This window comes from Rhamphochromis sp. 'chilingali', assembly GCF_963969265.1.
Source record: "Rhamphochromis sp. 'chilingali' genome assembly, chromosome: 21".
NCBI classification, from domain to species: Eukaryota; Metazoa; Chordata; class Actinopteri; order Cichliformes; family Cichlidae; genus Rhamphochromis; species Rhamphochromis sp. 'chilingali'.
Window position 1 is genome coordinate 13,085,680 of NC_137949.1, and position 144,179 is coordinate 13,229,858.

Genomic DNA, 144,179 nt, shown 5'->3' on the forward strand with positions numbered 1-144,179 from the left:
TGGTAGGTTATAATGATGAACCAGGGAACCAGTGAAAAGTACTCTGCAGCACACTTAGCTTAGCATAAAGTCTGGAAGCAAAAAAACAATTTCTACCCATATAAATTAAATGAACGATAAATATTGTGTTAATTAAAGATAGAGCTGGGCTGGAATAGTTTGTCCACTTTAAGGATTCGTGCTAACCCTTCTCCTAGTTTTGAACAGTTGTTACATATTTACTCATTTCTTTTCAGTTCTTGTGTTATTTCCTGTGCTTTGCCTGTTCAGAGTGAGACTGTGCAGGTAAAGTAGATGATTCAACTCTGGGCAATGTGCTGTAAGCTCCACACATGTATGCACACCACACACTTGTGGTATGCACATAAGAAACACAAACCATGCACATTGCGTACAAAAATAATAATAATGTAAATACTGCGAATCCATGTACATGTTGTAATTACTCTAAAGGCTGCTCTTGTATCAGTGTAAATGACCCTGCTACAAGTGTATGTGTATATATATGTTGTGTGTATATTTTGTATATACATACGCATACTGTTTGGACTTTGGATTAGATGGCAAACTTTCATTGTTTTTAGTAATGTACTTTTCAATGACAGTCTGACTGAATGTAGCTTAATTTAAAAGGTAGTGAAGTTAAGCTGAAGCTCACATAACCAGCTATTGTGCATAATTGTGCAATAAAACTTTAATAAATGCAAGAAGGATGTTTCTGTGTTAATCGTCCACATCCAGCTGTCACCATCCAGTCACTGTCTGTGTCTTCTATCCGTGTTATTCCTGTCCTTCTGTGGAAGTGTGTCCGAATGCGTCTCAACATATTTAAATGTGCGGCTGTGATGTTTTTGTCTTGTGTTCCCTCCATCGCGGCGTGGCTCATTGAAACTGCATTGTCTTTCCAGGTGGCGAGCGTAACTGTGGAGTACATGAGCTGATCTGCGTCAGAAAAGGTAGGGCAGATCAGAGCTCTGGGAGGTTGACCTTTGACCCATGCACTGCACCTCCCCCTCCACCTGTCTGATCATTTATCACCACTGAAAAACATCTGTGTGTTTGTTTCTGGCTGTTTCAAGTCGCGTTTATTGTTGGTCTGCTGTACTCTTTCGTTCTGTGTGCTCACTGCTTGTTCATGGTGTTTGTAAAGCTTGTAAAAGGTGATCAGTTAGAATTATCTGATGTTGCATCTGTGATGTATAAACGCTTGTGACACAAGAAGTCGCCTTTTTATTTCTATAAAAGAATTCTTTTTTTTAACAGGTGTGTTTGTCATAGTTAGCGTTTCCTTTATGTATGCCCAAGTTTCTAAGATGCTCCAATGTCATGATTTATGGTTTTACAGTATGCTAGCATCGTTTTGACACTGAACTAGATAAACTGTTGTCATGGCAGCCACACAGCAGTCATGATGTCACTTTTGCTGCGTGCTTTCATTTGTGATGGTAGCAATTTGCAGCCAGCTTTATTTCAAATGCAGTGAACAAAAATAATGCTTGCAGAGCTGTAGCATTTTAAACATTTGATGTGTTTGCAAAGGTTAAAGCTAAAAGCTAAAATGAGATACCCAATTATGGAATAATTACCTATAAATTATAACATCCGCTTGTTGCTCTGATAACAGAAGCATTTAAATTCCATTTTTATTTAACGAATTAATTTTTTTTAAAATATGCATGACAGATTTTTTTAATTAAATAATTAAAGCATTGAAAAAAACAATTCGCCCTTCCAGTACTCCAAGATGCCACGATAGGTTTACTTCTATTTCATATTAAGCAGTCAGCTGGTCACTCAGAAGTTCAGCTTTACCTCTAGTTAACACTTTGTTTTCATTGATCTAACACAGTTATTCACCGTAATATCACAAACAGATTGTATGTAATTGCAAACTTGACAATATTCAATTCCAAATTGATAGCAGACTGGCTCCATCTTATTTCCATTTTATTGCTGTCTCAGTGCACTAAAGCATTTTATTGTATGGGGAATGAAATGTTTAGAATAAATGCAAATAATGCTTAATTAGAATCCAAAAAATAATGTTTTGTTAAGCAACAACTATTAGATGGGATTTCAATGATACCAGATAACAAGTTACTGTAATTACATAATTGCATGTAAGGAAACACCAAAGTTAATGTTATTATAAAGTTATTACAAATTGGTTTTCTGTTCTCTGTTCTGTTTGTCTAAAGAATTTCAGTAATGAAATTGGGCGATTATTAATGTAATCAGGGAAGTCTTCATGTGGCGAGCAATTTTAATAATCTGAAATATTTTATTTACCATGTTGGTAAAGAAGTGGCAAAAAGTCCTTGTAAAACTCTACGGTATTCAAGCGCAGGGATTTATTGTTCAGCATCTGGTGGGTGTAACCACAAGCTTTTCTTTGTTTATCTGCAGTCAGTGGTTTCTTTAAATGTAACTCACCGAAGGGAGCTACGAAACGTCAGAGCAGTGTCAGACGATAATATAAAAGTACATATATGTCGTTACACTGACTACATCATGCGTACATAAAAAATGGGAGGCAGGCCATGAAGGTTTGAGTGAAAGTATGTGTGTATTTGTTTATGACAGAATATGATGGGACATAAAAACAGCTTCTTGAACATTAGTTTAGATTTAGTGTTGGATGGTTCAGGCTTTCAGAGATTTAGGAGGAGAACGTCAGGGTTCCCCTGTATTTTTTAGAAACAAATAATAACGGCTAAGGAATAAGATGAGTTTGTAGCTGCCCAGTTTTACTCATATTTTTCTATAATTTTCATTATTAGAAAATAAAAACACTGTAGTTTGTATTCTGTAATCAAAGTTCTTGAACCAGTATTGTGCTGTAGTTATCAAAACAACAAATTACTACTTCTGCATTAATATCTTATTTGCATATGAAGAGCTTCTTTTCTTTTCTTTTTTAATAATGCTTCAATGTGCTGCTTCACTTTAATTGCATTGGAAAGGTTGTTGTTGTTCTTATTAAAGGTTATTATCACTGAATGAAAATCATATTTCAAAAATATAAATTAAGGCACTTAATTCATCTTTTAGAGCGAAACCTTTACATGCGTCTTTTAGCGCATTTTCCACACAAGTCTTGACGTCCAGGAGACGGTTTCACAATCAGTAAGGAAGCAACCGGAAACATTAGAAATGATGAAAGCAGAGTTTGAAATGAAACTCTGAACAAACTGATAAATGAGACTTCACCCATTTAAATGTCACCTGATACCATTTGCATCTTCTTGGTGGTTCTGTGAACATCATGGCTTTTGCCAACAAAGGGAAGTGACATTTAAAGGTTGGATATGACCTTTATAGTAATAGAAATCCTCACACTTGTGTCTTGGAAGAGGCTAAGGATTTAGCAGGGTGATACGTATGCTATCTACTAAGAGCTTTCACTGGATATATTTCTCTCATTTTTTATCCTTATATAACAAAGACATCAATTGATTTGGTGAAGAATATCGGAAGTGAGAGGATGTTGCAGGAAAAAAAAGAGAGAGGTGTGCACAGTGTTGCCTGAGGAAGCTCCTAAAGATCGATTACTTGGAGCCAAGAAGTGTGAAGGCTGTTTTTGTCTTTTTTGGGTTACCTAAAAGAAATCCAGGATGCTTATACCCTCCAATGCGTGGTTAACCTTAGTAATTATTTTTCACTGTCATATATTAATAACAAATCCTGCTCCTAGTCATTTCTCGGTGAGCAGACATGGTTTGTTTTCGATGCAGCTCATATATTGACGTTCCTGACTTGCCAGATTTTTTATTTATTTATTTATTTTTTTGCATTTTTACACACTAATAAATCAAGTTAACTAGAAGAGCTGTAACTTGGCATGTTCAGTGAAAGTACCGAGTACTTCTCTTTTACCACAGCATACTCATGTTCATAAAGAAAGTATTTCAAACTAAAAAATAAATATGCACAAGTGATTGCAGAAGGTCCTGATCATGATGGAGGGGGCAGCTGAGTGGTCTGCTTGTAGAACTGTGTGTGTGTGTGTGTGTGCGTGGGTTTAATGTGGGTTTAATCCATTTGTTTGAAACTACCACAGGTGTATGTGTTGTGTGTTTGCATGTGTGTGGCTACTCTGTGGGTAATGTGCTTCAGAGTATGTGTGGGAGTTTGCATGGGAGCGCTGAGAGTGCTTATGAGCTGCCTGTGGAGTGTGTGGGTGTCTATGTGGATTTGAGGAGGTTTGGTTCTTGATGACAGTTGGCATGTGGACAGATCCGACTTTATCCAGCAATGTCCTCTTCCTCCTCCTGGAGCATCACGTGAGATGTAGTTCATCCACTGTGTCCTTTTAGAAAACCTGACATTGTAAAATGAAAGCCGAGGACGCCTCTGGCTCTTGCTGTCATTGCATTGAATGTTAAACTATTAAAAGGCTTTTCTGGTTGTAATTCTTGGTTCCCACTGGTGTGAAATGTTGGCAGCTACAGGAGTTTTATTTTAGACGAACATGAAAACTGTTGGATCTCCCCAACCAGGGAGGTGGTTGTCATCTTTTAACTGTTTTTTGAGGAGTTGAAGCCAATTGCTTTTCTTACACTGATTAAAGCGAAATGCAATTTTCATTGTGCCTTTTCTTTTGCATTCACCAGTGACTGGAGAATCAATTTTTAATTAAATCTAATTAAATCTCTGAATTACTGCTGATACGGAGTACCCATCCAATACCAGAATTAAATTGAGCTTTACTCCTCACTCTGAGAAGGATAATGGGAGCCATTCAGTTTTGCCTGAGGCAACATGAGGCATGGCTTAAACATTTCACACGACAAAATGTTAAATATGTGCATTACTCGTAAAACCTAATTTAGTTATTTTAGTAAAGCAGGATCAAGAAAAGTAAAAGAAAAACATTTTGCTCCACTCGTCACCAAAGATGGGCAGTAACGCGTTACTTGTAACGCGTTACTGTAATCTGATTACTTTTTTCAAGTAACGAGTAAAGTAAGGGATTACTATTGCAAAAACGGTAATTAGATTACCATTACTTTCCCGTTACTAAAACCGTGATTTTTTTGCGAGAATGTCTCATGACAGTGACGTAAGCGAGTGCGCCGTTAGAGACAACAGCTGTCTGCAGATCAACAATGGATCACATATCGATTGTGGGAGAGAGTATGAGCGTGCAGCGTTTAAAGCGTGGAAGTACTGACCTTACTTTGAGTTTGATTCCATAAAATGTGACAAAAACATTAGTGTCCGTTGTGCGTGGGAAGAAAACTTCTTTTTACAGCGAAAAAACCCCTTAAACTTCCAAACAAGCACCGAGTAGCTACGACGTAATGGGAAACTCACAGAGAAAGTCGCGGATTCTTCAACTGACCGCGGCACACCTGCACCAGGGTAAACCTCCGCCTGCCCCACTCCTGCTTTACAGGTGAAAAAGCAACAGGACCGCTGAGTCTTTGACTTTATTTATTTTCTGCTGTGTTTTACTTGCATCTATTTGAAAGAGTGAGTGTAAACACAAAAAACATTTTATTTTATGTGCTGGAATGTGCAGAAAATAGGTTTAAATGTTAAACTAATTTATTCAAGTCAGAGAATGTTGCATATAATTAAATTTTTGCTTGATGCATAAAGTTAAAAGATTAAAACTAATAAAACAAGTTTAAAAAAGAGATTTTTCCATTTGATTACATTTTGTATGATGGATTATGTAGAAAATGTAGAATTGGGCTGAAAGATCTATCGCTTTATCACCTCTTCAGGTTGTAAATCGTGTTTTTAAAAAGTAACTAAGTAACTAAGTAATTAATTACTTTTGAAAATAAGTAATCAGTAAAGTAACGGGATTACTTTTTGGGGGAAGTAATCAGTAATTAGTTACTGATTACTTTTTTCAAGTAACTTGACCAACACTGCTCGTCACACAGAAGGAGCTCTACTTTGAGCTGTTGGAGAGGGAGGACTAACTCAAACACACGCTTGTTACAACTCAGACGTTGTACCTTAAAGCTGATTGGCTACCGCAGCAGAAGACCACACTGGATGCCACTTCTGTCATATGGGAACAGACACAGGAACTGAGAGTACATCTCACTCAGGCTCAACAAAAATGGACAGTAGATGAATGATTTGATCAGAAATCTGGCATCTCTTAGTACCAACTGAGCTTCATTTAAATGCGACAGTGTACCTGAGTAATTCTCCTAACCATATCCATCTCTTTATGACCAAACATTATGTATTTTCTGATGGCAATTTAATGCACCAGCCAAGTTCTAATCATCTCAATTTGGTTTCTTATACATAGCAATGAAGACACTGCACTCAAATGGCCTCCATAGGCATCAGGTCTCAATACAATAAAGCACCTTTGGGATGTGGTAGAATCGGGGGGGTCACATAATGGATGTGTTGCCTATAAATCTGCATGCTGTCATGATAGCTGCTAATCTATGCCATTAAGGAATAATACAGCTCTGAGGGTAAAATTCAATTCAATTTTATTTATACAGCGCCAAATCACAACAACAGTCGCCTCAAGGAAAAACTTTTGACAGGAAGAAACTTCCAGCAGAACCAGGCTCAGGGAGGGGCGGGGCCATCTGCTGTGACCGGTTGGGGAGAGAGAAGGAAGACAGGATAAAGACATGCTGTGGAAGAGAGACAGAGATTAATAACAAGTATGATTCAGTGCAGAGAGGTCTATTAAAACCATCTGAAGAGGTCTGACGGTGTACCTGATGAAGTGGCTGGTTGTATATACATATATGTAGCTAATGAATTCATTATCAGAACGATATTCGATCCAAATATAGAATCACAGGATTTCTCTTCTTTTGTAAACATGTAAGGGAGCACAGCTGTGGGTGAGCCTGTGACCCACAAAGTGTTGCAGTATTTATATATTTGCAGCATTATAATCTGTGGTGTCATTTCTGGGGGGGGGGAATCACTATTAAGAGGTTTTATTTTCCATTAACAGAGACATCTGTTAATTGCATAAAATCTTTCTCAGTTTGTGAAAACTGCACATACAAGTTTTTGTATTTTTCTGATACTCATATTTCTCTAAATTTAATTAGGAATTTAATCCTGAACTGATTTCATTGATCTGTTGCCATGAGGAGGAAAGTATGAGTTATGCTGCAGGAAATGCCAAATATGTGTATTTTCTAAAGTACTTGGTTGTTAATTCACTTCACACATTAATTTTCAAAAAGTGGCTCTTTTTAAAGGTGTTCGGTACATTTTATAGCTGTTACAGGGTTCCTTTCCCACATAATTGTTCTCTGTGCTTCTTGTGTAACATAGTCGGTTATTGTTTAATCGTCCGGTGAGTCATCAGTCAGTCCCACACACGGGGCTATTCTCAGTATTTTAATGGAATCTGGCTTATTTGGTGAAGTAAGTCCAACAGGAAAATGATAAATGATGTTAGACAGCTTATACCACACAGCACCCACACTTTCACACAGCACCAGTTTTGCTGTGGAATTAAAAAAACATTTTCTTTGATGAAATATTTTGTTTTGTTTTTTAGCAGATGAAAGAAGTATGATGCAGTTTATGTGTAGATAAAATAAAAATATATAGTAGTTTGAAGTCAGGAGTGAAACTCACTGTAGATCTCCACGATTTAATATTCTTTTCCCTGTTTGAGGCATTTGGGGAATTATACAGAGCAGGATCCCTCCCGCTCCATCTGTGCTGTGAATAATTCAGTCAACAGTGAGAAGCTGGTACAGTGTGAGCAGACAGACATTCCCATGAGAGAACGCCTCCTGCTCCCTTAGCGCCGTGCGACCAGACACTGAAAGCTACCAACAATAATCGGCTCATTACAGACAAAGAGGACAACAAAATTAAAATCTGCCAAATTTCCTGACATGCACACATGTTTTAAGGCTAACAGACGAGTATCAGGTGGAAATAAGCACACGGCAGGTTATGTAACTGTCTTCTGCTTCTTTAGATGTGAAAGAGTCTGGTTGTTTTGTGTAGCAGTCTTGTTGTTAAAGCAACAATTACTTAAGCTTAACTGGGACGATGTTATGCGTAAAATAAGCTCCAGATCTGTATTTTTCATTTTGAACTCTAAAAGAGTAGATTTGCATGATTCAGAGTTCAATAAACATCTGGATTTAACTTGTACTGGGCCTTTATGCAGCATTGTGAAGTCCTTTTTGAAAGCCTTCAGATAAGAGTTTACTCGTTGCCACATACATATTTTGAAAGTTTATGTCAGGAACGAGGAGAGGAACTGACTGCTAACAACTTGTCAATAACAAATTAATCACAAGTCATGAGAGCACATCACAGATAATCCTCCTTTCTGAAACAGAATGATCAAAATTTACAAAATGGTCTCATTGTTTTTATTCAGTCCAACCCAGAAAAGTCACTGAGGCCATAAACGCATCAGGAAAGTGTTTAAAGTCTAGGAGCTGTTTCCCTAAAGACCTATATAGAGCTGGAAGGCTCTTTGCATCCAAAACTGTCGCCCTCAGTCTCCCGTCCATCAACCCGAGTCAGTTGCGGCAGACGGTGCCTCTCCCTGAGCCTTCTTCTGGTTCTGCTGGAGGTTTCTTCCTGTTAAAGGGAGTTTTTAGTTCCCACTGTTGCCAAGTGCTTGCTTAGAGGCAGTTTTCTGATTGTTAGGGTTGTCTCTGTATTATTGTGGGGTCTTTACCTAACAGTATAAAATACCTCGAGGTGACTGTGCTTTATAAATAAAGACTGAATTTAACTACAGGTTGTCGGTGTCTGCCTTTCAACACACCTTTTTCTGATTGCTGTGCTTTGTAAACCAATGGTTTGAAAAACTGGTGGGCGGGGCTTCCATGCTCACAAACATTGATAGTAAGCAAGTAGTAAGTACATGTGGTGATCTCATTATTAGATGCTTTGGCCCTCTTTAATAGGAACACCACCACCTGTCTAAGATGGAAATAAACACCAGCTTGAAAAAACTAAAAAAAACCCTTAAAATTGGTAAAAAGATTTGTTTTAACTGGTAAGATGATTCCCAGTGATGACAAAATACGATCGACCAGCTCATTCTTGGCTGTAGGAATGATGTTAAGTTGATGCAGAGTTCTGTCACTGGTGTAGGCCGTAAAATGGGAAATAAACCCCACTGCCTGTCGCTGCGTCTGAGGAGATGCACCTACCAGTTAGTGTTAAAGCACATTGATTAATTTTGCTTGTCAAAGCCACTGGGGTTAACAACTTCCTGGCAGAAACTCTGATCAGTGTAAAATATTACAAAAGTAAGGACAAGCATAATAGTTCCCCTTTAAAAGAACAGATGTATTTTTCCTTCAAACCTGGAATGAACCTGGTTTTATTCAATCTTGACAAACACACAATAGACTGAAACCAGTGCAAGTTCTTTCCTCTTGGTGCCACTAATGGCTAAAACCAGTTAATTGTTACAGCCATTATATTGGAATTAAAAACAGAGAACCAGTCATCATTGCCACTAATGGAGAAACACGTCTTCTAAGTACTTTCTTGCCAGATGGGCTCATTATCTCCCATTTGTAAGAAAGGCAGCAGCTTGGTTTAATTGAACAAAATGGACTTTTACATGTAGAGCTGCATTCATCATGGTAAATGAGCTCAGCAGTAATCTAAAGTCTCCCATTGCACTTGAAAACCTGTTCCATCTCTCCACTTTTGTGACTGTGCATGAAATATTGTAAAGCAAGTGCTTCTCAGGCGTTTATTCTTTTACGTATTGGCTGCTGCTGAGTACCTCTGCCACCCCATCATTCATGGGCGTATATCAGTACACCCATGATTCTTTGGGTCAAATAAATTATTATGTATGACTGGTGAAAGATGTGTATCCACATACATTGAAAAAAAAATAGGTGGACTGTTCTTTACAGACCCAGACCTAGTGCTGCATTTTTTATTTTACTCTGCACAACTTTTCCCGCAATTACAGTTTAGTTATTTTAATCAGCATTTTCTTTTGTTTTTACAGTAGCCAGTGTTTGTACACAGGAAATACAAGCTAGTTGCATGCATTGTAACTCATATAGAGGCATCCAAAGAAACAAGTCAGGGAAACGGAGAAAAGACACTAAAGTAGCGTAATAGTTGTATCAAAGTTTATTGCATTGAATTTTAATGCATGCTGGCTTTTACATTTTGGATTTTTGTTTGAGGAAATGTTCTCTAAATGGACCTCCTTGATCTGTATTTGAATGATGATGTAGATGATAGATGTAGCTTTTAGATCTGAAGTCAAGTTGACGCAAAATGGCCTTAAACCTGCATTCTTTATAACGACCACCAGGGGGCGATGACTGAGGTTGCAAACACGGGTTCTGATGCTATAGAAGAATATGGGAACTGTTTTATTGATGATTTGATGGGCTCGGTCACTCCATTCTGATCATATCAAACATGTTAAGTTCATTTTATGTGTTTATGTGTATGTGCATTATACGTATCACTAGGATTATCTAGGATATATTATAGGTTGTGGGTTCACAGTAAAATTTACAACGCACCAGTCACCTTTGGTTTTAAAGCACCAAAATGGAACCAGTGAAAATACTCATCCTGAAGCTTCTTAATGACATTCAAAAACAGATGGATCCTACCACAGCAGCTGGATCTATCTTTTATACATCTATAAGTAACGATGCCATTGGTTGCATAATGTGAAACAGGAGCCAGGTGTAGGTGTAGCATGTTAAACCCTTTCAAGTTTTGGAAAGAACATTGAACATTTATTTCTCATTCACTGCATCCTGGGATCTAAATTCTTCTCACCATCACCACTGTGCACCACTCTGTATGCTCACCAGTATTCAGGTGGATGACAGAAAGTATACAGACTGCTGCTAAAGTTTTCTTTCTGTCACAAACTTTCTCTGTGTATGAAGTGTTTGAGCGAGCAGCTTTCAGAGGTAAAATCCCCTGTTCTTCCCCATATGTTCTGAATGCAAAGCAATTCTGCAGCACTGAGGAAACATTTGATTCCATTAGACACCACACTGAATCTGCTGGTTTTATCATCCATTGATCTGTTCACCACAACCAGCAGCCTCTTTGCAAAGTTCTGTAGTGTAAGACATAATCATTCTGTAAGAACATGCATCATACTTATTAAAAATGGCTTTAATGAGTGCCTTTATTGGCTTTAATAGGCGCTTTACTTCCATTGTAGTGTTTATTGTCTAATAGCACTTTTGGTTAGCACAGCTGCAGTCTGTTGTGTCACTAAGATGGTTGATCTACAGTATCAGGCATCATAGCTGAGACAATTGGGAATGTTTCTCGTTATGCTGGGGAAAAAGTATTAATTGTCCCTCATTTTAAATTTTGACTTCAGCGAGATTTTGGGATTAGTTTAGCTTGTTAACAGGATTATTCAAAACTGTGTTTCATAAACATTTCAGTAGAAATCTGGCTCGGCCCTGCTTAGAGCTGACTAACCTTTGAAGTTGATCTGGATCCAGACACCTTTAAAATGGCTCTTTATCATCTTTATCATCAAAACCTTTAAAAGTTCCATTTTTTTCCCCTTTAGTTGACAAAACAGAGGATGAGCAACAAAATGAGGAGGAGAAAATGGTCAGGGGTGGATTTGTTGCCAGAGAGTTGCCAAACAGAAGTTGGCATTTTAAACCATATCTGTCACGGTTCGGCATGGCAAACCGTGGGGGGTGTGGGGAAGGAGGACCCAGGCGCGGTGCTCTATGTACAAGCAGTGCGTTTATTTACAGTGATGGAACTGATACACAACAATAATACATCCCCATGTGCTCCCGACTTCCACTCCGTGTCTTCTCCCCGTGTTTGTGCCCATGTGTCTGCTCCCTCGTGCCAGTGCACTCTGTGTCTGCTGCCCTCTCATCCAGCAATCCTTCCTGGGAAAATAGAGGCAGTAGTTAGTACCCTCAGTTCACTTGGTAAGCTCACACTCACAAACAGACCAGCTGGAGAACTGACGGGAAGTCTCACGAAATGATCCCACGTCGGTGGGAGCTCCAAGACTCTTAAGTAGCTCCCCCGACGAGGCCTGATCAGCAGCAGGTGTGTGGCTTCGGGTGTGGCCAGTCCGCCAGCAGGGCCACACCCACCAGGCCTGAAGGCGCCCGCAGAAACACACACACACACACACACACACACACACACACACACACACACACACACACACACACACACACACAAGCAGGGATAACGAGGGACAGCAATACAAAATATATATTATAATATTAGTCCATAACTGCTCAGGGATCCTGGGTCGCTCAGACCCAGGATCCCTGACAATATCTAAAAAATATACACTTATCAAATACTTCATTTTTTACACTGTGCTACAACCTTGTGTTGTCAGCTAGGTGAATTTAGAGTTCACCCAGCACCTCGTAGGTTTGAAGCATGAATTCTGTAAACCCTCCAAAATAAGTGACACAATTACCAGAATAACCAGAATACGACACATGAGTTGTGCTTGCAACATGTTGGCAATGTAAAAGCCATTGTCTGTGCAATTGCCTTGTGATTGAACGACTGTTTTACGCTCAACATCTTGATGACCAGCGGGTTGCTGCAACTGCATGCAGTTGGTTGTTGAAAGCAAAAAAAATTCAACACATTCACTGGTCAACCACCTATTTTTTTCCATTGTTGCATGGAGGTTTCCATCCTTGTATTGTCCGTGTTTTTATATTTAACAGTTATAACCGCTCACTTCAGCCAGACAGTCCAACAAGTGAAGTGAACCCTCTGGTTGCAGATGAGTTGTCCTTAGTGAAATGCTAAAAAAATCTTCTGAACTGGCTGCAGGTGGTGACAGCAGGTCTCTGAAGGCTGATTGCAGCTAAATCTTTAATGTAAGCACAGTAAAAAAGTGGTTTAGGACAAAGATGATAGGCTTATTTGATCACTTTGATGCCACTGATGGAGAGAATAGAAAAGCATCCTGACGTTTAACCGTCTGTGATGGCGTTGCACCTCCATCCTGATGTCATAAGGTCATACATGTAGCTGAAGGTCATGCATTTATATTGTCACCAGTGCAGTCAGGATACATGTATCACCTGGGCCGGTTCATTCTGGCGTAACAAAGCCTCGCTAATGATGTTTGTGTCCAGACCTAACTGGATCTCCTGATGTGCGGCACTCAGTGCTGCCTTTAATGAGATCTGACTCGCCCGTGCGTCTGGGGGTCCGTGTGATGCTGCACCTGAACCTGTCACTATGGCAACCAACAGGTTGCGTTTCTACAGTGACACAACCCCTCTGAGTGTCTCCTTCACTCCGGTTTCTTTGCCTCTGTGTCTCTCATCTGCATTGTTTGTAGAAGTGTTTTTTTGTCAGATGCTAAATACTGACACAGTACAGATGTTTTTTCTGCATTGTACCCAGCGAAGGTTTCAGCTGGAGCCAAGATGTGTTCTAACTGTACAACTAAGATGTTTGTGAATGTGGACATTAGTCATTTGTTTTTATTTTTAACAACTGGTTAATGTAATTTGTGGTCGTTTTCAAAAAAGTAACATATATCACACGTTACTTAATAACTAATCTAAAAATTATTTATTATGGGTTTTTTTTTCTCTACTCACCAAGAGGACCTGAAATGTTTTATAATTATGAGTGAAAAGCATAAAGATTAATCTTAGGCTAACTTCAGTCTCTTAGTCCTACACACTGACAGGATTCCTTATTTTGAAACACATGAAAAACTCTGTCAATGTGGAAAAGTAAAAAGTCAGATGTCACGTCGATTTTATTGTAGAAATAGATATAGATAGAAATTGAGAGTTGAAGTTGGACTGCTTTTTTTTGGCACTTATTCTGTTCCCTGTTAAATATTTGGCTCATACATTCATCTGTAACATCACTCTACATTCTTTGCTGCTGGCTTTGTGTTCACCTGCTGATTTTGCAGATGTTTTGCAAAGAGGTGATGTCCTGTTAGCATTAGAGGATAGTTGTGTTGTTTCTGGCCTGGACCCAGGTTTCACTTAACTGTCACTTCTTCTGAATATTTTTATTTAGCTCAGAAAAAGTGAAAGCGGGTGTGAATAAATTATTACCATTATTACCATTTCTTACAACATGACAACCTACTACATTCGATTTAAGGCTAAAAACAGCTTAAGTAGTCACGTTTTGATATTTAAAAATGCGTATTTGTTTTCTAGTCTCTCCAGAGGTGCTGGGGTTTCTGACAGCCATCGGACTCTTCATCATCCTCATGACTTTCCTGTTTTGGTACCTCAACAATAAGTTGGCACTAGAGAACCCAGGAAGCCTTCAGTGCCTTGATGAATTCAGGAAAACCACTGAGCTGCAAGGTGAGCATGCATAAATTTAAAATGAAAGCACATTCGGTTGTCTTTCTTTCACATCTGATTTTCTTTAGTGCCTTTGATCCCAGCACGAGGCCCTGCCTCTGCATGGAGGCATTTTCCACTGACACTGGCCTTTCTCAGCCCATGCCGGGATTACTGTTACTGACAGCTGTAGGACTGTTTACTTGTCATCTGCCCACGGGGGCTTCAAAGGTTTAAAAGGTTGGTGCCCCCCGGGAGCCCACACGGGGAGTTTGCTCGACTCAGAGAAGCCATCTGCAGAAAACAAAGGCAGGCAGTGTAACGCAGCAAAGTGACTAATCTCAATGACCTTCTGTGTGGACAGATTTGGAACAGTGGCTGTTTTGACAGACACATGAGACAAATATTTGAGTTCGAATTGTTACCGGTCTGTTGAAAAAACAGTTTACAGTTTCCTGATTCTGTTTGTTAAAGATGTATGTATTGAAGACTGCATGTTGTAAGTGGGAATGTATGTTGAGTTAGTGGGAAGGTTTGCAGAGCAACCACGGATTGGGTTATTTTTAAAGCTGTGCTGCCTCCTGCTGGAAAAAATACAAAGCTACAGTGAGAGAAAACTAGCTTCCTGACTTCGCTTACTGCTCTGATCAGCTACATTTTTATTCTCTGCTTTATTGTGTTTCTTTCCCTAATTTTAATTATCCCCTCACTGAGCATCTGCATCACATTGAGAAATACCTTCTTCTAATTGAGAGGACGTGTAACTAACTATAGTCTTTAAGTGACCACTTAGAGCAGGGATGTTCAACTCCAGGCCTCAAGGGCCGGTGTCCTGCAGGCTTTAGATATCACACCTAAATCAAATGATTAGGTCATTATCAGACCTTTGGAGAACTTCAAGACATGTTGAGAAGGTAATTTGGCCATTTAAATGAGCTGTGTTGGATCAAGGACACATCTGAAACCTGCAGGACACCGGCCCTCGAGGCCTGACTTAGAGTTTGAATATTTAAGGATGGCAAAGATAAAAAAAAAGTCTTTTATGTTTTCCATGAATAGTTGTCAGCTGTGTAACAACTGTGCACAGAGCACCATGGCAGCTTCATTATTGGAAATAATCTTCATTACTGTTTAAACAGCCTCCACTGTGACTTCAGGTTGCTGCACACGTTCAAAGTTTAGACTATTGAAAGTCTTGGTTCACTCAATCTCAATCTGTCCTCCGTGTGGAATCACACGTTTGCCTGTTTAAGGGTCTCTTAAATGGTATTGTGAAAACGCAGCAGCTTTTATTGAGACGCCCTCGCCTGCCTGCAGTGGAAGGCAAATTGGCTCTGGCAATTTGTGCTTTTGTGTTCAGATCACGTCCATTAGCTTTTGTAAAACACACCTGTTACAAATCTATCCAGTTTCTTTTCAACCTTTGTAGTAGTTTCAAAACGTGTCACCTGTTCAGCTTTTAAAACAACAAAAATCTCATTTTGGCGCGTAGGAATGGGGCGTAGGAGAACACCTGGAGAATATCTCATCCGCCGTTGGCCAGGCTGCCAGTCTGTCACGGCACAGCTAATAAATACATTTGGAAGCTCTTTTTTAAAAGCATTGATGAAAGCATGTTGTTGTTGTGACTCAAAAGGCATTAATTGAAAGTTGCATGATTGTTGCTGGATTGATACAACCAAAGCAGGTGAGCAGATTTGGCTAACCATCAGTTAACCGAACTAAATGAGTTTATGCATTTGACAAATTTATGACTCGTTTAAAGGATGCTTTAGTCCATAAATGCTATCGAATTTAGAAGAGATTTAAATTTAATATGTGATGAAGAAAGAGTCGCATTGAGTGATAATTCCAGTAGAAATGTTGTAGAACCACTTGGCAAGATAAACAAGAAAACCCATAAGAGTATATGACATCAGAGTAAATGACACACAGACTGATAACACAAGCAGAATTTTAAACATCTTGTAAATTTCTCTGAATTCAGTCACTACATCACGCTGGATGTGTGATGGAGGTAATTTGGTGGAGGAGAAACCAAAAGGAGAGAGTAACATCGCAGGATGAGGGTGCAGATGTTCCTTTTTAATCACAGGGCTCTTCTGTTTTCACTGCAGTTACTTATCAAAGGCTTTTCTGAGCGATCACGAGCTTTCTGTTCAGAATGATCCAATAAGCTACAGCTGCCAGAACCAGTGCAATGATTTTTTTTCCCTCATTGATTTTATCTGTTGTTTCCACCCATACAGTGTTTATTTTTATATATAAAAAGATGCTTCTTAAAGTGAAGCCAAAGTAAAATTGTCTTAAACCTGAATTCCATCTAATAGCCAGCAGGGGGCATCTCCTCTGGTTTCAAAATGCTGTCTATGGAAGGACATCCGATCAGATCAGCAAACATGTAGTGCTTACAAAACCTATTAGACCATCACCCAGTGTGAGGTTTAATCCTCAGATGTTCTAAATTAACAGTATTGGTGATTCTCAAAATCAATTTTATGTTTTTGTAATGGTTACTCCACCAGTGTGTGCAAGCTCTTTAATCATATTCTTTCATGCTAAACTATAAGTATTGTTGTTATCCAAACATTTTCAATTTTACTCTTTTAGAAACAGCAGAAAAACAAAGTAATGCACATTATTAGTTTTTGATTAAGATGCCAGATTTTCCATCATTTATTTGCTTTCTTGAACAGAAAAATTACTTTTGGTTTTTGTCCGCTCAGATTTGGGTGTTAAAACAAGAATTCACTTTGTTTTTTACCTGATAAATATCATTTTTATTTTAAACAGCTTTTTAAATAACTTGTGTTTTCTTGCTTTTATGACAGGCGGTCTAATAAATGTACCAAACACTCGACCTGATGAGCTTATAGACTTAATCTCTTGTTTAAAGCCTTATTAAATACAGTGCAATGTTCATTTTGCAAATTATGAACTTCATCGACCTTCATTCAGCTACATTCAAATCCTTCACGATGTCCTTCAACCTTTTGAGCCTGTCATCATCCACTTTTGTCATCTTCTGTGGGTTTTTTTCAGCTCTTCCAGTGAATGCTTCCTTTTATTTTTTAAAAAAATGTACTAGTTTGTTGATTTGGTCACTTCTAAAGGTTCTTTGTTTTTGTTTTGTTTTTTCAATTGAATGATTAACGGCCTCCCTCACTTGATTGGACATCTCTTTGGGTCTCATATTGAGAGCTCCAGGAGACAGGTAGTTCCAGATCTTTTATCAACATAATTTTTATTTCTATAACGAGGTAACGGGCCTCACATGGCCATAAAACAGTCAGTCAGTAGTCAAGTTACTTTTAAGCCCCTCAAAATGTGTGACTGTGTATAAAACTTCCTCAGATAAAGCCAGCAAATTCCTAAAAATACCTCTAATTAATGCTAAAAGTCTTCAGTTCAATCACACCACGATTGTTTTTGTTTTAATTTAATATACACTGTGTGTGTCGAATCATGTCTGAAACAGTTTTTGTGATATATAAGACAGTGTGGAGGGAAATGATTGTGGAACTGACTGTATTGTCCTCTATCCCCAAACAGATAAGGTCTACTCCGACGCTGACTTGCAGGCTTCATCGTCAGACAGCGAGGATGAACTGATGGGTCAGTATCAGGAAGCGGTCAGCCGCTCCCAGGGCCTCAGAGGAGGAGCCAAGGTGTCCTCTAATGCCAAGCACACTGGAGGATTCAGCTGGGAGAGCCGGCAGAAGTACAGCCCGCTTACTGCTGATTATGATGGCTACAGCAGTGAAGCCTCAGCTGATGATGGTGGGTCCTCCCACATTTGACCGTCTTGTATGTTTTCCGTGTATCCACAGATTTGACACAGTGAGAAGTTCAGATATTTCCTTCATATCACCTCAGGGAGTTTTAGTTAAATGCTCACAGTCCTCTGCAGCTCTGTACCAACAAACACAAGAACACCATATGTGTAACACACACACTTACACACACTGTCAGTTAATCTAGAGAGGTGATCAAAGCGAGGCTGCCGTTCAGCACACTCTCCGTGGGAGGGTTGTGAAACAGTCAACTGTCTGTACAATGTGCACAGCCGCAGCCTCGCACTCTTCCTTCTTTTTTTATAACACGTCTATGTTTCCCTTCTGCCCGACTCGCCATCGCTGCGATTGTTCTTCACCCTTGTCGAGGTGGGTTCAGTCACAGAAGAGCGCTGGCACTGACCTCCTTGGATTAGTTTGTTATTCATCTGACACGTTATTGGCCAAGAAGCATATCGTGTTGATTTAACGCTATACAAAAAGCCACTCTTGACTTTCTCCTCAGTAAATGTTTACCCAACTTTATGCTTAAAAAATAGCTTTGCATGGCATAAATGACAAGACTGGCTCTGCCTAAAATGAAGAGACTGTGCATGTCAACACTTACAATGGATGTTTTTTAAGCTCGTGGCTTCCTGAGGTGCTTCTTTCACCTCTATATCCAGCCTGCCATCTAACCCTGTAAGAACCATCCTACACTATGCCCCTAAATGTGAAACTAGCCCTTTAGGGAAAGCAAATAAGCAAATGTATCTGTTGCATAGAGAAGAAAACTGTTACAAGGAATGTCAAATTCATCTAAAAGTCCCCGATTGACCTGTTTTTCCATCCTGCAGAAATATATCGGCAGTGCTGTTGTTGCCTGTTTTCGTCACACCCAGACAGGAATGCTTGTGTCTGACAGTATTTTTCAAAGACAAAAACAATCTAGTCTATGCCAGGGTCCTTGATTGGTGAATCACGTCTGAACCAGTTTTTGTGTTATATAAGACAGTGGGTTCAAGTGCCGGGTGTCTGGCACAGTCTATTTAAAGCCGCGTTTGAATGCGTAGCTGGGAGAGAAGTAGTACATGGCGTGCTTCTGACTCCATTAGCAGAGAGGCAACGGGCTGCACAAGGTTGTTGTTGAAGAAAAGCAGAGCGTCTCCTGATATCCACTAGATGGTCTCTGTTATCTTCAGATGATGCTTTGAATTTTTAGGTCACTATAGAAAATAATCCCACATGGGGAAATGAGTGCTATTCAGTAATATTATACTCCAGGATTTTCAGGTAACTCTTACTAGCAAAACTTTAGAATGAATTTATGTTTAATCTGCCTTCATTTAGAGACACGAAGGAGCCAACTAGAGAATATTGTCCCAAAGGTAATCATTGAAATCTGAATTTTGTTTCTGGTGCCTCAAATGTAAATGTCAGTGCAGTATTTCCTTTGCAGCTGTGATGCTTTAAAGCTTACTTTGAAAATACTGCACTACATGCACTACATGTACTCACTGGCCACATACACCTTGCTAATACTGCGCCTTAACTCTTCATAGTTCAAATTCAAAGATGCGCTGAAAACATTCCTCTAAGATTGACACGATAGCATCACACAGTTGCTGCACATGTGTTGACTTCACATCCATGATCTCTTGTTCCACCACATCCAAGTGCTGCTCTATTTGATTGAGGTCTGGTGACTGTGGAGGCCATTAGAGTACAGTGAACTCACTGTCATGTTCAAGAAGCCAAGTTTGAGATGGTTTCAGCTTTGTGACGTGACCTGTTATCAGAAAATGATTACATTGTGCTCATAAAGGAGTGACAATAATCAGGGAGGCTGTAGACTCAAACAATGCTCAGTTGGTTCTAAGGAGCCCAAAGTGTCAGGACAATGTCCGCCACTCTCCAGTTTGCCTCCCAGCCATTCTCTACCTGCTCAGCCATGTCTACGCCCACCTGGACAAACTGACGTGCACTGTGGGAATCATGTTTTTTGAACTTCTCCAGTGCTTTCAGGCCAGCTCTACTGGTGATAAATTGACAGTGATGCAGGTGGATGCCTCCCTAGTGACCTGGATAGTTTGCTAAGTGACTGGCAGACCACAGTATGTGCGCCTGCAGCACTGTGTGTCGGACAGTAAGTGTAGTAAGCGATACGGGATCCCTGCGGGGCACTGTCCCCTCTCCCTCATCTTCCCCTTTTACACCATGGACTTTAACTCCTGCATTGAGGCCTGACACCTTCAAAAGTTTTCTGATAACTCAGCCACAGTGGGCTGTATCAGGCTGTGGTGGGTAACTTTGTTATGTGATGCAGGCAAAAGCATCTGCAGCTTAACTTGGGCAAACTGTATGTGGATGAGAACACCGCTGACTCCTGTTTGCATTTATGGGGTCTGGGTGGAGACAGTGGAAGATTACAGGTGTCTTGGTGTTCACAATGACAGTAAAATAAACTTCATTAAAAACACAGAAGTGCTCTCCAAAAACTTATCAACTTCTGAGACGACTGAGGTCGTTTAATATCTCCCCGATGATGCTCACAGTGTTGTATGAGCCTGTGGTGGCCTGTGCCATCATCTGTACTGTGGTGTGCTGAGGCAGCAGGTACCAGCAGACTCAATAAACTTACCCACAAGGTCAGTCATGCTGTGGGTGTGGAGCTTTTAGCGTCTTTGTTTTACTTATTTTTTAGTAGAGAAAGTTTACATCCATCCATCTTCTTCCACTTTATCCGGGGCCGGGTCACACCAAGCCGTTCCCAGGCCAGCCGAGAGATATAATCTCTCCAGCGTGTCCTGGGTCTGCCCTGAGGCCTCCTCCCGGTGGGACATGCCCGGAACACCTCACCCAGGAGGCGCCCAGGAGGCATCCTTGTCAGATGCCCGAACCACCTCAACTGGCTCCTTTCGATGTGGAGGAGCAGCGGCTCTACTCTGAGCCCCTCCCGGATAGCTGAACTTCTCACCCTATCTCTAAGGGAGAGGCCAGCCACCCTTCGGAGGAAGCTCATTTCCGCCGCTTGTATTCGCGATCTCGTTCTTTCGGTCACTACCCACAGCTCGTGGCCATAGGTGAGGGTAGGAATGTAGATTGACCGGTAAACTGAGAGCTTCGCTTTTACGCTCAGCTCTCTCTTCACCACAACGGACCGGTGCAGCATTTACATTTTCTTTCATATTTATAATTTTTAATTGTGTGTCGATAATAAAAACAATTTCCCCTGCTGGATTGATAGTGTTTTGATTCTGATTATACCTCATGCAGAGGTATAATAAGGAACTTCTCAGGAACATCGCCTGTGAACGTCAGAGGTGCTTGTGTAGGATCAGCAGTAAGTCAGCTGTTTCTGCCTACGTGGCACCAATAACAATGTCACATTCACCCCCCCCCACACACACACACAGACAATCGGATGCTTAGTTTGCTCAGTTCATGATGTCATTGTGACCATGTCTAGATCAGTGCAAACAGTAGCTGCCATGTGATTGGCCAATATTTGTATTAACGAGCAGTTCGACATGTGTACCTAATAAAGTGGCTGGTGAGTATATATTGACTGAGCTGTTTACTTTGGTTTGAAGTCATGTTTGTTTTCTTGCACAAATCCATCACTGACTACTTGCCTGTTGCAGGAACGTCACGTAGTGAGTGTTCTTTGTGCGTGAGAGAGAAGCAGGGATTTGAGTCACAAGAGCCTGCCAGCAATAATTTGAAATTTACTCGGTTTATTTATGACAACATGTTAGCTACGCAAGGTCTTGTTTTGATTTTTTTCCTCATGATTCTAATACCCTTAAAGGTTTCAAGGATTATCCAGATAACTGGCAGATGATGTATTTCTTGGCTGCCAAGAAAACAAATTCAAGGCAAAGCAGTTGTTTGTGTGCCTTCTGTAAAGTTTTTGGTTCATCAGATCATAATCAGCTTACTTATAGTTGCTCGACTATAACCAAAGAGGAGGTAAAAACTCTGTCCGTCCGTGGCTGCACTTCGGTTGAAAGTACTGGAGGATCATTATTTTCCTCCCTGTGGTAAGGCTTTGATGGCTGTGGTTTTCTCTCCCACCAAGCCATCGTGGACCAGCAATATCAAAGCAGCGGCCTCGTGCCATGGCTGACATCGGTTCAGGCTTTCTCTGCAATATGGAAAGTTTCATTAGATAAATAGGTGAATCGTTTCCATGATTTTCCACGAGCGCTAAAGGACACGCATTTCATTATTTTTTCAAGCAAACAGCCATAAAAGCTTCCTCTCCACACCCACAGCTACCGCTGTTGTGTTTGTCTGAGTATGAAGAGCTTCATCCTCAGGACATATGTATAAAACATGAGGAGGATTGTGCCAGAGCTGCAGAATCAGAGTTTGGGTGCCCCGGTGGCTTCACTCAGACTCCAAAAATAGGAAGTAAGCAGAAAGCAGAAAAATGATCTAAGGTTTCCCTTCTCTGAAGTAAGCCCCTGCTCTAATGGCCACTTTGAGAACCGTGTTGCACAGCATGTACCAGTGCTTTTTGATGGTTTTCTCACTCATGTGGATAGTAGGATTTCAGCTTATGGTCAATGGACCCTCCAAATCATTTGCTGTATATGATTATGAGTAGGTCCATAAATAAACTGTGTTGTCACTGTATCCATATTTTTATTTTGTCTTGTCACCTGTACTTTGCTCTTGGCAATAATTATAATAATTAGTGAAAAAAAAAAAACAGTTATTATAAAAATAATAATGATTAGATTTAAAGATTAAATGTAAACTGTTCTGTTATGTAAAAAAAACTCTTCTTTTTTTCTTTTGTTATTATTTTCTTTTAAGAGAAATATGGTAGACACTCACATTTCTGTTAATTTACCTGTTGCTATGGTTTCAGTTCAATTTTAATTATATATCACCAAATCACACTTTATTTTGTAAGGTAAAACACTCTAATGACACAGAGAAAACTCAAAGATCAAACAACCCCCGATGACTTGGTGACAGTGGGAAAGAAAAACTCACTTTTTACAGGAAAGAAACCTTCGGCAGAACCAGGCTCAGAAACAGCAGCCATCTGCTACAGGAGGTTGGGGATGAGGTTTCATTGATTGTGGCTTTATTTCATGCACTTTACTCAGAGCTGATTGGCCTACCTCTGACCAGAAAGCTCAATTAATTAATCCAGAGTTCATGATTTGATTCAGTTTGAATGAAAGTGGTTTTAAAAATCCAACATAAACCTTGGAAAGAAGCAAATTAGTTTTTCACATAGAACAAAATTCACTTGTGAATGAGGGTGCAGCGATGACTGGTGCCATGTTGGAAGTCGGCCACATTTTTAAAGACCTTGTTTACTTCTGAATGGTTACCCAACCAGCTCAATAAGAGCAAAAAAACATTTTCTGAAGCATTAACTAACAAAAGTGAGAGAATGTTTCTCAGCCAAATTTTGTTCATCTCGCACTCAAACCTGCACATTTAGCACTTTTCTCACATGAAAATCGGTGAGGTGTAAGTGAGATCACGATAGCTTTATTCATATGCTGCAACTCAGAAGCAAAAGGAAGCCATTTTTAGTATCCACACCTCTGAGCACATGTTTTACAAAGAATATTGTAGACAGAGAATAAATGGGGATTGAAACTGGGAGGAGGGCATTCAGTCGTCATAGTCTATACTCTGCACAATTTTTAAGGGATTATTTCTTGAGTGAAATGTAGTTCCAGCAAGTAGTTCCAATCCTGTACATTGTCTTCAGGATTAAGATTTAGTTTCTACCACCATGCTAAGCCAGAAAAATAGATCCCGGCTGTGTTTCAGAGATTCTTTAATGAATAAATTAATTATTTTTTTCAAATATAGCTTTCACACAAGAACTGGAATACATTGCAGCTGGGTTCAGTCCACTGTTCCACAGAGCCACATCTTCAAGCATATTTTATATGTTTTTAAGGATCTATAAAGTTGGGGGTAAAAAGGTGATAGGTTTGTAGCTTGAACCTATTCGCTGGAACGTTGAAGACAATATAATTACACCGCAAGCAAGACACGAAGTAGGCAAAGTTCTTCATGTTTCTCGTGCACGGGAGAGAACCGGACAAACGCCGTTCCTTCGCTTGACCCCAGTTGCTCTCGTCCGCTCCCCCGTAACACTGCTCTTTTATTGAGGTTACATGAATATGCATAGGTTCATTAACATACGCCGTCTACATACAAACAAAGAGTACCTTGCCTGTGTGTGTGTGTGTGTGTGTGTGTGTGTGTGTGTGTGTGGGGGGGGGGGGGGGTCAGAGTGTGACCCCATAAATGACTTCCCTAAACCTGCTGGTCTGGAAGTCCAACAGTTCATCTAAACAAAAGGCACTTAGCCTAAAACAGATATAGCCACGTTTATCCTACCATAAAACAATAAAACAAGGTACGACCTCTTCCCATGTTCCCAGGATGTAGGTGCGCAATGCACACCAAGCCTTTGCAGCCTGCTAAAGATCACACATCCTATCACTACACAATTGATTATACACCTCTAAGCATATATGGTTAAATATTTCTAAGCATAAATGACAATCAACAATACAAAACCTAACAAAAGGTCTACAATAGGGTGTGCAACTGTTAATGTAACTCGAGTCATGCACTCATACTGGGTGTCCTTGTTTTGTTCTTCCATCGAGTGTTTTAGAATCAGAGACTTTAGTCTGTATGAGGTCTTTTATTTTGAAAATTGACTGAATTTTCCATTCGGTTCCTGATGTCTCTGACTTCCTGTCTCCTCATCTGCCCTGTGCAGCTTTAAACAGCTTCCAGTTAAATAAATAAATGAATGAATGAGTAGATTATCCACTATTTTAAGAGATACGGAGCAGACGGTCACTTCTGGGGCACGTCTGGAACTGAAAGCATTGTCTCAAGTTGGTGAGGTCAGTGCTGGAATGTGGTGCAGCTCTTCTCAGTGTGTTTCTGGGAAAAAACTAATGATAAAGTAGTAGCTTGTTTGCATTTACACCATGCAGAAAGTGGCTTTAACACTGACACAACTGGTTTCTCACAGGGAGAATAAATATCAGTTTTATGTATTTATTGGTAATATAGTAAATCTATCTGCTTCTTTCACCTGCTTTGTTTGAATTGGGGTGATGGCACTTCTGTTTTCTTTACACTTAGCCTTCTACATTATCCGACGCTGATATTTTTGCTTAACTCCTTTTAAAACTTTTAGAAAGGTATCAGGAGGTCAGGTGTGTTTCCTCCTGCTTACAGTTGGGAAAAGGACAACCGAATGCAGCATCTCTCATTTTTTCATCTGAGATATTTTTACCTGCTTCTCACAGGCGAGATTCACAAACTGTTTTCCCACTTGAAGAGGTACAAGAAGGCAAAACAAGGCGAACGCCAGCAGAGAAGGGATGAAAGGGTGGGTGAGACGAGGGGAAGAATGGTAACCGTCCCAATTAGCGGGCTGGAGAAAAGAGTAGTGCTTTTACACGGCAGCTTCTATCAAATCAACCGCCCCCGGCTCAGCGGGAAAAAGCTGCTCAAAATGGATTTGCTCCTTTTATCAAGCCCTCCATGACACTTAGTTAAGACTCCTTTGCCTCTATCCTGCCACTGATATGTGCCACTTTGAGCTGGTGTCTCACCGACATTATTAAGAGTGAAAGTTTCAGGAACTTGGGAGAAAGCTGGAACATTGTGTTGGAGTGGATTACGTCATGACAGTGTTGGCTTTTTCCAAAAGTTAGAGGAAAGAAGAGATCGTTCTTTTCAGGTTATGTTCTTCTTCATCTTTTGTTTTCTTTTCTCTCTCTCTCTGCCCCCTTATTTTTTTCTGCAACAGGCTGGGTTTAAAGCATTCATTCCTCACCAGCGTCCCTCTGGGAGTATTAGCATTGGCTGCTCAGTTATTGTGAATCCAAATTGGACAAAGGAGTCAGGTTTGAGAATGCAGCTGACAACACTATTCAGGCTTCTTTGTAAGTGCCACAGAAATGTTCAGCACAGCCTCACTCTTTGCCTTCCAGGCAACTGAATCATTTAGAAAGGTGAGAGGCATAAAATGTGTGGCAGATTAAGAAGTATTCAGTTCAGTCCTTTTAATGGTGTGTATCTGATGTTTTATTTAGACTGTGCATTCAAAAGATTCCTCTCGCAGAGCTATTATACTCACGAGGGCAGCTGCATCAGATCTGTTTGTGAGGCTGAAAAAGAAGTCTGAAAATTTTTAAACAAAATCATAATAATGACAAATTTACAGATCGAAATAATACTGATAGAGTTAGAATTGAAGATTAAACATTAAGACTCACCTGGTATTGTTACAATTAATTTATTATCTGTTAATCTTTAATAAGATGTACAAAGATGTCACGTGTAAATCTAAGTACACCACGTGACTCAGTAGTTTGTTGTCCCACCTTTAACTGAAGTCGTTGTTTTCTCTCACAACACTGTGGAGAAAGTTTAACCCACTCTTCTTCAGTTCATTGTCGTTTGCTTTCCTTCCACAGCATTTTAATTGAGCTGAGGTCTGGACTGTGACTGGGCCATTGCAACACCTTGATTTCTTTCTTTTTCAGCCATTCTTAAAAAGAAACACATCAAGGTGATTTGCTGCTGTGCCTGGGATCCTGGGGTCCTCGTGCTGTCGAATGACCCAGTTTGGGCCAAGCTTTAGCTGTCAGACAGACGGCCTCACATTTGACTCTAGAATACTTTGTTTCATGGTCAACTCAGTGACTGCAAATTGCCCAGCTCCCATGGCTGCAAGACAAGCCCAAATCATCACGCCTCCACCTTGGTGCTGACAGTTGGTGTTTAATTTTCTCCAAATGTGATGCTGTACAGTGTGGCCAATCACCTCTCATCTGTCCGAAGGGCATTTCTCGAGAGGTCTTGTGGTTTCTTCAGATGAAACTTTGCAAACATAATCCATCGTGCAATGCCAAGATCTGTGTCTTTTTTAAGTCTGTAGGATTGATTTTGAATACATGCTGTAGTTGGTGTTCCACTACCATATGTACTAAATGGGCTACATACCCAACCTGTTGTAAAAATTTAAATACTTTTGGTCCTTGAAGTTACTTAAACTCTGTTAAAGTTTTACATTTCTCTCATTGTTTACAAATAAATAATAAGATCAAAACCTTCAAAATTGAAAATAATTGCCTGTGTTTCTGTAGCTTTGCACAGTGTTCTTTGTTTTCGGTGCCACAGAGCTCCATTTATTTATTTACTCTGCTGTAATGCTCACATTCGCCAAATCAGAGGCTGAAAATAGTCTTTAAGAAATGCACGATTTTCCTCCAGTTTGAAAACCATTCAACCCCCGTCTGTTACGTTTTTGCTTAAAAAAGAAAAAAAGAATAGATATGTGTTTACCCTGTTTTATGGATGTAGTGCTTTTAATTGGATTGACAAGCTGGGTATGTTGGAAGGCATTAAGACCATTTTGGTCTTTTGATGCTATGATGTTTGTTGATGATGATGAGAATACAGAATATCACCACCTGCTGCTACAGTGAAGCACTGATGAAGCTGTAAATGTGTGCAACCAAATTACTTTCTTTAATGGTTCCTATTAAACGATGTGTTATGATGTGTCTGTATTTTGTTATTTTATCTATTTATATCCTCCCAACCAGTCAACTGCATCCAGAGGATGAGACGGACGCCGCCACTGGATGAGCTTCAGCCACCGCCCTATCAGGATGAGAATGGCTCTCCGAGGATGTCCTGCACGCTGTCAGATCTGGGTGATGCCAAGTGTGATCTGTCCCACACCAGCGGTAGCCCCCACCTCTCTTTTGGCAAGTGTCCCAGTGAGGGCAGCGACGGCCCCGAGACTGAGAGTTACCTCAACAAGGGCTATGAGGAGGACGTGCCCAGTGACAGTACAGCTGTCCTCAGCCCAGAGGTAAATACCAGTCATGCAATATCAGAGTGATACTTTAGATTGAGGTGTTATTTTGAACACTGAACATTTCATTGGTTTCCGTAGGATATGTCAGCCCGTGGATCAGCAGCCCAGCTACCGAAAGGTTATGAACCAGATCCTGTTGCAAAATACGGGACCCTCGACATCGTGTTTGACTACAACTCAGAGGAGCAGCAGCTGTCTGTAACCATCATGGCAGTAACCGACCTTCCCAGCTACAAGCGCACCGGTAACATCTCCTGGCAGGTTCATCTGGTGCTTCTGCCCACCAAGAAACAGAGGGCGAAGACGGGGATCCAGAGAGGCCCGTGCCCCATCTTCACGGAGACCTTCCGCTTCAGCCATGTGGAGTCAGAGATGATCAGCAATTATGCTATCAGATTTCGCCTTTACAGCATGCGACGAATGAAGAAGGAGAAGGTGCTCGGGGAAAAGGTGTTCTACCTCACCAAGCTCAACCTTCAGGGCAAAATGTCGGTGCCGGTCACATTAGACCCATGCTGTGCACTCCCGGTAAGATGATCAAAGCAGGTGTTGGCTTTCAAGCTGCCACTCATCACCTCACTAATTACTTCTCTTTGTTGATTGATCTTTCATCCAACTGGATAACATTTTCAGAGTGAGATCACATTTTGCAGATCATTCTTACTGAACTGCCTGTTTTGTTTGCTTGTTGGCTTTTAATGCTTCTCAGGAGTAGATGGTAGTGCGACACTGCCTCCATTTCATCTTAGGGAATAAACAATAATCAGTTTACTTATTTTTTTTCCTTTCGCTCACTTTATTTCAAAGGCTACAAAGAAGAAAGGCAGCCTTAAAAGGCACCTATTTATCCTGCATTGAATCTGTCAGATATTAGTTTTCTTTCCCTTTAGTAACAATATTTTTTATTTATGTAGATATCCAGGTGCTGAATTAACCCAATACAGCAACATTCAGTGCTTAATTCACTGAACATAAGATAACTAAAAATGTAAAGAGTATTTTTAGCCTATCCAAAAACACAAGTCCTTAAGTATAAAGAAAAGATGTGCATTACGTAACCTTCAAATGTTAGCTTGCCCAGCCTAATACAGGCTCCTTTTTTAGCGGGTTAGCTATCTGTTTGGAGATATCATATTAAAATCTTCCCTGAATCTGATTTATTTTCCTCACGGTTCTTCTCCATGGCCAGCTTCTGGCCTAGTCCAGCATCCTCACTCTCTGATGACTTTAAGAGCTCAGTCAACAGTTTGAGGTAATAATGAATCAAATGCAAAGTTTATTTTGTAAATGTTACTATTATTAGTGTTCAAAAGTAGGATTATCCTGGTTAAGCCGTTATCCACTGAGTGTGATTTCAGTAACAGATCATTAATCCCACTCTGGCTACCACCATATTTTATATCCAAGTTATAGTGGCTAGCATTATTTAGCGTGTACTATACGACACTATTTTGCCTAAACCAACACTCTGTGATAGTAAATACATCATGTATGTAGTGTATTAAAAGAAGTCAAAGCCAGAACCTCGTAGATTTGAAACCGGAAAACTGGATACATTGTAACTGCATGACGGTGATTTGTAAAATCAAATAGGCATTAAGGTATTCGGCAGCTTTGCCTTTATTCAGGAATATAACCAGAATACAACTGTGTTGGATTACAGATGAGTTGCGCTCATTGGCACAGACAGACTGAGATTGATTGAAACATGCTAGCAATCTGTCTGTGTTTATAAAGTAGATGGCAGTTATTTGCGTACCTCACCCGTCTGTCTGAGAGTGATTACTTGACGTGATCGATGAATGCGAAAAATTCAGTACAATGACCAAGTAAGGAGTTTGACGTCCTGCTGGGACAGAGCAGTAAAGGGAGGGTGTAGTGAACTGCTGTTTGAATTGTAATTCATTTGTGTTTTGGAAAATCCTTAACAATTAAAAACTGATATTAAGAATGTTCTGAATGTTTGCCAACTCTTTCAGGGTGGCGAATCCCAGGTCAGCCTCTCAGATATGACATGCAGTGAAAGCGCCTCGTCATTCCAGTCAGTCAGTCAGGCTTCCACACCGGAGATCCTCGTGGGCCTGGTTTACAACGCCACAACAGGACGTCTCTCTGTGGAAGTCATCAAAGGCATCCACTTCAAAAACCTGGCTGCTAACAAACCACCCAGTAAGTACCCTAAAACGTTTTGTTGTCCAGTTCGAGAAAGAGCAGGAAAACACTTTTAATGTTTCAAATGCTAGAGCGGAAGAGGACAAGTTGAGCCTGTGCATAGGAGTTTGTATCTCCTGTAAACATCTGTAGTCATAGTCTATATATTTTACATACTATGCGCTTCCTTACGTTCAGTCAGAGAGGGACTATGCACAGCGTATAACTTCTCCGAATCAGAGATAGTGTACTCTATCTCGGCCACCACCTGCTTTTCAGTTTTCCTCTGGTTTCCCTCATTTCCCGGTCAGCCTCCTCAGTCAGCTTCCAGGGATCTGAGCAGCAAGTTCAAACAAAAACTGCCTCTTGTTGAACTTTGTGCAAATGTTGTTGTTGTTGGCCTTCTGACCCTGTTTCTCTTTCCTTGCATCTTCTGTTATGTCTGCACCTGAAACTCTCTCACCCTACTACCTTTTTGACATCTTGGTCCGCTGTTTTTCTTACTGCTGTCCAACCCTTGTTGTCAGATGGACTGTTCTGTTGTCTAAAACACTTGATAGGTGGACAGGTTTATATTATCAGAGGTGAGTTTCTGTTCTTCCCTGTAAAGTGTCATCAGTGTTAATTTCACATCCTTTTTTTTTTTTTAAATACATCTTCATGGATGCAAATAGATGTAAGTAAATGGAATGACTGTTGATTGGAGACACACTAATTTAACTGGCTTCTATCATTAATATATATCTAATTTGATGCTGTAGTATGTTGGATTGACTCAATGTCGCCTCATCCCCCAGTCGGTTGCATCAGATGGCTGCCGCTTCCTGAGCTTGGTTTTCCTCATGTCTTCCTCATAAAAGGGAGTTCTTCGCTCCCACCGTTGCCAAGTGCTTACTCTTACTGGATCACATGATAATTGTGATTAACTTTGTCTCTCTGTAATTTATAGGTTTTACATTATGAAACAATTGTTGCTATAAAAATGTAAATTACATATAACAGCAACTGTTTATGCAATATTGGGAGCCCAAGCTCTTTGCACCCATCCCAAATAAGTTGAAAAAATGTAACTAAATTCTCACTTGGAAGCAGTTTTGATAAGATAAGCTTTTCCCATAAAACCTGAAATATGACTTTCTTTAAATTCATGTAAACTTTGGACCATAGGACTCTTATTGCATTTTAACTCTCATCCATGAAGATGCTCGGCTGTTGTACTGTAAGTCTTCTTGCTGTATTTCTGAATGCGTATCACATCACGCATGCATCTGAGATACCCCCTCCTGCCTCCTTTGCCCGTTTCTTGTGTTGCCTGGAAGTCCTTCGTGTTTTCACTCAGCCTTTTTCATGCTATGTCAGTCTAGTTTTCTTGGTGTCTGATAGCCAGCAAGAAGGAGATGTTGTCATTGAGTGCTGGCCTAATTCGAACAGTACGCTTTGCACATTTTACATTTTTCGGCTTTGCTTCCAGCATATGAAACATAAACAGGACTTCTGTAATACAGTTGCATAAATATTCATCTAAAAGCCACACTGTACTGTCCTCCCATTAATTGCCATGTTCCATGTATTCGTGAATGTCTCTAACTAATAACTAGCTGTCAGATTTTGATATTGTTTGTACATTCTTGAATAGCATATCCACATACTTTATAGTCTTCAAATTGTACTTGGAAAATAGTCGCATCTGGCAACACTGAAAAAAACCTTTGTGCAAAATCCTCACGAAGGCCTTGATTGACTTTGTGCGTCCTTACAAAGTGGAAAGAGCACGGTGAAAGATGCGGAGCAATTTCAAAGCTTCTTTTCTGCCATTTCAAAACAGTACCGAGCCGACGAGTCAAGTTAATCATCAGCCGCAGCCCCTCTCATTCAGCAACAATGCCAAAGAGCCATGCATCACCGCTACTGACCACTTAAGACATCCACAGCTCTACAGAGCCCATTCAGCACCAGTCAAAAAAGAAATCAAGGCTATTTTTTTCACTCTGCTTTTATGTCAAAGAGAGCAACTGAATGTGTGATTGAAGTCGGTGAGCTAGGCGTTGGAAGGCAGCTGGCACTCGACAGCATGAAACCCTCAGCAATTCATTCCTTATACCCCTCTTAGACTGGAACATAATACACAGCATTATTACAGAGTATGGCTGTAGACGAGGGGCAAAACACTCTCAAAGATCCATTGTGATTGCCAGTCTTGCCTCGCTTACTTTCCGCTGGATTTATGGCTTCAGTTTGTGCCATGATTTCTGCATTGAAATGAGGAGTGAATAAGGAAAGCGTGAATGCTGAAATCACTTGATAATGGCAGTGTTTTTCCTTTTTGCTTTTTCCTCTTCTGGGCTAAATGAATGAGCTTTATCGGGATTTTGTTTTTTGGAATGTGATCAGCGGGGTAATAAAAGGTGGAAAATGTCGCAAACTGCGAGTATCAGCGGTACAAGTCGTGCTTCTAAGCTCAGAATTCTTAGATACTTTAATCCCGACTCGATATATTATGTTCTGTCTTTGATTGCTAGGGTCTTGAGCTAAATATGTTTTTTCATATCTCATCTGAAAGCTTCATATAATAACATATTAGAATTATGCACCAGCAGTCGTACTAGTAGCAAGTGCTTTTTCTGTTCTGTTTCACATTAAAAGCCCCTATATGCATGAAAACCTGGCAACATGCTTGCATTAGTTGCATAACGCAACTATTAAAATAAATACTAACAAATGAAATTATCATTTTTATTCATCAGATTATTAAAAATTAGATTATTTAAAGAGTTTCTAGTGCAGCGGCAGAGGGCAGTAGGGTTTTTTGCAGATCATTTGGTTGTGCAAGCTTCCTTGAGCAATGAGAACTGGCGCCTGCAAATTTAAGGCCACAGTTCTCAGCCAGACAAGGGTGGACTGCCCACTCCAGGTTGGAAATGAATTGCTGCCCCACTTGGAGGAGTTAGAGGACGTTGGGGTCTTGATAACAAGTTGCGCCTCAAGTGGACGCGTTCAATTGCCTCTGGGTCTTGATAAGGAGCTGGAGAGGAGTGGAACAGGAGGCTAGCAGGATTGATGCATCAATGCAGACGATGTGCCACTCTGGTGAAGAGTGAGCCGAGTGTGAAGGTGAAGCGGCCAATTTACAAGCTAAATTTCAATGAAGCTGTGTAAAATAAAGTGCAATAATTTGCAAGTCTCATAAACTCTTATTTTATTCACAACAAAACTTAGAGAGAATTCACTATTTTAAGGAAAATATTGGCACATTTTATACTTGATGGCAGCAACACGCACTAAAAAAAGTTGGGACAAGATCAAGTTTACTACTGTGTTATTTTAACACCAGTCTGTAAACATGTGGGAACCCATGACACCAGTTGCTGGGCTTCTGGGAGAGGAAGGTTGTCCCATCCGTGTCCGATCTGTTGTTATGGATGCAGAACTCTCTTTAAAAAGATGCGATCAGATTTGTAGGCAGCCAAGTCCGTAGGGACTAATACACCCCATAGCATCAAGCATGCAGGCTTTTGAACAGCGCTGATAACAATCTGGATGTTCCTTCTTCCCTGTAGTCAGAATGCTGCAGCTTCCAGAGCCTTAACCTGCATTTGTGGATGGCACAGTGAACTGTGTTCACAGACAGTGATTTGTGGAAGTGTTCCTAAGCCCATGCACTGATTTCCATTAAGCAATCATGCCTTTTTCAAGGGCATCCAATACTGATTTTTGGTCGTGTCCCTCGCACACAAAGGTTTCTCCAAATTCTTTCATTTGATATTTGGTACTATAGATTATAACATGTTGACAGTTTTGAATTTTGCGTATTCTGAAATTCTTCCACAGTTTGCAGACAGTCTGGTGAACCTCTGCCTGTATTTACCTCTGAGAAACTCTGCTTCTCTAAGATGCTCTTTTTATGCTACTGACTGTTGCGAATGAACTTATTTGCAAAATGATCTTCCAGCTGTTTCTTTGTAATATCACTTACTTTTCCAAACGTTTTCGAGACATGTTGCTGCCAAAACAATTCAAAATGAGTCAAAAAGTAAAATGTTTTAATTTAAATATATGACCTGTTTTTCTCTGTTTTATTGTGGATGAAATATGGGATTATGAGAAAAGCAAATTCTGAATGTATTTGCATTTTACACAGTGACACAACTTTTTTTGAGTTTGGAGTTGTACCAGTCCCTCCTACCTTCACAGCCAAACACTGTGAGCAGTGCCCGAAAGAATACGTTTGCAGAAAAAAGCGGTGAAATGAAGTTCCTCCCATGAGTGTTTGGGCTCGCCAGGGGAGTAGCTCAGCCATTCAGAAGGAGCTCAAAGTGGAACCACAACTCCTACAGACTGAGAGACCCAGCTGAGGTACTTCTGGCATTTGAATAGAATACCTCCCAGTGAAGTGTTTCACCATTCTGGGTCTGCCCTGGACACACTGGAGTTGGGAATTTATGGAAAAACAATACTAAACACATTTTAAAAAATGATTTTCTACAGATATATAATTAACAACAACGTCAGTTCAAGCTTTTCTGAACAAGTTTCTGGCATGATGAAAGAAAAACGCGTGTGCCCATACACAGAAAAGAGTCTGCTTGAGAGAAATAGACCTTAACGGGAAAACTGAAGAAGACCTCTTTGCATAGTGAAAGAAAAATAAATCCAGTGTGAATCTGGGTTACAGTAAGTGTCTATTGCCAAAGTCATAAGGGCAAATGCATGACACCCAAAAAATCTAAATAAAATCTATATTTTTCTTTATTTCCCTCTGAACATGATACAGGTATTGGTCATATTAACACTTTAATGCTGGCAAGAAATGTTTTTAAATGGAAGCAGTAATCACATTTTTAGACATGCATGAAACAAATGGAGTTTCCATGAACTGAGCAGTGGCGTTCAATTCATAAATCATGAAAAACACTCAGTGCAACAACTTAACCTTCTTATTTTTCCCGGTTCTTTTCTGTTACGCAGTTCCTCCATAGATTTTATTCAAGGCTTTTTCGAATGTCTTGTATTTCCCTTATGTTTCTGACACCTCTCACCCAGATTCTCATTTAGTGTCAGCAGACCTGTATATCCTGCACAATATGTGAGTCACATTTTGGACAAAGCATGTCTTGGGACTGCCTCGGGCTCTAAAGTTTTAGCATAAGTCATTATGTCAAATAATAGCAGCTCTTCATGGTAATTTGTGATGAACCACGTAACCAGAATTAATTAATTTTGGCTACATGGTTCGTTTCAGAAGGAGCTCCTAATCCTTTCAAACACAAGCAAACATATGACTAACTTTCTCCAGTCAGTTTTCATCTTCAGCATTATCCCCCATTTCAGATTAGACATCAGTAGTCGCATAGCAACAAGACTGAAGTAACGCTCCCTGCGCTCACAGCTGTGCTTTGTGTTTGATCAGGAGAAAAAACGCATCCTATGTGGTCATGCTCTTATATATCATCCGCTGTGACATTATTACAGAAGTGAATGCTTTGTGGAGAAAATGTGTCATTCTTTGCTGCAGAGGAAACAGCTGCAGCAGGTCGTCATGGCTGATTACTAAGAGGAAAGGTGAAGAAACATAAGGATTTTGCACAAAGGGTCTATTATTTAAGTCTGGTGCCTGAATTATTTTCTTTCCTTTTTTTTACTACTACAAAGCTATTGTAGAATCTCACGGTTTAAAAAAATATATATAAAGATGTATCATTTCCCTTGTAACTCTCTCCTCCACCTGCTTCCTCTCTAGATACATATGTTAAGCTGACCTTACTTAACTCCATGGGCCATGAGATGTCCAAGTGTAAGACCTCCATCTGTCGAGGTCAGCCCAACCCAACCTACAAAGAGACGTTTGTCTTCCAGGTAGCTCTTTTCCAGCTCTCGGACGTCACGCTCATCCTATCCGTCTACAACAAGCGCAGCATGAAGCGCAAGGAGATGATTGGTTGGATTTCGCTGGGCCTCAACAGCTCTGGAGAGGAGGAGCTCACCCACTGGACTCAGATGAAAGAGTCTAAAGGACAGCAGGTTTGCCGCTGGCACAGCTTGCTGGAATCTTAATGGCACAGCAAGATGGCGCGCGGGCATAGCTACACGGCGCCGCCGCCATCTTTGCCTCAGATGGGCAGGAAATGGAAATGTTCAACTGGGAAGCGGGAGTGCGATGCCGTCCAATGAACCAGCGTCAGTGGTGATGAAGAGACGGGAACACAACCACATCTGCACTCAGTTTCTCAGCTCGGCATGGCATAAGCGATTTCATGGCTCTGTTTGGCTAAACAGTCATGAATTAGTTTTATGATGAGACATGCTATTTTCCATATACTGCCGTGTAATGACCTTTAAGTTTTTGTAGATGGCATCTTTTTGTCTGCTGAGCCGGTTTAGCTGGGGCTAAAGATCATTGAGCAAATTACACCTGGTAGCCATATGTACCCACACCTCCAGCCGCATAAATACAAGTAGGAGTTTCTAAAGAAGGTTTTAATTTTTGTAATTATATTTTTTTAACAAATATTTTCCAGACCACCTCTTAGCAGATCCTTATCTTAAAATTTAGCTAGAGACAACTTCTTACCTGGAAATGTCAAACGAGGCTGGACATTACCATTGTGTCATCCCCATCGACTTCAAAAGCACAAGAAGTTTGGCAGATTTTAAAATGGCAGTTCTACAATGGTGTAAAATAGGGACTGTAAAATAATTAAAAAGGAAAAAAGCTTCCCACCTGAAGGTTCCTGTACTTCTTTAAAATACTACAAGCAATCTGAAGTGCTTCAGTCAAAGGCAGCTGGACTCCTTTTAGGTTTTTGAAGACATCGTCACCTCTCACCTGAAAGGGTTATTTGCACCTAAAGAAGAAGAGACTGTGAAATACAAATGTTCAGATTTTGGATTCACGCCTCCACTCACGTAAGCATAACTCATGATCTTAGGTGGCGCACTAGACAGCATTCCGAATCAGTCTTTAGAACTGAAAACAATCTTCTGAATGAAAAGTAAAACCTCTTCAGGAACCTAAAGCGAGTGCAGCTGCCTTCAGTTCAAACACTTTAGATTACCATTAGACGACTGAGAACCCATTCAGTCATAAATAGTAAAAAGGGACTCATGGGGGAGGTCAAACTAGTCACCATGGAACTTCCATAAAATCCTAGTTCATACATTGGGAATGAGGTTCATGTACCTCAAAGTGCAAGCCTTGGCTTGTTTAGGATATAACAAAGAGTGACAATCCAAACAGCAACAGCAAAACATTTAACTCAGTCAGAATGCATTAATGGTAAATCAAAAAAGATAAAGCAATTAGAAGAGATAAGGAGCCATGGATAAGGACCTGTAAACAAAGAAGCAAAAGGCCGGTCTAACAGCAAACAGGAACTTCCAAAGCTAAAAGAAGAAAAGAGACACCAGTGTGTAAGCGCAAAAACCATTTGAGGTTGGTTCCAAACGTGAGTCAGTCCCCATAGACTCCCACTTTAAAATGCCCAATGTAAAGCATTAAAATCATTAAAATGTTTATAGTCTGTTTATGGTCCATCAGCTAAGCCCATTCTCTACTAATTGGAGTCACTGAACTGGATCTCTCCACTGTGTTTATGCTGTTTGTAGCACCTCTAATAGAATTGTCTAACACATAAAAGAGCTTGCTGTGTGGTACAAACCATCCAAGAAATCTCTCACTCCACCCTTTTGTCTACATATCATTAATTCTGGGTCCAAAAACCTAGTATAGCAAAAATACTGAGTCCAAACCAATGAACGCCTTTATGGTGTCCATCTTTTACATAGTCCATAGAACTTCTCCAGATGTCTGATGTGTGAGTCGGAGGTGTGGATACACAGAGCTACCATTACTGGTCATGCTAACTGCACTGACTCTTTCTCTTTGGACCAAAAAATGACATTTAACCTACTACAGTTCACCTTCCCTCTGTCTTCAGGCTTTAGAAGATCTGGACTGTGACCGGAGACTTTGCACTGGCAGGTCTTTTTATCAGACGTGACCAGCTGATTGGTAACGATCATGTCTTAAATCAGAAATTATATTTTAGTGGATGTTTAGAACAGAGAAGGGAGCACTAGAGGAAGAGGACTTTTCATTTTCTTATTTTGTTTGTTCACCTTTTTTCTGACTGCAGCTTTAATCACTATCACATCATTTTAGAAACATGCATGCCACATGCTCCGTCCAGGGTACCCATAAATGGGACAATTATAAAGTGAATATAGGGACTTTTTCAATTTTAAATGTCCTTTACCAAAGTTTATTTCATCACGCTGCATTGTAACCTGTGCAGTTTCATTCAGGGTGGTGGGAGGTTATAAGGCAGTCATAAGAAAAACAAAGTCAATTCTAAGGTTTTTATGTATCAGGAAAAAATGTTAAAAATAATCTAGGACTTAGCTGGTCTTAAAAGTACGTCGTCAGATGAACAGTTTTTAGTACGCCCCTCTGTTACCGACCACATTTATTTTGTCCTGATGAGTAAAACCTTAGAATTGATACTTTCGTTTTCATGGCTGTAGATTGAGTGAGAATTATTACACTTTAATGAATTCCTCTCTGCCGACACTACTGAGTTACAAGCATAGCTTCTCAAGCATCTCAAGCTTAAGTAGAATAAATAAATGTGAAGAATAATAGAAGGTGTCAGACACGCCCTGACATCACTGCCAGGGTTTGTGTCGAGATGACATTCAATAGTGATCATGGAGAAGAAATGAGTGTTTCAGATTGTCGAATTTAATAGAAAACACCAGTTGGAGGACACATTGACTGACTGGGATATGCTATATGTAGGTTAGTTAGATGGTTTTGTGAACATGACTTTTCATTCGAAGGTTACACGCAATGTCACGATTCTTTAAAGAAATTTCCGACACCTTTTTGAATATAAACGGCTCATTAAATCACAGCTAACAGGTGAGACTAAATCCTACTTGTTACCTTTTTCTAACCTGCTCTGGTGCTATAAGAGAGCTGTGGGTGTCCACACAGAAGCCCTTGCCTTATGGTTTTTAGTCAGTTCATCAACTTCTTAAAGAGTTCAAAACACAGACACACCCTGAGAGCACACAGACCTGCATCCACACTTACAGAAAGCACACGCAGTGCAGCACCACTCAGCCTCGCTGGAGGGAATTCAAACTTTTGAGGCGATTTCATTACGGCAGCGAGCACCGACAACCCTGCAGACTGTCTACGGGCTTTTTAGCTGCAGCCGCTTTATCTTTGCGTTTCATATACAGATAAAAAATATATATATATACTCTTTACTGTGCCTGTGGTTGTGGTGAAAGGTAGCTTTGTGCAGTGTTTACCAAGTGTGTGTGTGCGTGTGTGTGTGTGTTGACTGGAGAAGGTACAGTAAAGGGGGCGTGGGAGGGGGCTGTGATGTAGGTAGAGCTGTTGCATTTTCTTGTTGGGTGTAACCGTTTCTGATTTCAATTACTGGTTATTAGAAGAAAACAAGCCAAGTCCTGATTGTCTGACATATGCTTTATATTAGTAACTGTTTTATCTATTTTTGCATCAGCAGCCGGGAGAAGAAAATGTGTCAAGCCAGTTATTAGTGAATCAAATATTAACCGACTCCGTGAGCAATACTGTTTGAATTGCTACTCTTTATGATTCAGTTTGTTTACGTGGGGGAAGCAACACACGTCTTATAGCTCAGGTCTTATTTACGTTCCCTTTTCTAAAACCAGAGAGGGGTGTGATGGAGACCGGCTGAGTTTATCTCAAAGCAATCTGTCAAGACTTCTCAGCTTTGATGCTTTCTAACAGCTTGAAACAGAAGCACAGCCTTTACAGCACAACAGTGAAACACACAATGCGAAAGACCAAAGCTCATTTGGAAGTGTAGAGATGCACCTGTAATCTGAATCCAAAAGGTTTTTATTTTATGGGATCAGCCTGGAGCCTTTGAGTGAATTTGTATAGTGTGATATTTGATTACCTGTGGGGGGGAGAAAAGGGGGGGTGGAATTCAACAGAAGACGTGCAGGGATATATTAAAGTGGGATCACAGGCCCCATAGTTAATAATATTACAATATTATTATCAGTAAAGTAACAGATGAAAAATATTAACACTGCTGGGAAAAAAATCCTCTTCTCTGAAAATATAATTATGCTGGAGAGAATTAGTACCTGAAAACCAACTGGAAATGTTATCCGTAACACTTGATCCATGATTCATGTTCCCTCCAAATACGGAAGCAAAAGAAGGCCAAAACATTTGACTTCTAGATACTGTTACGTTTATAGATTTGAAAAAATGAAAATGCTTTCACGTTGTAATACTTCAGAAATGTTGTTAAAGTGTTTTTAGAGTTTGCAAAAACCAGAAAGCAATACTATCACAAAAGGAACAACATCATACAATCTGGACTGCCTTTAGCTCTGATGACAGCATTCGACGTGGGATCATTTTGATAAATTTATCCAGCATTTTTTTCCATCTAGAACTGCATTCATTTCTCACTATTATCTTGTTTGACAATGGGAGAGGCAGAAATCCCAAATATTCTCAGTGGCCTTAAGATCTGGACTCTGGCCATGGTCGTCTTTGAATATGCCCGTGACATCAGGGGAGAAAAACATCCATTGATGGAAAAACCTGGTCATTCACTATGTTAAAGCTGTGAGTATATCAGCATATATATATGTACCAGTATATTCAGGAAGTCAGCTAACCTCATTTTTTTTAAACGTACAATTTGCTGAACCTAAGGCTTGCCCAGCAGGTACGAGGCATGATGGGCGCATGACTTCATCACCCCTCGTTAGTTAGCCATAAGTCTAGAGCAAGGTAAATCTGGACCACATGACCTTTTACCATTGCCCCAGAGTCCAGTCCTTATGATCCCAGCAACGTGCAGCCCATTTTTCTGATTAGCCACACAGATAAGTGGTTTTCTTAAGACTACACAGCTGTGTAGTTCTCTTAATTTCATATCTATGATGACTGTGGTCGAATCTGATTTCACCAAGTTTTTAAGTGATTGTGATCATGATCAGTCAAGTTTTTTTTTTCTTTCCAGATTTCAATAATGTGTTGTACATTTCTTAACCCGGCTTTAGTACTTTCAGCTTCTCCAAAGTTGTTTTCCTTGCTTGTTGGAGGGCAATAATTTGACTCCTCTGCAATAGAGCAGTGCATTTTGGGGGGGTTTTTAGGAAAGAGAATCTACTAATTTCATCAACTGAAACAAACATTTTTGTCCTCAAGCAGCTGCTCAAGGACCCGAGGGCCAACTACTTCATCTGCTGCCAGCATGTGAGACCATGAAGTGCTTTAGAAACAAGTGAAAATACTTGAAAGTCATTTTAAAATGCAGAATTTAAAGTTTTAGGTTAGTTCAGGGTCATTTGAAGAAGTTAAGATGTACAACAGCAAACTTTTGACATATGAATTTTCTGTTTAATGTGGTCTGTTTACAAAAACAGAAGTAAAATTTCCAATCAGGAAATTAAAAACAGATCTCTGTACATTTAAATTCAGTGCAGTGTACACATTTAAACTCTGCTGGTCTTCTTTTGCTTCCGTACCAAACGACAGAAACCTGTTTAACATCCCTTTGACGAGCTCTGAATGTGTTAATCTTTCACAGGCTGTGTTCCACTAATTACGTGTTCAGACTTGTACGTTTGCTGCATCGTTTCTTACGCTTTCGTTTAATTTACAAGATTTTAAGAATTTTCTGGTTTTTAAGGCTGGTTTTAATTTGTGATTTTATTTTATTTTTTAGAAACTACCTATGCCACAGAGGCATCGGTGCCTTACTGTTTTTCACTCAGCAACCTTGTGTTACAGTGTCTTAACGTACCTGTAAATGTATTTTTCTCCTGTACTTTGGACTGACTTTGATTTGTAAACTGTCTTATTAATTGACTTCTGATAGAGAATTTCTATGTGATAATATTGTTTAAAAAAGAAAAAAAAAACAAAGAAACATCATCATGTAAGAGGTTTTTTTTTATTGAATTGTGTGTTGCATTTGAATCAATGTCCTAAAATTTGCCTTAAATTGCATTTCCACAAAATAACCAACAGGTGGAGCAACCATTGCATCCTGTTTCTTTTTTTTTCTTTTTTTGTCAATGTTTGAACTTCACTTACTTTATAAACTTTTAACTCTCCTCCGTTAAAAGTAAACCACCGAAATTTGCATGAATTCAAAATAAGCGTGGCGGTGTTGTTTCTCGAAATCAGACTGCCTGCAGCTCATGCGGAGAGGGGCTCACTTGTACAGTGGCATCTTTTGATGAACGTTTCTGCCCCACAGGCAAAGATATCATAGCTACACCCGAGTGTACATCTAAATACCTCTCTGTTGCAGAAATCCTAAAAATGGCACAGAAATGGAACGTTAAAAAAACCAAACACATCTTTAGGTGGATATCTGTTACTCTACACCTAAATATGTTTGCACTTGTTGTACAAGAGTGTAATTAATTCCAGCTTCATTTTTATTGCACAGACAGACAACTTTAAAGCTGTCAGCCCTCCCCCCCCCCCCCCCCCCCCCCCCCCCCTTGTCGGGGACTTTGCTGTGGTGAAGTGACACCTCTGCTTTGTGTGATCCTGACACCCAGCAGTAGTTTTTGCTAAATATGAAAAGAAGGTAAAGAGAGAGAAAACAAGATCAGAGATACAAGGTTTTCACAATTAACTGTGTTCCCCGACACGTTCCACAGCTGAACGCAGAACAAAGCGCTCTCAGGGAGAAACACTGGAAAATAAGATTCAGTGGCTGCTGTGGAATCAAAGGGGAAATGCATAACAGATGAGAGGGGTTTGCTCCCTCCCCTCTCTTTGTCGGTCACATCCCTGCAGAGCAGATCTTCCAACACACAACCTGTCTGAAAAAAAAAACTGTTAGAATCCTTCAGGTGCTGTCGGAAATTATATTATTACAGCCAGAGGGCACGTGGACGTTTGAGAAAGTAAATGAAGTCAATGGTGTAGCCAATAAAAACAATAAGCAACTGCCAGGATGGCTGAGCAATAAGTAGTCCTGCAAAACAAACAAAAGAGGCATTAATTTACTGACATTAGTTAAACTTAACTGAAGCTGAAGGAGATTTTAGTAAGTAGAAGAGAAAGTAGTTCTTCAGGCAGATATAAACGAAAGCATCTAAACTTACAAAAAGGCACGCACACTGCTGCAGCACTTGGCTTCATTAACTATAATCCAAACACTGAGGTGATTTCATTTCTCCAGCGAGCAACAACAGCCCTACAGAGTGTCTGCAGAATACCAACATTTGATGGCTCCAGTCAAAAGCCGAAGTACACGCTTTTTAGAGACCAGGGGATTATGTAAAGTGGTTAATAAAGAAAATATTAAGTAGATTAAGCAATACCCGTCTGCAACTTGGATTCAAATTATTCTCAACTACTGATTAACAGGTTTAAATTTGAGCCTGAGGGATGCTGGATTATTGGGGCCAAGGTGGATGTTTATGCTACATACAATATACTTATAAAGAAAGTAATGATTGTTTAGAAACTAGTCTCTAACTTTCACAATAATTAGCTAATATCTTCTTCTACCTTATCCTCTGAAAAACAAAAGCCATGCAAAAAAAAATACATATATATATTTTTTAAATTCACAATATTTTTCAATGACGTATTTGTTTATTGAAGGAACTAAGAAAAGGAACTTGGGACACCGGCATCCTTGGACAGTATTTGTACTTTATTACAACATGTTACAGAATTTTACCCATGTGTCTGTCTTACACTGGTCAGATTATCCAATGAGCATTCTGGGCACAGAAAGCAGCACGTGAAATCTATTTTTATTACCAAAAGTATTTGCATATTTATATTTTCGTGTCATCCCATATACTGATGGAGTAAAAGGACTGAGACGAGGAATAAACAGCAACAGTAGCTACACATAATCCTGATGAAAAACAATAAAAAAAAGCACAAGCTGTTTCATTTTCCACTTAATAACAGATACTTTACAGTTTTGGTTCTGCCTTTACAACGGTCTTAATTCTTCATAGCATGGATTCAACAAAGTTCTGGAAACGTTCCTCTCAGACTTTGGTCCATGTTCCCACGATAGCATCACAAAGCTGCAGCTGTGCTTCTGCTGTGTTCTGTGCTGGCAGGTGACACCTAGTGTGCTCTTCTGCAGCTCTAGTGCAGCCGCTTCAATGTTTTAGGATGTGTTATGTGTTCAGAGATGCTCTTCTGCATAACTTTGTTGTAACTTGTGGTTATCTGAGTTGCTGTTGCCTTCCTAGCAGCTCAAAGCAATCTGGCCATTTTCCTGTAACCTTTGGTATCTTCCAGAGAACTGCTGCTCACTGGATGTTTTCTCTTTCTCTGACCGTTTTCTGAAAACCTTAGAGATGACCGTGTTGGGAAATTACAGTAGATCAGCAGTTTCTGAAACACTCAGACCAGCCCATCTGGCACAAACAACCACGCCACGTTCAAACTCACTTAAATTACCTTTCTTCCTCATTCTGATGGTGGCTTTGAACTTCGGCAGGTCGTCTCGACCACGTGGACATGACATTGGAATTGGCTGACTTTTAATTTGTACCCAGGGATCCCCCACATAACAACCTATCACGTGTTAATAAAAACGCTCTTCTGCGGGTGCTTTTTGCAAAAATAATATAAAATTAATCGACATACAATAACGCGGGCGCGATAAGTCACTCAGAACGGGAGAGTGGGGGAAGTTCCGAGCAGGCCGTGAACTCCTCAGCAGTACTGGTCGGGATGGAGCTGCGGCGCTGCTGCTGTTGTTTTCTCTCCGCCGCACGTTCATATTAACTGTCAACCGACGGGAGCAGCTCGGGACCCTCTGCGCGGAGAAGCACCGTGAATGGACTACCACAGACAGCGCTGGGGCTCGCCTTTATCCCTCCGCCGAAGAGAAGACAAGAAAACATCAAATAAAACAGCTGCAGCATCTGTCAACCTTTGCAGTCTAGAAAAACGCGCGGGTGCAGTAAGAAAAACGGCGCGCGCTCACTGATTAGTATGTAGACAAGTCGCTAATTAACTGGTAATTACACAAGTAGTATTTAAACCCGCCTGTGCGCCTCGCGTGTCTGCCAGGAGTCTAAAATTAGACCGAGGCAGACGCGGTAGTATTTATTTAGTAGTTGGTTGTTGTTGTTTTTTCGTTTTTCATTAACGCACCTTGGATTCCTGCCGTTACCACAAAGCAAGTGTGGAGCCGAGGACGAGGTCCAAACAATTCAAGTCAGGTAAGATCATATCTGCTCGCTCTAATGTGTGAACGTGCTCAGGATCCCGGCGCTGGAAAGTAAAAGTAGGCTATTAAAATGAAGTAGTAAATGGTCTCGGTTCGTTTTTGAATCACTGCGCGGTCCTTGTTTTCAGTCTGCTTGTTAAACAGTAGCTTATGATTTTGTTTTAATGTGCTACATGTTAAGTTGTGAATGGAAAATGTTTATTGAAACTGTTTTTGTGCGTCCTCCTGATTTTACCGACCTGAGTAAACTGTTGGATAAACCTGATTTAGATCTTGCTACCTGCGGGACTAATGAGAATCGGGGCGCTCAATAGCTCACTGGTTTGACGTGACAGACACCGAGGTCCTACACATTACGCAGGCTGACATAACCAGCCACCCTCCTGGCACCCATCCAGCCTCACTTCATTATTTTTGTGGCGACTGCTCTTGGCTGCAAATCCTGAAGTGGCGGTTGCCTGTATTACTGCTGCCTTCTGAAAGGACAGGCTTTTAGGCGATTTAGCTCAATCCTGATCTTCTGTTGTCTCCTTGATGTCATTTCTGTGCTTTCTCGGGCTTAGAGTCACAAGCATCCACTGCTCCCAGGGTGGACTATTAACACCCTGTTAGCCCCAGATGGGATTAAAAAATTCCAGCCTGGCATGCTTAATGGAGTGAAGGTAATAAATAAACATCATCTCCCTCCGCCTTTCTGTATCTGCTGTTTTGGTGAAATAAAGGCTTCGAGTGCAGCCGGCTGGTAATAGTGTTGGATGCGCTTCACCTCCTCTCGCTGCCAACAACATCCGGAGTCACTTGCCAGGAATTCCACCTTTGCTATTTGTTTCCCTTGGAGGCGGGTGAAAAGTGCTATGTGGAATATAGTGAAGCACGCAACAGGGAGAAACATCCAGGTCAGACAGTACAGACGAGAGGCGCTGTAACAAGAGGAAGCGTCGGGGCTTCTGCAGCACGGTGGACGGCTTCTTGGCATCCAGCTCGGGCAAGTCCGATGCCAGATCCCTTCTCTTTGCTGCCTGCCAGAGCCCCTCCACCCCACCGTCTTTATCAAAAGCCTCACTGTGATTTCCCCCTTTCAGTTCTGTTGCTGAGCTATCAATCATATCTCGCTCTCAGCAGACTCTTCTGCTCATTAAGGATGTGAACCTGTAGGTAGCCTGCAGCCCCCCCAGCTATTCATCTCCCTCAGTGGGGCGCAGAGACTCACATCTGGAGCAGCATTGCAAAACATGGCTCTTAGCAGACATGTAGTGTACGCTTAAGGAGATTCAGCGCACTGGTGCCAAGCATAAAATTAACAAGTGTGCGGCTCATACACAAACCTGCACTGGTATGTAATTAGGCAGAAAAGCAGAAAAAGGATAGATGTAGTGGATTATAGAGACTCCACTGCAAAGGAAAGTCTGGAAAAATAATGCTGAAGGGACGTCAATGGTGATGATAGCTGGCTGGCTTCACATCATCCCCTTTGTCCCTCTCTTTCCCTGCTCTGTTTTGTGTAAAAGGTCTCAGCCAAGACAAGTTGAGCTGCTTTAGTGAGTGTTTTTGTGTGTGTGTCAGGACCGCAGGGTGTAGCCCCAGACTTTTTTTTTTCCTCCCCCCCCTCAGGCACAGCTTTCCCATCATGAATGCTCCTTTGTGCTCCAGAATGACACACAAGGACGGAGAGCAACTTCAGAGGAAAGGATAACGCAAGTTTGTTTCTGCACAATTAAGTGTAAAAATAGAGGAAGGTGCGACAGGGCTCTCGCTTATAGCAAGGAGCTCACGGGCAGTATTTACAGCCCGAGATCCTGCGGCTCAAGAGGAATTTTCTCAAAGGTTTCTTTCAGTGCTTTAGTGTGGGTGTCTGGGGTGAATTTAGACCTGACAGAATTAATGCAACATGTACAAACACTGCTTCAAAATGCCTCACATTCCAGAAAGGAAAAGTAGTTAATCACTTATCATAACTGCTAACACATGTGCAGTCTTGGAGGATTTCACTCCCATTTTTTTATTAGCTTAAAAAAAAAAATCACCTTTGGTTTCATGCACAGGTTCAGAAGGAAGAAGCAAAGTGGATTTGTTATACTGTCATCTGACAATGTGGTGGCTTTTTCTTCTTTTCTTTTTTGTACACAAACACACACGATGCCCTTGCTTGTCTTTAATGTGCGGCATGTCCACCTCTGGGAGCATCGGCAGTGACGTACTCACACACAACCCCGGCCCGTGAACCCTCACAGCCACAACAAGCCGTCCCCAGATAGTCCATAATGCAGCTTCCCTGTCACAACACATGTGTCACCGCTCAGCAAGAAGAGCGCCCGGTGAAAACCTCGAGGGCCCTGAACCCAGCTTAGTCACGCCACCGCGGCCAAGACGGCCCCTCTGATAGCTCCTGACAGGCTGCATGCTGGCACAAGCACAATCAAAGATGCAACGCAAAAAGGAGAAAAAAGCAAAGAAAGAAAATACTAGCGTAAGAGCAGAGGAGGCAGTTACTTGGGGAGCTGCAGTTTTTGACCTTGAAACAAACACCAGACAGAAATCATTTTTGCTTTCTGTAGCTGCTCGATAGAAAACGTAAATCTGGACCAAATAAAAGCATAACTCCACTGCCTTAGAGTCTGCACAGCTCCAGCTCAGATGGTGGGAATTTTGCCTTGTGCTGTATTTCAATTTTAATTGGGACATTCAGAGTAGCTGGACTTATTTGTGATTTTTTTTTTTTTGTATTGCCAGATGTGTACCACTGGTGAAATTCTGGTCATATATCAGTGTTTATTTGGGGGGGGGGGGGTTCAGCTTGGTTTTGGCATTTATTAGCACACAGGACTCCTTTTTGTAACCATAACTGACCATTTTAAATTCGTCATTGCATTACTAATGAACTTAACACCAAAAAACAGGAAAAAGCATCCAGTATCTGCCCACGTCTGTCGACAAGGCCAGCGATACGAGCCCTGTTGACATGTGTCTCGGGGCTTTTTTAAATCTCTGAAAAAAACCTGTTGATTGACTTTTTGTTCACACCTCTGCAGCGTTTCTCTCTGATTTAGTCAGCATGGCTACTGCTTCTGTTTGACTGCGGTCCACTTCACTAGCAGGGGGCTAATTGCTTTCCATTTGAGTGTCTCAGTTTTGATTCATGGCTCACAGTGCCTTGTTGTTGCTATTCTGAAGGAGATCTTGATGTCATGAAAGCTATTATCTACTCTCTATCTGTTCCCTCTCGCTGCTTCACCCTCTGATGCCAGCACTCGCGCACACTATCCGCCCCCACTTCAACAGGCGCGTTGATGGGTCGTAGCTTCTCCATATTGAGAAGAAGTGGGCTGCGTGTTAGCTTACAGTTCTCAGTTAAAGTATGCTGATCACCCTCAGTTCATCCTCTCTCATAGAGTTTATTAGTCATCCTGCCACTCTCTGCCAGCTGGTATTAACCTGCAGCACTTATTTTTTATGCAAAGTGTGTCAGCATCTAAATCTCTGTTTATATTTTACGTATTTTTATTAAATAACATTCGTTTTTTAATGCATCGTGTATACTAATGATAGTGTTAAAAAGAAACAAAATGCTAATAATAATAAAAAACACATTGTGGGTATTTTATTATACTAAAGCAGGGATTTTATTCTGTTTCAATTGATTGATTAATAAGTTTTACTTTAAACTTTTCAGAATTTCCAAATAACCACAATTAGTCCAATAATTCCGACTGATTTTATGAACTCCTCACAGATGGGATTATACTGGTTTTATTCATCCATTTTCTTCCTCTTATCCAGTTCAGGGTTGCTGAATTGGATAAGTGGGGGATGATAAACAGGATACACCCTGGATAGGTCACCAGTCTGGGATGAAGCTGGAAGCATGTTGGCTTTAAACTGGATAAAAAAGCACGCCAAAGGAGCTAATTAAAACAATCAGACGGTCACCACATTATAGCTGCTAGCTAAGACTTCCACACTGTTATTTGTTCCTCAATGGTTAACAGTGACCATACACTGTGAGGTGTTCACAGCACTATGTTCTCTTGTCCTGCATAATGAGAAATTCATTGTATACAGTTTTCCAGCTGCTTCTTCATGCCAACGGGAGCCAGCTGAGGTGATGTGGGCATTGGGTCAGGGTGCCTCATGGGTGACTCCCTTTGAAGGTTTTCCATGAACAGCCGACTGGAGACTTTATTATTTATCTGGCCTCGGAACGCTTCAGAATCACCTGGGAGGAAGTGGAAAGTTTTGCTGGGGAGAAGGATGCCTCCAATATCCTGCTAGCCTGCGTCCAAAATGACCTGGCGTTGGATAAGTGGAAAATGATCGCTGACACAAATGCAACTCCAAGTTCTTTTAGTGGTCAATTATTTAGTGAGTTGAATTTTGAGGCAGACACGCTACTAAATTAACATTTTTAACATTACAACGGCAAAACAAGTCAACCCCAAAGCGATAGAAAGCCAGGATTTTGTCTCGCTGTATCACTTTATGTACAGTTTGTTTCCGTTGCTCTTTGTCACATTTTCTGATTCACCAACTCTCAGCTTCGCACTTTGAAGGTGCTATTTTAACTCTGTGTTACACAAACAGGTGGGTGGAAATGCAGTTAATGAAGCGCAGAATCAGTGCAAGCAGCTGCATCCTTTTGGAATGACATTTATTGACTGTGTAAGCTCTCGTTAGTACACATTTCTGTATCCATATTGTAGATGATGCTGTTTAAAGTTTTGAGTTGCTGAAAGGGTTTCTGGCTGCTTTTGTGCCACATTTAATTGTACTTTATTTGCATTTGCAGTCAGATGCACATTTCTAGAAGCTTTCAGTATTTGAAAGCCTCTGTAGTGAAAGCGAGACTGAGGATAGAAAAGACCACGTGTTGTATTGATGCATCTGGCCAGGTATCTCTAGACACAACAGGTACTCCACATGTGACAGGTTTCAGTGCCGCTGTCCCCGTCACATCACATCAGCATTCAGTGTCTGTGTGTGAGCAGAGGCAGCAGGCATCACACTATAAAGAAAAGCAAGGGAGCAGCGAAGGCAGTGCCGACACTCAACTTTTTCCTCTTCCTGCGAGATCCAAAGTGCCTGCCGTGAGATCACAGAGCTCTGAGGAAGCCTGCTGTTGAAACTCCCGTCAACGCAACCACAGGCAGCTCTTTCAGGGCTACACCCACTTATCTTCCCACTGTGGAGATGTGTTGCTTAGATTTGGTCCACCACACAAACTGCCAGCACACGCACGCACCTGCCTGTATCTGTGCAGGAGCAAGTACTGACACACACAAAGGCTGACAGTGACAGGAGCTGACGCTGTTGACAGTGAAGCCTTTTTTTGCTTCATGCATATGCATAAGGTCAATATCAGTGTGCTTCTCAGGGCTTTATATCTTCCAGATGGTGTCCCACAGCAAGCCTGGGTGTGCTATTATTACTGCAGAGGTACAAAAAGCAATTAATACAATTTAAATGTATGATATTAGTCCCAACCAACATGGTGCCATACCAGCTGTAAAGGCACCTGGAAATGAAATATGAGAGAGAGTTTATCAGACCGTCAGCTCTTCTGAAGTAGACAAAGTGTTTTTAAAAGCAAAAAGAAATGTCGGTGTCGTGCTCAAAAGGGCCCTCATCTGACATTAAAGTCGAGAACTGACGTCAGGTTTTTTAGGCAGATGCGTGTTGAAATTTTGGTTTGCCCTTTTTCTGTGCTTTGGGGCCAGAGAGTTTGATACCCACTGCTTTATAATGCATTGTATTAAATGCATTTCACCTCACCTTACTGGCATTCAGTGCCATCAAAGGAGCCCTTCAGTGACCGAGCACCTCAGGAAATACAGAACTCGTTCATTTTTGGACTTTCTTATAGAAACTTTGATATATCCCAATTTGTATTTTAAACTTGAATAATAACAATTTAGTGTTACAGATTTTTCATCTTTTGGACAATAATTAAAATTAAAAAGGAATTAATTTACTCATTAAAAGAGAAGAAACTGCAGTTACATTGATGTTTCCACATTTTACATTACTGCTCATATATCTCTGTGTCAAAGGTCATTTTTTTACCCAGAAGCACCTAATCATGACCCCAGTGTTCACACTTATAATATTACCTACTTATCTAGAGCTATATAACATCTGCAGCAGGTTATTTATTTATTTATTTTATTAAGATTTGAGGACTGCAAACATAGTTGCTCCTTGTCAGAATTTGTGCTCTTGTTGCTCTGGCTGTGCATTTGTTGCAATGGAATATGGCAGAACAAAATCTTGCCGACACACTTGTGTCCTCTGCGCAATTCCCTTTTGCACAATTTATCTGCTTGATTCTGCGTGGTTGTTACGTCGTGACACATCGCATGTTTGTGTGCGAAGCTCTCAGGCCGTCCGGGATCTATTTTGATGCGAAAACCACAGACATCTTTTCCCTGCTATCTGCTCCCCTAAGGCTTGAAGTAAAAACCTGGCCAAAGAAACAGGGAGTAAACATTTAGCACACACACACACACACACACACACACACACACACACACACACACACACACACACACACACACACACACACACACTGTTAAACACATGCTGGATTGATTAGCATTTTTGAGGCCGCAGAGAAAAATACTTTGAGAGAGAGCACAGAGTTTATTAGAGACATGCTTCAAAGCTTCTCAGAATCAGTGGACAAATAAAATCCCCCATGTTTGGCTGGTGCTCATTTTTTTTTCTCTTAAATATTCCTAAAAAACAGCAGCTGACAAGATGCAGACAACACGCTCTCATATATTAAAACACTGTGAGCTGAGGGTCCTGGTTTACCCACCTTAATGTCATAAATGCCTGTGACTACAGAGTATCACGTTCAGCATAAAAACCTGCTGTGTGTGTGTGTGGATGCTGTGCAGCAGTTGCAAACAAAATGTGAAAACAAAAGCTGCTGGCAGTGGTACAGTGTTCACTTCTAAGGCATGTAGCTGCAGAAAAATGAAGAAGATGAACACCGAAGTCCAGTAAAATCCAGCTGTTAACACCGTCATAGTTGGAGGTGTATGTGTGACACCACTCACAAGATTGTAGCTGTGGTTTCCAGTCAGGAGGGTCACAGTACAATAGGAGGTGTCACGCCAACATTCACGTCAAGAAAAACCAACTTTTTTGTCACATACAGTCACCGGACACTTTTTTAGGTATACTTGCTCAGTTGCTTATTAACACAAATATCTAATCACATGGCAGCGACTCAGTGTACTTAGGCATGAAGACGACCTGCTGAAAATCACACCGAGCATTAGAATGAGAGGTGATTAGACTTTAAACGTGGCATAGCTCTTGGTGGCAGATGGGCTGCTATTCCCATCTCTAGGGTTTACAGGGAACGTTCGACGTTCAGGGATAAAACATCTCATAGATGTCAGAGGTTAAAGAAAATAGCCAGATCACTTTCAGCTAATAGGAAGGCAACAGCAACTCAGATAATGCAACACAGAAGAGCATCTCTGAGTGCAGAGCACATCAGCAGAAGAGCACACCAGAAGCCAGTCCTGTCAGCTAAGAACAGGAAGCTCAGCTTCCAATTCTCACAGGTTCATTAAACTGGAGTCATGGATTTTTCAAATATTTGAAAAACACGATGCTGTGAGTCATATGTTCCTGGCACACTTTGTGCTCCTTGGTACCAAAGGAGCAACTGAACGTTTTTTTTAAACATGACACCAGATCTCATCATAGGTGTTCAGCCGAAAAATCTGCACCCTGCTCAATCTTTTCCATTAAGAAAAAGAATTGCCAGTACCAAGAGTCCAACCTCGTGCTAGCAAGGTGTACCTAAAAACGTGTATCGATAAATGGACACCTAAAATAACCAACATGAGCCATTTACATAGATAATGAGATGCAGATTATTAATGTATTACAGCAGCAGTTTCTAGGAACAGCAGGAACAATATGTATAGCGTACATATGAACACAAGAAGCGAGACATATCAGTAATTAGATAAATACAGTTTTTATGTAATATTAAATGTATTATATAGAAGCTTTATTTCTAGAACTGTTCAAGTTCTCCAATAAACCTGTCACGGTTCTGTTGTTTCAGGCTGTCGTGCCTCTTTGTCTGATCTCAGACCGACTCTGTGATGTTCCCATTGATGGGCTGCACTATGAAATGAATTTGACCTACTTAGCTTTACCTTGGGGGCTATCAAGGAATGTCAGGATTAATGAACTCTACGACACTAAAACCATAATTAAGATACACACTAACTAATGTGGAGCTTGTGCCCTTTCATGTAAAAGCAGTGGGGTTTGCTTCGCCCCACTGCCGGTCACAGAGGCATTTCTGCGTATTTCTCATGAGAAGGATCAAATGTAATCCATATCCAAAACAAATGTGAGAAATTTTTAAAATCTAATACAGGATGAAGGCAGAAGGAAAGCTGAGGAAAAAACATCAGATAAGTTCTGTTAATGTGTGTCATGGATTCATCTGTAATCCTCTCTATTGTTGGATTTTGTCACTTTATTTAGGCCCAAAGAACAATAAAAAAATCCCAGCTGCAACTTACATTTCATAGGATGGTTTACTTGGGAAGTTTAACCTGACATTATAAAGTTTTGTAGTTTCGCTCTTAAGCTCTTCTCCTTGTGGCTGAAGATCACGATGTTAGCTGTACGTTTGCAGCCGTGGTGCAGAATAAATTTGACACCCTAATGGTGTTGCATGATAAATGACTATGTAAGCATGCGACGTGTCCAACACCTTTGCGGAGTACTGTGATAACTGAACACCTCCATAGAAATATGTGTGTCTGAGCACCGTGGTCAGCATTTGTGGTCCTTTCTTGGCTTCCCTTTCAAAATGTTTCAGGACACATCAAGCTGTGTGTGTCTGAGTGTGTGTTCGCCTGCCTGTCTCAACGCTGGAGGGAGGGAGTCAATCACAGCAGCAGAAATCATCCCTGCAGGCGATCTGTCTCCACTCATGACAAGGCTCCTAAGGCACTTATCTTTCGTTCCCTGACTCATACCATCTATCCCGCGCTCCCTCTGTCGCTTCCCCCCCTCAGTCTTCCTTCCTATTCGCGATCACTCTCTGTATCCCTCCCACGGTTTGTCTCGTGCCCTGGCACCGCAATTAACTTCTCATCATCAAAGAGTGTAATGAAAAAGAAGGCGAGATGGAGAGTCAGACAGAGTTAGGGAAGCTGCGAGAGAAGAAAGATAAGAGGGATGGAGCCAGAGGAGCTGTGACTGAACAGAGGTGAAGCACTCACACAATGCTAGCACACACTTGTGCGCACTCAGTTTTTTTTCTTCTGTTTTTTTGCCCCTGAAATGCACACATTCAGAAAAAGAACGGGAGGAGAGATTATTCTCTCCTCGTTCCCTGCTTTTATTCCTCAATCCTCCGTTTCTTCCTCCTTCTTCTTTTACAGACACACACACTTGTTCTCACTGCCTCCTCCTCCTCCCCCTCCTTTTCTTTGAAGAACAAGAAGTATTGCTGCACATGTAGGGAAGCTGCTCTGTCGGCATTCTCATTGTTTTTCTTCACCCCCTTGGTTCAGAGAGCTGTCAACTGTGACCGCTGTTGAAAGGATGTCAGCAAGAGACTGAGAGAGGGATTCAGGCGGAGAGGGTGGGGGGATGAAAGAGACGAGCGAAGGAGGGAGAGGGGATGTCGAGATGGAGGTCCCTACGGAGGGCAGAGGGAGTAATGGCATGCTTGTTTCTTTGTGCCCGAGCAAACGTTGCAATAGCAGCGGTAAGGGGAGGTGATGGAGGGAAAAATAGCTGAGGGCAAAAAAGCAGCTTGGGGTGGAGAGATGAGAGGGGCCAAAGCTGCTAATGAAGCATGGCACTAGCGCTCAATAACAGTGACATAATTGGCCTTAGTTGGTGGTCCTCAGGTGTGGAAACCCTCAGCAGTGAAATGCAGTTCACAGAAGTATGATTTGACTAATTTGACAGCATGTTAGAAAATGTGCATAATTCACAATGTAACATGGTGGATTATGACCAAAACCAGAATAGCTGAGTTGCAGGCTCCAGCGGGGAGTCAGAAGAAAACCCTCAAGCTCTTTCTGGCCTGTTCTCCGTCTGATTCCTCCACATGTGCCGACATTAAAATCTGCTTGCTGAATTTCCCCAACCACAGTACCACAGTCTGTGTGCCCGTTACCTCAAATTTAGGGCAAGTGTTTAAAATCATCACTTTCTCCTCCATATATAGTCAAAATTCACCAGCTGCTCCTCTAAGCCTATTTGTGTGTGATGAAGATGGACAAAGCCACTGTGGTGTCACCCAAAATCCTGTTTTTAAAACCTCAAGCATCTTAGGGAGACTGCATCCATACTTGAACTAACAGAACCATAATTTACAAAATGAATATTAAGTAAGTTGCATTAAGTTGGCTTCAAACAAGAAGTTGAAATGATTAAGTAGGACAGCACTCTCCAAGTTTGTCTCCTTTCTGAGCTAACATGCTATGTTAACCTCTTGCAGTAAATTTCTTTGTTCATTTAGAGGCTGCAGGGAGTCCTTCATCTCATTTCTTCAGCTTCCCAGCCCTTTTTTTTCTTTTCAAATCAAATTTGTTCCCAAATGTTCAGCGATTGCTGGACTGATGTTGGTTGTTGGACGTCTCGCCCAACCGTATCATCCTGACCTTATCTGTCTAGGATATATCCTGCCTCTTTCCCAGTGTCCCAGTGTCATCTCCCTCCAACCTTAAGTGGATAAGCAATTAAAAAGATGGGTGGATGTGTTTTCCTTACATACCTTTACAAATGTCACTTTTTCATTTTCATTTGTTCCACACAAAATATTTTGTCTACTATAATCATCTTTAGTTTTACATGTTTCTCCCATTTGTACACTTTAATGTACTTTATATACACTTTACCAATATCCAGTGTTCTCTTCTGCTTTTGCGTAGCATGACTATTGAAATCTTGAAAAACTGTGACCGTTCATAACAGGCGGATCCAGCAGACAGGAGCACAGCCCGGGATAGAAGCTAAAGCCATGTGAACTGGTCAGCAGCAAAGTGGATTTTAGCTGCCTAAAAGAAATCAATATTGGTCTAAGTGTGTGCTCTATTTAGTACATTTTAAAACTGACAAAAACAGCACTTTAACCTCAAAAGAGACTGGTTGTGTCACTGTGTGACTTTTTTTTATTAGTTTGAAAGCAAAGCTGCAAAAAGTGACGCAGCTTTGTTGAAGAAGTGATTTATGAAAAGCCAAAGTACGAAAACATAAATGATATTGTCTAATTCTGCAGGTCTGAAAATATGTGATATGATGAGGAGAGACTATTGATCTTTGGTGTTACTCCTGTCTTCTCAATGTTGGTCGATTCCAAAGAGTGTGTACTCTAACCGACTTTTAGATGTTTTCGCGTTTACCCATCGCGAGGCAGTGGACGTTTAAATGACCCTCTCTAGGTCACAGCTTTGCAAAGAGGCTGAGTTTCATGCAGTGACAGTAATTCAGTGGATTGCCAAACACAGTTTTTTGGTTTGTTTTGTTCTCTCTTGATGTTTGCATTTACATTTTTCCATTGCAAGCTTAACCACTTGTTGTTCTCTTGTCTGTATCAGCTTAATTTCCTAAATATGCACTTCACTTTCATTGACCCCGCTGGCTATTTCTTCCGATGCTGCAGCTCGTGCAATCGCGGCGACGTGTAAATCCTGCCGTCATGAGGTCGTAGCTCACAGGGGGTCTTGTTCATGAGTGAGGATAAAATGGAGCATAAAATTAACTACATTGCCAGATTGCTGCAACAACTGCAGTGGTGTAGAAAAAAAATAGCACAAGACTGGCAATGTTGAGTTTTAAAGCATGTCTGCTGTATGCACCGCCGTTGTGTGTAATCCATTACTCCCCGGGGACGAGTAGATTGGATTGGTGAGAGCAGCTCTGTCTGAGCTGATGTTTCGTTGGCTTTAGGTGTGCCTGATTAGTCAGTTAAAGGCAAACGCTAGAAAAGCTGCACAGAGAAATAAAACTGTTCAGCCAAGCAAAACTGGGAGCTTATTGAAGCGGACATTTTAATCAGCTACCCAACAGGGGTGAGGCTGAGATGGTGTCGCCTCAGTTTGGTCTGTCAGGATGGATTGTGGGCGATGATATCTGTTCGAGCGGGCAGGTGGAGGAGGGGCAGGAGAAGCTTTGAGGAGGAAAGGTGGTGACAAGGAGGTCCGGCAGCTGATAACTCAAACAGCTGGCTCTGCATTCTGCATGAAGGGGGGAAAATATCAACAGTGAACCAAATGACAGCCATTCACTGTGATCAAAAGAGCGATTCGGCGTCTCTCTGCTGATTCGCAGGATCACAGACAGATTTTGGCTGTCGGGCCACTCGGCATCTTCACAGTAGGGCTCTGTTTTCAGATTGAAAAAGCTCAGTTGGCAGGTTACTGCTGCTCGCTGCCAAGTAATATCTTGGTGTCTTAGCGGCGTCACTTCAGTTTCAAACGTAAGGTGGTGCAGAGTGAAATATTTTGTTCTGTTCACACTTAATTCAGCATTAATAAGAATCAAATAAGCGCAGTGCCTGTTGGAAACATGTTGTCAAATCGTATGCCCTGTGCTCCGGTCCTGCTGGCACCGCGCACGTCATCTCCTTCGCTTCCTAGATTATCATGTTGTTGACACAATCTTCCCAGTGTGATTTGATGTGTGGGATCCATTTCACCGAACAAATTGGTGTCAAACATCTCGCCAAGTCTCCCACCAACTAATCAATAGGGAATTCATGGTGTGAGTGGGTGTCATTTCTCCATCTGTCCCTCGCTTTACAGAACTGCGCATATAACGGAGCTGCCAACCATCTGCCAATTTTTAGCGCTCGCCATTATTGCCGTTCAGATGTGTCATGCAGCTCGAACAGAAGCTGGTTACTCCTCCACGCAAAATCAATGTATTTGGCAGCATCAGATAAACAGCTTGTTAACGTTTACTGCGTCATTAGGGGAACATATGCAGAGCGCTTGTGAGATTTATGGAAACCGGTTCATTATTAACCGCTAATAGTGGATAAACCAAACTCAGTTTATCATTCTGTTTCCAAATACTGCGTAAGTTGATGTGATGTCTTTATAAGTGGAGGCTGAGCTTGGTCGTTCTTTTATTCTGTTTATTCCAGACCTGATTAGGAGAGAGAGATGACCCTTGTTTTGTCCATGAATCCTTTCCTGGACCCAGAGGGAGACCCTCCGCTCTCCACTTACCAGCCCATATGGGAGTCGGAGCGCTGCACTAAGACCTGCCTGTCAAACCCCGCCCCGCCATGCAGCTCCGAAGAACAATTCACTCCAGGTACACACAGACTGATGTTTGCACAGTTAAGTTGTTTATTCAGACTTGCACAATTAAAGTTGTTGAGTAAAACAAGCAGAGTTAAAACAGTTGTGTGGCCACGCTCGACCTTGTAATCTGAGCCATCTGCCCAAGCTTCATCAAGGCGACTTGCTCTCCAGGAACCAGAATGTAAGCATGCAGCGCTTCTTATGGGAGGTTGTAGCAGATGCTGTTGTGTTGAGCGGTCAGCTAATTAACATGGTAGCAGGCTGGCATGTGCTTCTTAGTTCCATTTTAATTTAGAGCCCACTCATAAGACAAAGACCCTGCAAAAGCTTCAAAAGATATGTTGGTATTTTAGTCTTGCATTAGACAGATGTTTCAGCTAAAGTATTAACTCTGACTCCGACCTTTCTCTGACCCTGGTCTCTGAGGTTTTGTCCCCTGACTTCACCCCAAGAATAAAAAAATTTAGTCGGGGTCGCCTCACAAAGTTTCTGTGTCTCTCTTTGGCACTTCTGAAATCTTAACATGTATTTCAGTGTCTTAAACATCCCCATAGTGTGCACATTAATTTCAATATAAAAATATTTCATTTATATTTACTATTTTTGGCTTCTGCATAAACGCCTGCAGGGACAGTTTACCCCCAAATCAAATTGATCTGTTTTTGCCTCTGGCCTGTGGTGCTGTTTATAAATCTAGATTATTCAGGTGTGAGTCATGTAGTGTTGGAGATACAGAGATGTCTCTTTTCGCTCGCATACGAGGCAGATGACACTCAAGCTTGCAGTGCTTAAAGCGACCCAAAATACAGCGGCAGTGTCTCTTTGCAGAAATCACGAGACCTGATTACTCAAATAAATATATAACAAATCAGCTCCACAAACCTTGTTGTGAGTAGTTTTATGTATTTTAAAGGCAACTGCAAGGTTTGTGGATTTGTTTAGTAACCATGTCGTAGGTTCTAAAAAGAGACACCGCTGCTGACTCTTTCAAATGTACTTTTGGCATGATAGCACGTGCCAGCTGCGTCCAATATATTCAACAGAAGGTGGATATCTCTACTGTGGATTTCTACGAAACTGGGCATCTCAGATGAAATAATACAGCTGGATAAACAGCACGACAGGCTGGACTGGGAACTGTTCCTTTAAGTAGCAGGAGTCTAAATATTCTATATTCAGTCGGTGATTAATGTTAGCTAATGTCACGCAGTAATGGTGAAAACTTATAGTTCATCAGTGCAAATGATTAATGGTGATATTCTCTCTCCCTCTCTGCGCAGAGTCATCCTGCAGACGAGTTCCTGATCATATTTCAATGTCGAGGATCGCGTACTTCAAGAGGAAGTTTGTTGATGATGATGATGAGGCACCCTTTAGCTTCAGGACATACTGCCAGACTGTAAGTATTGGTACAAACACACTGAGACAGAATAAGTGGAAAGACTGTTGAAAAGTGAAGCGTTTAGTTTATTCCGAAACACAAACTTTACAGTATCAGTGCTGTTTAATGCAAATATTTTTAAGTCCAGCTATTTCCGTCTCTGTATTTTGTTACTAATTGAGGCAGGTCACTGACAGGTAGATCTAATGGAAAACTGTCCTTCAGGTTGCACCGGTTCTGGAGGAGCGTGCCCACGTGCTGCGCCTCTCCCTGGAGAAGATGCGATTCATCGATGACCCCGAGGCATTCCTCCGCCGCTCCGTTCTTGTTAACAACCTCCTTCGGCGTCTGCGAGCAGAGATCCTGCTCCAGAGCACTGACTGGTGCTTTCCGCCCAACCCAGCGTTTGCCTCTGGCCCTTGCATCCTGCCTCCCAGCACTAACCCCGCTCACCAGGCACTCCACAGAGCAGTGCCCGCCCGCATCTGCTTAGCGCCCCAAGCCGGGCCGCCCTTACGCAAACGTTTCCGAATGGTCCGTGGGGGACAGGGGGATCTTCGCCCTGACTGTGCCCAGACATGCTGCTGCATCTACGCCGCGGCGGCCGCCGCAGGACACTACCTCCACCTCCCATTCTCCATGTACGATGCAGCGCTCTCCTGCTCGTCTGCACCGCACTCCTCCTCGTTTTTTCAGCTGGCCAGCCATAGTAAGTTAGGGCTGGCAGTGGCCGTGGATGATCGTGATGATGAGGATGACGATGTTGAGGAAGAGGAGGAAAATGAGGAGGAGGAAGAAGAGCGGGAGGAAGAGGAGGAGGACGAGGAAGACGATGATGAAAGAAGACAAGCGGGGCCTTCGGTTGATGTCGTTAGCAACAAATCAAGCCAGAAAAGTAGGACTAGGACCCTGCTAGGTGATGCACACGGGAGGACAGAGGACAGCTGCATGACAGATAGGGTGGAAGAAGAGGAGGGAGAGCAGGAGGAAGAAGAGGAGGAAGAGGAGGAGGAGGAAGAAGGCGTGAGACAGTGCCAGTGGGACTGTACTGCAACAGAAAGAGGGCCACACAAGCTGAGCTTTTGGCATCGGAGGGCTCACAGACAATAATTCAATAGCATTCTAAGTCTCCTAAAAATGTAATGATGACGACAACTGTCTCATAACAGATTAAGGTGGAAGCTACCTACACTATAGAAATGCCAAGTCAGCTTTATTTTAATGGGTTATTATACTTCAGGGTACACAGACACAGCTGTCATTAGCATTAGTGAGATGAAGAAAAACAGCCTCTTCTTGGCCTCTGTTGGCACTGCACACATTTCTCAAACAATTATAAAGACCAAGGTCACATATGGCGGGGTCTTAGGTCCCCAAAGTGAAGTGAAGCTTGCTATTGCACTGTCTGCAAGACCATTTTCAAGCCCCACAGCACAAAGCATAAGGTCTCAAATGGGGCTTTTTTATTGGTGCGACGGTCTCGTTTCAGGACCCTAAACAAGCCTATGAAATAATGGGTTGTGGATCTGGGAGTGTGTGTTTGCTTCTGTGTGTGTGTTTGCAACATAATATGTAGCATTTAAAAAAAAACTTGATTCTGAGCTGTTGTTTTTATTAATAAATCGGGGTGGGGGGGGGGGGTCACACATGATTATGCGTGACTGCTGATTTTGACGCTGACTCAGGCTATGGCGCGCGACTGTGCGGCGGCGGCGGCACAATATCGTTTATTCTTCAGATTACTTTAAAACAACACAATCATGAACATTGTTAAATCACATTTTCAAAGTGCCTTAGTGTTTTTATAGATTCATGTATATGGCGTGTTTATGTATTTGTTCTTGTTTTTAACGTAGCTATCTCGCATTCCAAGCGACTGCGTTTGACTAAAACAGGACACGGGCATGTAGTTAAATGCAGGGATGTTAAAAAAATGTTCAACTAAATTTAGACACCTGAAAAGTGTTTTTGTTTTTTTTGTACTTTGGAATGCATGTTTTCTAGCACCTCCTCTTCTGACAAAGCACAAACGTTCTGCAAACTTTGAAGGAGCGATGTTTAAGCCTTTAAATGCTAAATGTTTAAAGACCTCATTTATACTCGTCATATCCGACCGGGGAAGGTTTGTTGTTGGTTTACCAAAAATCACATGAATCTAAAAAACATAAAACTGGATCACACACTCGGAATTTAAAGATTTTGTTGACAGCATGATAATTAGATCCTGTAAATATATATAGAGCAATGTTGGTTTTGTTTGTTTTGTTTATTTTAAAGATTTCTGGTTGGATGGTGGATTTGTTTCCTTTGCACAGATCCAGTCCTCCCATTTATGGTGTTTATGGTCAGCTGTATGACACGCTAACTGCTAACACCTTCTGATTTAATCTCTTGAAAATAAAACAATAAGTATTTTCCAAAATGATGAACTGTGATTATGACTGAACTCTGAAAGTATGCCCATCCTCTCGAGAGTCACGTCTGTGTATGTGCCCTCAAGTTTTCTTGCGTCTTTGTGCATCGGAAATCAAGCACAATGTACTCAAAGCACATTGATTGGGGAGAAATATGTCAGGCCAATGTGAAATACATATACTTGATTCAAAACTAAGGACAGGCACTGCACCAAACCAGCTCTCACACTTAGGAGACTAATCGTGGGGGTCTTGTTTGATGCTGTGTCTCGTTTGCGAATTCTGAGGATCAGAAACTGAAGCCAAAGCTGTTAAAAAAATGGACATAAAATATCCAGTTGTTGTAATTTCCTTTTTCCCATGATAATGACCTTAAGGCCCAAAGGATTTGGATAGATACATTTACATTGTTAGGTAGAGTCACCCACATTCAACCGGAAAAAAAGGAATTTAAAACACCGAAACCCATTCACTATCAGCGGTAATCTTAAAAATGGAAGACGGAGCAATGTTTTTGTGTGAATCGAGAACATGTAACTGCATTGTCTTATTAAAAATAACAAAAGAGCAAGCCTGCTCTGGTAATTTTGTGTGATGTTCTGTGACAAGTGTAAAGCTCAGTAAAAGAAATGTTGAAAAAACATCGCCGCCTCTTTTATTCTTTTTACATCACGCTGATCCTCGCAGCTTTTTTAAATACGACAATGCAGCGGGGGATGTGTGTGTGAGTTCCCGGTTATTGAATTGCTTCCCGTTCTGTCTGCTGTTCAGTGGAGTGCGGTGCCGCAGCACACCGCTCTTGCCAAATGTCTCTCAGGTGTCACTTTGCTGTTCAATTCATGTTAATTTTTTTGACATTACGCTCGGAGCAGTCACCTCCACACTTCTCCCTGCGCTCCCTGGCACACCTATTGTCCCTGCAATGCAACATTCACATAAAGCGTCTGCTTCCTTTAAACCCCACAGATAAGACAGGGACATTTTCAAAATATACACAACCACATTTGTGATTTTAAAAAAGCCTCCAGTACTTGCATATTTCTCTTTTCCATTTCTCTTGTTAAGCTTTAAGTTAAACATTTGTTAAATAGAGTAATGGCGCTTCATGTGTGTAGCCTCTAATTACATTATTGCTAATGCTGTGCAGATTTTTCTATGACATTGCTACTGGTTGCTTGAAAGCAGCAAAGCCATTGTGGCTTAGAGTTTCCATGTGAGTGTGTGTCAGTAGGATGTAACAGTGGGAGGTTAAATCGCAGGTCTGAACATCTTGACAGCTCTGTTGCGAGGTGAGGATGGGAGATCATCTTTTCATGACACTTCTGCTGCAGGGGTGTTTGGATCCTGCTGCTCAGCCTGGCCTCATCCCTCTCTCTGCTTCCACTTCAGATCACTCACTGTTACCGTCTCATTTTACACTTTCTGTCATTGGACAGATAAATATTATTGCAAAAGAAACATACAAAACTGAAATCATCCCTAAAATAATGTTTTTATGTTGTATAAAGGAAAGCACACCTTCTTTAACTTGTAAGGTTTTACATGTCAGAAGACAATGAAACCTGGTCATTATCAGGTCTTAAAATTAGGTAAATGCAACTTCAGTTGAACAAACTATATTACACCATGTGCTTATTTCATTTATTTACCTAAATCTATGCCAAACAGAAACAGTGTGTGAAAATATTAGAGCACTCTCATTGCTTCCAGAGCAATTAAGAGGACAAGTATAAGCAAATCAAATGCATTTGATTCATTGATCATTAATGCGAGCAACTCTATGAAAACAGAGGTTTTGGCAGTTTGCCAGCCTGAAGCATTCAGGTGTGTTAACCTGGGAAAGGTTATAAGAGAATGTAAAGTCCATCATTTTGCAGGAGAAAGATTATTCACAAGTGGGAAACATTCTTGACAACTGCTAATCTTCCCAGGAGTGGACAAAAACACTGCCCAAGGTCAGCCTGCAAAACTGCAAAAAACCCAAGAGCTCCATCTCAGACTCTACAGGTATGTTAAATGCTAAAGTTCATGAGAGTACACAGATGAGCCCAAAGTGAAGCGAAACGTTTGGCAAAAACCAAACAGCCTATCAGCTCAAACACCTCAACCCAACTGTCGGCACGATGGGGAACAACTGATGATTTGGGCATGTTTTGTACTCATGGGACCCGAAGACCTTCCAGTCACCGAACTCCTCTGTATACCAAAGAATTCACTTGCGTCTTAGCATTTCCTGGTTAGATTTCAGTGAAATCTCTTAAAGAATGGCCTCAGTCATGTTCAGACTCTCAGTCTGACTGAAATGCTGTAGGCAGGAGGTAGAGCAGGTCACCTACTGATCGGAAGGTTAGTGGTTCGATTCCTTGCTCCTCCTCTAGTCGGCATGGGCAAGACGGGCAAGATACTAATCCCAAGTTGCTCTCCGATGCATCCATCGGAGTATGAATGTGTCTGAATGTAGTTAGGAAGCACTAAGCATAGAAGAAAGTGCTTGGATGAATGGGTGTGATTGGGTGAATGTCGTACGTTGTTTAGAGTGCTTTGAGTACTCCGGGAGAGTAGGAAAGCCTTATCTAAGAATCAGTCCATTTATGAGAGCCGTGCATGAGCTACAAAAAACAAATAATTCAAGTTGTTGCTACTAAAGTTGTTACTGATCTACTGAATGAAGATGTGTTTTTTTTTTCAAAGGACTGTATGTAACGTAAAATTACTTAATTATTAAATTTAGATAAGCTGTATTTAATTTTCAATCATTTATGGTTTTTAGATAACCATTGAAGCAATTTTTAGCTAACCTATTAAAATCATTTATCTTTAACTGACAGTTTACTAATTCTAATTACATGATTCATCCATTACTTTTAGCTATTTCAACAATTTTATCAAATCCCATTTTCCCATCTTCTCTTATTCCTTTATTTTCTCATACATGTGACTGGAAGTCATTATTTCACATGATACATGATACGCTGTTAAATTGTTTTCTTTCCAAACTCTTTGTTCTCACAACATTTTCTTATAAAACTCAACATTAGGAATTTGGACAAATCTCATATTAAAAAAAAACATTGCCCAACTACTGTGTGTTTGTATGTGTGAATGCCACACTTACACTTTCGTACTAACGCAATTCTGCCTGTGTCCCTTTACCAACACCCCCCCCCCCCCCCTCATGCCTAAGGCAAAGACGGGGACTTACCAAATACCACACTCATCCACGCACGCATAAACACAGACACATGAATATCGCCGGGCGAGTACTGAGGAGAGGGGAGCCGTCATTTGTCAACAAGGAACTTTGGCAGCTCACAGTTGCCATGGGAACTGTCTGTTGCCGAGGACTGGTTTTGCATCACAAGGTCCTCAAATTGGCTCCAAAGCCTCGGAGGTCCCACCCCTCCTCCACCCGGCTCACCTCCATCTCTCAGAGCTTCAAACATATTGTCAGGTTTTTCTTTTCTCCTCCGGTTTCTTTTTTCTTCTTGCTTTGCCGTCTGCTGCATTTCAATCCCCAGTCAAGTTTTCTAATTAGCAAGGACAGCGATAGATAGATAGATAGATAGATAGATAGATAGATAGATAGATAGATAGATAGATAGATAGATAGATAGATAGATAGATAGATAGATAGATAGATTCTTACACATCAGGGATCCCTTTAAACCAACAATCACAATACACAGTTTAAAATAACAAGGACTACAGCAGTGATTTGCCCTCTGCAAGTGCTTACAGATTGTTATGCCTGAATTTTCATCCATGTCACCGCAGCTCAAGCCCAACAAGTCGATCCCCGTAGGATCAATTTGATTCAGCTTACATAACATCCACAGTTCTCTGGCTGTTGTTGATGTTTCTGGGTCTCTCCCTCCAGCATAATGCGCCTGCATTTCAGGGCTCAAAGAAGCTGTTGGTGTTTGATAAACACTTGTAATGTGTAGGATTGTCCTCAATCCTGGACTGTGAAGCACGTCCCCTTCACCACCCCAGTGGATATTTCACGGTGCCAAGACAAAGTTTGTAAGACGGAAGATGAAAGAATGGTTTTATTGGGTAGGAAACCTGACTTTGGAGATGGCTGGTCTCAGCTAACCACGTTTTTCTCAGTGTTGTTCTGAATGGGGCAAACAAAGCTGATGCATGATAACACAGACTGGTGACAAAAGCTGTGCAGTGACACTGATTGGCTCATGAGGATACTTGAGATCTAATTAGCCTGTTTGAGTAGACTAGAGACTGTTTTGTTGCTTCGTAAATGATCATGCTTATTTGTTTAGATCTGGTTTAAAGAAAAGAAGAAACAAAACACTGGACAATAAATTTTTATTTTCACATTACAAGCTTGCTGAGCTCCTCAAAAGGTCCTCGGTGACTAATGTTGAACTTTCAAAAACTGCAGTTCCTCTAATGACCACTTGGGGCTGGCTTCAGAAGCAAGTCAATCCACGTATTGTCCCATGTTAAAAGCCATTAACATTATATATAATTGGATGCAAGGCCTAATTACTCTTTATCATGATTGATTGATTGATTGAATCTTTATTTTGAACATGTTGAAAAAGTATAAAAAAAAAATAGAATTAAAAGAGACAAATGAACAAAGCAAACAAAAGGAAAACGAGCAACCACAACTCCAAATAACGTCCATGTTCAAAAAGGAGCAGGAAGAAGCATAAGCTTATTTAATCCCACCCCTTTTCCACTATCTAGTATCAATAGACTACAGAAATACCTCCTTGCAATTACATTATATGTTATGTGTAATTTATTTTATTTTTTTTAAATATATACACATATATGTTTCTATCTATCCATACATACGTATATACACACATACGCACATATACACATTTTCAATAACCCCATTAACACCTCAAGGATACACAGCCTACAATTATATATATATATATATATCTATATATATATATATATATATATATATGAGCAGCTGGATAGCGTAGTGGTTAAACTACACGCCTTTGGAACAGAGGATCGCAAGTTCGATTCCTGCCTGGGGCGTCTGTATCCAGTAAGGGTCCTAAGGCTAGACCCCCTATGCTAAGCAAGCCTACCGCAGACATGAGCGAGACAGATAAATATGAAGGCATGCCGGCTCGGACGTCGCCCGGATCAACAAGGTCCGCGTCAGGTGTTGAGGAACCAGGGCACCCTGACGAAAAGTGGGCTACTGGAACAAGAAGGCATCGGTGGGCAAGGGACGAAAACAGGGCGTTGTTGGAATGCTACTACGCAAGTAACCCCGGCGGAAGGGGCTACATGAATAGGATGAGGGACCTATGGATTCTTCGATACCCAACATCCACAATGACGGCGAAACAACTAGTAGCTCAGTGTTCCAACATTCGAAAGAAGGGACTGCTCTCACAGCTAGAGATTGACGAGGTACAACACAAATGCTACGGCAAGGAGGAGTCAGGACGCCAGGTCAGGGGGGAGATATCATCACCCCCACCCGAGATTGGGTACATAGCCCCAAGTGCGATAGGAGAAGGATCGTTGAGTGCGAGAGGAACTGACCTGAAAAATAGGATCATGGCCAAGCTTGAAACCTGGATCCCCCGTAGCCGGTTACCAAGATTACGTGAAGTACCCTCAGAAGGTCTGCTAGATGATGTTAATGCAGCACTACGGGCAATACCTACAACCACGATTACCGACACTAACAAGCTGATCTACAGTACGGCAGCAGTGATCAGTGAGATGCTTGGCTACAAGTTGAACAGCCACAAGGGGCAGTACCCTCCATGGAGAAGGAGGCTAGAGGGCAAGATCAAAGTAGCACGGAGGGAGGTTAGCCAACTAACAGAGTTGCAGAAAGGTGCGACAAATAAGGTGCCTAAGAAATACAGCAAGCTGTCCATACCTGAGGCCTTGGAAACTGCCAAGCAAAGACTCACAGCCTTGGCCAGCCGCTTGAGGAGGTACACCAGAGAGATAGAAGGCAGGAGAATAAACCAGCTGTTCTCCACAGAACCAGCAAAGGTGTACTCTCAGTGGCAAGGGAACAATAAGAGAACAGCACCACCAAGGCTGGAGACGGAGCAATACTGGAAGAGCATATGGGAGAAGGATGCAACCCATAACGGCAATGCTCAGTGGCTAGTGGATCTGAGGGCAGACCACAGCGACCTCCCTGAACAGGGTCCAGTAACCATCACAGTGGCAGATATCCAAGAAAGGGTCTCCAGTATGAAGAGTTGGACAGCACCAGGGCCCGACATGGTTCACGCCTACTGGCTGAAGAAGCTGACTGCACTCCACGAGCGTCTGGCAGCACAAATGAACCAGCTGCTAGTTAACGAGAGACACCCGGAATGGCTAACTGAAGGCCGGACGGTCCTGATCCCCAAGGACCCCAAGAAGGGACCGGTCCCCTCCAACTACCGACCAATAACCTGCCTCAGTACTACATGGAAGCTCCTGTCAGGCATCATATCGGCTAAGATGAACAGGCACATGGGTCAATACATGAGCGGGACACAGAAAGGAATTGGCAAGAATACCAGAGGTGCAAAACACCAGCTACTGGTAGACAGAACAATCAGCCGAGACTGCAAGACCAGACTGACCAACCTGTGCACTGCCTGGATTGATTACAAGAAGGCCTATGACTCAATGCCCCACAGCTGGATACTGGAATGCCTAGAATTGTACAAGATCAATGGGACCCTAAGAGCCTTCATCAGGAACTCAATGGGGATGTGGCGTACAACACTAGAGGCCAACTCCAAGCCCATAGCACAAGTTACCATCAAGTGCGGGATCTACCAAGGAGATGCTCTGTCCCCACTGCTGTTCTGCATAGGCCTGAACCCCCTCAGTGAGATCATTAACAAGACTGGCTACGGATACCGACTACGGAACGGAGCAGTTGTCAGCCACCTCCTGTACATGGATGACATCAAGCTGTATGCCAAGAGTGAACGAGACATCGATTCACTGATCCACACTACCAGGCTATACAGCAATGACATTGGAATGTCGTTCGGACTGGAGAAGTGTAGTCGGATGGTAACAAAGAGAGGGAAGGTAGTCAGAACTGAGGGGATTGAACTACCAGAAGGCAACATTGCAGACATAGAGGACAGTTACAAGTACCTGGGGATCCCGCAGGCAAATGGGAACCATGAAGAGGCCGCTAGAAAGGCTGCAACCACCAAGTACCTGCAGAGGGTCAGGCAAGTCCTGAGGAGTCAGCTGAATGGTAAGAACAAGATCCGGGCCATCAACACATACGCCCTGCCCGTGATCAGGTACCCTGCTGGGGTAATAGGCTGGCCAAAGGAGGAGATAGAAGCCACTGACATAAAGACAAGAAAGCTCCTGACCATGCATGGAGGGTTTCACCCCAAGTCCAGCACCCTGAGGCTGTACGCTAAGCGGAAGGAAGGGGGCCGGGGACTGGTGAGTGTCAGCACCACAGTCCAGGATGAGACAAGGAACATCCAAGAATACATTGGGAAGATGGCCCCAACTGACCGAGTGCTCAGTGAATACCTCAGGCAGCAGAAACCCAAGAAAGAGGAGGGAGACGAGGAACCATCATGGAAGGACAGGCCCCTGCACGGTATGTACCACCGGCAGATAGAGGAGGTGGCTGATATCCAGAAATCCTACCAGTGGCTGGACAAAGCTGGACTGAAAGACAGCACAGAGGCACTAATCATGGCAGCACAAGAACAAGCTCTGAGTACAAGATCCATAGAGGCTGGGGTCTATCACACCAGGCAAGACCCCAGGTGCAGGCTGTGTAAAGATGCCCCAGAGACAATCCAGCACATAACAGCAGGGTGCAAGATGCTAGCAGGCAAGGCATACATGGAACGCCATAACCAAGTGGCCGGCATAGTGTACAGGAACATCTGTGCCGAGTATAACCTAGAAGTCCCGAGGTCAAAATGGGAGATGCCCCCAAGGGTGGTGGAGAATGACCGAGCTAAGATCCTGTGGGACTTCCAGATACAGACGGACAAAATGGTGGTGGCTAACCAACCGGACATAGTGGTGGTAGACAAACAGAAGAAGACGGCCGTAGTGATCGATGTAGCGGTTCCCAATGACAGCAATATCAGGAAGAAGGAACACGAGAAGCTGGAGAAATACCAAGGGCTCAGAGAAGAGCTCGAGAGGATGTGGAGGGTGAAGGTAACGGTGGTCCCCGTGGTAATCGGAGCACTAGGTGCGGTGACTCCCAAGCTAGGCGAGTGGCTCCAGCAGATCCCGGGAACAACATCGGAGATCTCTGTCCAGAAGAGCGCAGTCCTGGGAACAGCTAAGATACTGCGCAGGACCCTCAAGCTCCCAGGCCTCTGGTAGAGGACCCGAGCTTGAAGGATAAACCGCCCACAGGGGCGTGCTGGGTGTTTTTTTATATATATATATATATGTATATATATATATACCCATACCAACAAACCCGTGCATGCGCACACACATGAAAATATTAGACAAGAACACCCTATCAAATCTCTACCTTTTCCCTGTACCCTGTAAAAACCATATCCTTAAACCGCTTTTTAAACTGCGCCATGCTTGGACATTGCTTCATATCTTTACTTAGTCTGTTCCACAGCTTCACTCCACACACAGAGATGCAAAAACTTTTTAATGTTGTACGGATACGAGGATGTTTTAAATTTAATTCCCCCCTCAAATTGTATCCCCGTTCCCTTTTAGAAAACATTTTTAAATGATGATGCGGTAACACAAACATTTCCCTTGTGAGATCAATAAAGTATCCAACTATCTATGGTCTTTTTATGTGATGTGTAGCTGTCTTGTGGACATAAGAGCTGCCCATTCGGTTTTCCAGTAGGGACTCTGCGCTCTAAGATCTTTGACTAATTTTATATTTGACCCAAGATAACATCATTTTCAATATTACACAGAAACACCTTGCTTTCCAACTACAAGGAGCATTGCAGTGGCCGAAACGGAAACTAAAAGATTCCCAAACAGCCCACAAACTAACTTTGTCATTTATTAGATTTATTAGAGTCCCCTTGTGTTTTTGCCCCCTTGTTTAAGTCCCCCTCGCTCTTCATGTGTTTCAGTAACGTCTTTGTCTCCTATCTCCTCCTCTTGTTTACATGTTTCTGTCCTTGTGTTTCATTCGGTCTCCCATGTTTGTCCACTCAGGTTTTCCTTGTGTCTCTGTCCCAAGTCCCTCTCTGTCTTTATGTGCAAATGTCCCTTTTCTGTTCCCATGTTCCCCTCATGTTTATTCTTTATCTCCTGCCTATTATGTTTATCCATGTTCCCTCGCTCCCTCTCTCTCTCACAGCAAGCTTGCGAGTCCCAGGTTATGTCTCTCCATGTTTACTGTTTTATTTTGAAGGCCTTGTGCTCCATGTTCAGTGTGTTTAGTGTTGCTTCCCCTGTGGCCTCACGCTCATTTGTATCAGCTGTTTCCCCATGTGTTTCCACTTCCCCTGATCACCTCCACTTGCTCCAAGCCAGTGTGCAAAAATGGAGCTCTTTCTGCTTGAAATGTATTTTTATGAAGTGGATGAAATTACAAAACTGGTGAGCGGTCCTGGTGTTGAGGAAAGACCGTGCTGGTGTGGCCAAAAAACACCTTTAACTGTAAACCTGCCAGCTGAAAGGTGCAAAGACATGACTGGAGACGCGACAATTATCCTCAACAGGAAATAGATGTCAGTTTGACATTTGTGAAGTTGGAGATTTGTGGTCAAAGTACACAGTGCAACTGGTCAGATCAGGATGTTGAGGGAAGGAATGAAACACAGCAGCTGTATCCATCCAAATTAAGGTAAGGTTTTCTCTTTTTCATGGGCCAGTTGGCAGTTTAATTCATGAGTGGGTATGGATTCACAAGTCTGATTCAGACTGGTTCCAGATCTGTCCAAACTGGTTCCTTCAACTTGACTGTATAAGCAACAGCAGTATACTAAACACTGCAGAGTATTTCCACACACATTTCAATCTTCCCTTGTCACACAACACAAGAGAGCGAAAAGGAGCACAAATATACGACTCTAAATAAAAGTTAATGTGGCTAATGTCACCAAATAAAGGAATTAACAGGAGTTTCCACTTGGCTGCGTAAAGGGAATGAATTGTTAAAGTGGATGATGCCAGTGTGTCTTTTGTTTGCTGAATATGCTGCTTTCAGTGACAGAACACAATTGTCATTTAAGGTCTTGCATATTAAACGTGACATTAATTACATTAACGACAGTTCATTAGTAACCTTTGCAATGCTTCAGCATTCAGACTCTGGCATTTAATTTCTTCTCTCGTTGGTCTTTAATCGCTGTTAAGTGTTGCTCTGATAGTGCAGCAGGGGATTGAGAGTCAGCCGCTCTCGTAATGTGAAGCAATATAAGCTTCCAGCATCCAGCTGCGAGTTTGAGGAGTAGCAAAATGAAGGGAGGAGGGCAGTGTGAAAGGCCACACCCTGTCTGAAGACTGATACCTTTGGCAGTAATTCAAGTTTCCTTGTTGAGGCCCTGAATCGCTCTTCTTGTTTCAGCATGTAGCAGCAATGAGGTCTGACGGACCTGAGAGGAAGAATGAGGTTAAATGTTGGAGGAGGGGAAAGATTGCCCGAGAGCATCCACAACATGTCCTCCTTTAACCTTGTTCTATATATGTTCTGCCGCATTCCCCGTTTTTTCCACCACGCTAACTGTACAACCCCTGAGATCAGCTGTTAAGCTACACATCTCTCCACCCCGGCCCACCGTCCTATTTCCTCAGGTCATGTCCTTTACTGTTCTGCACCACGGCTGCTTTGAACTGTCTGGAAAATATATATAGAATCATGAAGGGCGAGGATGGGGCGACAGAAATATTATGTAGTGGGGCCGCTAGCTTTGATGTAACCTTTTAATCTTGCTTGTACCAGCCATTTTCACTCTTTACGTCTGAATTTCAAATGCCAACCTTTTTTTCTTTTTTCTCTCGCTCCTCTTCTTGGCTGCATTTGTCACATGGAGAAAGGCAGGTCATCTGTGCTTGATTAATGCCATTCTATTGGTCTCTGGACTTGTTGTCTTTGACCCCAAGCACGATTTTACTGGCACTGTGTTTTGAAAGTGCATGTGAGGGGTGCAACTGAGCTGAAAGAAGTTAGCGGGTCATTTGAGCGCACAAACTGGTCAGTGGTCAAATTCAAATTGGTATTAAACACTTCCCTTTACCACCAGTCATTGTCACATGATTGTCAAGGGCCACAGCACAGCGGAAGATGCCTACAGCTGCAGGGAAGTTTACTGGCCGTTGCACTACCATGAGTGCCCACTAGGACAACTATTTCCATGGTAACCTTCTGTTTCAGTAACTATCAAATGGAAAACTGAAGCCATCAACTGATTATTTGTTGAACTTGACTTAAAGTGTCTGTCTTGTTAAAAAAACAAACAAAAACAACAACAACATTCTCACTGGGGTTTAAAGAGTGTTGTATGTGAGACAGGGATCCAAGCGATGGTGCCAGAAATTCATGCGCAAAACATGAAACACCTCTGAAAGCCTCGCTCGAACATCTTGAACCGCTCAGTTTTATTTACAGTTGATATATCCATAAAAAGTCTTTTTCACATGCGATCAGAAAATTTCACAGAGGTTCATCACTGTCACCACTCACTGTATCCATACACGTGTAAATAAAGACTTAGAGCTTTCCCTGTGCCAGCATTCATCAAGGCAAAAACATGACTCAGACTGCCCTCTGAGTCATTTCTACAGCTCTTCTTAACCTCAAATACCCCGAAACTCCAGACTCTAATTGGCACTCGAACTAAATTCTTATTAGTTGGTTTCTTTGTCTCCTGTGTTTCTGTGGTTTAGTTCAGAATTATGGTTCCCAGTGTAACCAATTAAAGTGCAGAAAAACAAGAGAGAGTGCATAGAGATGGGTCAAAAGTACATTGCTGAACTATAAAACATATCATTACAGTGAGCGTGCAGTGATTCTTGGGTGGGCACTCACAATACTGATGCGCGAAATGGTTTTCACAGCAAGTTACAACAGCTATTCTTACCTCGCATTTAATTTCCAGTTATACCCAAGCCATCTTTTAAACTAACACAGGCACAATTATCACTTTCATTCTTAGCGAGCGATACGTAAACCAGTGCCTGTGCACCCATTTAGAAAAAGGAAAAGCAAACAGCATTTTAAAAGTTTTTTTAAAAAAAGGACCAATTTATCAATGGTTTTCTGAAATGCAGCAGCTAAACTGATACACAGAGTAGGGAGCGTTGTTAACAACACCCTCTGCAAATTTAGTGCAAATGGAGTTTGGTTAAATTTCCTGTCGCGCTTTGAATTTCCAATACAAGGGACTCGTCTCGCAATGCCATCGGGACTTGGAGTATGTTCCCTCAGTCGTTGCCAACTCAACGAGTCGGCAAAAACTGATCAGATTTATGAAAAAAGTAGAAAGTTTGAACTGCAACGTAAAACTAGTGCTAGCAGAAAGACTGTCATGTCAAGCTAAACATTTACCAAGTTTAGCTTCAGCACTGCACAGACAACAATGCTTTGCGAATGGGTGAAAGACAAATAATGCTAGAGCTATTTAATTATTCTGCTCACTAACAAGCTAGGTAAGTGTCACATCACAGTCAATAATAAGATAGCTATGGCATTTTAATAATACAGCAAAGAATAATACAGCATTTATAAAGCAATTAATAATAAAGCAATTGACTTGCTTTAAACAATCTAATATTTTAGCTAAGGATAGCATCACCATCCTTTTAGGGGTGGCAAGAATGATATATTGTGGTATCTCTACTATTTTCACAAAAAGGTATGTACAGTTTTATGCAGTGACTCAAACTGTTAATGGTTAACTTAAGCTTAAATTCTTGGTGTTGTGGTGGTTATTTCAGCTAGACTATGATTCTTGTGGATGTGTGATGGTTTCTAGTGTTTGTGTGGCCAAGAAAGGTGTAAAGGCTTAGCTATTAACAGGCCACCGTGACTGAGACTCATGTAGCAATTAATGACTCACAGTCAGTGTTCCTGTCTGGGGCTGTTTTCCAAATGTTAATAAAACCCGTGTTCCTGTAGCTGTGACAATGTGTCAAAAATGCAAAATTTAAATCCCTCACAGTGACAATTCCTGAGTTAATTTATTACAAAGTTATTGCAAAACTAAATAAAACTAAACAGATAATAAGACTTTGACAGAGTCTACATGCAGCTTAGAAGCCCCCAACTGGAAAACATGAAGCTGTTAAGTAACATGTTAGCATTCCCTTTGTAAGCTCAAACCATCACTATGTGGACAGTCTCACTGAGCTTGCATGGCTGAGTCTTAGATCCTTCATTATCCCCTGGACAGGAACTGTTAAATAGACTGCCATTGATATACAGCTTTTGTTCTCAATTTGAGCAGTAAAACCAACTTTTGCGCACAAATATTTCAACATGCAGACTAGGCGAGCCAGAGATCAAAACATGCACTTGTGGACATGGAAAGTATAATGGAGGCCTTAGTCCTATCAATTAACTAGGCTACAGTAGTTATATTGAAATCCATTGTTGGGCTTTGGTATTGTCAGTTTCATTTTTCTCAGGCAAACATCAGTATTTCCCAGTTTTTCCCTAAATTCTCTAAAAATTTCATTCAAATCCTCGACCACTAAAAGGTTTAACAGTCCTGTAGGTACACATGAATTGTTATATTTTAATAGAAAACTCTGAGATAAGCGCATGAGCATTAATTGACTTCATGCAGGGTTAACTTCTCCCACTCCATATTGTTTAAAGGCTCATATGCAGATGTTACTTTAATTCTTCTTTAACATTTAAACCGCATGGAAACTTCAAGCATCTCCAGGAGTAAAGTGTGTGTGTGCGAGTGTGAGTGTGTTCTGTACACCACTGGGAAAACTCACCAGGTGGCTTGAGTTAGGAGAATGGCTGTAGTTTCAGTGGTGTGTAGAAATGTATAGCCCCCCCCCCCCCCCCCCCCCCCCCCCCGTCTAAGTCAAACCCTTCGCCGCTCTCTTTGGGGCCCTCAAAGCCTCCAAACAATAGACGTAGTGTACTCGAGACTGTCACTGAAATGACCACTGCGAGAGCTTGCCTGTGTTAGCCTGCTTTGTCCCCATGTTAAAGTGACATCTGTATGTTCATTTCCATGTGCATTCTGGTTCGTTTGACAGTGTGTGTACACACTTTTTGCCATTTCTCAGTGAATTAAAGAGGCATTCTTTGAGCAGTGGGCGGCCCAGAGGAAGCACAGGGGCTTTCAGATGGTGTGGCAAGGTCGCTGTTTAACTTGGACAGCCTGGCTGTTATTTCTGTCTAACCTGTGGCAAGCTGGCAACACTCTCTGAAAGGAACCTGGAGGACTACCGGGAGGAAAACTAAGTGTGTAGTGTATGAATGGGAAGTGGCAAGATACAGACAGAAAGAGACGGAGACCTCACACACCAGAAAGTTAAACTAGAGTTTAACCAAAGGGGGAAAAAAAACAAACCGAATCAACGAGGCCCAGCGAGTCATAGCTGTTATGACTGTGTGTAACATGTTAATGTTAATGTGTTTCTACGGGAGTACCAGTGTGCCTATGAACATAAAAGGGCTGCGTGCATGTGTGTAAGTATTAATGATGGTGGTACAGCTTCACAGTAAGGCCACAGCAGTGTTTACTGAGCTATAAGTGGACACACAAGCTACAGTAGGGAGATTTGACTGCTGCACACACAAACACATGAGCGAATAGCCAAACAGAGTGTGTCTTCCATAGAAAAATATAATCTAACCAGCCAACATGTTAACATCAATTATACCTTGACTAACTATATACAAAGTGTCAAAGTCCAGAGGCTGTTATGAATAAAGTCAAGCCTGATTTCATGGAAAAACATGAAATGGTACTGAAAATACAATGTTTATGTTCATGAACAAGTTTACAAATTATCCTCTCACCTTTTTTTGTTAAAGACAAATTTTAATCCAAATCACCATCTTGGGCTCACTCTAACCATGTATCGTTGTTGTCTCAACATAGCTGGGAATTAATTAGAACACCAATACAAAAGAAAATGTATCAGTTCAATGTGGACTGTGTGTGGTCTCTTGTGTGGACACGATGAGTTACACCAAATATAGTCTTACACGATTAATCCTGGAAAACTTTAAATGGCTGTCAAACAAATCTGTTTAAAGAAAATTTAAAGAAGGCAAACAAAGACATGCAAATGCCTTTTTTATGGTTATACAATCAGTATCTCATGGTTCATATAAGAGGATCTAACTGAACCACAGCAACACAACACTGCTGTTAAAATTTCCCAGCCTTGATAAATATACAATATTATTACACATGACCAGATTTAAGCACTGTGACAGACTGGTGACCTGCCTCTCGTCCTATAGCAGCTATGATAGGCTATAGCCCCCCTGGCAACTCTGAATTGGATAAATGGAAGAGAACGGATAGATGGATGGATCAGGTTTAAATGCACATTTGTGGTGGTTTTCTTTTATATTTATATATTAAAAAAAAAAAACACCCAGCACGCCCCTGCGGGCGGTTTATCCTTCAAGCTTGGGTCCTCTACCAGAAGCCTGGGAGCTTGAGGGTCCTGCGCAGTATCTTAGCTGTTCCCAGGACTGCGCTCTTCTGGACAGAGATCTCCGATGTTATTCCCGGGATCTGCTGGAGCCACTCGCCTAGCTTGGGAGTCACCGCACCTAGTGCTCCGATTACCACGGGGACCACCATTACCTTCACCCTCCACATCCTCTCGAGCTCTTCTCTGAGCCCTTGGTATTTCTCCAGCTTCTTCTATATATATATATATATATATATATATATATATATATATATATATATATTAAGAGAACAAACAGAAAGGGGACTCTGCACACAAATTAAGTTAGGAAAGTGTTTGAAGATGCTGGTTACAGCTTCTTCTACCAAATTCTTATTGCATTTGACCGGCGCTATAGTACCCAGAGTCCTGTGGTTCATGTTTAATTGGGTGGATGCAAAAAAAACAAAGCTAAAGATAGATTTTAAAAAAATCTATATTTGATTTGGTTGGATGTTCATGTCTTCCTATAGTTTTTTCTTTGTCTTTGTTTTGAAGCGTTTGGCAGAATCTGAGCAGAATGCACTGGTATAGATCTGCCGTCATCCCGCTTCTGCTGTCAGCAGTGAAATTACCAATAAATACCAGTTTTCAAGTTCCAGTGGCACCCATGCATCTCAGCCATAACAGAAGCGCCACCATGTTTGTCTTTGCATCATAAGCTGTGCCTCTTTTCTCCATCTTTATTCTTTCCATCGTCACTCCACTGTTTTCTTTTTGGATTTTTTTTTTCCTCTGCTCTGCAGCCTGCAGCCTCTGTTTTCTTGGCTTACCAGGGATTTGTATTTTGTGGTGAACCCTCTGAGGTTCTGATCATAAAATCTTCTCCTCATTGTTGACAACATTTACCTCCAATCTGGAGAGCATTCTGGACTTGCTGTGCAGTCATGAAAATTGTTTTTCTTCACAAGGCAAATGATTTTCTCTACATCAACAACACTTTTTCTCATTTTTCTGTGTGTGCATGCACTGACAAACTGACAGCCTTTGATATCACTCCTCACTTGCATGCTCTTTACTCCACGAACTGACAGCACGTGGCAGAAAATGCGTTCACTGACAGAAAACACCAGCTCAGTCTAAGCAGAAAAGGTGTGAGCTCGACCAAATGGCTCAAGGCCAGAAACAGTTCAAACTTATTTGATAGCTTTGTAAATTTAACTACTGCAGGAGGGAGGAGGGCATACATCTTTGCCTTTTGACTCCATTTTACTAAAAGAAGCAGACTGACTGCAGTAAAATAATTAGAGTGGTGTTTCTTTGTAATGAAAGTAGACTTATGAAATGAGTAATAGCTGATTTTTCTCATCGTCTGAGCTTCGTTCAAGATTGGCCATCATTTTTATAGGTTATTATTCAGCAACAAAGTATTCAGTTACATTTGAACTTTTTTTTTTAGTCTGGGTACTCTGTGATATTAATCAACACATATCAGTAAAGTATAGAGTGGTGAATAAAAAATGAAATCTTAAGCTCTGAAAACTGCAGTTCCCCTAATAGCCACTTGGGGCATGCTCCATCAAACATGTTTACTGCCTGCTACAAAACAGTTTTGCTCAGTATTCAAGAGTCTATATGGGGGGATTTTATTTATAACTCATCCATCTAAATTTTAGTAAGGTTTAAATTTATAATTGATATGTGGATGTTGACATGCTTCATTTGATGGAATTGGATTTCTAGATGATGTTTTGTTTCCTCCAATATTCTCTAACGATATTAAAATTATACAACCAGTCGTGTTTTTTCCCTGGCAAGTTAACCATGATTCATGGCAGTTTTTGAAAATCAGTTTCAAAGAAGGCGCTGCACCAACAACCTCATAGTCGTTGCTTTGTTTATCTGCAAATGCATGTGAACTAACATGCCGAGCGGTTGTTCAACTTAAATAATTCCAAAGCAAATTGGAATGGAGAAGGCTAACCTTCAGAGTAAAAGTTGAGCTTCACCACAGTCATACCAACATGATTCTTTCATAAAACACAACATTTTGCTTTGAAAGCAAAACTTCTCCATGTATAGTTTGTGTTGCATTTTTCACAACTTCACTACAGCTCAGAGTAGCTGGACTACAATCAACCTCCTGCTACCAGTCAGGGAATACTAATATTTCCATTCACAACTGATACTTCCCAGATGACTGTAAATTGGTCTGTAGGCTTGTGTGACTGGAGTCTTAATCCTACATTATCACTATGAGTATTACACATCGCAAATGGCAGTCATGTTAACATCACATGAGTAGTGGTCACATGATTAGGACTAGAATTCTTTTTGCAGCCGCTGTATCTGCCCCCTGGTGGCCATCAAAAAGAATGTAGGTTTAAGGTGATTATAAAAACATAATATATTTTATTACAGCACTTAGAGCATACTGTAAGTATTAAAGTGCTGTGCTGCATTGGTTTGAATCATATCAATCTAATAAACTCCAATCTGTTCATGTAAATGGAGAGGCTTCTTCACATCTAAGGTTAATTATGGAGTTCAACATGGTTCCATGCTTGGACCCATTCCGTTTACATTATACATGCTTCCCTTAGACAGTATCATTAGAAGGCATAGTATATATTTTCACTGCTACTGTATGCAGATGATCCCAACTTTATCTATCCATGAAGCTGAATAGCACACCAATTTGTTAAACTGCAGTTTTTCCTTCCTACTGTCGCCAAAGCTCTTGCTCATAGGGGTCATTTGATTGTTGGGGTTTTTTCTGTTTTCTCTGCATTATTGTAGGATCTTTACCTTACACTATAAGCAGCCTTCAGGCAACTGTCGTTGTGATTTGGCGCTAAACATTATTGAAATTGAATTATTGAAAATTCGTTGTTTTTCATTTTAAAAACCTGGAAGCTACGTCTGTCTTTTGCCTTGAGTTATGTCTCAGCGCAGTGACCTGAATCTCCAAACTATTTTTTTGTTAAAAAGTAGTTTTATGCAAGAGTACAGCCAGACTCTATTTCACCAAGTGGATATCTATACTACATCACACACAGACATCTTGGACCTAATGTCATAGCTTTTGTTTCTTCATGTTCGTTTAATACTCTTAGTTTGAAGGTTTTAAAATTATTTCCAAACAAGACCCGTAACAAGAAGGCCCTTTAAAGACAAGGCTACATTCAGCTTTTATGTACAGCCAAAGGACAAAAAATATGTAGCTGACCTAATACTTATGGTCTGGACAGCAACTAAAAACATAATCTCACCATTAGATGTAGACACACTTATTTCACTTAAGTTCCTGTTACATAAAGAGAAAACTATGAGAACACATTTTACTCAGAGCAAGGAAAAAAAACAGTGCACCTACAAATCCGTCTCAGTGTTTACTCAAACATTCCCTCAAGGATTGATTACATCTTGAATTGGTTTGGTCCACATGCAATCCTTTTCTAATAAATAAACCATATTGATTTTCCTATGTGTTCATCTGTGGGTGGGTGTGTTTGTTTTGTTTGTTTTATTTGTTTAGGTCCCCCCAAAAAACACAAGCGTTGTCCAGCAGTGGGCCCCCAGCCAGTGTGTTTCCTTCACTCGCCAGGGTTTATTGTTCCTCGGGCTCTCTCTGCTCGGCAGGAGGATGTTGTCTGTTTCTTGATTTTCTTACCAGCCTCTCTCTCTCTGTCTCACTTACACACACATATACAGACAGACACACACACAGACAGACACACGTACGTACACAGACAGACACACACGTACGTACACACACACACACTATTCATGTGGGAAAGAATGGGCCCACTCTGGATTAAACTATTCCCCTGCATAACACTAGACAAGGCATTTAATATCTCCAACCTTCTCTGTCCAAACAGTGACTTGGCACAGGCTGAGTGGAGGGCTGGAAAATCCCAGAGCTGCTGTAGAGTTTTTGGTGTGACCCACTCTTTTATTATAACGATTCCATAAATGCTTACAGACCCTTAACTTGGCCCGTCCCCATGAGCGATTTCAAGAAACCCATGAGGCACAGATTCAAACACATTTTGTACACATGACACATCAAAGTAAGCACACATACATGCATAAAAAAATAACCCTCAGTGTCAAAGGTGAATTTACAGAAAACGCAGTTTATATATTCTTTAACTTCGTATTGGATGTTCCAGCAGCAGCAGCTGGGGAAAGGACAGCTGGGACTTTTTAGTATTGCTGCTCTGCTTACACACACACACACACACACACACACACACACACACACACACACACACACACACACACACACACACACACACACACACACACACAGAGAGAAACTGAAAATTGAGAGCTAGTAAGAAGGAATCACATGACACGCATACTAAAACATGATTTCTCATGCACCCTGGAAAGCAAACAATTGGTAAAGATGTGAGGGGAAAGAAAGCAGTTCAACAAATTTATAGAAAGCCATTAAGCTCGATAGATTTATCTTATTTTATTTTACTCTAACCGGCGCTGTTTCTCCTGTTGAGGCTAATAGAGGCCATCAAAGCACTCAGATGTCCTCACCTCACTCTACCATTTCAAGGCACTTAACTTGTGCTCTGGCCAGCTTTGGAAGCTCAGTTAGGAATTTATTCCCCCCTCTCCTTTTCCCTCCCTTCCCCCTGTTTCTTACATCTGGAAAATCATAATCTGGCAGCTTACATTGGAAGCAACTAAAGCCAGTTAGATATTGTCTGACTTTTCCCTCCCTTTTCTTTCTCTGCTTTTTTTTTCTTTCAACACCTCTGGGTTCTGTTTTTTCCTCTCTCACTTCAGCAGTTTTTCCTCTTTACATGCTTTCGTTGTCCTCAGTTTTCTCTTGAAGTTTTTCCTGGAAGGTGTTTTTGGCAAAGGCGTGAAAGTGAATTTTAACCTTGGTTCTCACCTGCCTTCTATTTTCCTTTCTTTCTATCATCTTTTTTTTTTTTTTTTTTTTTTTTTACAGTGTCCTTTTCTATTTTAAGAAAGTCCCAAATGTTTGATGTTCGTACACACCTATCACTTCATCTGCTTTGTTAGCAGTATCGGCTGCTTTTGCTTTGCTCTTATGTTCACCTCATCTCATCCAGCGTTCTGAGATGAGCTGAGAAAGTGCAAACCAGATGAGCAGGCATGTCAGAAGCCAAAAAATTGCCAACATCATTAATGCTATTATGGTATTGCATAACGCAAGTGTTGCATTTGATCATAGTTTGGTATCTTGCAACATTTTTATATTACAAAAGTGACATCATCCAATGGTTTTGGGCAAAGCTTAGCAGGCGTAATTGACTCCGGTTGCTTGTGTTGGACACCTGCCAAAACGGCAACCACACCCCTTATTCTAGTATGTAGGCGGATCATTTATTAAAAAAATATTTTAAATTAAAAAACAAACAAAAAAAAAACGTCACCAACCCCCAAATCAATAAGGAGAAGAAAACCATCCACAGAGGTCAAAACCATTTGCTGTAACCGTGTTTAAATATGCACTTCAGGGCTGTAAAATTGGGTATTTTTAACTCTGCAGCCTGTGGGGAATCCCTTTGGTCTCAAGTGGCACCGTTACAAAGTGGTGGCCTTGAACAAAATATAAAACGCACACCACACATGGACATTGCAGTAATGTTAGAGAATTACTAAAATTCAGTGTATTTTGACATAGCAGTGACGTTTTATCAAAGGTGGGGAAATGTTATTCTATTGTGTTGTTAAAGTTTAGATTTACATTAAAATAGGTGTTGGATAAATATGCAGTCCTAAGAGAATTTTGTTTGTAGGGTCAGTCGTTATTTGAGAACCATTTGAAATATCTCTATTAATGTGCAAAGCTCTCATTAAAAACAGAAGCCATTTTTAATTAACACTAATTTGTTCACTGTATAAATTTATGCACTTCATGTTAGATTTGGAGCTTTAGTTTTATTCTACACAGCATGATTTTTAAATGGTTTTTACAGGTACCGCACACTCATAAAAAATACTTCGGTCTATATATTAAATGCTTTATTTGTCTTGGGTAACGCTGAAAACTTGCTTTAAATGTAAAGCTAGCTCAGGCTTGTTAGCTTGGCTTACCTTAGCACAAAGACTGGGGATGGGAAGAATCCTCTCCCAAATAGCAAAACGAAAGAAATCAAAGAAAGGTTTAAATAATGATAACAAGAAATAGAGAACAAAGAACTAATTGGATTTTTACCGGCCACTAAGCAAAGCTGAAGGGATGTTATTAGCAATTAGCATTAGCACATTGGCAATGTCCAAACAATGTGTTGGCATTTATTCCCCCTCCCACTAAGTTTTGAGATTTGTGGTACATATAGTACTTTTTAATATATCTTTTAAAAAGATATTTATGGTATGTTTAAGTAGCTAAAAGACATTAAAAAGCTTTCTGTGGAACTGATTCCATACAAACGGCAATAACTGCAGCTTTAAATATACTTGTATTATAACTATAGATTATTACATTCATTAAGTGTGTCGTAAAAACATGTGAGTAAATGAAGAGTTGCAGTATGAAATATTAAGGCAAATGTGTTGGGTTATGTTCAGTATGTTTTCCTAATCTGCCACATTTGATCTGGAAGCTGTCACAGAAATATAAAAACCTGAGAAAGTATTACAGTGCTCACTAGAATAAAGTACACATTGAACACATTGGTTACATATTGGTTCAAAATATATCCTCCAGGACGTTATGGGTGTAACAATCTGGAGTGTAACAGCAGCTCTGTGCGTCCCTCTATCCCAAAAACACAATTAGGTCCATAAATATTTGGACTATGATTAACATTTTCTTTAGGTTTAACAGTTTCCCACTTTCAGAAGCTCAAAACTAATTGGAGACTGGCTTGGGAAGCTTGCTTCATTATTCCAAACTAAATTAAGATACCAGAGCTGGAGCTGACTACAAGTATTGACCTTGCATTGTGTCACTGAACATATAATTTTCTGGAAATGAACAAAGAAACAGCTGGATAAAATTAAAGTAGACAAAAACAGGTTTCTAAAAGGGCATGTTAAAGACTAAAGCTCCTTCATCAAAAGCTAGAATTCGGCATGAAAGTGCCTCGAGTCTGTCTTCTATTAATGTTTCCAAGAAAATCCAGAGAAAGATTATTTTCTCTTCAACTCAATAAATTCTTAACAAGACCATACAGCATAAATCGTTAATTTGACTCCTTTTTCTTTTTCTCCTTTAAAGGCTCTTGAGCATAATCATTATTCATCGTAATTACTCATCTCCTTCTTTCCAGCCAATGGGTCTCTCTCAGCTCCCTCTGCTTTTGTTTGATTTGGCCAATGACTGTGCTGTGAAAGCAATCCTCCCCAGTAAACCCATTCATGGTTGACCACTTTGACTCCCTTAACTACAGCAAAGCAAAGCAGAGCAGCCACATCTGGCAAGCGGTTTTCACATCTGGTTTGTGTATCAGCTCTTTGCACGGCTGTCTGATAGCCTGCCTTGCAGGCATAAGATGTGATACAGACACTCCAGGGAAGAATGGCTAGAGGATAGTGTGCAAGTTTGTGTTCAGAGGTCAGATACACAGAGAGAGGAAATGTCATTCTTTGACAAAAACACCAGACAAAGAAACAGCTGTATGCTTTAACTTTCTACTATTTTAATAAGATGCTGCAGGATCTTGTGGCTTCTAGAAAAATAAAGCTAATTTAAAGCAAATTTCAAAAAGCCCTTTAAATCAGTTTCATACTCGCTATAAAATAAACTGAGACTAGAGCAGTGTCATTAAATTTATGTCTTAACTAAGTGGTATGAAGCTAAAATTCAGCATGCAGAAAGAAGAGAAACAAAGATTACTAACAAAGGAAAGAAAATGGCCCTATAAACCAGTGTGAGAATGACTGGCAATAAATAACAGATAATAAGAGCTAGCAGACAAAAAGTCTGATAAGGAAGAGGATGAAGTGATAATGAGATCCAGATGAGGAACATAGCCACTGTGAAAGCTGGATGAGGGAAAGACGTGGGTCTGTGGGAATCATATAATGAGATGCTGCCCTCTTGTGCCAAGCCTGTATTTTGCTCTTCTCTGGTATTTAATTTTGATGGAATAAAGCATCTTGTTTGACAGTTTTCCTCTGACTTCAGCAGAGTCAAAGGAAATGTTTGAATTGATTATCTATTGAAGCGTTGACCCTGTGTGGATTAGAGAACTTCTGACTACAATGTGTATAAATCACAACACATTCATATGCTCTGTATCAGTTTGTCACAGCGACTCTCTCGACAAGGCATGCAGTACCTCACTAGACAAATCCCTGGTGTAACGGACATGTCAAAAGAAAACTGGAGGTGAGAGATTAAATCCGTCATTCTACAATTAGATTTTTAATAAGGGAGGAAACATCCCAGCAAACTCACTTCAAGTTAAAGCTGTGAAATGCTCAGAGTATAAAAAACACAAGAGCTACATCTCACATGCTACAGGCCTCAGTACATTAAATGTTAACGGTTATGAGAGTAGAATTTGAAAAAGACAAGCAAAGCATCTTTGGGAGGTTCGCCAGGAGATCGCCTCTTTTCTAAAAGGAACATGGCAGTATGGTGTGGGTTTGCAAAGGATAAACTGAAATCATGCTTTTATCTGGATAAATCACAAGACTTGGACATAACAGTGCCCTTTGGAGAGATTAGACAGAAGTGGAAATCCTTGATCATAATGGATAGCACCATGTTTGGCAATAAAAAAAATAAATAAATAAATGGCCTGTATTTATATAGTGCTTTACTAGTCCCTAAGGACCCCAAAGTGCTTTACATATCCAGTCATCCACCCATTCACACTCACACACTGGTGATGGCAAGCTACATTGTAGCCACAGCCACCCTGGGGCACACTGACAGAGGCGAGGCTGCCGGACACTGGCGCCAGCGGGCCCTCTGACCACCACCAGTAGGCAACGGGTGAAGTGTCTTGCCCAAGGACACAACGACCGAGACTGTCCAAGCCGGGGCTCGAACCGGCAACCTTCCGATTACAAGGCGAACTCCCAACTCTTGAGCCACGATCGCCACGATAAATAAAAGGGTTGGTGATTTGGGCACTAGGCTGTCACGGAGTCCTCTGTATACCAAAGAGTCCCAGTGTCAAATGTGGGGACATCTCCAAACAGCTAATGTTTGGCTAAATTGGGCAAATGTACAACGGAAGAAGAAAAAAAGAATCAAAGTATTGCAATGGCCCAGTCATCAAAGTCCAGACTTTACCTGTTCCAAGTGCTGTGTTTAAACTTAAGAGAGATGTGTGTAAATAAATGCCTGCAAACCTCAGTGAGCTGAAGCAGCTGTAAACGAGAGTGGGCTTAAATTCCTCAACAACTAAATGACCGACTGAGAAATTCATACATAAGGCAATTATTTTAACTTATTACTGAAAGTGTCTACAACACACAGAATCATTGTGTGTACTTGTATTTTATTTTCACATGAAAGGAGACATTTATGGTCTCAAAAAGACCTGTCAGATGACTTTGATGATGCAAGTTTCACTTGAGCTGGTTATTTATTTATTTATTTCGTTTTTAGTGAAATGTCTTACTAGCTATTGAAGGAATTGATATATTTAGTTTAGGTATTCATGTTCCAGCAATTACCTGATTATACCTACATTTAATTTAGCTCCAGTCTTGAATACCCAAGGATTTTTTATTTATTTATTTATTTTAAAAAGGGAAGACAAAAAGCTGCGCTCACACAAAACTTAAGAGTTGACAAATTAGTTTTTTCTGAAAACAATCATGCTAATGTTTCAGCCTACTGGACTTCAGTAACCGTTCATATTAGCCATCACTTACTGACCATTAATTAGCAGCTATGAACTACATTTTCATCAAACTCGCACGCTCAAAGGTAGATTCTGTTCAAAGAACCAGTTCATGCTAATTATTTGCAAAGCTAATGACATCCCCGGCAGCCTTCACTTCGTACTTGTGTTACATGTTACACTAGCAAACATCAAACTTTTAGCATTGTCCTAAAAAATATTGTGTACACAAACAGCAGTGCTTATTTCAAATATTTTTATTTTATGGCAAAAGATTTCGATAATCATGCAGGAAATGAATTTTATAAAATGTTTAACACCTTATCATCTAATGTTGCTTTTAAACTAATCATGAACTTTGCATACCGTACATTTTGTCCTACAGGAAGCACTAGCACAATATCACAAAGCTCCTCAGGCAGAGATGTGAGAATATTTCACTTCACTGTGGTCGAACTCCTTTCGCATTCAAGTGAAAATGGCCCTACTGAGTTTGCAAAAATACAGAAAAAAAATATTTACACCTGGATAATACAGCAGTGTAAATTAATGGTGGAAAACATGATGGAAGATTATCTACTGTGCAGAGTTTTCTTAGTCTACATGAGACAACAGTTTAATATTCTTAAATATCTTTGGTTGATAAGCAGGTTAGGCATTCAGTAATAATCTTATTACGTTAATGTCATCTTTCTGTTTGATGACGTGGTTCAATTAGTCGGGGCTCCAGTTTTTATTGTCGTTTCATGTTTGCTGATGCTCAGTACTGGCCTGCTTCATGTTCATTAGTGGCAGTTTCCACAAAATTTAAAGGCTTTCTGTCTAAAAGCCGATCACAAAACTTACATTTCTACAGCAAAGTCTGTTCAGGTAGGAGAGGCTTTACTGTAACGACCCTTTAAAGAAGAGGAAATCTGATCTAACAGGCAGGTGAGGTTTTCCTGTATAAGTCGAGGTGATTCACAGTTATTACTAGTCGTTCTCTTGGGTTTACCTGAATTCAAATCTTCAATCTGTGCCTGTCAAAGGCAAAAGGCCAAAATGGCTGCATTTTCTTTCCAGGTTGAAAATACATTTAAAAAAATCAGGCCACCGTAATCAAAGCCACAGATGTTTTTTTTAAGACCAAAGTGGTAAACTTACAAAATACACTCATCTAAGAATACATCTTTGTAGGTTTTTGGCAACAAAAAGCAGGAGTACCACAAATGTACAGCACCATTTTGAAATGTGTTCAAAGAGGCGGGATGTAGAGAGCAGCCCAAAGAGATGAACGCATGAATGCACATTGGAGGAAAACTACCAGACATGGGCAAAACACTGGTCCGACACATGTAAATGTAGCTTTTCAAACAACAACAAACTGTTTTAAGTCAAACGAATGAACAGTGTCGACTAGCAGAACCAATGAGTCTTGGCAGCTCAAATGCCTAAAAGACAAGTTTTTTTTTTTTTTTTTATGTACTCTTAATTTAAAGCTACTGGGAAAAAAAACAAAAACTGCTTTAAAGCAACATTTTTTTTCAGTATCCATGTGACAAAGTGTGTTGTGATATTTTTGAAAGAAAGCTAATATATTGGGACTTTTTAAGCAGAGATGTTTTTCCCTCCTTCCTGCAAGCACTGTGTGCACATCAGTATCAAGGTGGCTCCCGGTATTCCTCTTAGGCCTTTTTCTTACAGACGTGGATGAAGTAGCATGGAGCCTGAGACTGGCCCGGCACGTAAGTCTTGAAATCTCCGTAAACGGCGTGCTCCAGTTTGCCGTTGAAGGCCTCGTTCAGCAGACCTCTGAAGCTGTCCAGGCAGTGAGGGTAGTAGGACAAACGGAATTTACTGGAGGACACAAACAGAGCAAAACACCAGAGTTACTGAAGTTTGGTAGTATTTATGAGATTCAGCTCAGTTTCAACTGTGATACTTAAAAGTATCAAAGTTTAGTTTTAACAATAACACTACTGCAGACCATTTGTCCTTGATTTCAGGAATGCAGCGCAGTTTAACAGCTGTTATTGTGTCTGAGGATGGAGCCCAGCGACCTCGGGTGTAAAATAATTTACACATCATGAATGATGTTTATAAAGCCCGATGAGGGTTAGGATTAATCACTGGTCTACGTGAAAAATTGTGCTCTTTTGTTGCTATGGTGATATATATATATATATATATATATATATATATATATATATATATATATATATATATATATATATATATATATATATATATATATATATATATATATATATATATATATATATATATATATATATATATATATATATATATATATATATATAGTCTAATGTGGCGGCATGACCAGTAACCAAGGTTACCCTAAACTAAGACTAAATGTGGGGGGGAAAAAAAAAAGAAAACATTTTATTTGACCAAAACATAAAAAACATCTTTGATTAAAATTAAAGCCTAAATGACTTAATTTAAAAATAGAGGAAATATCCTTAGTTTTAGTATCTGTTCGTTTGATTAGTTTGCCTGATGAGTTGGTGATGGATGTCTCAAGACTGTAAATAAACTGCTTTCAAAAAGTCATGCACTTTTATTCATGTACTGATTTTCTTATTTCTTGCCTCTGACATAAGCCTTCATACAACAATAATAACACTAAAACTAATAAAAATCTAACTAAAACTAAACATTTTCAAAGAACTGAAAATAAACTGAATTCAGAATAAAGTCAAAATCAAGAGGAAAATTAATTAGAAAATGCAAAACCACAATCCTGCTGATGACGTTTAAACACCATCTAAAGTGAATGTAAGACAACTTTTTTTTTTTTTTTTTTTTTTTAGCATATTAATGAATTAACATTACAGTTTATGGCTGGAAAGCAAAAATATTCAAGGCAATGTAAACCTAAAGATTTGAGATACAGTAAAAGCTGCATTTAATGCATACAAGACATGAAATTGTAGATGCTATAATGACAAATGTATAATGTATTGTCCAGATCTACCAGTTAGAATAGGTCTCCCATAAAAGGATCAAGATATAATGTATGAGGTGTGAGCTCAGTCTCCTATCAGCTCTGCAGCAGCATCAGAGCCCGACTCACCTAACTTCAGGCAGGTTCTGGAGGGTGGCCTGTGGCACTTGGATGGTGTAGTCCAGAGTGATCATATGTGGCTTACTGTTGACCCACAACACTGAGGTGGTGATGTCCTGAGTTAGGTCACTCTGCAACACACACACACACACACACACACACACACACACACACACACACACACACACACACACACACACACACACACACACACACACACACACACACACACACACACACACACACACACACACACACACACACACACTTTATCCTCATTTTCTTCTATGATGTCCAAACACAGCCTGAACAGAAGAGACTGATGAAAGGAAAAAAAGATTTGGTTGGTTCAGTGTTGGAGCACAAGAGCAAACTCAGGGATTACGAAGGCATCAGAAGCTGATTTTTGCCAACTAGCAATTGTTGACGTAGTATTTATATTGAGGCCTTCCAGCTGGATACTTCCTGCTTTGGCTGGATTAAAGAATATGGACGTTGTTTTTAATGCAAACATCTTGAATCAAATATGGCTCCCTACAGTCACGACCTGCTGTTGTGTATTCTCCACATCTCATATCTGAGCTCATTCCAAATGCAAGCCTGGCTGATTGTCTGAATTATGTGAACACAAGGTTAAAAAAAGGGGATGAGACAGAAAAAAAAATAAAAAAAATCATACATGCAATCTATACAGAAGTGTCCACTTAATGTGCACACTAGAGGCTACGTGTACTTTCAGTCATGTTGTTTCCCCGTCTTCCCAAAGGGCTTTTTACTCATTATTCCTGACTTCATCCATTTTTTGCCCCATTTGCCAAAATGATATGAAAACCCAAACACATTTCCTTCTGTTTCTCCTGCACCAGTTTTAGTGAAAATCTCACAATATCCGTCAGGCTCCGTGTGGGGATTTAAGTCTTAAAGCCAGCTGCTGCTAGGGATGGCGTAAATAAACCATTCTTAAACAATACTGTCTGTCCCACTACTACTCGCAAAGCAATAAAAGACCAGATTGTGCAGAGAATTAAGATTAAAAACGGGCTTCTTTGTGCCATCCATACTGAGGGCTGAAGAATGGCTTCAAACTTCAGATTCTCTTTTTGGGCAGAGAGAGAAGTCCAAAACTTATGATCTGTATGACAATAAAATAAGGATGATATTTGAGAAAAAGCCAATAGATAACTGCACGTTGTATGACTAATTCACATTCAGCAAAGTATAAAAGACAGATGTAGCTTCAGGCCCTGAAAAGTGAAGCCAACACAGAAGTGCCTTAAACCTGCACTCATTTGAAGGACCAATGGGGAGCGCCAACTGTGGCTGCAAAATGACTTCCGGTCCTGTAAAAAGTCTGAAAACAAATTTCAGGTCTGACCTCTGTAAATTACTTTCTGATCAATTCTATCAATTCAATTTTAATCACTGAGTTTTATTAAAAATTAAGTGAATTTTGCATATTTCAAAGCACATTTCAAAGCAAAAGGACACCAATGGCAAAAATGCTCGTCTCAAGGCTTCAAAGTGGGAAATTCACAGGTGACGTCCAGGAGCTACGTCCATCTTTTACACCGTTGAAGGATGTAATCAGCCATTTCCAGGTCCAAATGCTCCATAATTTCCAAGAATAAACAAGCAGTTAGACACCACAAGAGCTCAGCCAGTGTAGGAAGAGCTAAATCAATATTTGGAGATTTAACAATCTGATATTCAGATGCATGAACAGATTCTCTAATATTTATTACATGTAGTCATTTATCTTATCCCCAAGTCTTCTTAGATCAGCTGATAGCTGTGCTGCCCAAGCTGCTGTTGCCAAAAGGGAAGTTGCAGAGTGTCCTCTGGTGGACAAATTATGCAATATCAACACTCGTAAGATGGCTGGAGGGTGTCTCTCCAATTTTTTCTTTACCTTTTAAATTTTAATTTAAGGGCTGTATAGGCTCCAGCGAATGGATGACAGGATGGATTTAACGGCTGATAGATCACCAAAAGGCTAATATTGGCCAACTGATAAAGTGGTCAGGCTCTAGACACCACTGAGTAAGAAATAGATCCAGTTCTTTGAACTTGAATAAACTAAACAGTGTATCTGTTCTCAGAGGTTCAATCAAACATACCGTCATCCTTGAAAAGAGAATAAATGACTAAAACAAACAGCAGCAGACAGAACGTCTGTGATCAGCGCAGCCACAACACAAGGTTAATCATTCATATGTTGCTGTGTGCTTTGGGTTCGTACCAAAAAATAACAATCCTAAGCTTCTCTTAGCAGTCTCTAGAGCGAAATCCCAGAAGTGATTTACCAAAGGATTAAAAGCAGAGGGGCACCGGGTCCAATTTTCTTGGCTGAGTCCATTTTTTTTTTTTTCTAAATTTTACCCGTCGAAACAGATTTTTGCTGATTCTGATTTTCTCTCCACGAACTATAGGAGCATATACAAGCAAATTAAAATAATATTCAATTTAAAATAATATTTTGAAATTAAATTTAAATATCTGAAACTGTTCAATTGCCATAAGCCTGCAGTACTTTGGAAAGGGTTAAGAAAAACAGACTAAAATGTACACCGACTGTTAACTGATGCATTTCACCTTTCCAAACTAAGCAGGTGTCGTGAGCCTGAAGGCTGTAGTTTCCACCATGAGTTCTTAAAAGCTGTATTTACACTGTTATGCAATTATGTTGTAAAAAGAATAATCACTGCAGTAAATCCAATATTGGTATATGTTTGGTACCTTGTAGTAGATGTTCTTGCCTTGTGGAGCACGCCCGGTCTCCAGGATGTAGTCGTAATTGCGGTGGTCAATGATGAGGACCCCACCTGGTCTGACCATACTGGCGATGTTTCGAAGGGCCAGCTTTTGGTCACTCTGGTCCCCTAACAGCAACAACAGCACGACTGAGTGCATGAATAAGGGATCAAATTGGCAGCTAAACACATGGTAACAAACTGGAAGGCAAAGGCGTGTGCATCGATTCAAGGAGATGTTTGATTTGAGTTATGGATGCAGGAGTAATCACATGGCAATTTAATGAGTCACATCATCATTCTGACAAGGCAAAAATTATTTGGACACTTTTTTTCCCCCTTCCACAAATATATTTCTAATATCTCTGACAATCTCTGGGACGAAGGTTGTGGGATAAATCCTTTGAGACAGATCCTGTATGGGCTTGCCATGCCTCTACACCCTGCTACAGTGAGGTGAAAGAGCACTCCAGGGCACTGCAACATCATCGCTGGGTGTGTTCAGAGGTGCACCCAGACAGGTCATACCTTTAAACTCTAATGCCTACGTTTGCCAAGTCCAGGCATAATGAGATGTTTTGACAGGCCCAGAGGAAAAGCCCTTAAGCTCACCTATAAAATTAACAACACTTTTATTATTTGTGTACCTTTAAAGTCTGGTAAGTGGGCAAATGAGTTGCCGAGGCAGATGACAGCATCAAAACCATCTCCTGGTTTCTGAATGTCTTCTGATAAAGTCAGCCAGTTGGCCTCTTCAATCACTGAAGACAAGAAGGAAAAGAGCAGAACATGAGGTCACCTGAGGAAATGTAGATATCACCACAAACATGTGCACTTTGCAACAGTTTAAGACAAATGAAACAACTCTGAGTGCTGCCCACACACAGGGCTTTATTGGGAGCAACCCAGGCATGACGGCCAATGCAAAACAAACACCACACAGTCTTTGTTTTATTACTATAAGGAGGTCCGTGACTAAATGTCATACTGATTGCTTAGCTTTTCAACTTTAAGCTTACCCTGCCATCACTTGTACTGATGTTGCTCTGTTGATTAAGTTAACTTTATGCTAGGATGCACATTCTCTGACGAATGCTTCATTTGTGTCACTTCTTCTTAAGGTTATTTTCCATTGATTCATATGAGAGATCAATTTACTAGTTAACAATTCCCTGGCAACTCGCCTTGGCCCTTGTCTTATGCTTTAACTACCAGTTGGCTCATTGGCTTCAATATCCTTTAGCTGCTTCCCTGGAGAGGATCTCATCCCATGACTGGAGCTGCTCCAGCTCAACTTGTACTGCAGCTTGACTCTGTAGTCCTTGTTCTGCTCTTATGTTCCACTTGGGGATCAGAACCTGCAGCTTGTGCTGCTCTGCTGAGGTCACAGAGAAGAACAAGGGCTGCCGTCTCCAGCTGTAGTCCAAGATGGTGGACTTTTGAGCTAATCGTGAGGACGAGAGGCTCACAAAGAGACTGTCACAAAATGCTTGGCGAATATGATTTGATTACTGGCACAAATAGAATCTAAATCTGTGGAACTCACTGATTCAATAAATATATTTTAATTTTCATACCCCACTGGTCAAAAGCTGGTTCTTTTCTCCTGTCCCATCTCGCCTTCAGTGCATACTTGAGCATTTTGTCGCTGGCATCCACACTCACTAAATTAAACCCCTCCTCCACCAACATAATGGAGTCAATCCTAGAAAACAAAATCCATGAATACATTAAAAACAACAACTGACCTGTGAGGATCATGCAGTAGGTGTGTTTTGATTTTGAAGTAATCCCTGCTGTCATCTTCCCCTAAAAAACCAGTTTGATCAAGTCTGAGTGCGAGTGTGTGTTTGCTGTGACTGCACTACATGTGGTTTAGTAGTAGGTTGATAAGCTTATCGTCTCACTACAGACAGGAATACTAACCTTGTCACAGGTAAGGAGAGATGATTTGTATAGTAGCCAGAAGCTACTCCTATTTTGAAAACCTGACAGGAAAACGTGATTGTGGGCCAAACCACAGCCTGAATAGATGCTACTGACTGACTTCCAAAAATGTTTTCTCGGCAATTTATGAGTTAATAATAAACAATACTGACGTGTTTCAGTGCAACAGGGGGGAGGGATTCAATGGACAATAATGCAGAAATCATTAACATCTACTGGGTAACTACAAGATAATATAACAACAAAACAAATAAAGCTTACGTAAAAAGAACAGCCAGTTTTCAGATTTGGATTAAACAGTCTTAGGCTAAAAGCAAATTCATATCTTTTAGATTTCATCTTGGCAACAAGTCTCAAAGGACTCTGATGGTCCTTCATTTGGTTCAACTGTGTTCAGTCTGGTGACTGTGAAGGCCTCAGCTTAACAGATCCAGTATAATCCTTGAGGTATAAGTCAGGGATTCATGGTTCCCCTTTAATTTGTCTGTATGCCTATCCATTCTGCAGTTATACATAAGATTTCCTGCTAGAACCTATGGAATCCTAAATTAAAAAACTCTCACAGGTTCAGCTGAAAGTGATTCACAGCCTGAAGCTTCTTCTCAGAATTAGAAAGCATCACAAACACACTGCCAAAAATAGCTATTTGTAACCGTGATCCACGAGGAATATGTTTACTTCGAGGCTGCTGCACTATGGAGGGGCACCACTACTAGGGTATCGGGTCAGAATCAATGTGCTGGGGTGCTCCAAACCGCAGGAAAACAACCATGCGGCCTGATATATGGAGCTGAGTTATTATGGAAATGACTGCAGTTCTTACATGAACATTATAAGCTCTGTAATGTTGATTAGCAGCTGAAATGAGTGCTAAGTGATGAGCAAAGAAAAAAGAAGATACATTTATAATAAACATCAAATAATAAAATTGTTATAGTGCATCTCCAGTGAAAATTCTCCATGAGAAAAACAACAGCTGAGGTGACATTTATGGTCTGCTTGTCTGTGCTTAGGCAATGGCCTTGCTGCTGTGTGAAAGCACAGTCAATGTATCAAGGGAGATAAAAAAGACTGCAGGAAACCAGAAAAAACTCCTTTCGACTACCCAGCACTAGTTCATCACCCACTGACCTACTAAATGCAAGTTTAGGGTTCGCTTGTGTTTAGTTTGCTTTAGAAACAGGAAATTTAAATGGACAACACTTGCTTCTACAAGCTTGTGTCTCAGACATATTACGCCTCTCTAATTGAATCACATTTAACCAGCATGTGTAAACCTGCTGTGTCCAGACCAGTGCAGGAGGCAGGACGTGGCTCAGGATCAGGTGCAACTCTGCACTTTCATTCATTATTCTGTGGCTTAATCCGGATTTTGTCCCGAGTTAAAAAGGGTCAGTGAGTTGAAATTCCACAAACGTCAAACTCACTTGAACAGCTATAAAGATGGGTACAAGTACAAAAAGGCCTATGTGAGCTGAAATCACATTATTTTTTTACCTACAGATCTATCAAGAACAGCAAAGAAGCAAACACCATCATCACTATCAGCTACGCCTACACAACTGTTCTGAAGCTGCACAATCACTGTGAATCACACAAGAGTCACACCTTTTCACAAATCTGAAAAGCAATAATGCAGTCTGAATCAGCACGTTTTATGACGTCATCAGCAGCTGTTCACCTGCTGTATCATTGTGAGTTCAGGTTTTTGTTTGGCATATGCAATTTAAATCAGTTTAACCATTGACAAAAGCGTGCTCGAGATACTTGGATAAAGCCGTATTTAAGATTTTGTTATGGAAATTTCAGAACTTAAAGTTTTTGCTTATATTTTTTTTTTTATTTGATCATATTTATAAATCCATACTAAGTTGAACGATTTGTAAGTGGATTTTGATGAAGCAGAGCTGAAGCCCCTGTCAGACGTGTCACTATGAAACTGCTAAATTGACCTGACATTACCCTGTTCCGCAGGCTACATCCAGCACACTCCGCACCCCGTGCTGCTTCAGCAGGGACACCACCCAGCTCCTGTACTCCTGCGTCCTGCTCTTCGTGTCTCCGATGTACAGCTGCCACACTTTCGCTGCTTTGCCATCGGCGTATTGATCAGGAAGACCTACGGCTGCCACACCGAGGGACCGGGTCCTAAACACGCTATCGACCGACATACTGCCGCTGCTTCTCCCTGCCCGGACCTCTACCTCTACCTTAGTGTCGAGCGGACAAACAACTTTGGACAATTTTAACTGAGTGAGGAAACGCGCTACCTCTCTGACAGGTATGCTAGCCGAGATGTTATTATTTATATGAACAACCTAAGAGAGAAACTTTAAGCCAATGACACGCCGTCGAGGACTGCCGCCTACTTTCTGATTGGATAACCTCAAGGGACCCGCCCCTTTTCAGTTTAGCATTGGAATACGTCACTCGAGTGAAGCTTTGCTAGGTTGCTCATTTTTCCCTTTGAACTTACCTTCCAGGATAAGTGTCACACTGTATTCCATCAAAGTTAAATACACGTGCATATTCAAGTTAAAATTAAGTTATGTTTGACGTTGGAGGAGAAGTATTTAAGTATAATGTTAAAATAAAGTAGAGCTCACGAAGCCCATTACCTGTAAGGTTTTACTCGGGGAATAAATCCCACCAATGGCGGCACAGAGGACTCGCCCCCTTTAACATTTCTTCATCTATCGTTTGATCATGCTGTTTGGACGAATTGCTTGCGAAACATGAATGGCAGGAGTTTTTTGCAAAGTAAAAATCATAATAATTTCATTTTTTTAAACAATGAAATACACAATGCTGCAGTAGTTAAGTGCACAGGGTGTAATATAGGTGAACAATGTGATTTAAAAACAAAACAAAAAAAACCCCATGGAATGAAATCATCTCAGGACTCTCCCAGACAGATTATTAGGCACTTTTCGTGCCCTCCCAAACAAAGTGAACTCCTCCTGTTGTGATTGGCGGATTTGGTTCTCTAGGACCCATATTTGCTGGTAGAGGTGAGGTCATGTCAGCTACAACCGGTGCGAGCTAGGTTAGGTTTGCAACTTCCAGTTTTTTCAGAACTGCACTACTACTTTATGGGTTGTTCACGCACACATACACACTTACTACTTTCAAAAATCCAGATCTGACTTCGAACACAGGCATAGTTGTGTAATTCAGCCTAAGCAGGGGTTGGCAAGAACACACAGCACTGCCTAGAGGAAGTCACACATTAGTGCACCTTTGCACTAGTCTGCCAAAAAGACATTCCTTCCTGTGGTTGTTTTGATGATGGTCGTGGAGTAGAAAATGTGACTCACTGCAAAGGACAAAGGACATGATCCACATCATTTTTATCCTCACTGACACGTCATGACATTTGCATGTGGGCATTGTCATGGTTGATCATAAAGTAAATCCCTACGAGCAACCTTGTAGCATTTTGTATCATCTTTGCTTCTAAAAGAATAAATGGACCTAAATCATGTCCAGAAATTGTGCCCCAGACTCTAACAGATGACTAGAGAGAGAGAGAGAGAGAGAGACTCTAATACAGTTTGTTGAATGTATGCATTAAATTAATCATCGTATCCCTTCTGAAGTATTGCGTCAATGCTGTTGATACAAAATGAAACAGGAAGTGAGTGATTAGTCAGATGGCGGAACAGATAAAAGGCTGAAGAAAATCGTTACATTTCAACTTGTTGTTTTCAGTAGGACCATGATGGACACCACTTCCAGCGCAGAGCCAAACTTTGCTGGAAATCGCCTCCTATCAATCAAATCAAATTTAAGATTGACACAGTCACTGCCAATTTGTCGGCTGCACATCATGTGAATCTTTTATTCCACCACATCCCAAAGGTGCTCTGTTTGACTGAGATCTGGTGAATGTGGATGCCGTTTGAGTACAGCGAACACAAGTCATGTTCAAGAAACTAGTGAGATAATTTGAAGTTTTTGGTATGTGGTGTTATCCTACTGGAAGGAGCCATCAGAAGTGAGGTACACTGTGCTCATAAAGAGATGGACATGGTCAACAGTATTCAGGCAAATGTGCAAACAAATGTTGAATCAGAAACTGAGAGTCCGGAGACCGGCTGACGGATTGTTGAAGCGACCTGGAAATTCCCCTTAGAGCTCTGACATCAACAAAGGATTTTTATCCAGTAAACTGCCGCTCGCTGGATATTTTCATTTTTTTCACATATACAGGGAGTGCAGAATTATTAGGCAAGTTGTATTTTTGAGGAATAATTTTATTATTGAACAACAACCATGTTCTCAATGAACCCAAAAAACTCATTAATATCAAAGCTGAATGTTTTTGGAAGTAGTTTTTAGTTTTAGTTATTTTAGGGGGATATCTGTGTGTGCAGGTGACTATTACTGTGCATAATTATTAGGCAACTTAACAAAAAACAAATATATACCCATTTCAATTATTTATTTTTACCAGTGAAACCAATATAACATCTCCACATTCACAAATATACATTTCTGACATTCAAAAACAAAACAAAAACAAATCAGCGACCAATATAGCCACCTTTCTTTGCAAGGACACTCAAAAGCCTGCCATCCATGGATTCTGTCAGTGTTTTGATCTGTTCACCATCAACATTGCGTGCAGCAGCAACCACAGCCTCCCAGACACTGTTCAGAGAGGTGTACTGTTTTCCCTCCTTGTAAATCTCACATTTGATGATGGACCACAGGTTGTCAATGGGGTTCAGATCAGGTGAACAAGGAGGCCATGTCATTAGTTTTTCTTCTTTTATACCCTTTCTTGCCAGCCACGCTGTGGAGTACTTGGACGCGTGTGATGGAGCATTGTCCTGCATGAAAATCATGTTTTTCTTGAAGGATGCAGACTTCTTCCTGTACCACTGCTTGAAGAAGGTGTCTTCCAGAAACTGGCAGTAGGACTGGGAGTTGAGCTTGACTCCATCCTCGACCCGAAAAGGCCCCACAAGCTCATCTTTGATGATACCAGCCCAAACCAGTACTCCACCTCCACCTTGCTGGCGTCTGAGTCGGACTGGAGCTCTCTGCCCTTTACCAATCCAGCCACGGGCCCATCCATCTGGCCCATCAAGACTCACTCTCATTTCATCAGTCCATAAAACCTTAGAAAAACCAGTCTTGAGATATTTCTTGGCCCAGTCTTGACGTTTCAGCTTGTGTGTCTTGTTCAGTGGTGGTCGTCTTTCAGCCTTTCTTACCTTGGCCATGTCTCTGAGTATTGCACACCTTGTGCTTTTGGGCACTCCAGTGATGTTGCAGCTCTGAAATATGGCCAAACTGGTGGCAAGTGGCATCTTGGCAGCTGCACGCTTGACTTTTCTCAGTTCATGGGCAGTTATTTGGCGCCTTGGTTTTTCCACACGCTTCTTGCGACCCTGTTGACTATTTTGAATGAAACGCTTGATTGTTCGATGATCACGCTTCAGAAGCTTTGCAATTTTGAGACTGCTGCATCCCTCTGCAAGATATCTCACTATTTTTGACTTTTCTGAGCCTGTCAAGTCCTTCTTTTGACCCATTTTGCCAAAGGAAAGGACGTTGCCTAATAATTATGCACAGCTGATATAGGGTGTTGATGTCATTAGACCACACCCCTTCTCATTACAGAGATGCACATCACCTAATATGCTTAATTGGTAGTAGGCTTTCGAGCCTATACAGCTTGGAGTTAGACAACATGCATGAAGAGGATGATGTGGACAAAATACTCATTTGCCTAATAATTCTGCACTCCCTGTATATCATCTGTAAACTCTGGATATGGTTGTGTTCTAAAATCCCAGCAGATCTGCAGTTTCTGTAATACTCACACCAGCTCGTCTGGCACCAACAACTGTGTCACATTCAGAGCCACGTAAACAACCTTCCTTTTTTTTTATTTTTTTTTATTGATGCTCAGTTTGAATTTCAGCAGGTTGTCTCGACCATGTCTACATGCCTAGGTGCAATGAGTTGCTGAATTCTGATTCATTCAGACATTGTTAGTAACGAGTAGCTCAACAAGTGTACTTAAAGTGGCCAGTGAGCACGAACAGATGAATCAAAAGGACAAATAATTTTTTGCTAAATAAAATTGAAAGAAAAACACAAGTCCGATAATTTATTTATCAATATACCTGCAACAATGTCCATGTCTCTTTATTTATACAGCATATTTCATTACATGTTGCTTAAGAAAAATAAATGTAAAAAAAGTAGGTGTACAGCGTCTTAAGGCCATAAAAACTAAATAATAATTAATATTAGAGATATTTTATATTTTAAAACAGTTGTTACTAATGCTATATTATTAGAAGATACAGCTTAAGTAATTCGGTTTCTGTTGGAACAAACTGTAATTTCCCAAATTACAATTTGACTCAGTTCTGACTGCCTGCTTTCGCAGCACTTTGTTCTTGAGGACAGTAGATGGTGCTATAAGAGCAAATCTGAAAGAATTCACGCTTGAACATGAAACGTAATTGACCATAAAATTACCTCAAAAAAGACCTGAAATAAAAGTATACACATGTCATATCTTTAAAACTCATTTGCAACCAGTTAAATGTACAAATGTGAATGATTATAGAAAAGGGTCAGCGTTAACATATTTATACATATGCTGTACGTGAAGTACACATAAGTATGTTAAGATTGTAAAAATAGTTTGATTACTTTTTGAATACTCTTTAACATTTTATATACTTCTATATTATATGTTCAAGCATTAATAAGTTCATAAAGATGTTTCAAAAACTGCTTTTGGAAGAATACAAAACTGATAAAGTTGATGACTGATAGTATATATAACTATGCTAAATTGTATCTGAATTATAGCTATCACTGTAGCTATCTTTATACTTGTCCTTCATTCCTTATTGTGTGGGGGAAGTGATGAGGAGAAGTTGGGGTAACACTGAATATGGTGATTCAATAGAGTGAGCGTAAGGTAGGGATTAATAAGTATGTACATATTTCTTCCTACTCCATTTCAGACTTAACGGTTGTCATTTCATGTAATTTAGATTCTATTTATTTTATTTTAATTTTTGTTTTTGTCTGAGAACGTGTGTGTGTTTGCGCGTGTGCGTGTGTGTGTGTGTGTGTGTGTGTATGTATATTTCTGAAATGAAGATGATGTTGTAGTAGTAGTAACAAGAACAGCACATTGGGTTTCATTCATATAAGCTCTTATGTAATAAAATAAAGGTGTAAACCTCCTAAAATGATGGCTGTTAAAATGTTTCATGTATCAAAATGTAGTTCTCACTTTTCTTGTTTTCCAAAAGGAAAAATGAGATGTAAAACATTTGGAATTCTTTACATTCATCTATACATCTGGCCAGTTGTTCATCTAATCTACGCTCCTTTTTGACAAAACACATAAATAAACCATGAGTAATGACCATAGGCTCAGCCTGCTGGTCAGGCTTCTGAGGAAGAAAATATGACTGGAACTAATAGTTGGAGGCCAGTCAGTAATTGGAGGTGTAGGTTAGAGCTACTTTGACTTGTTAAACCACTTAAACATTTAGCGTTTTCTGTTCCCAGTGATGTGGACCACACCTTTAGGTTCATGAGTGTACCATTAAATAACTAGGAGACAACACAGAATACCCAAGTCTGCGATAAAGAACAAAGAGCCAGAGGACTGTCATTTTGGGGCAATAATTAAGTCACAACGTTGTTGCGATTAGAATTTTCTCTTTGCCTGTTACGCTTAACTACATAAAACCTAATGACAAAAATAGATGCAATGACAACAACAATGACCACAATCCAAACCCACAGAAAGCGCACCCCAGGAACCGAAGACGCCTTCAGTGTATTGTTGCTGATGGGTGGTTTGACAAACGCTACAACGGGAGGAGTTGTGACTGGACCTTCATTAGGGTCCTCACAAAAGTTTCCGTCAACCTTTAGAAAGCCTTCAGGACATATGTCATAGCCAGCCTCTTGTATACTAGGGCATCTCTTTTGTGCACAGTGTGGTTTGCACTGCCTGGGGTCTTTGTTGTCTGGTATATATTGTTTGAAACAAGAGCATGTGTAACCCCCCTTAAAATCCTCACAATTCTGCTCACATGGTCCAGATGAACAGCCTTTATAGCTTTGAAAAAGGGTTGGATGCCATACTTCTTGTCCACGGCATGCATCTTGGAGCTCAACTTTGCACAGAAACCCATCAGCTTTATCTAAGCACGGTCTCTCTGTCCATTTTTCATCACTTGACAGTGATACGCAATGTGGAGAGCAGAGTTGAATGTGGTTATTCCAGGATGGAAGAAAGGTGATGCCCGGTCTGCCAGATATCCACTTATAGCCTCTCAGTGGAGCTGAGAGGTTGCTGCAGGCACCAGCTGGTAAATGCAGCCCGATCCAGTAGTTCCCAAACAATTCCTGACTCAGAATGTCAAACAACCTCTTATCACTCTTAGAGCACAACTGCAGAAGTTCTCCTTTCCTGTCATGGCAGGCTTCTTCAGCTGTTTTAAAATCCACTTCACCCTGGTTTAGAGTTATGCAGTCAGGTTTGCCATAATTACTGCAAACTGCTCTGCAGTGGTCAGGCTGCTTTATATCCAATCCTTTTCCAACAGTCAGTGAAACCATCAGAATAGTCATACTCATCCTAAGCACAGGCACTCTCGTCTGCAAGCAGGCCATGCTGTCTCATAGTGGAGTGCAAAAGGTTGCCTGTCTTAAACGATGGGGAATTTCCAGTCTTTGTGCCATTGCGGAAACAGGGTATCTCAGGAAGGAAATGAGATAAAGAAAAAAAAATTAGTTGAAGTAGGACCAGCAGCAACAAAATGAAGAACAACGTTTAGATATACTAAATATGCAAAGGGCTCTTATATAAACTGCCAAACTAATTCAAGTACTTGCCTAAAATCAAGATTCCCGATTTTATACCAAAATGTGAGCCGGCACACTGGACCTCTCTGGGAAGTCAGGAATTAATCAAGCAGAACAATTGATTGCTAATTTTTATTTATTTTTTTCTGGAATGTAAGGTTTAATTTGGCAACCTCATCAAAAACAGTAATGTGTTTAAAATAAATTCATGGATAATAACAATAATATTAAATAAAAAAAATTAAATTGGATTCAAATTCTAACAAATTAACCTTTACAGAAACATAAACAATAATTCTGGTAATAGAATGGGCTTCATGAATGGTAGTGCTATCTATATATGTAAATAAGAACAACAAAGAAAAACAAGCAAACAATTCATTTTAGATTTTATACTTGCAGTATATAAATTGACACCAGTTTCATCTTTACATGATGGTGTGTAGATGTGGAACTTCAATCAAAAAGACTTATTTGTTGGTGTGTACAAGTACATGTCATTGTCAGAGACTAAACAGGTTTACTTAAAGGTACTTCTTGTTCAACAAAAACAAGAAAATTACCAGCATTTTTAAACATTTTGAAAGGCACCTTTTGTTTTTTATCATAGTCTGAATCTGCTCTGTTTTAGCAGGATGGAGTTTAATAATATCTTTAAAAAGGCTGAAATGTGTTGTGCTGAACTCTGGGCAGGTCAAAATAACTCGCTGTATTATCACGTGGTCCAAATGAGAGTTTACAGCCAGAGCCTATTTCAACTTCATATCGCTGCAACACAGTACAAAAGCTTTGACCTTTGAAGCTCTTCTAAACAATTTTTTTTTTTCAAAAAGTACCTTTAAGTTCTTAAGAATGTTTGTGAGGTATACTCTCTGGAGAATATACGTGTTAGTCCACTTTTTACTTTTAGATTATATTATACTTCAGCCAGCTCAAACAGCAAAGTACCACCAACATTTTAATGCACCAGTAATAATGATCATATTATACAAATAATATCTCTTTAGTACTTTTACTTCGATACTTGTGTATTTTTTTCTTTTTTTGTTGTGTTATTTGGGGCACAGGTTGTAGAGTGATCAGTAAATGGTCTAATGATCATTTTCTGTGATATTAAAGCTAAAGATCCTCTTTTGTTTTCATAGTACACAAGCAGATTCTCAGGACAGGAGGTAATAGCAGGATTATACACAATAGCATAAAATATTGTCACAAACAACTGAAGAAAAGTGTCTGATCTTAACATTGAATGAAATTTTTTTTACAGCAAATACTGGTAACTTTCTCATAGGTAAAGATATTTACATTGCCTCAGACTATTAACCGTGCAATAAAAACAGTCGTTACACATCCTTCATAACCTTTACAGCATATTATGCACTTCCACTTAACACCCATTTACTTTTTATTTTTCCCCCATTATGACTCTACTCTTATTCAAATACTATTTGATGGACAATGACGTTTTCTGATTTGCGTTTTGATATGTAGTGTAATCACAGGAGATTGCAAGAATTGCATAAATAAACATAACTCTAGTCAGTCTTTTCTGTCACTAAATGGTCATGGGTCATCAGTCAAGATGGACTCGTATAGTTTCTCTAAACGTGGATCCAAGCCAGAGGACACCCAGCAGTAGCCATCTGCAGTGGTGTTCTTCTTCACTTCTTTTTTAGAGCGACTGCATCGAAAAATTGCAAAAAACAAAGTAATTGCAATCAACACAACAAGAGGAATGACTGAACCGAGGACGCAGATTATCACCCTGGAATTGATTGTCTTGGCGAAACTCGTGGCCATGGTTGTGTTGCTCAGTGGATCCTTGTTTGTAACTTTCTCCGGGTCTGGAATGGGTGAATCGGTTTGAGGATATGGGTGCTCAGTTGTAGAACTGGTTAAAGACTCTGTAAAGTTTTCTTGTGTCTTCTCATAAGATGGGTAATCTGATGAGGTTAATGGTGCAAAGGTCACATTTGGAGCATAAGTGGTTCCATCATTTTCCAGGTGGGTGCATATGAAGCTTCCTACAGTATTTACACATTCAAACTTAGCCCCTGAACAGCTGTCAGTCACACATTCATTAATGTCTTCACATGAATGGCCATCTTCAGAGAAAGCAAAGCCTTCCTTGCAAAAACAAGAGAACGATCCAATGGTATTCAAGCAGATGTGCTCACATTTCCTTTGTGCACACTCATCAACATCCCTGCATTTGCTATCCATCATTTTGTAGCCGACTTTGCAGGCACACTTATAACTGCCATGTGTGTTTATGCACAGGTCGTTCTTACAAGCCTGTGATTGGCACTCATCAATGTCAGAGCAGTTGCGTTGGTTTTCGTGCAGTTCGAAGCCAACTGGACATTTGCAGAAATATCCCGACTCGCTCATTACACACTGATGCTCACAGGTGTCAGGACTGCACAAGTCTTTGATCCTGCAGCGGAGTCCATCTTTTTCCAATTCATAACCTTCTCTGCAATCGCATCGAATTTCATCTGCATCCTGACGGCACAAATGTTCACACCCACCATTGCTGATATCACAGCTTCGCTTTCCTGTTTTGCAAAAGGGGCCCAGGTTAGTCCACCGGTAGGTATGGTTAACAGCGTTGCACAAAGACATGCGATCCTCCTGATCGCTACACCGAATTATAGCAAAAGTTCCATGAGGAAATGACTTCAGTTGACTTTTAAGTGGGTCTTGTGAGAAAGGTACTGTGTAAGCGATTTCCCCAGGCCCCAGTAGAGCCAAAGGTTCACACATCCCCTTAAAATAAAACTTGCATGCATAAAAAGCTTTACGTTTTTTGCAAGGGACAGCAGTCCATTTCAGGTGATTCTCACTTGAAAAGTTGTAATCAATATTTACACATCTCTCTGCTAAGCATGTGGAGGCAGGCTCTTCTTTCCAGTTGGAGTAGTGGGATTCCTCATTTCCAGATACCCATTTAAATCCTCGGAGTGGCTGGTCAGGAAATACACAATTGGTTTCTTTGAGTTTTAATCCAATCCAAAATTCAAGCAGCGTCCCATGTCGTTGACTTTTTATTAATGAGAGAAGTGAGCGCACCACATCCTCTTCTTTTCGGTCTCTTATGGTCATCAAATATCCTCCTCTTTTGTCGCAGTCTTCTTTGGCCTTGTCAAACCTCTCCTTCTTCATGTGTGCAGTGAAGCAGGCATTAGAGGTGCACAGCGTTTCATGTTCAAACCCTGATAAACCTTCGAAGCTGTTAATGAGCTGCAGGACAAGAAGCCACAACATAGTTGCCACGAAGATCAGCAAAATGTTTGCTCTCCAAAGGGTTCCTGGGAGTTTTAGGGTAAAAAGAGACCAATAAGTGGTTGCCCATTCGTAGCCAAAGAACAAGTGTTTCTCAAAGCAACATTCAGGCTCCAGTATCCTGTTTGCAAAACTAAAGACGGAAATCATGTTTAGCAGCAGTTAGTAGCTCTTTCTTACTCCCATGCTGACTGGTTCCGTTTCGAGGAAGAAAACAATGAAAGGCTCTGGAGTGTTTTGACTGGTTATCCAGATGTCTCCGGCCCCAGCAGAGTTCAAGCTTTTTAAGCAGACTCCCTGAATTGTGGTGCCTTTCAATACATGAACATGGAGCGGTCAGATTCATGGAGGGGACTGTGCCATTACAAATAGCCGCCACAGGAAGTGAACCCGTGAACTTTGCCACTCTGTCGCCACGTCTGACCTTCACCTCATTATTTACTATAAAGATGTTAAAATTGCACTTATCATAAACCATCAGTATTTTATTAATGTGTAATCTTCCTCCTGTTATGCAGGTATAGAAGTATCACTATTGATTAGATTTGCTGCCTACCCCCAGCTCTTATGCTGCTTTTTAATCTTTTGTGTATAATAACCAAAATATGAGTTTTAATATTCATACTGTAATGGATTGTTTAAAACCTCCCAAAATGTACAATTTACATAACTCTTGATTACTGCTTTTTCATATTTAAACCCAATAACTTTTTGGAGGGCAAGTACAGAAGACCTTTGCGGGCCTTCATGTGAATACAGACGTTTCCTGTATTTGTTTAAATACAGGAAGTGCCTCGACTTCAATCACAGGAAACAGACACCAATCTCCACCCTCTGAGTGCACAGTGGCACTTAAATAGTGTCTACTTCAAACAAAGCCTTGCTAATAAATTCTTCCAAGTCTATTTAAAATATTATTACTATCAGGTTAATCACCGCCTGTCTACTTTGGTGTAGGAAATTCAAATAACTACATTTTACCAAACTGGGTGAATCTACGAAACTGGTGGCTTTAGTTACATGACAACGATCAGAAAACAAACGTAAATCTTTTCTGATGTGATGTGACTTAGTAATTCTCACACTTTATAGAAAACTGCCTTAACATCTATATTTAAGCTATTGTTTGCAATATTTTCTGAAGCAGATTTCTTTGAATTCAACCCAGTCACGAGCTTTTGTAATTCAGCTGTTTATATTTAATTTAGGTTTCTGGTTATATTCTTGCAAGTACTCTTATAGTTTATATTTGGAAATTAAAAAATACTTGAAAATATGTCAAACACCATTTGTTTGGCTAAAATATTTTCCAATTTTAAATAAAAACATGTAAAAAAATTTTTTCAATATTCTGAGAAGCTATATGAAAAATATAATTCGGGATTGTTGACCTGAGGGTGTGTCTGTTTTAATATGTGGTCCACTTAATAAAATTTTATTTTGGTATTTTCACAGCCATAATTAAAACACTGTAAACGTACATGGTTTTTTTATGGTTTCATCTTCTTTTTAGGTCATGGGTGTGTTTAGACCCTTTATCAGGGTAATGATAATGTGTTTTAATATTATTTTCTGACATTGTTTTATAATCATATTTTGCCATCTCCTCTACTGGAAAATGAAAGCTACCCAGAGCGCTCACACAGAGGCTGGTTTGTCATTAATAGATTAAATGAGACTTTGGTTGCTCTGGCAGAAAGAAGATGCAGAGGTCATTTCATGATATAAATTAGAGATGCAGATTTAAAACATTTATATGAAATACTGTAAAAGTGCAAACTGTTCTGATAAGTCACAACATCGCCCCTGCATTATTTGAATTTGTTCTCTAAATAGCATCAGAAACATTAGCTTATGTAGCTTAAATTACTAGATTATTGGCCAATTTTAACTTTCGGAGCCATTAGTCTGCTGGCATATTACAAGTTGCCGGTAAAGAAGCTGATGTAAAGTTTATTTTACTTTCTATCTACCTTCTATTCCTGTTCTGCGCTTCATTGTTTGTTTACAGTACAGATCTAAATCCAGGTGAGAGCAAGTCTAAAGGATGTGACAAGTCAAAGCCTGTATTCATTCTAAATATTATTATAAAGAGAGAGAAAGAGAAATTGACAGACAAGAGTGGACATGTAGTTGAGCGCAACTACATGATAAAGGGAGTCTAGCTTCTGTTTTGCCCATATTTTTTTGACACGTTTTCCGGCCAGTCGGTAATAGTAGGATTATATTTTCAGCTATTAATTAGTAGCAGAAAGTAGTGTCGTTAAATGATAATGCTTTAAGTTTTCCACTACATCCTGGCAACTTTCTCTCAGTCGAAGATATTTACACTGTCTCAGACACTTAACAGCTCATTAAGAAAAGGTAAAAACATGCATTCCTGTGGGACGAGAAACTGTGGGCCAGATGTATCCTGTTTACTTTGCTAACAAACTTGTCTGGAGTCCAAGATATATTGTGCAAGAACATTTAGTCTGGCACAATGTACATAAGGTCAGGGCAAAATCAATTCAATGAAGTCAAAAGAGCTCTCTGGAGAGGCTGACGCACACATCGGTATGAAAACATTTCTGAAGTGTTAAGTGTTCTCAATATTAATGTCACGGAAGGCGTTCAGAGTGAAGGATATGATTAATAACAGAACAGTTGCCAACAAACCTTCAGATATCCAGTGGTGGGAAAACTTGGAAGCCATGTCAGCTGTTAGAGCAGCTAAACAGAGAACACTGAGTACAATATAAGTCCATACGTGGATTCTGCTATTTAAAGTCTGAGGAAACAACAGGCTTCATCATGACTTGGATAAAATCACCCCAGCAAGTGCTGACAGCATGGCACAGTTTTGTTTGTAAAGGGAGGTTGGTAACTCGGGTTATTTACTTTTACAGGAACCATGACCTATAGTGACACTATTTCTTGGGTTGACAGCACATTTGTCCTATTGTCCTCCATTATCTCCTGCTAAGCAAAGACTTAACTGTAAGTAAGAAAGTATTTGAGAACCAGATTATGACTCTCCATGTCATCTGTGGTATTGGCTAGACTTCCATCCTCGATCAAAGCAATCAAAGCCTATGATGGATAAACTGTACCAGGTGATAAAAGATGGTAGAAACTTGCCCCAACTTGCAAATATTGCAAATAACACAAATATTCAGTGAGCTTTTTTTTTTTTTCATTCAAAAATGCAATCTCCATATTTGCATTTTAGGCATGTTCATGCTGACTGACAGCTCCTTCAGTCAGAGATTCATTGCACCTGTCAGGGCAGGACAGCTTTATGAGCTGATAACCTGCTGGAACCTCTGCTCAGGAATCTGTGCAAGTAAGTTACACTTATTCTAGGGAAAATGTGATGACAGCTGTGGTTGCTAAAGAAACACAGCAAAGGCATGAAGTTCTTCGGAATTGGGAGCGCTAAAGGAGACACGAGCAAAACAGGTGAGTATGTTTTCAACTCTTTGTGATTGAACATTTAATTACAGCTGTAATTCATGTGCCAACTTTATTCTGAGACGGCTACAAATAAGGAAGAGCTGGTTAGGTTATACCTTTAATTTCATATATTTTATTGCCATGTTATGTTATCTAGAATATTAGGCAGTGTGTTTGTTTAAAGGCAGGAAATTACCCAGCATCACCACTGGGACATTATTCCCTCCACCAGCCTCCATGCTCACTTATACAATTACTGTATTGTAATTACAGGGAGAAATTTAAAAAAACAAAAAAACAATTTTTACCTGAAATTCAAGTTCAATTACATTTTTAAAACATAATAGAAAACATAACCTATGTAAACCTTTTGTTTATCAATGACTTAGCCTGCCGAGGGCTCTGCAAAGACCACGTCACCTTTGATGTTCAGTCAAAAATTAGCAGCCATAAGGAAGTTTCTAATCCTGCACTGGGACATCACAGAGGAGTTGGCAAACTGTAGGCACGATTCACAACATTTGAGATTCTGATGTTGAAGGAAGCACAGTTTTCATACGCTTTCCCTGCTGATGTCAGAATAATGTGCATTGCAATCGTCATAGTCTCCTTATAGTCTGTAAGAGATTAAAGCATTAATGACCTTCTAGTTCTGCACAATATGGGTTAAGCCATCACACTGGGGCATAGCAGCACTGCACCACTTGAGTGAAGTCAAAGAGAATAGAGTACATGTTAATAGTGTCAGCAATCAGATCACTGATTGTGACGTTAAAATATTTGAGTAAAATTATTTTTCCTCCACCAAAGACTTTTTTGTGTATTATCACATCGTTTCTGATAAACAAGGATGTATGTTTAATGTATGATTTTAGGTCTTTACAGACCCAACCTTCTCTTGTGTGATCACCATCATTTCCACTACTGCCCTCTACTGGCTTCTAACAGAAATGTCCAGGTCTCTAGCTAGAGTCTAATTAGATATTGTTCATTTACAGTTAACATGCCATCAGTGACACCTGTTAACTGAAAGAGAATCAACAAAACAACAGAATGGCCTCCGAAGTCAACAGCCTACAAAACCTTTTGTTGTTGTTGTTGTTTTTGGCATGTCCAAATAACAGTAAAGAGATTAGTGATCGCTTCTGGGAACACTTTAAAGACAAGTGGTACCAGTTTGACTGGAAATAGCTTAGAAAATCAGACCATCGCCCGATGACTGATGAATATAAGACCAACGCAACGTTAGGCATGAGTAAAAGAGAATAATTCTCAGAAGATTTTAATATTTTTTTTCACGTTTGTGAACACCTATTGTGTGTTTGAATGAAATATTCTGCTTCGATTTTTCTGGTTCAAGACGTTTCAAAGCCCATAGTCTTTGGTGTTTACTTTTCTAACGTCAAACTGATGTTGTAGCTTAAAAAATAAGTTTTTCCTTGACTGGCATAAGAGTTCTCATACAGAACTTGAAGTCAAAAGACTTATATCTTTTGACTTCATGTTTTAGAAGGTCTCAGTTTTAAAATGTGGGTAGAGTGGTCTTCATGGTCCGCTGCGTAACAAAAACATAATTTAACGAAATGACTACGAATTTGGAGACAAGTTTGGCCATGTTGCAGTATCTCTCTCGCTCGCTTGTTGTTTAGTGTGAACAAAACAAACTCAAACTCAAACTGGCATTACGCACCCACCCACAGATATCTTGATGCTTCAGAAGAAGTCATGAGGGATGAAACGTTTGTCCCACGTCCAGCTGAACAGAATCAACTTTTTGGGATATAGCCGTAGAACAGAGTAGCTACAGAAATGATAAATCATTTTGGCACTGCCAGCTAGCTACTATCACAAAAACCTTGTGTAATCTGGTTTTCCATTACAATTTTCTCTCTTTCCCCTTTTGGGCGGCTAATTATATTTTGATTAAAGTCCTCGTTATCTGTTAGTGCAGTTACCGAACATGTGTTTCTCTCTGTAAACATAACAGTGCATCACATTCAGTTACTATTTCGATGCTAATAATCAACAATTACATGAGTAAAAATAATACTTTCATTATGGGTTTTTATGAGGGCTCCTGTCCTTTTTGTTGCTGCCTATTCTACTCCTTTTTCTTCTCACTAGATGGGAAATTCACCATTACCTTCTTTTTAATTAAACTATTTTCTTGGGAATGGGTTGATTTTGTTTGATAATTTGGCCTCGGAGACTCCAGCATTTGACGGCATCCTTTAGTTATCTTAGTTTAGTTTCTTCATCTTCATCTTGTGCAGCCATAGGCAGGTCTTAACATGACACCAGTAATTTAGTTTCATTTTTCCCCATCACTTGAAAGGATCTGAACGTGATAAGATCACTGTATGCGCTATCATGCAAGAAAGACTTCTGAATAAATAAACTGGAAATGTGCTTTGCCAGCTTGCCTATCCTAAATTTGCAGGTAGAGGCGGTTAGACTGAACAGGGTAAAACATGCAAAAGAATGACATAGAATCTGTGTTTACCACAAATTTCAGATTAACTCATTAGCAAAGGTGTGAAAGTACAGATGCCCCTTTCTATAGAAATTCCCATATCCTGACTGCTGAGTTTATAACCTCTGGCCTCCTTAAGGAAACAAAGTAACCCTTCTCACGTGGCCAGCCTGGATAAGGAGTTTTTGCTCACTGACAGGCTCACACTCTGATAAAAAGCTTTAGTTTATAATTGCAGTTATCCTCCTAATTGCAATATTCTAATGGCAATTTAGGCCTTAACATTGACACTGGCTTACAATAATGCAAGTGTTAACTTCACCTATACACCTAGAAATACTGTATATAAGTAATCTATAATGGGGAAATTATGGCCAGTGAGGGGAATCCTTCAACATCCAGAACAGATGAGACATTCAAGTGCATCTTTGCTGATTTCACCACTGATGTATAACGGTGGTGAAAAGGATGCATGGGAGAGGTTTGCCTCTAAACAGGTTTTTATGGTGTGAAAGTAACCTAACCATGTACTCTTCTGGTTATCTTGTAGTTGCAGGTTGTGTGGTTTGTTCATCACATTTGTTTTTGTTTTTTTGTTTGTTTTTTTCTTAACAAATGAAAAAAAATAAATCACAGGCAGGCCGCAAGCCAGTGCGTGCAGTGGGGAGTGTTGGAGAACAGAGCTGTGGCCTGTAAAGAGTGCTCAGTAGGAGTCGGGCTGAGAGAGGAACAAATAAGCTTTATTATTGGAAAACAAAGAAGAAAAAAGTAGAAAACTGGTTAGTCTAAGAACTGTCTTAGAATTATTACCACAACTCATCAGTGGGCTTTTTTGCAAGAAGACTGTTTCCTTAAAATAAACTAGATTGTTTGAGCTGATGACATTCAGGAGCGCTGGCTTTGTTAGAGAGTATGTATCTTACCGAGACAGGGCAATAACAACAACTTCTGCCCTTTTGAGAGTCCCTTGTATATTGGGTTTCTCCCTAAAGACTTTATGCACATCAAATTCTATAACTGGTTTGTTAAGCAGTGCAAGTGAAAACAAGCATGTGATCATAATTCATTTAACTTTCAGTTCCAAGGAAAGTCATGTTTAAAAGGCCTTGGGGGGGAAATAATCACAGTCACATAAAGCCAGTTTTTATTTTCAGTGATGCAGAACACTTTTTATTTTACGTTTATTTTATTTGTTTTGGGTGTTTTTTGTTTTTTTAGGGTCTCACGTGTTTCTAGTTAATAGATATAAAGAAATATTTTACAACATATTTTATTAAGATTCAAGTTTATCATAACAAATGCATCATTACATCCATGATCAAAAGAAAGTACTCCAGAACACCCCGGAGTTATAGATGCCAGTGGTAGTGAAGATGAGGCTAGGATGTGGCTCTGAGTGACTCCAGTGAGGTGGAGATGGGAAAGAGGTGGGTTCCACAAGGGAATGTCTGAAGGGGAGATTGATGGAAGAGCACTGACATTTAAACCATGCAGAGTGGAGGCTGACTGGCTCCAAGAAGGCAGGCATGACGCTGATTGGACTCAGATGTCTGTGCAGGTTCTGCTTAGGTTTGCAAAGTCGCATCTGATCAAACCACAAGACTTCAGTAACAATGTCCTTTGTTGAGAAGAGACCAAAGTGTAGATGTTTGGCCACAGTGGTGATTATTTTGGCTTGTTTTGCCACTATAACACCTGGAAACTAGAGTCAAGCTTTTTTCACTGCTGCTCCATTTTGGCTTACGTATGTAATATCTTTCATGCTTTTCTTTGTCTGTGGTTGTATTATAATAGGAGGAACTGAGGAGCCTGAGGAATTTCCAATATTTATTGCACAGTTTTATCTGGCTGCCTATGCATGCCTCCTCCTGTTATTCAAAGCAGCCTTTAATTTAATGTTGAAAAACTTCAACTTCTGCAAAATGGAACGGGAAAGTTTTAAAAAGAAGCACATGCCCACATGCTCGTCTCAAGTGAGATTTCAAAGAAGCTCCATAAGTCAGCCTCTCCTATAATATACAGACTTGGGCAAAATTGTTGGTACCCTTCGGTCAATGAAAGAAAAACTCACAATGGTCACAGAAATAACTTTAATCTTACAAAACCAATAATAAATCTTAACCAATGAAAGTCAGACATTGCTTTTCAACCATGCTTTGACTGAATTAAAAATGAATGCATGAAACAGGCCTGGACAAAAATGATGGTACCCCTAGAAAAGAAAGAAAATAATGTGGCCAAAGGGACATGTTAATCCAGAGTCTCTCTTTTGAAATCCTTTATCTTATCTTAAGCCAACCTCCCTGGACGTGGCTGCAGGAGGAAATTGATGACAGATCAAAGATGCAGGGGACTCAAACGCAGGACTCCTGAATCAACTGAACACAAGGATTTATTTACAGAGTTCACCAGGTGTATATACAGAGAGTGCCGGGCAGTGCTATATACAACAATGTGAGGGACGGGACTCCAGGGAAATCCAAGGGGGGGAATCACTCGCTCTCCAACTCTCCACATACATGACTGCAGTTCCTTTCTTCACACTTGACACACAGATTCACATGGGAAAGGTTATCCAGGGGGTCTGTAGATGAGGAAACAGGAATGAGTATGATATTCACAAAAGACACTTGACTTATCTTGAGCTGTAGCTTGACTCTCACTGACGTGTGGTAGACAACAATCCAGCGAAGACCAGCAGTCACCTCCTGGCTGAAATGCCATTCACCTTGATGGGCATCAGGTGTGTTCTTTTCCGTGGGCCGAGGGCCGAGGGCGTGAACCCACAATGAGTTCTGCCCCAGCGACAGAGAGGAGGTGAGAGAGAGCGCAAGAGAGAGAAAAGAAAAAAAAAAGGCCGACCAGCGCCTTGCCGATCCCCCAGGCCGTGACAGGTGCTGCTTTGCTGCATCTGGCACAGGTTGTCTTGAATCTGTGCGGGGTACAATGAAATCTCAAGACTATCAAGGGATTCTAGAGAAAAATGTGCTGGTCAGTATCAGAAAGCTTGGTCTCAGTCGCAGATCATGGGTCTTACAACAGGACAATGACACAAAACACAGCTAAAAACACCCAAGAATGGCTAAGAGGAAAACATAAGACTATTTTAAAGTGGCCTTCTATGAACCCTGACCTCAATCCTATTGAGCATCTTTGGAAGGAGCTGAAACATGCAGTCTGGAAAAGGCGGCCTTCAAACCGGAAACAACTGGATCAGTTTGCTCATGAGGAGTGGACCAAAATACCTGCTGAGAGGTGACAGTTACAGGAATCGTTTGATTGCAGTGTTTGCCTCAAAAGGTTGTGCAACAAAATATTAAGTTGTGGGTACCATCATTTTTGTCCAGGCCTGTTTCATGCATTTATTTTTTAAATAATTCAGTTGAAGCTTGGTTGAAAAGCAATGTCTGACTTTCATTGGTTAAGATTTATAGAACTTTTATTTATTATTACTTTTGTCAGATTAAAGTTATTGCTGTGACCATTGTGAGTTTTTCTTTCATTGACCGAAGGGTAGCAACATTTTTGTCCACGTCTGTAAATATTTAAATATATCATATAGTAAATCTTTGTTAAACAAGTAACATCAGGATCTTTACTGCACATGTACATCAGCAAAAATATCTTGGCGTGCAGTTTAATTGGTGAAGTCAGTTATTTTGTTAGTGAATTTTTTTTCTTGTTCTACAGTAGTCAAACACTTTAGAGGCAAAAAGATTTAACTGTCAGCCATAAAATCTTTGTGTAGTTACAAGTTCTAACATGCACAAATGCTCGAAGAAACCAAAAATAAAGTGGATGCCAACTACCATGGCAGCCCTGTAAGTTTAAACAAACTTACTCAAGGTTGTTCAAACATCTAAAATATAATGTTTATTTAGCAGACAACATACAACAACAGAGTTACATATTTGCGCTGAAGTCAAGCAAACCTTTGGGTTATTTTAAATAAAAACCAGGAAGCTGTATACAGGGCATCACACCTGTACATTAAGAATTAACATGACTTGTGTGTAAACACCTATAAAACTAACCCTGCAGGTTCCAGAGTAATTCCAAGGAAAGTGGTGGAGTTTGAGTGAAATTTGCATTGTAAGATAAGGAGGAGCCACAACCTGTCCTGGCTGATTTAGGGGATTGTGGGCATTATATAAGACTGAAGCCTGTCCACTCTTACCTGCAGACCTGCTCCATATCTACTAAACAACACGTTTCCTCTTTCGTGACTCGTTCAGGTAAGATGTTTGTTTAACAATTTTAGGACTAATGACTAAAATCAGTTATTATAGTTTTTCTTTTTCTGTTTATTTTTAGTGTTAGGTTTTGTTTTGTTTTTATTAGTTTCATAGTCTCATTAAATATTATTACTATATGGGCATTTCATTGATATTTTATTGTAAATTGCAGTTCTTTTTCTTTTAAAAGAGAAAAAAAACCCAAGCAATGTTTTTAATATTTATATATTATTTCACCTATTTTTTTTCTCACCTAGATTTAGTTAGGCGACCCACCTTTATCATTATGGGTCACCTATACCTATTAGAACAGGTGCTGCACTTGTGCTGTTGCAGACTGTTACCTTGCAAAAAACGGCTCATAAAACTGAGTTAAATCTTAGGTAATTTCCTCTAAATGTCTACCACTTTAATCTCAGTATGTATATTGTTTTTAGTTAATTCTATTAATATTATTAGTAGTAGCAGCTATAGTCAATATAAACATTAAGCATGAGCTGAGCTGCTTCCTAAAAAGCAAATGGGCATACAGTGCTTAACAAATTTATTAGACCATCTATCATAACAAGAATGAAAATGTGTTTTTAGAAATTACTTAGAATTATATTGTTATCTATTAGGCAAATTAAAATAAAATTACAGTTGTATGAAATATGAAAATTAATGGATAACAACAGCTTTAAAAATACTATTTTGATTAAAGAGGCTACACATACAGTTGGTTACAGAAACATAAAACATGATTTTGGTATTTACTAATACTGTTAATTGAGAGCAGCTGTGGTATAAACATTACACTGGGTGGTGGTCTAATGAATTTGTAATTTGTATGTACTTGTTTTGTGCAGACAGAGATTTTCATACATAAAGAAGCATGCCTACAAATAACCTTTTCTGAAGTACTGAATTTAAACACAAGCAAAGAAGAATAAAATTGTCTTATATGACAATTAAATATATGAAATGACAGAGTATGTCATGTTTTTTTGGCATTGACTTTTTACATCAATTCTTACATCAACCAAGCTTTATTTTTAATATCTAAAGTTATGTTACCAAAAAAATATTTAATGTAATTTACTGGTTGTAATCTAGAGGTGGAGTAGACTGATAATCACCCTAGAGGTTTGAGGAGCGTACTGATCATTTTAAGAAGAATTTAATTTTACTGTTAGGATTTGAGCTGACATTGTTTCTTTGTAGCATATCATTTATTATACTAATCTATCAAATTTACATGCCAACTTCTTGAAAACAGACACAAACACTGCAGCAATGCCTCTTCCTGGTGCATGCCTGAACATTATGGAGGCTCGTCACAAGCAGAAGGGATATGGGAGCATCTCCAACCCTGAAAGGTTCTGTAACCAAGACTTCAAGAACCTGAAGCAGTACTGTCTAATCAAAGGAGTAAGGTACCTCGATGACATGTTCCCCCCTGATGCAAAGTCTATTGGCCAGGGGATACTGAAGCCCTCCGACCTGGCCCACGTGAAGTGGCTAAGACCTGCGGTGAGTATTTAAAGATATTTAAATTGCACATTAGATGCTCTATCACATCTAAATGTTTAATCAGCCGGGGACTGATTCCCCCTTTTTCACTGCAAGTGATTCAGTTTAAATTTTCTGCTAATGACATTTTTCTGCAGTCAGATTGTAAAAGTGTTTGAATGAGCTGTTCTTCAATTCACACAGTCCCAGTACACAGCTAACAATAATGCTTAACATTTCAAAAATAAAAGTGGTTGCCCTAGACTGCTAGACATGAGCTAATAATTCATTTTAGAATTTTAGAAAACAAAATACAATATCTTTTCCACCTTTGCCCCACTGCATTTGAGATTGTGAAAATGTAGCTCTTCTTATGAACCAAGAAGTGAGAGTTTCACTGTAACAGTGCCCTCTAGTGGATGTGACAATAATTAAATTAATCCTGATATTTAAGCCTGTGAAGTAGAGTTTCATATTTCAAACTTGGCCCCAAACCTCTTAAATTTGGGAATGGTCGGATACATTAAGTGGAAATGAGTGAAGCAATCCTTATATTTGAAAACTGACTCCCTGTTTTACAGCAAATTGCTCCTGATGCTGAATTTGTGGTTGATGGCGTCTCCAGATTTGACTTTGGTCAAGGTGTACTTGGTAGGGTCATTTCTTCACTCCTAATATTTACACTCTTGTATCTGCCTACAGTCCTGATTGTTCTTTTTTGTTGTTGTTAAACAGGAAACTGCTGGTTTCTTGCATCAATCGGCGCACTGACTTTCCAGAATCACATTTTTGAACAAGTTGTTCCGCTCGACCAAAAAATCAAAGAGAACTACTGTGGCATTTTTCACTTCAGGGTAAACATCATTAAACTATCAGAATAAGAGAAGTAATTATTATCTTTAACTGTTTTTCTCCACTAAACTAAAACTTAAAAGCTGTTTATTTCAGAGTTTGGATTATTTTGTCTCTAATGATCAAATTTCATGAAACACAACAAGCTCACAAAACAATTGTATCTTTATTTAAGTTCTGGAGATTCGGGCGGTGGGTGGACGTCGTCATTGATGACAAGTTGCCGACGATCAATGGCAGACTAATCTTTGTTCACTCCAAAGATCCAAATGAGTTCTGGCCTGCTCTGCTGGAGAAAGCTTATGCCAAGTATGCAAAGAAACATATGATTTATCCGATATACAGTGAACAAGTTACATGTGGGGGATCTGTGAAAAATATTATCTACCTCTGTCAGGGTTTGTGGTTCCTACACCGACATGACTTCTGGAACTCCTTCAGAGGCTATGATGGATTTCACCGGTGGCGTCCACATGTGCGTCCAGCTGTCGGACGCCAGTTCAGACGTGTGGGGGCTGATATGCAGAGCTGGCAAATCCAACACATTGATGGGCTGTGGTACACCTCAAGGGGTAAGCACAAAAAAACAGAACTCAGAAACAGCCCGAGGTTATTCAGGGAGATTATTCTCCAACTACAAAAAAGGGCTTAGAGGACTTTGATTAGTGTTAGTATAGATTAGAGATGCTGTGAAACTGTTTTGACATTTTAACAAACATTTTATGCATTTTGAGGTGAGTTATAACAAAGTCTGTGTTTTCCACTCAGACTGCACTTCATCATCTACCAATAAAACTGGTATCATATTGCCTAAAAACTATAAAACTAAATCAATGATGTAATGATGAAGTTATATTTATGGCATAATCAACCAATATTGCACAAATACAACCCAAGTTAGCATGCACTTTGGGACTGCTTAAGTGGGAATGCAAATCCTGGAACAAGAAGACTGTTTTGACTTAGTAGACTCTGAAAGTTCAAAATCTATTTTAAGTTTTTTGTGAAGCGGTTGGTTGACTGCCAGAAACATCTTTTATGAAGACAAAGTGTCCCAAAATGTTGAAATTTGCTTTAAGTCAACATAACCAAACTTTGCAGTCACTTTTTTCTAATGATATTATTGTATCAGAAGTCTTTATTTTCATTTTTTATGCTTTTACAATGACCAATGTTCCTTGATTGTAGGAAACATCTGCTAACACAGTTTTGCCAAATGGACTGGTCCAAGGGCACGCCTACACTGTGACAGGGGTTAAAGAGGTAAAGAATTATACTTACACAGTAATCACAGTTAGTATTGGAAGTGAATCTACAGTAATAATACTTCCCTGGTAAGATTACAGCAATAAAAAGAATGCTATCACATAGTATCACAGTATGCAGTGTAGGAAGAATTACAGCAAAAACAAGCGCATGACATATTAGACAAAATGTTTAGGGGAGATTTAAAAACCTTTAAGCATACATTTAAATACAACAATAATATGTCCCAGAAGGTTGATTCTGTTCATCTGGACGTAGCGTTTTGTGGGAGAAACGTTTCGTCACTCATCCAAGTGACTTATTCAGTCTCAGCTGACTGCAGGTTTCCCCAACCTTATAAACAGTACATTTGCACAATGACTGAAAATAGAACCACTGAATGAACAATGGGCTCTGAGATCAGTTCCTTGATCATTAATATGCAAATTCTCATGACCATTGACTAACAACTACTGATCAAAGACCACTGATCAGTGGCAATGAGTACCATCCACAGAGAGTTGGGGAATGGCTGCAATCACGTAAATGGCCTCCTTGACTCCCCCTCAAACCAGTGTTTCCAGCTGATTGTTCGTTCAGTGATGCTCGTTTCAGTCATTGTGCAATGTACTGTTTATAAGGTTGGGGAAACCTGCAGTCAGCTGAAACTGAAGACGTCACTTGGATGAGTGACGAAACGTTTCTTGCATTGAAAACGTTACGTCCAGATGAACAGAATCAACCTTTTGTGATTTACTTACCTGGATGATTGAGAATGCATCGAACCAATAACTGTGATTTTTCTGGTGCCTGCGGCCAGCTTATTAGCCAAGGAAAACTTGTGAAGCTGATCCGTTTGTGGAACCCCTGGGGCAAAGGAGAGTGGGTAGGAGACTGGAGTGATCGGTAAGCAGTAATCAGCTTTGGTATATTTAATTAGAGAATAATTTTCTTCAAAATATGCAACTCTGGATAAAAATTACCAACATAATGTGTCATCTCTTACCTAAAATACTGTCTTTAAGGTCCCCCATGTGGGACATTGTGAGTTCTCAAGACCGCCAAATGTGCCTTTCAGTGGCTGATGATGGAGAGTTTTGGTAAGCAAATTTCGTCAAAAGAAAACTACAACCTCTGGCGGTATTATATTAATACCACCAGAAGTTGTAGTTTTCTCTTTTTTTGCTTTATTTACTCTGTACTATGTCATAAGCTTAGAGTTTTATACTTTGACATGACATCTAAATAAATTAGGAATGAGAATCTACCTGATTTTATTAACAGGATGGCATTTGAAGATTTCTGTAAGTTCTACACAGATCTTGACATCTGTGGCCTGAAACCAGACTTCATAGATGGAAAATCCTCTGCTCAGTGGAAGACCTCTGTGTACGAGGGTCGGTGGGTTGCTGGAACTACTGCTGGAGGCTGCATAAATAACAGAGGTAATTATATAGCATATACTGGAATATAGGTGTTTAAATGTTCAGCAGAACATTATTTTTTAATCTTCAATTCATGTAAATAAAACATATTTTTCCCTCTATGTCCTCCAGACACTTTCTGGACAAATCCACAGTATCGAATTAAGGTCGTAGGTGAAAACTCAGAGACCAATGGGGAGAAAAACATCCTAGTGTCTCTCATGCAAAAGCCTGACAAGAGGAACAGACGCCTGGTGCAGAACCTCCACATTGGTTTTGCTGTATATTTGGTAAATATTTCTCTTTGTCATATCATTCATACATGCATAACTATGGTGAAAACAAATACCATGTTGAAGTTGACATTTTCAGAGCATGAAAATGTATTTAACTATTGTCAGAACTTGTATCGTAATGTGGAAACAACAATAATAATGTGGTGTTGAAATGCAGAAAATGACAGATCAAAAATTTACTACAACATACAAAAAACCATTTTGTTAGCAAGCCAAGCTTTAATATGCTGTCCAAGCATTCATACAGTGGCTGTGCACATGTTGAAATAACTAACTAACGACTAACTGAATTATTGTTTATTCCCAACATGAACAAAATTCATCTGACGTCCTTCAAGGTGTCCGAAGACGTAAGAAACTAATTTAATCTATTTCATGTTTATAATACACATATGGTGATGTGAAAAGGAAAGTACACTGTCTTTCACTATTAAGGTTCTGTGTATCTGTATGCGCTGATACATAAAACCTTCAAGTTGACATGTCTGTACGCACTTCAGAAACTTCTTCAAATGAAATTGGGGAGCTGAAATATCACTTTGAATAATTTCAGTACAAAACGCAAAGTGGGAAGTTTCCAGCAATGTTCTTCAACACCCATCTGCCTGTTGCTCGGAGTGATAAATACATGAATGCTCGTGAGGTGATAGAGTTCCTTATGCTGAAGCCTGGTGAATACCTGATTGTGCCATCCACCTTCAAACCCAACGAGACAGCCTCCTTCATCCTCACCATCCACTCAAGAGAAGAGACATGTTGCTAGTATGCTCACCCTCGATGTCTGAAGATATGACATAAAAAAAAGTTTTGAAACAAAATTTGCATTTGACACATTACAATTGATTTCTATGAAAGTAATGCATATTGGTCTCCCCACAGTGAGAATTCAAATTCAAATGAGCAAAGATATGAGCCAGTTGAAAAGGTTTGTAACAAATCATTTAATTGTGTCCGTGTTATTTTGCTGTTCATGTGTTATTAATGTGAACTGTTGACTCGTCAGGTCACAAAAGTAAAAAACCATCAGGATGAAGAAAACAAGAAAACATTCTTCCGTCAATACTCTGACAAGGTAATTAAAAAAGATCTTTTTGCTAATAATATTAGCCGCATTACTGCAATATTACAAGTTTATATAGCATTATGTGTCTAACGTCTGTGTAATGTATCATGTAGTAAACCAAATCAATTAATGTTTCAGTATGAAGAAGTGGATGCTGAGCAGCTCCAGAGGCTTCTAAATGAAAACATCCTGAAAGGTTTGGCCTTTAAAAAGTCTGTCAAGCTCAATTTAAATTTACTGGGCCACCTACACATGGCTGTTTGGCCATGGGAACCCATTCCATGAAGCTCCTTGTGCACAGTTTTTGTGCTGATGTTATTGCCAGAGGAGGTTTGGAGCCCTATAAATACTTTTGTTCATATAGCGTAGTTTCCAGGTCTGACCCGTCCAATTTATAAATCAGTATTATTTCCTGTAAGCCTTCATCGGACTCTGGCAAACTCTGGTTTATGAGAATATGACTCTAACTTATTAATACAAAATTAACTGTGGTCCACATGAGTGTAAACATCAGTAATACAGCAGGGTGTGCAAGACCCTAAGTTTCTTAGTCGCCATGGCTACTTCGACATGCAGTCTATGACTCTGAATACTGTGGATGACAATTGTGCTACACTGTCTTTGCTAATTCAACTCTGTTTTATTTAGGAGAAATGAAATCTGGAGGGTTCAGCCTTGATGCCTGTCGCAGCATGGTGGCTCTAATGGATGTATCCTGTTATAATACATGTGATACTGGAAAAAGCAGATTAAGAAACTTTGTAGTTTGCCTTTTTGAGCTGTTGAAAAGTAACTATTGCAGAAGTCTATATGTAAGCAAACCTAAGTGCTTCTCTGTTGATATAACCAGCATTACTCATCTGAAAGACCAGACTAAGATTTGTCCCTTTGCTACCTTAATGTGGGTTTTAAAAGACATCGATCACAGGCAAACTAAACAGTGAGGAATTTGTCCGTCTGTGGAACAAGGTCACCAAGTACAAGGTAAAGGGAAAAAAACAGCCTTAAAACATATATCAATACATCTGCTATAGATGTGAAGATTTTCCCTGATCAGTTTCATGGTTTCAGTCTTCTCTTATCAGGAGACTTTCTTCCTCACCGACGTTTCAAAAACAGGAACGCTGTCACTGAGTGAGCTGAGGAATGCATTTGTAGCTTCAGGTATATGTTTATAGTTATATGTGTGTATATATATGTACATGTGTGTATATGTATGTATATATACATATATGTGTGTGTATTAGTATATATTAGTGCTGTCAGCGTTAATCTCGTTAAAATAATGCTAGCGCCATAACCCAGAGCTTCCCAAAGTGTGTGGCCCACCCCCTAGGGTGGGGCACAGAGCCATTGCAGGGGGTATGAAAAGAAAAAAAAAAAAAAGGACACTTGGACACTGCTAGCATAATGGACAGGTTTTTGACGGGTGTCCACACAAACGCAAAGCAGGAGATGACGCATCGCCAAATATGTTTCCAAACCAACTTAATTCTAAGCCAAAGACTAGAAAATACGATGAAGCATATCGTGTGTGTATGTAAGCGTGTAAAACCTGAAGATGGAGACAAAATACTGTTTATCTGCCATTCTGCAATTCATCTCATGTAAACAATAACGTGCGCACAGCGTGACGTGAAAAAAGGCACATACCTTTGACGTTGCCTGACGAACTGTCTATCCCTCGTCCACACGGAGGGATGGAAAAGGAGTCTAAAAAAGGAGTTTTAAAAAAATCTCCATTTTCGGTGATTCCAAACGCCGTTTACGTGCTGACGAAAGGCCCAAACGCATAGAAACAGCTGCGTTTTCAAAAATACCCGTGTAGGTGTGGACGTAGCGTAAAAGATTTAGTAGTGTATTTTATCACTACCTGTAATTTATTGCAGATTACTTGTATTTGTTTAATTGTTTACTAAATGTTTGAGATGTGAAATAAACTGTTGGTGTTTGAAAACAAAATATGGGCGTGTGTGGCTGGAGGATGTGTTTGTGCATGCGGGGGGCGAACATTTTTCTTGTAAAACAAAGGGGGCCCCAGCAAAAAAAGTTCGGGAACCACTGCCATAACTACATTAACGCGGCAAATCTTCATTAGCAAGATAGCGCGGATTGACCCGTGCGTGCAGCTGGACGGCGCGTTAACATCATTTTAACGAGATTAACGCTGACAGCACTAGTATATGTATGTATGTACATATATCTCAGCAAACTCCTCCTGAAGTCTGACTGTGTGTGTTCTTCAGGAATGAAGGTTTCAGATGACATGCTCAGTCTGATGGCTCTGCGCTATGGCGCCTCCTCTGGACACATGGCACTGGAGTGCTTCATCAGTCTCATGATTCGCTTGGACTGCATGAAGAGTAAGTGAAGCCGAGAAGAAATAACAACAGTAGATGTGTAGATAGCTGAAAATAAATCTCATGCAGTGAGAATGAAAAGTTTTTTCAGTGGAAAACATCTTTCTCGCTTCTAAGATTTGATTAAGGTTCATGATTTGTACAGTTTAAACTCAAAGTTGTGTTCTTCAACAGAAATCTTCAAACAGTTGTCTGATGGAAAATCCATTAATCTCAAGGAGTCAGAGGTAATAAAGTCACTTTAGTGCTGACAGAGCAAACGAATAAATAAATATAAATATTTATACAAAGAAAACGCATCAGTTTAAGTGATACTTAAATGTTAATAAATAATCTGTCTTGTTTTCAGTGGATGTACGTTTCCATGTACACTTAAGCCAGCTGAAAGACAGATGCACGTTTCATCTGGAAAACACAAGAAGATATTTCAAAAACTTGTTTTCTGTGAATTAGCTATAACACTTTATTACTTTGAAACAACTAAACACAATAATGTGAAACTATAACAAACACTAACATTTAAAGCTGTAAACCTTATGCCTCTCTGCATATTATGTCAAAGACTGAATAACTGCATTTTTTTGTGACTAGTACTGCAAACTTGTCAATCTGTGTTTTATAATAGAAACATAATACAGATGTTCGTGAATGACATGGGACTATTGTATCAGTCAAAAATGAATGAAGTGGATGGGAAATTAAACTGATAAGATAACTACAAAAACTCGGAAAATGGAAATTCAAAGGAAGAAAATGTCAAATTTAACTAGTACCTTTGTTTTTATATGTAATTTTCTATATCAGCTGCTTTTTAAAATTCCTTTTATATTGGGGAAAGGAAGTACCAAACTTCAGTGGGTCAGTTTCAATAGTGAGAGGTTGCGTTCTCCTCCTTTCAATGAAGCATTGCCTTTGTGATCTTCAGCAATTTTCTTTTTTCCAGCAGCTGGGATTTTTTTTAATCTTATCATTTGTTTTGTGGGTTTTGATATATTTAGCTGCATAATTGCCTGTTAAAGTTACATTTTCTTAATAAAATCATGTGTTATTTTGTAGATTTGCCGTCTTTGATTTTTCTTTGAGAGATCTTCTTTTACCCAGACACTTTTATAGATACTTCCCTTTATTACATTGAATGCTTTAGACATACTAAAAAACGTCTAAAGCATTTAGACATTTGCTTACATAAGGATGTCTAAAAATGCAGGTGACACCGAGGCACCCTAGGCAGTAGGTCAATGATCAGTTTTTATTAACGTATCACCAGACCTGTGGCCATATGTTCTGAGCACTAGGGTGAAGGGTCGGGCTGAGCTGTCAACTGATCAGTTGTGAGTTGGATTAGGTGGTGGAAGATGATGCTGGACAGACCTAGCAGTATAGTGAGGGTGTGCTGGGAATGCTTAGCAAAGGTCCTGGTCCGCGAGATCTTCAACTCACACCACCGGCAGAGCTGCAACAGCATTCCAAGGGAGATTGGGGGACACTGAGTCCAAATGGACCGTGTTCAGCGCCTCCATTGCTAAAGCCGCTGCGGCTGCAAGGTGATTGGTGCCTGTTGTGGTGGTAACCCCCGAACCAAATGGAGGAAACCCGAGGTGAAGGGAGCCACCAGACTGAAGGAGAAGTCCTATTGGGCTTGGTTAGCCCGTGGGACTTTGGAAGCAGCCAGTAGGTGCCAACAGGCCAAGCAGAATATGGCTTGGGCAGTGCCTGAAGCAAAAATTCGGGTATGAGAGGAGTTTGGAAAGGCCATTGAAAAAGACTTTCAAACTGATGGAAAACTGTTGAGCGACTTGGGAGGGGAAAGCGATACTCTACCTGCACTGTGTATAGTGCAGGCGGAACGTAGCTGACTTCAACTGAGAACATTGTTGGGTGGTGGAAGGAATACTTCGAGGACCTCCTTAATATCAATGGCACATCTTCTGCTGAGGAAGCAGAGTGTTGGGAAGAGGAGGACAACTCGTTTATATTTGAGGGTGAGGTCACTGAGGCAGTAAAACAACTCCTTGGTTGCAGGGCCCCTGGGGTGGATGAGGATCGCCCTGAGTTGCTAAGGGCTTTGGGTGTTGTAGGGCAGTCTTGGTTGACACACCTCCAAATGTTCCATGGAGATCGGGGGCGGTACATCTGGACTGCTAGACCAGAGTGGTGGTTCACATCTTTAAGAACGGGGACAGGAGGGTGTATTCCAACTATAGGGGGATCACACTCCTCAGCCTCCCTGGGAAAGTCTATGCCAGTGTTGGAAAGAAGAGTCCGTTTGTTAGTCGAATCTTAAATACAGGAGGAACAAAGCGATTTTCGTCCTGGTCGTGAAGAACTTGCAACTTAGAAATGAATTTATTGTCATTGTACAGTGTAACACTGGACCAGCTCTTTAGCCTCTCAAGGATACTTGGGGGTGCATGGGAGTTTGTCCAACTAGTCCACATGTGTTTTGTGGACTTGGAAAAGACATTCGACTGTGTCCCTCAGAGTGTGGGAGGTGCTTTGGTAGTATTGATTGTCTTGCCCATTGCTACAGGCTATTCAATCCTTATACAACCATTGCAAGAGCTTGGTGCCCATAGCGGTCATCTGGTTCTGTTGGCTTTATGGGGTGGTTTCCAGCTCGCACTGGAAAGGTTCACAGCTGAGTTTAAAGTGGTGGAAATGAGAATCAGCACCTCCAAATCTGAGGCCATGGTCCTGAGCTGGAAAAGGGTGGAGTGCCCACTCCGGGTCATGGATGAGTTCCTGCCCCAAGTAGAGGAGTTCAAGTATCTTGTTCCCAAGTGATGGGAGAAAGGAATGGGAGATCAACAGATGTATTGGTGCTGCGGCTACAGTGATGCAGACACTATTCTGGTCCGTCGTGGTGAAGAGAGAGCGGAGCATAAAAGCAAAGCTCTCGATCTACCGATTGATTACTACCTTCACCTATGGTCACGAGATGTTGTGACCGAACGAACGAGATTGCAGATACAAGCGGCGGAAATGGCTCCCTCTGAAGGGTGGCTGGCCTCTCCCTTCGCGATAAGGTGAGGAGTTCGGCCACCCAGGAGGGGCTCAAAGTAGAGCCGCTGCTCCTCCACATCGAAAGGAGTCAGTTGAGGCTGTGAGGGCATCTCATAAGGATGCCTCCTGGGTGAGGTGTTCCAGGCATGTCCCACTGGGAGGAGGCCCCAGGGCAGACACAGGGCACACTGGAGAGTTTATATCTCTTGGCTGGTCTGGGAACGTATTGGTGTTCCCCTGGACAAGCTGGAGGAGATGGCTAGAGAGAGGGAGGTCTGAGCTTCTCTGCTGATGCTGCTGCCCCCGTGACCTGGCCCCAGATAAGCAGAAGAAGATTGATGGAAAGATGACTAACATTGCTTTAGGTTAAATATTGCTACTTTTAATTGGATACCAAATTAGGGAAAGTTCTTCTATGTCTTATTTATATTAACTAAGTTGAGCTTTTTTCATCATTCTGAGCCAGGAAAATATGCTTTCTACCAAATATGCATATTTTGATCCTATCTGAATTTGCTACTAAACAACTGTGATAAATCATCACCAGTGAGAAGAAAGCTAAACCACAAGTGCATCTTTAAAGACACATAAGGAACGATCAGGATGATTGAGGTTTCCATTTAAAATTTCTCCCTTTTATACATAACTGATGTTCTGTTATGAATTTTATTCGTTTAGAACAAATTCAAATAAATGTCCATTTTCCAACATTCTTTACATTTCTAAAGAATTTAGCACATTTCATGTTCATTATATACAGAAGTCAAACAGTTTAATCACGTCTATTGAAGTATAATAGTCAAACCTCTCATGGATAAGTTTACCTTAAAGTTCTTATCACCATTCTGACACCAATATGCATCATTTTTAAAGTAAAGTTTCTACTTTGTGATAAAACTCAATAGAAATAGGAGACATAGTAAACTCAACAGTGTCAAGTGTGCCAGTGAGAAGTTACCTTGTCAGAGTGTTTATTGAAAAAGTCTCTTATGTTCATCTTCCTGTGGACTTTTGACTTTGACCTAAATAAAAAGGTATTCACATTATCACTTAGCAAATAACACAACAGCAATGAGACATGATTTATTGTTGAATACCCACATTCTCATCAAGCTCATGTTTGTGATGCATATTTCTTCTTCACAGAAAAACATTTCCATGTTTGCACATGTATCATGAAGATTGTTCCAATTTAGCATTGCCATATTTTGTCCTTCAGCCCTGCTAGTATGCACTTATGAGTGTGCATACTAGCAGTTGGTCTCTGCTTTTGGGTGGATGGTCAGGATAGAGGCCACTGGGATTGAAGGTAGATGGCACAATCAAGTGTCAGATTCAAGAAATAAAGGTGTCATGACATATCCATGTTAGACAGTGAAGAGCAATGTTTACCTCAAATATGAAAAACCCAATGTGGAGGTTTTGCACCAGGTGACTGTTCCTTTTTTCAGGCTTTTGAATGAGTGACACCATTATGTTTTTATCGCCATCTTTGTCTGAGCCACTGCAAAATTTGAAACGACACTGTGGTTTGGTCCAGAAACTGTCTTTCCTGGGAAAATTAAAAAGTGTTTACTGCAGCCGCCTCTCTATGGCGTGACGCAACCCTTCCCCAGGGTTCTTCCACCACAGATCACACAGGTTGTAAATTTTATCCATTATCTCCCTCCTGAGCGTCTCCTCAGAGTCCGCTGGGTCCATGTGTGGCTGGATCATTCTGTCACGGTCTGTGGTGGCAGACCATGGGTATGTGGCGAAGTAAGACCCAAAATGCAGGACACTTTAATGCAAGCAGTGCGTTTATTTACAGTAACTGATAGCAGTCATGGTTATAAGCTTTTATTACAGTCACTTTATAAATGCCTCTATAAAAGGATTAAGGTCCTTTCAGTTGCTTTGGCAGATGTTTAAACCGCTGTCTCTGGGTAAATTCTGACGAAATTATACCACAGCAGGATATAGTTATATAACTTTATAGGTGTTTAGTGAAAGGAATGAAAATAAGTCCTCATGTATGAGTGAGTATAGGGCAGCAGAAGAATCAGGGACATTAAGCCAATGCTGGTGGTTCTGTGTGGTGTAGTTCTACTTACCCTGTGTGGAGCAGGGAAATTATTTTACTGCTATTGTTAAATAATTGTCATCAGTACCATTGCATTAATAATATAATCTGGAGTTTATATTGCATTCAGATGTTGAAACAGTGTGTGTCTTTCAGAAAGACTAAGTTGCAGGCTGACAGGAAGTTGCAGGGTTGCAGAGTGTGCCTTTTGCAGAACTGAAACCGAAAGCAGAGTCTAAGTGCAGGTTATTTTGAGGAGCATTTGAGGACGAGACACAGACAGTTAAGAGGTGACACAAAGAGCATGTGAGGTCAACACATACACACATATTAGTTAGATTTATTTAGAGGAGAGATCAGTTATGTCTCGACAAGAAAGAGGAACAATTCATTTTAAGATAAGAACGGAAAGTACCAAGCCATGAAAATAGAAGATGATCTTCTAGGTGAAAAGTCATTCTGGTGTTGATCTGATCTATGTATAAAATGTATCTGTGACGCATGAAGGGGCGTCAGTAAATCAAACCCTGATGCTATAAAATATCTGTTCATGCTTTGATTAAGTCGAGGACTACTGGCTGTCTGCGTACAGAGTGTCTTCCCACACGTGTGTTCATTAAAATCATTGTTTGACCAAGAGCTTCTGGACCAAGAGTGGTTTGTACTCTCCTTCCTCAATTTTGAACCTTAACATTTGGGGGCTTCGTCCGGTGGTTGAGGAGGGAGGATTGGAGGTGTAGACGGTGATGTATGGTCCGTTGTGGTCAGACAGGCAGGCGTGACCCGGCAACCAAACTGAGGGGACAGGCGCCTTTAAAAAGAGGTAGGCACAGGCCTGTTGATTTTATCCGAAGTGTGCTGAATTGGATGATAAAATTAAATGTCTATTCAGTAAAAGTTGCCGGTAAATGTCTGCTTTGATTTTGATGAGAATCTCATGACAGTACTGAGGATTTAAAAGCAGTTGGACTGCTGGTAATGATTGAACGCGGTTGGACCGCTAAAAGGATTTAATACGGTTAGGACCGTGGTAAGCAGTTGGACTGCTCAATGATTTTACTATCTTAGGGAATTTGGTTATTTTTTGGTTATAAGGTTGGACCTGCTTCAGTCTTACACTTTGTTGGGTGTTTTACTGTTGTTCCAAAGTATTATAAATTATTTTAGAACGGAACCGAGGGGGTTCTAGGAAGCGCAGTGCTCAGAGGTAACGCTTGCCAATGCCAAGGACGCTTAGGCATTGTCCTCGAAGAGGGATAGTCAGTTGGTCACTGTGGAGCTTGGGGCACTCCAGAATAACTAGGAGTTAGAGTCTCCTTACCGTTTGGAACGGTAGTCTGCGCTTTTTTGGGCAGCAAAGGTTGGACCTTGGGTGTTGGACACTTTTAAATTGTGTTAGGGACTTTAGAGATGAGGCCAGAAACTGTTGGACAGATACTGGTTAATTGATTACAAAAAAGTTGGACTTTTATCGGTTAGACCGTTAACTTAAATTTTTCGAAATTCGGTAGGTGTTAAAAGACATAAAATCTGTGCAGTTGTAAATATAAGACGTCTTTGTGAATATAAAATAATAGATCTCTGTGTGAAAGGAGTCTGAGGCAATGCTGGAGCTATTTTCAGACGGTGTGTGTGTGAGTGAAAATGCAAATGAGTAAGCAGTGAACTGTTTAAACCACGGTTGGTTTTACAAATACTGCTGCAAACATTGCTGAGTGTGTGTTTAAAATGCCATTTATGTTTATTAGAGGACTATAAATAAAGTTTTGAGTTGCCGTAGTGGATGTATAGTAATTGACTGAGTTTGGATGCAGATATATAAATATATTGAGTGCACTGTATATACTTAAGACTAACAAATCACTTTCAGTAGTAACTTTTCTCCAGCATTAGTTGCTGGTGTGTTTTATTTTTAATTTCTTGTGTGTGCGGTGAGAATTAATGGAGGTTTCAATTTTTTGTTTGTTTGTTTTTTACTTGCTCTTTTTGATTCCTCAACTCTGGTCACACTTTAAGTGTGTGAATGCGGTGACTAGAAGGTTTTGAATGATGAATAAAGGTGTGAGAGGTATTTCTTTGGTGATGTAAAGTAGGATGTTTTAAAGTTTGAAAGTGTTTTTAATTTAAGAGATGCATGAGTGATGTTATAAGAGTTTAGTTTATTTAAAAGGTGTGTGTGAGAGGATTATGAAATCATTGTGTGAATGATGCTACATTTTAGATCAAAAGTTAGTAGAATTACAGAGGGTTTGTAGATTGTAAATACAAAATAAGTTTGATTAGCCTGGAGAAACAGCAGAGCAGCTGCGTGCGGTGTGTGTGTAACAGGAAATGGTGTGGGTGACAGGAAGTTTGCATGCCCATATAAGGTGACGAGTGAGCACCCAGAGAGAGAATCAGATGAGCTAAACTCTAGGCAGATTAAGTATGGAGGTTTTGAAAAAAGAAATGAAAAGGATATTAATTGTATGTTTTAGTGTGTCAACACAGATTACAGATAAATAAAGGTGGACTTCTCTCAACCTGGAATTTTGAGTACGGCGCCAAAACCACTAGAGTAGCATAATTGGGAGAAAACAGGCCAGATTTTGGCTTAAAATTTTACAGCTTGACCTCGCACTTGTCCCCATCCTGAGAAGAAGCTCAAAGGACAGTTAATCTCCTGATGAAGACCGACAGAACATCGTGGACTTGAGAAGAATTAATAGCAGGCAAAAGACAGTGCAACGGAAACCACACTGACGACACCAGCAGCAGCATGTAAGGAACCACGAGGTGGAAACATGTACTGTAAATTACAGGCTGGGCAGTTGAACAGTGGGATAATGAACGGTGGTAAAGCACTGGACACTGATTGTCAGATTTGCCATGCTTGGAGTAATCTTGAAAGAGATGACTGAGAGGATCAACAGGAAAGAAGAAACCACGTGATGAAACATGCACGGTGGACAGCAGGCTGGTAAGAACAGTGTGACATGACTGTTTAAAGGCACTGAATGTGGTATTTGGCCAGGCTGGGACTTGATCCAAAAGGAAAATACTGAAGAGAAACAGAGAAGAAACAGACTGTGTTTGCTGGAATTCAAGACAACAAAAGGATACTGAGAGAAGAGGACAGTGACCAGTGAGAGGCGAAGCCGGACGAGTTCGACTGTGAGAATACAGGGTGTAATTGGACTGAAAGTGAAGCTTGAACTCATGATGGTTTAGAGATGTCCACCGTCACAAACAAAGAGGTAAACAAGAATAGAAAACACACATAGATAAAGTGTTACATGTGAAATTATTTCTGGAAAGAATCAGAAGTGAGATAGTTTTGAATTAAGAAATCAGGGAAAAGATGCATGAATTAAACCTGACTATAACATATAGAGGCAATGAAGAAAGCAGCTTACACTTACTGAACATTAACAAAATATATAGGAAAAGCAATGAAGACCTGCTTACACGTATATACATGACATAAGTTGGGATTTCTGACCAGAGAAAGGGAAACGGGTAGTTTAAGTACATATGAAAATAATGAAAATGTCTCAGTTGTGTTTCTATAGGGGCGAAACAGATCTGGATCAATTTTCCACGTGCAGCGGTCGGAAGAAACCTGTAGGTTAACTTGACTGGACATGCCAAGGCAAGTTTCTGGTTGAATTGTTCACAGCGCCATGCCTCCATAAACATGACAAGTGGGCCCTAACTTCTGGCTAAGGAGCAGGAATGGTGTTAATAAGGTGGGAACTTAGAATTTGGGTTAGCAGATTTGGGAAAGAAACTGACGGCTTAAGTGGAGAATTGTGCAGGAGTCTGACACACTGCAAAAGCAACATATGCAAATTCACATACACAAGCAGAAAATGGATTAACCTTATAAAGACAAGACAAGCTCATGGAAATTAATGCATAGATACAGATTAAACCTGGCTAAGAACACAAACATATGCAATGAAGAACAGCTTGCTATTTTGTATGAATGATACAATGGTGTGAATGTTTAATAAAATACATTTGTGTTTGTAATTGAGGAATAGAAGAAGCCATATGACAAAGGGAGTGAGTTATGTAAACAAAAAGTGATTAAAGTAGTTTTAAAAAGGGTGACTTAGGAGTGCTCTCTCGTACTGAGTGATCAAAACCAGTGATCACTGTAGAAAGAAATAAAATGATTTAATGAGTTGGGAATGTTTAAACATATGTTTCTGTTGTTACAGCTTCTTGAGAGATGACTCAGGATGCAAATTAGCTGGAGTGAGTGGTGACGAAGGAACTTCCTGAGTGTGTGTGTGACTGTGACTTTCAGGAAGAGGAAGCATAGCAGAGACGAGAAGTGCAGATTGGGGTAGGGAATTTATAGTTTAGTGATTATATGATGTCGTAAGGGGTCTTATGCTGAATTGAAGAGCATAAGGGGGTGATTTTTGTGTGCAAATTGTGTGGTTTTAATGAGACTTTCGGTGTATTGAGGAGGTGAAATTATGTGGTGGTAAAACTTTTGTGCGTTTAAGGTTGTTGAGGTTGTTGTGGTGATGGGTTGATTTTGTCAGTTAGGTTTGGGTTGGTGTTTTTGTTTTAATAGAGGGAGTTTTAGGAAACATGGACATGTCTGGGAGGGGCCCATTATTTTGTAACAGTGCACTTAAAGAAAACCTGTCAGGTGATTTTGTTTTGTTTTTATGAGCTAACAATCAGCTCTATTTTTTCATTTCTGTTTTAAGCAGGCCTGCAACAGTGAATAACGGCGCTGAAAATTCTCGGGAAGAGCAAATATAAGGCGGCTTTCCAGATTACAATTGGCTGAGGAAAAAGCTACCTGGGGACAATTCAGGTCGTAAGTCCCTGTAAAAAGGATTTTATGCGAGTCAATCCAGTCCAAAAGCATAAAGAAATATTTTCCTATGGAAAATAAAAAATGACTGAGCTCATTTTGCTGAGGGTGGAGAATCTGACGCGGGAAGCTCCACTATTAGCAAAAATATGGAGTGAATGTGTGAGTGAATGTGAGGATGAATAAATGTGGACAAACAATTTGCCTTTACCAGAGAAAATTTCTGTTTTGTTTTGTTGACTGGGGTTAGATTATGGGATTATAGTATATTGTTGGGAGAATGCCAAATGCTAAAGGGGAAATATTTTTTGATGTAACTCAGTTACCATTAATTGTAGAAACACATGACTGATAACTGTTCTGTTTTAAGTTTATTTTTATGACATAGATTGGATCATGAGTGGGGAAAACTGAGCATTTTTAAGTTTTGTATAGTATCTTGACACATGAAATGTATCAAGATAAAGGGGGGTTTAGGGTTTAATAATTTAATTGTTTAATAATTTAGGATCATTTTAGGACTTTTGGGGTTTTTGATCATTTGGATATGGTAAAACTGAAACTGTTATTTTTAAGTTAAGGTTAAAGGATTAAAGTGAACTTGTCACGGTTTGCGGGGCAAGCCGTGTGGAGTTGTAGAAAAGGACCCAAAAGGCGGCAGCTCTGGTGCAGGTGAATATTTATTTACAACGGTGGGCACAAAACAGCACTGGTGGAAAAACAAGAAACCGGAAACCTAAACTGGGTAAGCTAATAACACAAACCAGAAACGAGGATGCAGGGAGGTCCGGGGAAATACACAAGAGACGCAGGGAGACCGAGGGGAAACAACACAGACGAACCAGCAACTACCATAACAGAAGACACAACTTAAATACACCCAGAGAACACAGGGAGATTACACACAGGTGGGGAACACAGGTGGTACTGATAAACATAACGAGACAGGGCAGGAGTGAACACAACATTACGCATACTGACGAGAGACTGTCAAAGTAAAACAGGAAGTACACAGAGGTTCAGACAGGAGGAGAGAAAGCACGGGGAGAACACAGACATAACAGGCTGGGGGAAACATGGAATAAACACAAAGAGAGACGAGAGCTCATAAATAGACAGAGGGGCACAAGGGGGTAAGAGTCACAAAGGGAAAAAACATTTAGGGAACACCACAACAGGACACCTCAGAAAACCTGGCCTAAATAAGGAGCGAAAATACAAGGAACCAAGAATACTGGGCCAACATGGCCCAGGACCATGACAGAACTGAATCCTGTTTAGAAGATACAATGCCGGTTTTTCAAAGCTGTAAATAAGTCTTAGAGGGAAAATTAGTGAGGGTTGAAGGAGTAGAACAGCTTTGATTTCTTTTTGATTTCTAGAAGTAGTGGTTATAATGTAGGCTTACACATACAGATATTACATAGGAGGTATTTTTAGGATAAAGGGGAGAGCTTATAAATAGAAATGATTTTTATACATATTGCATTTTGTGCTTTTAAAGGAGTTGTGGCTCAAATTTGTCTCTGGAGGGTCACGAGCCTTTGGCTAGCGCTATGATTAGCCAATCTACTGTGAGGATAATATGAGTTCATGAAGGATTGCACACGCTTACAGACACAGAGTTAAGAAACACACATGACAGTATTGATTCCAGGCAAAAGGCCTCAAATTCATTTAGCTTTTTGACTGAACTTAAAGAAGGACCAAAGAGGAAGGAAAGCATATATTTTGGTTAAGTCTGATAAACTAGAATTAGAAGTTATGGTTACATTAAAAGGAGCAAAATGAAATAAAAAGGCTATACCAAAATGGGTTATAACATAGGAAATGTGAGGTTAAAATGAAGTTAACACATAGGAGTTGTTTCAAGGCAGCATTTAGCTATGATGAAATGTATACAGGAGTAATTGCTTATATGCTTAAACTTAATCGATTAGAATGGTTGTTTTCTTTTGGATCTTTTAGAGTAGAGGAACTTGCAGCAGCGACAATTTGTGCACAGGATTTTGATGATCAGATAAGGGAAAATAGAGCGAGCAACCGGACGTAAAAGCAGGGCTTAAAGAGTTTTAAGGTGATGAGTAACGTTGAAGAATATATATAAATACAAGTCAATAAGTTAAGAAGATAATTAGGATCAGGCTTTTGATTAAAGAGTCCCAGATAGGATAAGTTAGGGAGGTGCAGGAAAAGGTGTTTTGTTTCCTTTACAGAAGATCTCGGCGACCACAGGAGGGGCGAGGATCCTGGAGATCTCGAGGTCCGACACCACCAGAGAGGGTCTGAGCGAGGACACAATGTATTGCGACCTCTGGTGTTCCAGAGGTCGAGAGAGGGAGTGTGGAGCAGGGAAATTATTTTACTGCTATTGTTGAATAATTGTCATCAGTACCATTGCATTAATAATATAATCTGGAGTTTATATTGCATTCAGATGTTGAAACAGTGTGTGTCTTTCAGAAAGACTAAGTTGCAGGCTGACAGGAAGTTGCAGGGTTGCAGAGTGTGCCTTTTGCAGAACTGAAACCGAAAGCAGAGTCTAAGTGCAGGTTATTTTGAGGAGCATTTGAGGACAAGACACAGACAGTTAAGAGGTGACACAAAGAGCATGTGAGGTCAACACATACACACATATTAGTTAGATTTATTTAGAGGAGAGATCAGTTATGTCTCGACAAGAAAGAGGAACAATTCATTTTAAGATAAGAACGGAAAGTACCAAGCCATGAAAATAGAAGATGATCTTCTAGGTGAAAAGTCATTCTGGTGTTGATCTGATCTATGTATAAAATGTATCTGTGACGCATGAAGGGGCGTCAGTAAATCAAACCCTGATGCTATAAAATATCTGTTCATGCTTTGATTAAGTCGAGGACTACTGGCTGTCTGCGTACAGAGTGTCTTCCCACACGTGTGTTCATTAAAATCATTGTTTGACCAAGAGCTTCTGGACCAAGAGTGGTTTGTACTCTCCTTCCTCAATTTTGAACCTTAACACCTGGGAGGTGTACCACAGCCCATCAGTGTGTTTGATTTGCCAGTTCTGCAGATCAGCCTCCACAGGCTTGGACTCGGTTGTGACAGCTCGATGTTAATGTGGACGCCACCGGTGAAGTCCATCATAGCCTCTGAAGGAGTTCCAGCAATCATGTCAGAGTAGGAGCCACAAACCCTGACAAAATAATAGTTTGTTTGTTTTTTTACAGATATTTAGAGAAATCACACCTTCAACTCTCATTATGTCTAAGATTAAGACTGCATACTTGGCATAGGCTTTCTCCAGGAGAGCAGGCCAGAACTCATTTTGGTTTTTGGAATGAAAAAGATTAGTCTGCCATTGATTGTTGGTAGTTTGTCATCAATGACCACATCCTCCCACTGCCCAAATCTCCAGAACTGGGGAAAAAAAAGAATGAATCTAGTTTGCCACTCTTGATTTATTATTCAAAAAATGTCTTGCAGCGTGTTGGGGCTCGACCTCGGTCTGTAAAAGTGATGATAGATGAAATGATGTTTTAGGCCAGGGATTTTATTCCCTTTCAGGCCAATCTATTTATTGGGATGTGTTTAGCAAAATAGCAAGTTACTTCCTCCCTTTGGCCCTAAAAGTTGGAGATTCTGCATTTACGTTGGATGGGCAGCAGGCAAAGGCGGGGACTGTGACTTACTGGCCTCTGGTATCATAAACCAGTCATTTATGAGGTTACAATTACACACAGTTTAGTTTTAACATGAAAATGTGTTAAAATAAAATATAAGCAGTAAAAGAATTTTAAACCATGTAGCACATGCTTGTTAGCTAGTTCATTCTGCTGTGGTTAAAATACAAACAAAAAGCAACATCTCAAAAATAAATAAATAAATCGGTGAGTATTTTTGATAGGTGTGTTTTTATTGAACACAAGTAGTGATCAATAAAAATATATCTGTCAAAAAATTATAATCAGATGTGTTGTTAGATGTTGGTATTTACACTGAAGTGAAAAATCCCACAGTTATTCTCATCAGCAGTTTCCTGTTCAAAAATATTCTCATGGTTACTAGAGGAAATCATGTGAGGAGAACAATAAATATATATTCATATATATTCACGAATACATTTCACCTATGAAGTTTCCTTGACCAAAATCAAACCTGGAGACTCCGTCAAGTACAAAGGCTGGAAAACAAACAATTTCCTGAAAAAGGGAGAGTGCTGATCAGAGAGTAAAGCTCTGAAAGTCTTAAAAGAAAGGATGCACATTTCTTTGTTAGTGTATCCTTCACAAAAATGTGCATATATTCATGCACACTGAAATAATCTTTCAATTGTTATAAGAGTCACAATAGCATGTTGAAGACTGTTTTGGTTGAACCACACTAAAAAACATCCCTGAAATCTGTTTGTATTTCTAATACAAGATATTGCTTGTATTAGAAACAGTGTATCAAATATCTGTTTCCAGCTGTGACAAACTAAACCAGAAACCTGACTGTGCTGTTTTTGAACCGTGGAATAAGAAATTCTACGTGTAGTGAGACTCAATCTAAATGCAGTGAAAGTACTAAAACTGAATTGCTCTTTTAAAAAATTTGCTCAACATTTTAGTAACATTTTACAATATTAGGATATATACTTCACCTAATATTCACATTTTAGGTGAACCATCAGCTCTACTTTCAAAACACTCACTACTGGTCTCCGTGCTGCAGCTCGGTTTCAGGGTGTTGGCAAGATTCTTACTGCCTAAGCCATCTTTATGTAAAGTAACAATTCTTTTTTCCCATGATTTTGCTATGGTGTGCCATGTTAAACTTCCAGTGACCAGTATGAGAGAGTGTGGTAGCAAATTCAACACACCTATTTCCCATTTGCACCTGGAACCTTGTAACACTCATGAGTCACATTACGCCAGGAAAGGAAAATAGCTAACTGGGCACAATTTGGACATTTTCACTTAGGGGTGTGCTCACTTTTGTTGCCAGAGGTTTAAGCAATAATGGCTGTGTGCGTTATTTAAACGGGACAGCAAATTTACACAGTTATAGAAGCTGTATACTTTAATACATTGTACCAAAGTGTCATATCTTCAGTTTTGTCCCATGAAAACATAACAAAATATTTACAAAAAATTGTAGGGGGTTGCACTCACTTTTGTGAGATACTGTGTATATGAAATGTACAGATATACAAATCCAGGAAAAAAAAGAAAAAAGGAAATAAATATGCAAATAAATAATGTTGTGTGTTTACAGTTTTGGTTATTGCATGTAAAAATAAGTATTACATAGTGGTGGTTGATAGTGGGAAGTCCTTGGAGTGCGGGGTGGAACTGTGTTATCAAGGAACCGAAAGGTGGACCCTCTCCAAACACTCCCTGTTGATGCTGAGGAGGACTAAGTGCTGTGCCTCCTGAAATCAACAATGACCTCTTTGGTTTCAATCACGAAAACGCAAACTTGACACAGAGAGATAGACAGAAAGAATATGACACATGAAACAGAGAAGACAGTGACTTAAACTAATGGCCAGAACACCAAATAAAGTAAAGAGAACAAAACCAAGAATAACCCTTAATACAAAATCAACCAAGCACAACTCAAAAACCCAAATAATTCATATATTTAGCAAAACAAAACAGAAAAAGAAAAAGCTGGGTCAAAATTGACCCAGAACCATGACAGTTTATTTCCTCTGCCAGCTGCACACAGCGCAGCCTCTGTGGTTTATGATGTCTTGTAGGTGGAAACTAGCGAGCTAACTTCCCGCTAAGTTTTAACTGCATTAAATTTAATGCATTCGGTTTTCATGGATGCCTGGATGTTAAACTTAATTGTTACCTGGTAAAGCAGCAACGCGTATACCACATAAAATCGATTCGAGGTCAGCAAGCACAACCTGAATTCATACAGGTGCATTACTGATTTTTCAATGTTCCTTCATTGTTCCTTCAATTGCTCCTGCAGTCAGCTAAGACTGAAGAAGTCACTTGGATGAGTGACGAAACGTTTCTCCTACAAAACGCTACGTCCAGATGAACAGAATCAACTTTTGGAGATTTACTTTTCTGGATGATTGAGAATGCATCAACCCAATTACTGATTTTTGAGAAGATTAAAGGACTTGAAGTGGGCTTTATAGTGCAAAAAATATGGTAGTAAAGCTTTGTTAAGCAAGTAACATCACTATCTTTTACTGCACATGTACACAAGCAAATTACCTTTTCAGTTAACCGATGAAGTCAGTTTTTATGTGAGTAAATATTTTACTTATCATTATCAAAATAAATGCCAACTACCGGTACCATGGCAGTCCTGTAAGTGTAATCAGACTTACTCAAGGTTGTTCAAATATCTAAAACATTTTATATTTAGCAGACAACATACAACAACAGAGTTACATATTTGCACTGAAGTCAAGAAAACTTTTGGGTTATTCTTTCCTCTTGCTTGCTTTTCAGTATCAAGGATTATTCACTCACTGTAACGGTCATGAGAGCTGAAAATGTTTGGCTCTGCCTTCTGATTATTTTCATTCATGTGATGTTTTAATAAAAAACAGAAAGCTGTATACAGAACATTGCACCTGTACATTCAGAAGTGAAAGGGACTAACATGACTTGTGTTACGACCCAGTGATGTGTGTGTTGTGTTATGCCTCCCACGGGGGGGATGGCTGTGGCTGACCTCTGGCTTCGGGGAACCGAACGATCCAGGATCACGCGAAATCGTCAACAATCTCATCCAGCTAACTCACTTAGCGCGGTACGAAGAACAGGCCCCTGGTCTTAAATCTGATGTGGTGAAATTTTGCCGCTCGTGCCACACATGTCAGCTTGCCGGTAAACCAAATCAGGTGATTCCAACTGCGCCGTTAAAGCCCATCCCCGTGGTTGGGGAACCTTTTGAACATGTTATCATTGATTGTGTTGGTCCCCTTCCAAAAACAAAGTCCGGAAATCAATATCTACTCACCATGATGTGTATTGCCACCCGTTATCCTGAGGCTATCCCATTGCGCTCGTTAAAAACCCGTGGGATTGTGAAGGCCCTAGTTAAGTTCTTTTCTATCTTTGGACTGCCTAAACGTATCCAGATGGATCAAGGCACAAACTTTATGTCCAGAGTTTTTGCCCAGGTTATGACCGAGCTCGGTGTCACCCATCACACTTCCAGCGCATATCACCCGGAGAGTCAGGGTGCACTGGAAAGGTTCCACCAAACTCTGAAAAGCATGCTTCGCAAACATTGCGCTGAGTCTGGCCGTGAGTGGGATGAGGGGTTGCCCCTGCTATTGTTCGCCGTCAGGGAGACGTGCCAGGAGTCTTTGGGGTTCAGTCCTGCTGAGTTAGTTTTTGGCCACACGGTGCGCGGCCCGTTACGTCTTTTGAGAGAGAGATTTCTCTCAGAGAAACATCATCCGGAAGAAAACATTCTGGACTATGTTAGCTCATTTAAAGAGAGGCTGCATGATGCCTGCAACACTGCTCGTGGCGCGCTAGAAAAGGCTCAGGTCAGAATGAAAACCCGTTTTGATAGAAAGTCGGTAGTGCGGAGGTTCCAGTCTGGGGATCGCGTGTTGGTTCTCCTGCCTGTCGTTGGTTCACCCCTGCAGGCAAGGTTTTCCGGCCCCTATGGCATTGAGCGCAAATTGAGTGAAACTGTCTACGTGGTGTTAACCCCTGATCGTAAGAAGAAAAGTCGCGTCTGTCACATCAATAT

The 144,179-nt window shown here is 40.4% G+C and overlaps 5 protein-coding genes across 6 annotated transcripts; 3 read left to right on the forward strand and 2 right to left on the reverse strand.

Annotated features, from left to right (window-relative positions):
- The first annotated feature begins 913 nt into the window (after window positions 1-913).
- On the forward strand, window positions 914-40,053 carry syt14a (synaptotagmin XIVa). Of its 2 annotated transcripts, XM_080871673.1 has the most exons (8): window positions 914-956; window positions 14,145-14,297; window positions 17,829-18,056; window positions 27,676-27,947; window positions 28,032-28,481; window positions 29,933-30,126; window positions 30,615-30,688; window positions 35,842-40,053. In XM_080871673.1, exons 2-8 carry the CDS (start codon window positions 14,198-14,200, stop codon window positions 36,153-36,155), a joined length of 1,632 nt encoding a protein of 543 aa, XP_080727799.1. In that variant the 5' UTR covers window positions 914-956; window positions 14,145-14,197; the 3' UTR covers window positions 36,156-40,053. The 2 variants fall into 2 exon arrangements, with proteins under 2 accessions (XP_080727799.1, XP_080727798.1); XM_080871672.1 differs by lacking the exon at window positions 30,615-30,688 and having other exon boundaries at window positions 917-956; window positions 29,933-30,122.
- Window positions 40,054-43,827: 3,774 nt separating this feature from the next.
- sertad4 (SERTA domain containing 4) lies at window positions 43,828-63,101 on the forward strand. The gene is made up of 4 exons (XM_080869944.1): window positions 43,828-45,347; window positions 58,497-58,669; window positions 59,940-60,058; window positions 60,266-63,101. The coding sequence occupies exons 2-4, from the start codon at window positions 58,516-58,518 to the stop codon at window positions 61,148-61,150; spliced, it is 1,158 nt and encodes a 385-aa protein (XP_080726070.1). The 5' UTR covers window positions 43,828-45,347; window positions 58,497-58,515; the 3' UTR covers window positions 61,151-63,101.
- Window positions 63,102-88,048: 24,947 nt separating this feature from the next.
- Window positions 88,049-97,890, reverse strand: gnmt (glycine N-methyltransferase). The gene is made up of 6 exons (XM_080871035.1): window positions 97,533-97,890; window positions 95,201-95,328; window positions 94,271-94,384; window positions 93,610-93,752; window positions 90,883-91,004; window positions 88,049-89,642 (listed from the first exon to the last, which is right to left on the reverse strand). Exons 1-6 carry the CDS (start codon window positions 97,739-97,741, stop codon window positions 89,471-89,473), a joined length of 888 nt encoding a protein of 295 aa, XP_080727161.1. The 5' UTR covers window positions 97,742-97,890; the 3' UTR covers window positions 88,049-89,470.
- Window positions 97,891-104,582: 6,692 nt separating this feature from the next.
- On the reverse strand, window positions 104,583-107,951 carry cd93 (CD93 molecule). The gene has a single exon (XM_080870946.1). The coding sequence runs from the start codon at window positions 107,865-107,867 to the stop codon at window positions 105,996-105,998; it is 1,872 nt and encodes a 623-aa protein (XP_080727072.1). The 5' UTR covers window positions 107,868-107,951; the 3' UTR covers window positions 104,583-105,995.
- Window positions 107,952-119,135: 11,184 nt separating this feature from the next.
- LOC308389678 (calpain-1 catalytic subunit-like) lies at window positions 119,136-127,045 on the forward strand (the record flags this gene model as incomplete). The annotated part of the gene is made up of 21 exons (XM_080871161.1): window positions 119,136-119,372; window positions 119,933-120,002; window positions 120,087-120,205; window positions 120,379-120,512; window positions 120,601-120,775; window positions 121,392-121,466; window positions 122,269-122,354; window positions 122,474-122,548; window positions 122,733-122,893; window positions 123,005-123,162; window positions 123,507-123,518; window positions 123,722-123,930; window positions 124,048-124,093; window positions 124,172-124,240; window positions 124,370-124,427; window positions 124,880-124,941; window positions 125,147-125,215; window positions 125,317-125,395; window positions 126,478-126,594; window positions 126,766-126,818; window positions 126,941-127,045. 21 exons carry the CDS (start codon window positions 119,136-119,138, stop codon window positions 126,965-126,967), a joined length of 2,091 nt encoding a protein of 696 aa, XP_080727287.1. The 3' UTR covers window positions 126,968-127,045.
- Window positions 127,046-144,179: the final 17,134 nt, after the last annotated feature.

What these genes read in the sequence shown, in the direction of transcription:
- syt14a (XM_080871673.1), top strand. Translation starts at nt 14,198, where the DNA reads ATGACTTTCCTGTTTTGGTACCTCAACAATAAGTTGGCACTAGAGAAC. An exon ending in ACCCATGCTGTGCACTCCCG is followed by an intron (nt 28,482 to 29,932) that starts GTAAGATGATCA and finishes CAACTCTTTCAG; the next exon opens with GGTGGCGAATCCCAGGTCAG. An exon ending in ACAGGTTTATATTATCAGAG is followed by an intron (nt 30,689 to 35,841) that starts GTGAGTTTCTGT and finishes CTTCCTCTCTAG; the next exon opens with ATACATATGTTAAGCTGACC.
- sertad4 (XM_080869944.1), top strand. Translation starts at nt 58,516, where the DNA reads ATGACCCTTGTTTTGTCCATGAATCCTTTCCTGGACCCAGAGGGAGAC. An exon ending in CGAAGAACAATTCACTCCAG is followed by an intron (nt 58,670 to 59,939) that starts GTACACACAGAC and finishes CTCTCTGCGCAG; the next exon opens with AGTCATCCTGCAGACGAGTT. An exon ending in TCAGGACATACTGCCAGACT is followed by an intron (nt 60,059 to 60,265) that starts GTAAGTATTGGT and finishes ACTGTCCTTCAG; the next exon opens with GTTGCACCGGTTCTGGAGGA.
- gnmt (XM_080871035.1), bottom strand. Translation starts at nt 97,741, where the DNA reads ATGTCGGTCGATAGCGTGTTTAGGACCCGGTCCCTCGGTGTGGCAGCC. An exon ending in GATGTAGCCTGCGGAACAGG is followed by an intron (nt 95,329 to 97,532) that starts GTAATGTCAGGT and finishes TTTGTTTTCTAG; the next exon opens with GATTGACTCCATTATGTTGG. An exon ending in ACCAGCTTTTGACCAGTGGG is followed by an intron (nt 94,385 to 95,200) that starts GTATGAAAATTA and finishes TCTTGTCTTCAG; the next exon opens with TGATTGAAGAGGCCAACTGG.
- cd93 (XM_080870946.1), bottom strand. Translation starts at nt 107,867, where the DNA reads ATGATTTCCGTCTTTAGTTTTGCAAACAGGATACTGGAGCCTGAATGT.